The 143,444-nt window shown below is 41.0% G+C and overlaps 4 protein-coding genes across 6 annotated transcripts; 2 read left to right on the forward strand and 2 right to left on the reverse strand.

Moving 5' to 3' along the window:
* Positions 1 to 3,928: 3,928 nt before the first annotated feature.
* Positions 3,929 to 19,953, reverse strand: ARV1 (ARV1 homolog, fatty acid homeostasis modulator). Its single transcript, XM_074168962.1, has 5 exons — positions 19,797 to 19,953; positions 10,112 to 10,231; positions 8,355 to 8,508; positions 6,890 to 7,114; positions 3,929 to 6,418 (listed from the first exon to the last, which is right to left on the reverse strand). Exons 1-5 carry the CDS (start codon positions 19,893 to 19,895, stop codon positions 6,312 to 6,314), a joined length of 705 nt encoding a protein of 234 aa, XP_074025063.1. The 5' UTR covers positions 19,896 to 19,953; the 3' UTR covers positions 3,929 to 6,311.
* Positions 19,954 to 20,126: 173 nt separating this feature from the next.
* Positions 20,127 to 60,858, forward strand: TTC13 (tetratricopeptide repeat domain 13). The gene is made up of 23 exons (XM_074167274.1): positions 20,127 to 20,331; positions 23,670 to 23,764; positions 25,372 to 25,447; positions 28,235 to 28,305; positions 30,453 to 30,518; positions 31,796 to 31,888; positions 32,958 to 33,074; positions 33,903 to 34,013; positions 36,719 to 36,801; positions 39,502 to 39,643; positions 41,011 to 41,185; positions 41,600 to 41,756; positions 42,884 to 43,014; positions 43,376 to 43,508; positions 44,012 to 44,104; positions 48,322 to 48,405; positions 50,230 to 50,314; positions 53,202 to 53,311; positions 53,995 to 54,130; positions 54,836 to 54,915; positions 56,068 to 56,146; positions 58,001 to 58,080; positions 60,709 to 60,858. Exons 1-23 carry the CDS (start codon positions 20,127 to 20,129, stop codon positions 60,830 to 60,832), a joined length of 2,526 nt encoding a protein of 841 aa, XP_074023375.1. The 3' UTR covers positions 60,833 to 60,858.
* A 5,600-nt stretch (positions 60,859 to 66,458) lies between these two features.
* C2H1orf198 (chromosome 2 C1orf198 homolog) lies at positions 66,459 to 89,182 on the forward strand. Its single transcript, XM_074168828.1, has 4 exons — positions 66,459 to 66,896; positions 74,685 to 74,735; positions 84,249 to 84,800; positions 86,708 to 89,182. The coding sequence occupies exons 1-4, from the start codon at positions 66,549 to 66,551 to the stop codon at positions 86,762 to 86,764; spliced, it is 1,008 nt and encodes a 335-aa protein (XP_074024929.1). The 5' UTR covers positions 66,459 to 66,548; the 3' UTR covers positions 86,765 to 89,182.
* A 17,749-nt stretch (positions 89,183 to 106,931) lies between these two features.
* On the reverse strand, positions 106,932 to 134,272 carry CAPN9 (calpain 9). Of its 3 annotated transcripts, XM_074169052.1 has the most exons (20): positions 134,060 to 134,272; positions 128,950 to 129,019; positions 128,362 to 128,480; positions 127,608 to 127,741; positions 126,832 to 127,000; positions 125,417 to 125,500; positions 125,084 to 125,169; positions 123,316 to 123,393; positions 118,734 to 118,894; positions 117,889 to 118,046; positions 117,017 to 117,225; positions 116,361 to 116,397; positions 114,751 to 114,831; positions 114,197 to 114,254; positions 113,574 to 113,638; positions 111,130 to 111,198; positions 109,663 to 109,741; positions 108,881 to 108,997; positions 107,780 to 107,838; positions 106,932 to 106,958 (listed from the first exon to the last, which is right to left on the reverse strand). In XM_074169052.1, the coding sequence occupies exons 1-20, from the start codon at positions 134,270 to 134,272 to the stop codon at positions 106,932 to 106,934; spliced, it is 2,073 nt and encodes a 690-aa protein (XP_074025153.1). The 3 variants fall into 3 exon arrangements, with proteins under 3 accessions (XP_074025153.1, XP_074025154.1, XP_074025155.1); XM_074169053.1 differs by lacking the exon at positions 123,316 to 123,393; XM_074169054.1 differs by lacking the exons at positions 128,362 to 128,480; positions 128,950 to 129,019.
* Between the last annotated feature and the right edge of the window lie 9,172 nt (positions 134,273 to 143,444).

Genomic DNA, 143,444 nt, shown 5'->3' on the forward strand with positions numbered 1-143,444 from the left:
CTCTCTGTCTACACACACACACACATCGTTTAGCTAAATTGCACAATTCAGTTGAGCAGGAGAGTTTTTAGGGAAATATCCACTTAAAATGAAGGAAGTGTAAGATAAAAGTTTGAAAAAATGCAAGGTTTAATACAAACTAAGTCTTGTCATGTGGTTATGTACAGAAAGGCATACTTACCATTGTGTTCATCCACAGCAAAGTTAATTTGCTTTTCCAAATGAAAGGTTTTGAATAATATGTCCTCCCTTGCTGAAGAAATTCTTCACTAAGCAGCACTGTCTTATTTTCATTTTGCTCTCTCCCAGGACAGAATGAGTAAGAGATGGACTGTGTTTTCCTTGCTGTGCAACCCACCTACCGTTTCCACGCTACTAAGTAGGAGAAATGTCCCCATAGGGAAACAGAGATTCCTATTGTTGAAAAAAATTGATAAAGAGTATGCTCGCAGTGATACATTCGCTTTTGCTCCCTATCCTGCAAAGTCCAAGCCATTTTTCCCGGTGCTGGTATGTGGCACTTCATAATGCAGTGGATGCTCTCGGTGGAGAATGTTTTCTTCCTAGTTATTATTACACTTCTGTTGACTTTTGATTTCTGGTGATCAAAAGAACGCTGTAGTCCTACTGAGAGAAAGAGATGCTATCTCTGCTGTAGCCGACACGTGATACATCAGTGGCTTTGAAGGTTAAAACCAAAGCTTTATACTGGAAGTGAAGTCAGAGACCAAAGAAGGGATCAAAGTTTGGGAGCGGTGCCTGTATGACAGCACAGATGGGCTACAGCGCTTATGGCTGGGAATCACTAGAAACGTAACACCCAGAGACGCTTACAGAGTGAATTAGCAGTTCTCAGAAGAGAGTGCAAGGTGAGTAGAAGCGCTTCTGTCTTGTTGAGATTTCATTTTCTTGTCTGAATTTGTGCAATGTTACTGGATTCATTTACTGCAAAGATACCAATGGTTTGTAATATTTCTTAAAAAAATAATTTTTATGCAGGACCTACTTGTGCTCTCTACCTCAAAGCCTCAAACCGTCAAATAAAATACCTTAATTTCCCTTTCAGATAGCTGAAAGTAAGATCAGTTAGTGTGCTAGCTCCCTCCCCTCACAGTTTTTTAACTAATTTCAGATTTATTTAGGCACACAGCAACTGCAGTAACTTAAAATTCATAATAAGGGATTCCTGATTTACCTCTAAAAGTCCTCAGATACATATGTTATAGACCTGTATGACAGCAAAGGTCAGAATTAAAGCTTCCCTTAACATAACAGCAATGACTTCTTTAAACATGTCACCTTTAATATTAACATTCTCTGGCTCCTGGCACGTCTGTTTCAGTGTCTGACATTCACTGTGTTGACTGACTCCCAACAATCTGCAGCTGAGAGGACTTAATACTTTTCATCTTTTTAAGCAGACATGAACAAATTAATCCTCCTTCAATTCCTGTGATGGTGGAGGTACAATCATTATATGGAGCCATGTATATGATTTGCTCAAGGTCACAGCAGCAGTCGATCTTATAGCCAGGATTACAATTCAGGTCCCCGCTCCTCAGAGAGCTATGGCAGGCACTATTGTGCAGCTTATGGACAACAGTTCTTTTGCCTAAAGATGTACTCGGAATTAGTGTTAGAGATTATAAGAAATTATGGGGGTCATCTGGGTTTATTTCTGCAGCAGCACATGTACAAACTGTATGAGTTCACACTCCTATGCTACTATGTAAAGGAATTTAAACCACATTTTTACCCGGGAAAAAACCCAAACAGTATCTGTTATCCTAATGAATATCAATTAAAACATCATTGGCAGTATTTCCAGCTGCTTTACAGACCTGATATTTATTTATACAGGGCTCAAAAGAGCTTTACAAATTTAGGACACCAGATCATGTTTAGGAAAAAGATTTTACAAAGCTCCTCATGTTCAGATCTTCTTTCTAGACACCTCAGTAATATAGTAAGCACTATTGGAAAGACTAAGAAGGTCAGAACAGCATTATAAGAGGCAGGAGAGTAAACAGGAATCTTGTTATATACACCTTCCTGCAAATTTTAACTGCAGCAACTTGGGTTTCAAATTAATTCAGCAACAAAATTCCTATTGATTTTTAGCAAAGGGGAAATGAATACATTCACTATGTCTTTTGCCACATGGATTTTCTCTGAGCTCAGCGAGGCTACTCAGAATAATCCCATCTTATAAACAGCAGGACTGTTTATGTCCTAAACAAAGAGATGCTGTGCTAAAATAATTTGCATTTTATAGCTTTCGTGGTGCATATATTAAATTGACTTTGATCCCAAGTCACCAAAACAAGTATTTTGTGACCTGTTTTTCATCACTAACTTCACTCTAACACTACCCAAACTGAAAATAAATGTTAATTTTAAGAGCTTGTATTTGTGATTTTACAAAACAAAAGTTAATCAAAGAATATGTACTGATAGTGCTTTTATGTTCCGTCCAGTTTTGGAAACAATAGTGCTTTACTTTTCAACTCCAGATGGCACTGTGGTGCTTAACGCTACCCAACTGGGGGAGAGCTGATGGATTGCAAAAGCATGTAAGCTCCTGAAAAACAATGGCTTTCTTGTTTTATGAGAAATCAGCTGCTAATAGTTTTCCAGTGCAGATGTCCTATTTTACGTTCAGTTTGGTGAAGACTGGGCTCACAAATGGCAGTTTATATGCCTGAGACACGTCTTGGGGAAGAAAGGACTCGCTTGTCTGTACTTGCACAAGGTCACAAGGGTAGTAGCCCTTGCTTCTACCAGCACAACCTGATGCAACACACACCATTGCAGAATGAAGGGAGAAGCTCTGCTGTTGCACAGCTCTTCCTATTCAGTGATTCAACCTATCTCTGTACAATTGGCAATTCTTCTCATAAAAGTGTATTTTCAAGGATGGAGTGCAATCCATTGAATTAATGAGTAACTTTGCTAAGGAAACCCATAGACTTTACTCTTTGGAAGACATCCTTTGCCATTTCATATTATCACTTAAGACTATTACAAAAACGTCTACAATAAATAGTATTCTTCCTTCATGTTCATCCTTCGAAAATCTAAGAGTAGGAAGTTCATGTATTTGCTTAATCATAGTCATCTATAGTGCATCTCTTCTTACATATTAATTTTTCTTGAGATTCTATCCCCTTAAGTTTTGTTAGTCTTCTCAACTCTTAATTTTGTAGAAGTCTGCCTGACACTTACATTCTTTTAACCCCTTCCTAGTTTATATGCTAATTCTCCAATTTTATATAGAGTAATTTCTACATACTTGTTACCTGACCTATGGTCCCAGTTAAAGTTCCCAGCTCCCACTGCGCAATCACTAAACAGTTGCTCAACCCAAGTCTGAGTAACATCACTGGTTCTTCTGTGCATTTCATCTGACAGGATTCTAGAATTTGCTCCATAGGCCCACAAATTTCCCATAGGCCACAATAACCCACTATTCCAAGCAAAACTCAAAGAGTTTGCATGGATTCATTTGCAGGCTGTTATTTTTAACCAAGTTAATCCTTTCCCATTAGTTAAGGAAACATCTGAAGACATATAGAAAGGGCAGGCTATTTGTCATACATCAATGACTGCTTCATTACAAAGAGTTTATGAAAGAAACCACACAAGGCAGAATGTCCCACATTACTAGACAATAATGATGCCTCTGAAGACTGAACACCTGTACAACACCTACTTTTGTTCCACAGCTCTGTAGCTTTTAATTTTCTTCTCCACCCTTAAAGTTGCATAAGGACAGTGCTGGCTCCTGAGAGCATTACAGAGTGCGTAACTGGTATGTTATTGGTGTATGTGACACAATAGACAGGCATTTCTACATTTGGAATGTGTTCCTGTCCATTCTAGGTCTTCTGAATAAAACTCAGAAAATGTCTTGAAATGTTTTTTTTTTTAAATTCAAAATAAACTTTAATTTAAGAAAACTGTTCCCAAACAAAATTTATATACATGGTATTTACAATTTTGCTGCTGACTAGGTAATATTTACATGCAATGCAAAATCTTCCCCTTGCATTAGTCACACTTAAATGCACTCCACTCAGCCTTTAGATTGAAACTAGTGCCAGAGTAGACAAGAAATTTCTTAAAAAAAATCTTTTGTGTATAACCATGACACACATGATAAATTTAAAAAAAATAAATCCAACCTAGGAGGAACAAATCAAAGCACTGATGTTATACCATTAGAAAAACTAAATTGGCAATAGAAATAATGTGTATTTCCTGAAGAGGAACATACAGAGTGGTAAGAAACTTTATTGGCTGCAATGCTAAGGTCATACTAAGATGAATAGAGAGCTGGGTAAAAGCCAGATGACAACTACAATAACAAACCGGCTTTGGCTCAGCACCAGCATTCTCCTAGTGCATATTCTTCTGTCATCCTCTCTGCCGCAGCACAACTTCATTCCCTCTTAATCTCAAGGCAGAAGGTGAAGGAGGAAGATGAAAGCAGCATCCCTGAAGCTTTTCTAAAAGATCTACTGCTCTTTCCCCTTGCACCCTCTCACCCTGCAGCCTCTGTTGCAACTCTCTGTGCTGGTGTTGTGGGAGGAAGATGAGCACTATTCAAAGCACCTTTGTTTTCAAAAAAACTTTTGGGGGTGGAGTATCTCTCCAAATCTAATTATATAAAGCAAAGTATGTTCTAGGTACCATGTTGACAAAGCTGCTGCTCAGCCAGTGAGCAACTCCACACCTACACTCAATTGTCTGGCCACTGATTCATACCAGTAGCAAGGTGGATCCGTCATACACCGTCAAAACTATGTGATCGCTGCGGCAGCTGCAGCGTTAAACTGTCTCATGTACTTAAAAGAAGTTGAAAATTGGTTTTTTTTTTTTGCTTTCTCTAGCCATACCATCATGTGCTCAAAAAGATGTCAAATTTAACACAAATGGCACGAGTGGTGTCAGTCTCTGACCCATTAAAACAGGATCAGCAAACTTTTGCTTTTCCGACCAAACAATTTACCGTGGCATGGGCACAAGACAAACATCTCTGATGTCTTCTGTGTCATAATCTAGACTTACTCTAAGCCTGTTTGGAATTAACTTGAAGATGTTCTAAAATGTTACTTGATATATTTTGCAAAACACAGAGAGGAGACTGCATCTCAGGAAAATGAAGAATGGAAGTAGTATCTACAGCCTTCTAGTACTGCCTTCCAGAACTGAAGCAAGAGAATTAAACATTGGATGCAACATAATGGAAACTGGTCTACACAGAAGAAGTAGGTTCATGTCCTAATTACTGTCTTGTGGAAACCGATTCTGCCAGTTCCTTTGTGGGTGATCTACCCCTCTTCTTTGCCTGCTGGGGAAAAAGGTGCAGAACTTCTATAAATGTTTCTTCACTAATTTAGGCCTAAGCATATTTTGGTTTTTTGTTTTGTGTGGGTTTTTTTTCCTAACAAGTACTACTCTTTTGCTGAGCAGCCTCATACTTCACTTTTTGCTTCCACTAAACCTGCCGCAAGATGAGGGCTGGCTGCAGGGGATGTAACTTAATATTAAATGCAGAGGCAGCACTATCTTAAACAACCTTGTATGCTGGGGATCTGAGCCCTTTCAGTCTGTGTTCAGCTTTCAGAACAAAGCAGCAGCATTTATGAGATCACATAAAAATTCAAGCCAGTTAAAACTATAGTTCCTAGAGACCACTCTAGAACTAGATATTTTACTATTTTGGACTGTTAAATAAACATTCCAGAGAATGCAGCTTAGTTTTCCTGCTGTAGTTTAACTCTGCAATACTTGACTCTTCTCTAATAAAATGCTTGCACATGTTCACTTCTCTCTTTGAAAATCTGTTTTTGCAGAAATATCAATTTTGGCTTTTACATTTTTCCACTGACTCTTTTCCTTCCTCTTAAGGGAACAATTCATCCTCCTCTTTCTGCCAAAGTGCAGTGATTGGTAGCAGTGCTGAATTTTTTTAGTGTACCTTTTTTGTTACAGCCATAGCTGTAGCTATGCATTGCATCCAGACTTGTAAAGCTATTAGCATAGTGACGCGTTCATATTTTTTAATGGGAAAATAAACAAGCTAAGGCTGAAGTTTTACATCTCACCACATTAAATAGCCAAACTTCTAAAGTTTCTCATTTCAACTCATCCTAAAACTGCCTACACTCACCACTTAATGCAAGTTTTTGTTTCCTATCACCTTCTTTATCACTATGAAAATAGAGTTTTTGAAGCCTGCTGGGAGAGATCATTCTTAGAAAGTGATCATCATGTTGTTGGGATTTCTTCAGATCTGGATTGATGTTTCAAACATCCCATCCCATTTTCTGGAACAGGCAGACCACACCATTTTCCAAAATTAATCCAAAGAAGATGGCCAACCAAGGGAGCACTCGGTTCAAGTTCAAGGTAACTGCAAAAGAAAACAGAACAAATTTATCACTTATCATTTAAGAAGATCATAGAAACCATGTGAGGATTCATATTAATTTGTATGTATGAGAAATCACACAAATCTTTTAAAACCCTGCATTCCAAAGCTATGCATAAAATTAACATGAAATTTTCATTTTCCAGAAACAAAAAGAATTCTATTTTATGTTTCAATGACCCATGGTGATTTGTCTCAGATTCTAACTGATGGATATAATACAGCATATACAAAGAGATGATGGTGAGATCAGAGGTGTTTCTTCTTTTTCTGATGAAGTGTTTTGTTTCATTCACTTTCTGTTAAAGTCTAAATAACACAGTTTTAAGCTAGAGCTGTTTCAGTCACATATCTGATACCGATTAAAAATAACAGTAATGACTTCTGTAACAGCTGCATTCTCTTACACACATTCTATACAAATAATGTAGTAATAAGAAACCAAAAACGTACCTCTAATTGCCTGAGAGTTTGATATCAAGACAAACACTTTTATAAACGCAAGGCACAAAGGCGTGTAGTCATGTTCCCAAATAACAGCTGGAATTAGCAAAAGCTTTCCATAGCTGGATAACAGTAGTGCTTTCAGAAGTAAAATGAAGTCAGACTTTGTTTTCAGCATCTCAGGTCTCATCCACCATAAGGTAATAAAAATGCCAACCAAAAATGAAGTTTGTTCTAAGAGAAATAAGAGGAGTTGGAAAGAGAGAATGACGCGCCAAAATCAAGTCCTTTTCTGGATGGATTTCAGTGAAATGATGTGTCCCAAATGCAACTGAGCCACTGCTATTTAAAAGACACACAAAGCATGACCATGTCCTCCATCTCCAGTGTTTATTTTAATAGGCAAATATTATGATTACCTACTTAAACTAATTCAGTATCATGACATTCAGAATAATTCTATCACAGAATTCTATCTGTAGGATTGTCATACTCATAATTTCTGACACCATTGATAAAAGCCTCTTTACTTTTCCTTTTTAACAAAAGGAGTTTTTTTTTTCAACTATCTGTTAGCCTGTAAAACAAAATCAATACTTGTCTTCTTTGAAAAGGTCACCTGCAATGAACCCTTTCCATCCAGCATGAGAAAGAACACTAGGGTGAAAATATCATTGAGCTATTAGACTTTTTTTGACACCACATCCCTGTGCAACACTGGAATTAATGCAGATGTCAAAGCAACTCTCATGACAACTGTAATAGATGAATTACTGCTGAAAAATGAGTTCCCACATTTTTACTGACATGTTATGAAAGCCTACTTGAAGGAACATTAGACAATAAATGACTTAAGTTAAGCTCCGAATGTCTAAGGGAAATACTAGTTTTAGTCTGCAGGCTTGATTTAAACACCAGAAAGAGTATGAGAATAAAAATATTAACCAAAATAACAGAAAAACCCTCCCCTGCCTTCAAATGTAATCTTAGAGCACAGAAGTATTTACTCTTTACCACTGATGACACTGCTCTGTATTTTTGTGTATTCGTTTAAAAAAAAAAATCACACAGATTTTCCCAGTTATTGTTTACTTCTGTAAGGATCACCCTTAATGTTTTATCAACTTAATGAATAATGAACCTTGAAGTCAATGTAAAATATGGAATAAAGCTGAGCTCTACATTGCTCTTCAGACTATGTAAATGGATTCAAAGATTTCTAAATATTGCCACTTTTCAGTGTTTTGATATCTAATGCTGATCGTTATCAGTATGAACTCTAATTGGGATCAAAATATTCATTTGCATTAAATGAAGGCAAGTTATAGAGTATATGTATAATCATTTAACCATACTGTGTTGGACATGACATCCATCATGTATTCATTTGTGTGATACAGGCTTGTTGAAAGACTCATGAAGTTATTCAATGCTTAAAGAGCAGATAGTGACATGAACTAATCATCAATCTTACCTAAAGAAGCTATACCAAACATTCTATAAAAATCCCATTCCTTGGCATATCTGATTAAGTCATCAGGTTCTATATTTTGGCTTGAATCCTGTAGTTGCAACCACCTGAGATAAGCTTCACAGAGCAAACAAAATATGCAGAGCTTCCCATGAATCTGGTAAATGAAAGAAAAATAAAAGCGTTAGTATTAAATCAGCATAAATTGAAGCATTAGTAAGAAATTGGTATTTAAAATACATTTCAACATCTCTACACAAAATTTTGTTTAGAAATATAAGCAACTTACTTCTGTGGAGCCACTACTTTAGCACATCATTCCTTTAGCATCAATTGACATGACAGGCAAATTAGAGGGTGTAGAAAACTGCATGAACAGTTCCATACAGAAAAAGGTATACAACTGTGGTTTCAAAGCCTGCTCTATGCTTTTTTAAAATTGGGAAGGCTGTTTCAGTTAGTGAGGAATATAAAAACAAAATTGTGCCATAGCTAGTACAATTATACTATCAAAATTACTGGTTTAAATAGTGTTGTTTCACTTTTTCCCTGGGACAATCTCCATTAAAGAAACTGGTCATGTAGTTATACCAAAATCATTTCTTAGTTCAGATAAGGGTGAGATACCAAAAATAAATGGAGCAATATAACCAAACGAAGCTTAAAAATATCCTCTGAAGTGATTGCAAAAATTATGTTCTGAGGGCCCACAGTTAGCATGTTTCCACATTAAACAGTCTATAAGCCAGTATGTACGTGGGGTGTATTCTGTTTTTATACAGATGTAAATAAGCCAATGCAACTTCTACGCATGGATTCTGCTTTTCCCATTAGAGACTAGTTATGCCAATTGCACATACATGCACAGGCTAACCCAGTTTAAAATGCAACTCAATTTATTTGAATAAATGAAATTTCCACAGACAGAGCCTCACGGAAAACCAGTCTCCAAAATCATTGAATTAATGAAAAATCTGTAGTCAGATTTATGCTTGAAAGACAAGGCGAGTATATTTATCTACGTTGCTTAACACTGCACTGATCAAGAGGTATCAACATGAACATGGCATGCACTTACGCTTGGATAGTTTGCTCTATATTAGGTTCCCTCTCCTGGGAAATCAATCCTTAAAGTAAAAATATGCAATTCTGTCAGAAAAGCAGCACCTCTACACTCCAGCCTGGCCAGCACAACTAAGTTGACTTCGTAACTGCATCAACAACGCTTCACGTGAAAGCTACTATCTTTTGCTATAGCTTGGAGGGCATGGTTAATTATTCAGGAAGAAACTCACTAGAAATTAGTACAGTAGGTTTAATTGTCATAGTATTGTTAATATGGTATGTTATGCTACTATAGCTCATTTCAGAAAGAATTGTTTCCAACAGAAATTTAATTTGGAAATTAATTTGAAATTACATCTTTCTCATCCAGTATAGTTTAGCACATCATTCTTTTAACATTAATTAACATGACAAGCAAATTAGAGGGTATAGAAAACTGCAAGAAGAGTTCTGTACAGTTCCTTCTCTTCTCTTCTAGCACGTAAGATGACTACTGTATTTGCCGGCATTGTGGCATCACTACTGTGGAGACAGTAACTTTCTTAGTAACAGCTAGAGTTTGAGATTTCCTGTGTTGCATTCACAATATAACTGGTTCAGCTTGCTGGAACATGTGGAAGGGCAGGAGAACACTTACCAAATCTAAATATATCTTTAACCAAAAAAACTTACAAGGTAGGGGCATAGTAACTTACATTTATCTTCGTATTGAAAAGAATGTGCCTGTATGCTTGTGCTTTACATAAAATAGCATTAATCAAGATGATAACAGCATCATACTCAATGTATTTGTCCACAGGTTTCTGGCAGGATTTCTGAAAGTCACAAAATAACAAGAATTAGAAAAAAAAAAGAAAGAAAGAAAGAGTTTATTAAATGTTCCTCTAATCTTGACAGAACTGCCTGAATCCAAACTAGCTATTCAATTCTTATCAGTCTTTCCTTAATGTAATCTTCCATTTTCAATAGGTTTTTAATCCATCCAGAAAAATTGCTTCCCCTTCCTTGACACTACAGTTGACACACAGATTCCCTTATAAAACGTAAAGACACATTATCGATTTTTACAGGCTTCAGATTAACACAGATAATAAACTATGCAAGGATGTACTTAGTTGTCATTTTGTGCTCTCCAGATGCAAAAGAACAAACTACCTTCTCAAGACTCAAGAAATGGACCGGGATTTTGTTAAAGGTTAACTAATCATGGCTCATCTATTGAGTATTTTTGAAGGGTTTTTTGGTATTTTTGGGGGGAAAAAAAAGAAAAATTAATTTCTTCTATCATTTCCTTCTTTTCAGAGATGTTTTACCCTCATATTCTACCTTTTTCTTCCTTTCAAGAAGGCAGTAAATATGTTTTGCTGTTCCATTGTTCTTCCGTACTGGTAAATTGTCCAGATGTTTCAACTCATTTTCCCTTACAGACAGAATACTGATAATGTAGTTTTCACACAGCCAAAGAATCAGAAGTTGCTACTAAATAGTGGTTAAGACACTAGACTATTACTTCTCCAATACATCTGCTGTGCCTACTAGAGCACATTTCACACAGACCACTGGGAACTGCTTGTCATCAACCCCCTTAAGATTTATTGACTGACTTGTATGGATGATCTCTCCTTGACTTGAGTTAAATGGGAAGGGCTAACAAAAGGCAATTATACCAACTGTGGACAGGATGGTTAACTAACAGTCTTACAAGAGGCTCATCTAACAGACCTGAAAGGGAAATAACTTCTAGCAGAGAGTGGAGAGCAGGAGGAGGTGATCACAGGAACCCCTTCAGCTCAAACAAGAGCACTGCAGGGTCCTTGCCTGCAGGTCAGCTAATCCCGCTCCCCTGGGCCTCCACGTCAGCTGCCATGCTGAGTACAACAGTCCTAGAAACAATCTCCGTTTCCATTTTAATGAGTGCACGGCTGTGCACTGCCAGAAGAGAAATCTATGCACACATAGAAATGTTTCTGAAAAAAGTTTCTGAAATGCTGTAACACTAAAAATGCAGCTTTAGGCAACACACACCTACAGCCCAACTCCCAAGAAAGAATGGAAACTTCTTTTCAATTTTATAGGGATTCCGTGTTTCCAAAGTCAACTTTTCCTTGCTATTTACCAGAATTATTATTAGAGAATTTGAGAATGCAAAATTTCACTAGCAAATATACTCAACAGTCAAGAAAAACATCCAAACAAATGTTTAAGTTGAATAGAGTGCTGAAGGAATCTTGCTTACGACTAATGAGTGTTTCTTAGTCCAACTCAAGAAAAAATCCCAACAAACTAATTTGGATTAGAAAAGTAAATACTGTGTATGACAGTACGCAAGTTAGAGATAATGAATTCAAAAACTGACTCAATTAACCATTAGTTCAATAGGTCTAAAATTAAAGTGAGAGAGATGGAAGAAGGGACATAATTAACAGAAGACCACAGCTACAGGATTTAACAGAGTGGAAAAGAAATTGCAACTATAATTAAAGGCAGTGTCTTGCTTCATTTCTTTCTACAGGGAAATCATTAACAGATATTCTTACAGGTGGTAATTTACATATGTCAAATCTTTAGGTTGATGTAGCACAGGAAAACTCCAATTTTTTATAGGCTTATTCACACAAGCACTGGACAAGCACATACAAAAGAAGATTATTCTTGAACACAATGGGTGTCATGAAGGTTAGATGAAAGATATCCTACATACCTCAGCATTTATCATGCTCTCAAGTTTTCCTACAACAGAACATTTTTTGACCAGGGTCAAAAATCTTTCTGAGAAGAGTAAAGGGTGATCTTTTCAAGTGGAGGATCCCAACCGAACACCAATCAAAATACTTGCAGGTAAGAGGTACTGAAAAATTTTCACTGACAACTGACGTGACTTTTAGACAATTAAAATATATCAGACCAACTCTCCAGGCAAAACCAACAATACAGAAATTCTACTGCAGATATATAAGGAGATAGCTACAAATGAATACAGAAATAGTGGTGCTACCCATAGGAATGGGTCTTCTGCTCCACAGCTTCTGGCAGCTACAACCAAATCTTTGCAGCTGTGAGAATGATGTTTGATTCAGTATTCCAGCATACCACCACCAAACATTTAAGAATCCTATTTGTCTTGCATTACATCAACAGCAAAACCACCCTGCCATATCACGAAACAGCAGCCATCTTCAAGGACTTTTCACACACGGACACACATTCGTGTCTGCCTGTCTTACAGAGCTAGATGAGAGCCCTATTCTTAATATACTTTATTTCTATTTGAATCTCAACTGTATGAAGGAAAAGTCCTCTGCGCTTACCCAGCCAGTGCCCTAGCCAGTGTGAGTTCATTCAGTGACCTGAGACCTACAAACCACCTTACTGCAAAAGACTCGCATGTGCCCTGCCAGAGGCTATGGGACAAAATGAAGATGACACTTGCTATACCATGAGAACATTACAGAATTAATAGACTCTCTAGGATGAAATTTTCTCCATACCTGGTTTTGTTATTTCTTCCAGCTGTACTACTAAAACATCTGACACTAACCTTAAATACCTAGGAAGGAAACTTGTGACTAGAGCCTGACTTTAGCAAAATCAATGCAACCAAGGGTTAATGCAGTTTAAGTACATACAGGTTTAACTAGATAGCTTTATGTAGTTAAAGTGATATAACTCTATGGATATCAATAATCACCAGCACTTTCAGAGAAGATTAGCATGAGCAGCTCAGCTCTGGAGAACTGCTTGCATGCTGACTTTTAAGATTTTAGTCAGGCAGTTTAGAGTGAATACAATACTGGTGCTCACCTCTCATTCCTAACTGCAGTTCTGCACAACTGTAGTCAACTGTTGACTGAAGAAGACACATCTTTAACAAAACTGAGCTTTTTCAATCTTCTTTGGGCTTTCTCAAAGAAATGCCTCAGTTATCATAATCAATTCTAAAATGATAAAAAGGATTTATCCATGTTTTTAACCAGTTTTTAATTTCTTCCTTAAATATGTAACTGATATCAGAAATAACAGGTACCTTTCCTTGAAAAAAATAGACATTACTTTGATTAAAAGGTACTTTCAGGTAATGTTGCAGAAGATAAAGGTCAAGCTTGACACTGCAAATTCTATTTATGCCTCATCTTCTAAGTTGGTAAATTTAAGGAAAATTATGAATGTTTGATGCTGACACACAGAAGTCCAACAGATAGTATGCTCCCCTAAAAAAGGCTGTGAATGTATTTCAATATTCTAATGAATTTAAATGGATATTATTTAGCAATTGTTTGACTATTCAACTGTTTAGGAATATTACTGTGTTTGTTTTTTAAAAAGAAAAAGTTTCATAACTTAGAAATTTGCTTCATTATCTTAAAAATATTATTTTTTTAAAAATGAGCAAAGGTAGCTTTAAGAAAAAAAAGAAATCTTCAAAAGCTAGTGCAACCATGTTCTTCATAGTGTAGCGTTATCAGATTTTATCTGATCAAAGCACTCCAAAACAGTTAAGGAAAGTAACATATGTTTTAACATCTCAGTTGTATTAAATAAGACAAAAGAAGTACTGAAATGTTAATTCTGACTGCATGTTTATCAGCCTTTTATAAAACACTACTCAAAAGACATACCTCTTCTTTGTTCATCAAAGATACTCAACTGTGAACACAGTTCACAAATGTACGCCAAATACAATACAGTGTACAAATATTTGAGGAAATACCTACTGTCACGTAACGGCAAAGTTCTCAAAGTATATGAACATTACTTTTTTAGAGTGCTCTCTCTCTCCAACATTAAAACACAACTGAATTTTTAAGTAAAAGTATCTTGGGATGGGGGTGGTGGAAGAGAAAAATGTTCTTGAAAAGGAAGCCACAGGACACAACAGAAAATAAAAATATACATTGAATAACCATGCTTTATCCTGAACTAAAAATACCATGAAAACCACACCAGGAATATGTTTGCAAATCTCTGGTAATTAGAAACACCAGTGAAACAGTCTTGTTTTAGTATTCCTTTCTCCAGGGTTTGGAGTTTGGCAAAATTAAGCTACAATTTTTTTTATACAGCAAATTTTAACAACATGTATATAGCTTCAACATGAACATAGGTCCATTTATTAGGGCAAACTAACACAGACCCATCATCTTGCGAGAATGCCCTTAATCCCAGTTGCACCCTTAAACAATAAAATGTAATTAGCTGTGCTGCTTTCAGGAATGGGTTCTTTATTAGGAATGAGGCTAAGTGTCATAATAAGCTGAAAAACAATACAGCCCAGCTTCAGATGCATTTCATTTCAGAAAACTGAAAATAAAAATATTGTTTTATAATTTTCCTATGTTTTCCAGTAGATAGTTGGCCTGTAGATTGAGTTACATAAATAAAAAAATAATCTTTGTACTCTTGACAGATTCTTTACCTTACCACATAAATGCTTTGCATTCAAAGCACTTACAGTCTCTCTGCCTTGCTGCAATAAAAGAGCTTTTCAATTATTTTTTAATTGCAGAAAAGCTAAATGAAGTGTGCACTGCTCAGACAATTTGGCTTTCTTATTACAAAACACAAGGGGGATCCTGACTGAGCTCTACATATTGCAATGAATAATTTCTTTCCCTTTGTTGGGGTCTGGAACAATTAACATTTTTTAAACACAACAACATACATGTAACTTAAAACCAGATTTTAAAAAATTTGCATATTCTTCCTTCTATTTTTGAGTAAGTCAAGTTTGCTAATTATCTTTTATATTCATTGCACGTTGACTGCAGAATTTATTCCAGGTTAGCTCAATGTGGGGTTTTTTTCCCCCTATAGCATTAATACTACAGTGGGAATATTACCTGAACAGTGTTTTTTGTTACTTTTGTTAATGGTTAGTTCTTAATATAGTCAGTGAAGATTTGTTGCATTATTTACACATTATTTAAGTTTTAAAGATCTCAAAATAATTAACAAAAAGCTCCTTTATAGAGAACCACCTAGGCTTACTTTCACCATCACTTCTGGTTTGGAATAGGGAATATATCAGCATGGTCACAGCCTAAGACTAGAACCAGACCCATGAGTTGCAAGGCGACTACAAGTCACGCTGTTGTAGGGAATCCTAACATGCCTGCACACACCCGCCCCCCTCCCGCCGCCCTCCACCACCCCCTGGTTATCACACTGAAGAAGAAGCATATTGAACAGGTCTCCCTGAGGAGGTGAGTTTCCACAGAATGTTATTATCCGTTTTTAAGTACCTTTAAATTCTTTTTACGGAGCAATAATCCACCTGTCTCTTGCAATGGCACTTGCACAGCAAGATGTATGCAGGATGAGGAAAAGGTTCATTCACTAAATGTGAATCTCGAGCAAGAAGGAATGTGCAATTGCAGAAGTCTGGGATAGGCTTCTGCTGAACTGGCCTTGATTCAACAAACCAGATTAAAAAAAGTTACAGAACTTGAAGAATTTGTGGCAGTTAGCCACCTCGGAGAGCTCTTAAGAAAAGACATGACCTTCCCATCCTGAGTTTTATGGTACTGTGTGGACTTCTATGCCTGACAGAAGAAGGTTTCTTTAGTTTCTTCTGTACCTGTTGCAAATTTATTTCCAAAGAGGATGGTAACACTTGTGAGGTCTTTAATGGTTGCCTGCACTGAAATGACAATATGGAGCTCAAAGAAACTTTTAATTATTTTAAGAGCAATAACAAATGCTGCAAGAACTAAACTGAAGCAGCCCCATGAATAAGTAGGCTGAATTTCCAAAACTGTACTCTAATATTGTGGGCTGGAAACAGATGTTCCCTAATGGAAGCTTTTAGTATTTGCCTCTGGAAAAAAATCCATTCTTCTCTTCAACAGATTAATAACAGAATACAAAACGATGGTATTTTGCTTAGGCATTCAAATTTAAGTCTTCCACCTGAAAATCAGGCGCAGATCAGGTTAAACGCATCTTAAAAATAGATGTAGAGGATGCTGTTGGAAGAACTTAGCTTCTTCAACCTCAAGGTGATGTTCCGAAAGGTGTTAATGACAAGAACATCCGGAAATTGCCAAAAACCTTTTAGATGCAGATTTATTAATTTATCAAGGATAACTTTAAACTAGGATTGGGGCAAGTCTGTAGGTCAGTATAAAACAGTAATGATCTTGGCAATGTTCTGCTTGTTCCTAATTTTCTGGGGCCCTTTATGTTACACATCATACGGAACAAATGTTGGGTTGTTAGGGTTTTTTTCCTTAATGTGTCAGTATTTTCACGTACTACTTGAAAATGGGAATGAAACACAAGTATCCCAAAGCTTTTAAATAAAAAAATTATCTAGACTATGTCCACTGGCCTCACTTTGAGTATCACTATGCAATCTTTCTAGGTACTTTTCATTTTTCTCTCTTGAGCTACAATGGAGTAACAGTACTCAATGCTCTAATTCCACAAAGAGAGATGAAAACTGTTCTCAGGCTGAGTGACCACACCGTCTAATCTCACCTCAGACTTCCAATTTTTCTTAAATACTTTCAGCTTTTCCTAAATTTTTGGAGGCTCACACTCTAAGTTTTATAAATACCTGACAGAAATGATGTTTCACACTGGTAAGTGGGATCTTTGCATTTTTTGAAGTGGAGAAGACTCCTAAACTATCATTATTTTCAGGTTAAGATGATTCGTAACACTGACAAACTCAATATAACACTGCTCATGAAAGTTTATGAAGGGTATCAAATGACATTCTGTACTTGACTAATTTTTGTTGTTGGTAGCGTGATGCTGACCAACTTTTCAGGTCTCTGGCCGGAGCACAGCATTGCCTGCATGGAGTAGAACACCTCCAGAGGGTTAGTGCACTGACAAAACTATTCTTCCAGATTAAAAGGAAAAAATAAAACACGAACTGCCCTATTAGAAACCAGGTCTTGGTACCTGGAGACAACAGCAGTGCTTTCCTGCAATATGCAGATAAAGCTGAATTCAGATCAGTTTTGATCTTGGCAATCTTCTAACATTCTCATCTCCACTTTACAAACTGTGAGCTAACGTGTTTCTTACTAACGTCTTCATATTGCCCGTTCCTCATGTGGACCACTCCTACTCTCAGCACTTCCTGGGTGGCCAGAAATGGAGAGAAAGGCTTAGAGATGATAGGACATGCACCACATAAGAGCAACTAGAACTAAGGCTGCAATTGATCCATGACAACCCACAACAAAGAGAGAGGAAAGACAGGTATGAGTAAGCGAAAAATGGTACCGATCTGCACCTGCATGAAGAAAGGTGGACAGAATTCCAATTTGCTAGGAACATGTGATTCTTTGCTCTTTCTTTTACTCCTTTTGTTAAGTCCTTTACTCTTTTTGTTAAGTTAGTGATGGACACAGCAACTGGGACTTAAGTCTTTGATTCTGCACGGGATGCCACAGCTCTGGAAGATCAAAATCTTCAGTCCTCAAAAGGTTAAATACTAAGAGGAACGGGTGCCACCTACTGGCTCCCTGCCTGCCTTGGAGATTATCACAGCCAAATTAATAACCATAATTGATGACCTGGGTTTACAAGATGTGCTAAATCTTACGTGATATAGCTGCAGGCATAAGCTTTATACTAGTCCTTGATTTCAAAGATGAGTTTGAAGCTCCATATGAAAGAGCTCCAGAGAAAACCATTTGCATTTTTATCATGCCCAATGATGAATTTTGAATACATGATTTGACTACCAATGATTTGATGTAGTTCATATCCACCTCTAAACACAATACATTACAGCAGCACAAAAAAGCAGCTAAAAATCAATTTTTCCTTGCAGTGTTCATGTCTAAAACAAGCACAAATCTCTATTACTTTGTCTTGTACCTAAGGCAAGACAACTGACAAACTGCTGCTCTCTCCAGTTTTTGAAAGGTTTGCAGAAATTTTTGTGTAAAATTTCAGCTGGTTTACACTCTACAGCAACAAGCTATTTTAACTGGCTGCTGGGCTGGGAACAGAAAAGGATTTAAATCAGCTCTTTCTACTATCATCAGTAATTTGCACATAACTTGTTTTCACAGCCTCTTGTTGACAACAGAAGCTGAGATCTAATGTGTACATCTTTCAGCTTGAGCTAACCACTCCAAATATAAACTGGCCACAGACCGCTATGATCTGGTTGCCTATGATCTCTATTTTTGGTCTAAGAAACGCTTGAATGACTCAAAAGTCATAAGGCTGTAAAGGAATTCATCACAGGTTTCATACAAAGCTTTCTGGTCATCTGTTATGTTTATTGCTTCATGGTTAGTAAATTAATCCATCTTCTATCAGCATTCTCAAAATGCCAAGGGCTACAAGACTGGGGGAAACAACCACAAAGGAAGTTGGAAGGGTACACAACTAATTCCTTATAAAATACAAAATATTCAACAATTGGTTCCAGTACAAGGTTTCCCAATTTTATACGGAGCAGAAAGGATGTTGTGAAACACAATCACAGATAAAATCAAAGATTTTAAAATCAAGATGTAGAATCATAGAATGGTTTAGTATGGAAGAGAGCAATTACCTGATATCTAACCTAAATCTACCCTCTTCCAGTTTGAAGCCATTACCCCTTGTCCTATCACTACATGCCTTTGTAAAAAGTCCCTCTCCGGCTCTCCTGTAGGTACTCTCCCTTTAGGTACTGGAAGGCCGCAGTAAGGTCTCCTTGGAGCCTTCTCTTCTCAGGCTGAACAACCCCAACTCTCTCAGCCTGTCTTCATAGGAGAGGTACTCCAGCCTTCTGATCATCTTCATGGCCCTCCTCTGGAATTGAATAATCAGTCAAAACCTGACACACAGATATCAGGAAGAAATTCTTTACTGTGAGGGTGGTGAGACACTGGAACAGGTTGCCCAGGGAAGTTGTGGATGCCCCATCCCTGGAAGTGTTCAAGGCCAGGCTGGATGGGGCTTTGAGCAACCTGCTCTAGTGGGAGGTGTTCCTGCCCATGGCAGGGGGCTTGGAACTCAATGATCTTTAAGGTCCCTTCCAACCCAAACCATTCTGTGACGATTTTATGATTTAGGCCCGACTCTTTCCCAACTGCCCTGAAGTTGCCTGACGACGGCGCCACCCCCAGATCTGCCTTTCAGCGAGGGAAGGACACAGAGCGCAGGGACAGGCCCGTTGCCACACTGTCCGGTGCAGAGGCGAATCCAGGCCAGCCAGGAGAACGCTGCCAGGCTGCTGCCCGCGAGGAACCGGGAGAGATGGCGGCGGGAAGGCCGGCCAACGGCCAACCGACACCCGGGCGCAGGGCGGGGCGCAGAAGGGAGGGAACGCCGACACGTGCCGCCGCCTGCTGACGTCGAAGCCTGCCGCTTGCCCTCCCCTCCGGCCTCCCTCGCCCACTACTCGGCCCCGCCGCCGCGACTCACGCAGATGGAGATGCGGAGCACCCCGCGCTGATAGTCCCTGTACAGCTCCGCCGCCTCCCGGTTGCACTCGATGCAGCGGTAGGCGCCGAGCGCCGCCATGGCACGCGAGAGCACGCCCTGACCTGTCAGGGCTTCAAACCGCCTCGCTTCCTCCTTCGGGGACGGGGCTACGCCGCGGTGTGTCCTGGGAGTTGTGGTTTTCCTTCTCGCCGCAGCCGGGTTGGCCATTCAGCGCAGAACTCTATGTCCCAGAAGGCAGCGCGGCGGCGCCCCATCCCCGCCCGTCCCGTGGGGCGTCCTCTGTCCCCGGCCCAGGCCACTGCGATGCACATGCGCCCTGGAAAGATGGCACCTGCCGGAGGCTGCGGAGCCGTGAGGGGGTTGTGGGTGCTGCTGGTCGTGCTGGCCCTGGCCCGGGCCGCGCTGGCCCTTACCGAGCAGTACCCGACCTTGTCCCTGCTGAAGCAGCGTCAAGGCCCGGCGGGGGGCTGCGCCTCGGCGGGGGAGTGGGCCGAGCAGTACTCGGCCGATAGCGGTGAGTCGGGGGATGCTGCCATGGTGATCGCCCCTAGCCTCGCGGTGGGGCCGTTCGCCCGGTGGCACCGTGGAGCCCTGAGGCCGGGGGTGGGCGCCGCTTCCTCTCGCCCCTGCGGAGGGCGGCGAGGGAGGGAAAGGCGGGAGGGCCTCGCCGCCCGCTGAGGCGCCGGGGGTGGCAGAGGGGACGCCGGCCCGGCCTGGCCCGGTGAGGGGTGCCGGCGGCTGGGCTGCAGGCCTTGCTGCTGTTCAGCTGACTCACACCGAGGCGTGTGGTGTGTGTGAGCCGCGCCCGTCGTGGCATAGCCTTGTGCCGTCGTGCTGTGCGGGGCAGGAACCGCCGCGGTGGCACTGAGCCGGGGACAAGCTCTCGCCCCTTGAGTGGGTGAACTGTCAGGCCTGTACTATCAAGCAGGAGGATTCTTCTTGTCCCACTTGCCAACCTGCCCGTCTAGCTGCTGGATGCTGTGTGCTTTTTAATCCTTGCACTCAGTAGTAGACAGACAAGCCAACACTTTGTGCTCTAGGGCCCCGAACATAAGAAGGATATGGACCTGATGGAGCAGGCCCAGAGGAGGGCCACAAAGATGATCAGAGGGCTGGAGCACCTCTCCTATGAAGACAGGCTGAGAGTTGGGGTTGTTCAGCCTGGAGAATAGAAGGCTCCGGGGAGACCTTATTGCAGCCTTCCAGTACCTAAAGGGAGCCTACAGGAAAGCTGAAGAGGAACTTTTTACAAAGGCATGTAGCAATAGCACAAAGGGTAATGACTTCAAACTGGAAGAGGGTAGATTTAGATTAGATATCTGGAAGAAATTTTCCACTATGAGGGTGGCGAGACACTGGAACAGGTTGCCCAGAGAAGTTGTGGATGCCCCATCCCTGGAAGTATTCAAGACCAGGCCATTCAAGACTATAAACCATTTCATAATTCTATGTTATTGAGTTGTATACGTCTTGATTCTTTTTCAGCTACAGTTACAATATTTTGCTGGTGAATTGGATGCTCTTCTTTACGAGCACCAAGTTCAGGTAGCCAATCTTGTGGTCTTTTTCAAGTTAATTGATGGCTTGTAATACAGGCACAGTTAAAACTATTTTTATGTGCTTAAATATCTGTTGCATCAGGATCATGAGACTTAAGTAATCTTTGATCATGAGCATAGTGTGAGTGTGCTATACAAAAATGCCAGCCTGAATCACAGTGTACATGTAATACAGATGAAGAAAAAGGTTTTATCAATTCAATGCAATATTGACACTCAATTATTTATATGAGAGTAACCAGTGCTGTGTCATGACTGTTTAGCTGTTGGTAAGGTTTTATTTTTCCCCCCTTATTTCATAAAGTCTGTGCTCATATCAACAATTGCTGTGCTCACCAACGACAATATACAGTTAGTATAATCCAGTCAAATGTACAAACTTTCTAGAAATAACTTATGAGTTTCCTGCATTTGCCTTTTTTTTCCCCTCTGTGTGTGTGTGCTTTTGTCACCACAGCTTAAAGTTATTTGGTTAGTTTTTATCTATATCAGCTGTGTTAAGTAGGAATTTTACATCAGCTGCTTTTTTTGGGGGGGCTGGTGGCTGCAGTGGCTGAGAGCCATAGTACCTGAACACTAAATCAGATCATGAAAGTTATCTCAGGTGACCATTGCTCCAAATCATTCAAGCTTAAGCATAAAACCAAAAAGACTTTCACCCAGTGTGAAGATAAAATCTGTATACCATATAAGTTAATAAATGGCAAAGCATTTGATTACATCTCTTCTGTTGCTAGGACATGAATGATTGACTCGGGATACTCCTTCAGAGGTGTATTTGGAAGATTAGATTTTGATTTAATGGTGGGTGTTGTTTTAAAGAGACCAGTGCAACTAGGATTGATATAAGGAATTCTGCTTAAATCATCAGGTACCTCGGGTACTTTGCATACACTGATAATAAGGTAGCCCTTATTTACAGAACAGCATACTTACCACAAAATAGCTACCAATTCACTCCTTGCCATTTAAATCCTGTTGCTAAATAAATTTCCAGTTGAAAGTTCCCTTAAGCTCTCAGTCTTTGTTTTAGTACAACTTTCCCAGAAGCTGGGAATCTTTTTGTCTCAAACAGTCTACTACAAGGTCCAGGGTAATTTCTCTGTTTGGTGTTTCTATTTGTTCATGAAGTGGTCAATGAAGCAGTGTGGTACAGGTTTGACTGTATCTACCTTGCAGACAAAGGCAGATCCATTCTTCCCCATGAGTTAAGCAGTTTGTTGCCCCAAGAATTGCAACATTTGAAGGGTCCTTTCCCCCCTTGTAACAGATAGGCTGTTCTTATTCCCTGCCACCTTGTTAAAAAATCCCTTCACTAAATTCTTGCTGTTATGCAGAAAATTATTTTGGATGCAGACCGCTCCTGCACCTCTTTGTTTTGTTTGTGAAGCAAAAGTTGCTCAGTGAGTCCACAGCGATGGCTCTTAATGGTCATTGAATTATAAGCACTACAAAGAACAAGTACTGTGTTAATAATGCTGCCATAGCACGGGAGGGTTTGTCCAACATGAAGAACAAAGGGCAGTGTTGAAACATCTTACTGGCAATGTTTTTTCTGGAAACCATGGGTGGTGAGCCACTGTTCTTACTGGACCTTCTGCTTTTCACCACTCTTACTTCTGTTCTAAAACTTCTCCCACCAGTTATCATTTATGGTTCAACTTAGTTCCAAGTTTCTACTTGTGCTGTGTTTGACTTTTCATAGGTTTGAATCAATCTTATACTTTTTGTAATGGACTCCTTAGTAATATACCTGTAAGGACCTTTGTATATGTTCAGTCAGTTATGGTTTACTATTCTGCCTGCTTTTTACAGTCTTCATACTTCTGTTTCCTGAACCTCCAGCAGCTGTTGTATGGTCCATTCCATTTCTTGTCCTCTCTTGGGATTGGAATGATAATTTGGTCTTTAATTTCTTGGGCCGGAGAACAGAATCATAATGCTAAATGGGGACGTCAACCCCAAATTTTTCTTATTTGTTTCCAGGTGCCTGACTTTTTATCCCTCCCTCCTTCTGCCCCCTTCCCCTCCCCTCCCCCCCCTGTATTTTTAACCAAAAGCATTAGTGGATGTAGTAATAAAACTAATTATATAAAAGCAGTCATGACAAATATTGCTTCTGTGGCTGTGTGTATGTAGTAGTGTATGCAGAAAGCACTTCATGAAAGTTCTGCCCTGTGGAGTGCCCAATGAGGAAGCTGTTCAGATGAACATGAGGAAATGTGAGGTGTGATAATAGAACACACATGTAACTCTTTGAGTTCCTAAAGCTATTTTCTCTCTTTTCCCCCAGATTCATCATTTTTGCACTTCCATGAATCGGATTGTGACATAGGAGGGTCTTCATCTTGTGAATCTGTGCTTTCTCTCAACACAGAAAAGATTTTGGTATGCTGTCAAGAATATAACATACAAAACAATTTTAATAGGTTGTTGAAGTCACTGATGACTTTAGCTGCATAACTGGTTAGAATGAAGCTCAGGCAAATAGCTACAAATAGAATCTAGTAATCAGTAGGCATAGGTCCCCAAAAGGCTTAAGTATGAGTGAACTCAAGTTGCTCATAGAAGTATGACATCCTAGTACTCCATCATGAGTCTCTAGGGTTGTCAGCAGTTTCAACTAATTTAAGCTGATGTTTCCACTGAAGGCTAACCTTTACTCGGATTAGTCTACCAATTAATTTTTTTATTTTTAGAGGTGCAGGGGCTATGGCTGAAAAAGGGAAAGGTGCGTTAGTTTTTACCCAGATTAACTACCTAAGGAGGGTTACCACAAAATGCATGTAAAAGTGGGAGTGATGACTTGCAATCGCTACAGAAATAACATTGTGCACAGATTATAGAGTTAGAAGCTTCAGACCGTATTTCACTAAATGTAATACAGACATGCTATGTGGAGAATATTCTAATGAAAGAAGAGTATCTCTTGGTATATCCATTATTAGATGAACAGGGCAGAAACTGCAATGGGATTTGGCCAGTTACTTTTATGCTTTGTAGATCATTAAAATATCTGTGTCACGGACACAAGTAATGAGGCTACTTTTGGTTGAATGAGCCAAAAAAAGTGGAAGGGAGGAGGACAAAGTGCAGTCCTCTTAGTAGAGGAAATGAGGAGTTAAATATATTCTCTGAAGTTTAAGGTATTTAACTGTCTTCTTTGAAGTTAAAGATGTACCTATGTGCTGTTTAGCTGAAGAAAAAGAAGAGAACTGAGCAGTCAGAGAAGTTATTTTGTCCCCTTGCTTCCTAAAACAGTTTGGAAGACCTGTTAGTTAAATAAGCGTTTTGTATTTTTCTGACATAAACTGCTCTTGTGGGCTTACGGTTGTCTATGGAAAATAATTGTGAAAATGAACAGAATATTTCTGAGGGGTTGTCTTTGGCAGTATTTTTTTTCTGTAGGCGCATTATTTGGGGAACAAAAATCTTGGATGAGGCTACAGTTGGGTGAACAAATTCTATAACTGATAGAAAGTTACTGTTAAAATACTTTTTACTTTCGAATGGCACTGTTGAGTTAAACTTGTGTTTATTGCTGGAGTGATACTCTTTTGAGCGTTTTATTTTCAGTGTTTTACTCTTCTGTAGTACCCTTTCCTTTGCAGGAGGCAAAGGAATAATTAGTGGGATAAAGAGTATAAACTTTCCTTTGAAGTAGCGTGTAGTCTTTCTACGAAGAAAGCCTTCCAAAACTTCATGTTAAGCAGATGTAATGTAGAAACATCAGCCACTGGTAAAATGCTGACAATGTCGTTTCACCTGGGAGGTTTGGTTAGCCTTATGTTAGAGAGGGTAACAGCAGCACTTAACTGGACAGCAGATTTTCTCTCTGTGGAAGACTAGGAATGAGTTTGTTTTCAATTACTTTAAAGTAAATGCTTTAGTCTTAACTTTTTGGTTTAAGGCATTCTCTTAAGGATTTAAGACATGGGTTTTCTATTGAATTCTTTACTGTTGCTTGCTGAACAATTAAACATGATGTTTTACAGAGTCAAGCAAAGCTACTGGCAGAGCAAAAACGATTTCCATTTGCTACTGATAATGACAACACAAATGAAGAATTGGGTAAGATGTCTTATATAAGGTTTGTGCAGATGAGTTGCATACTAATTATTAGCACTGAATGCTTTGAAACTAAACTGATTATTCCTTAGTGATACATTAATTTTAAAGTGATCCTAACAAGCCTGAAAATACAGTGAGTTTTCCCTGATCTTACATAATAAATATCCCTATTCCTAAAAATCTTTTCTGCTTCACTCACTAGAATTCTTCACCGTGTCTGCTTAAGCAGGTGTTCAAAAAGCATTTTGATTAAATCCTGTTAAACAGTCTCGGGTACTTCCTGCTTCCCTTTTTCTGTCATTGATGACTGAATGGAATGTGCTTTCTATCAAGCATAGATGTTGTATCTGTCTTCCCCTCCCCACACACTCTTCCCATCAACACTTACAGGCAGCAGGAGGACTTTCAGAATTATATCCTTATACACTCTGCTACTTGATGTTTATTCAAAGCATGCTCAGCACAGAAAATTGAGGCATTTCAAATAAAACAACTGGAAATACTTTTTTCAAAGGACTTGAAGGAAGGAGTTACTCGCACTGCTTGTCCATACTGGTATCCTCAATAGGAAGCAGAGGTATTATGAGACGGCAAAGAGATTGTTGAGGATGTATGTCAAGAAAGGCAGCAGACAGTCTCCTATATAAGGGCAAAGTGAGACTTTCCTCATAAGTTGTCTAATGAAGTTAAAACAGTTGAGTAATTTTTTTGTTGACATGATTTCTACCTTCTTAGACTTATACAGGAAAATTTTGGGATAATTTTTTTTTCATATTGCTAGCATACTTAGTTTTGTTCACAGAATCCTTCAGGGAATACTGAACTTCTATCCAGCAGAAAATATTTAAAGCTTTTAGTTTCTGCTCTGTAGACTTGGAAGACTATGCCAGAAGGTTCCTATCCTTATGTTTGGCCTGTAGGCTGACACCTACCTACCCACTTTATTTCAAGTATGTCATGGTGTGAGGAGCCTGGGTCCTTGTTTGGGCATGCTACTTTTAGCTGTCCTGAGAAAAAGCAGTGTGAAATGTTTAGGGCATTCTGAAGCAGTGTTGGTACCAAATACTTGGCATAATGGACCATTGTTAATCCTTAGATTTTTCGTAATAAAGTACTTACTTGTATTTTTGTAGTATTTAATTAAAGATGAAAGGAATATTTGGAGAGAGAAAATTTAAAAAGAAGCTGATGCTGTATCAGTTACTAGCTGCCCATCACTTGTCATGGTTTTACAGACGTAATCTACAACTTCCTGTATTTTGCCAAGAGTCTTAGATAAACAAAATAAACTTATTATCAGCAGGACAATGAGTCTTCCTTATCTTGCTTCCTTCCCTTTTTATTTAATGCAGGCGCGGTTGAGTTGAGTTTATTTTATGTGCCAACTGTTCTGTGTTCTGGGATTGGAACCATAAAGATGAACTGTGTAGTCTTGGAGGAGAATGAAATGAGGAAAATTCAAGAGCTCTTTAACCTGTTCTTCACTCGGCCAATTTGCTTTCCTTTTTTGGCAATGCTATGTATCTGTACCAACTGAAGCTTTTTATGTATTGAGGAAACAACTTATATTGTACACAAGTACTTCCTTCTGCATAATACAAATGTTCCAAGAATGAGGCGAGCTCTGGATTAAATATATTTCTCATTTCTTTTTCATTTAACTTTTTTCTGCCTTTAATGAACAGTGCTTAGCAACACTGCCAAAACAATGTGGCTCTGCCTGCGTGAAAGTCTGTGTCCTATTAAAAATACCTTTGTTCTAACTGGCTTATTTGTCTCTTCTCATGTTTGAGTAAATAATTAAGTCAATAGGCGCCTCTTCCATTCTGTTTGGATGACTGCTAAAACTCATTGGAATTATGGGGAAAGGTGAACCCCCACTCTTAGTTCGTTTCACTGTCAGCTGTTCGTGAAAACTGTCTGGGGAAAAGTTGTACTTTAACTTTCATAGCTCTCGTCTGCAAGATACTTGGTTTTTGTGGGCAGTGTAGACAGAGCTTAGTCCAGAGTTAAGAACTGTGAGAGATTAAAACACGTGAAATGAAGCAGTCTTGAGATATTTAGCTGTCAGAACTGAACTTCAGTCATGCAAGCATAACCACAGCTTTCCAGTCTTATGACTTGACCGTATTTTTATGTCTTGTGGAGATTACAGGAACATGTTTCTAAAACAGCCCTCTGTTTCTTTTTCAAACACTTGGCTTCTACTCCAAAGTGGGGGGATATGCAAGAACTTCAAAACTTTTCGTCATTTTAACATGGGTAAAGATTCTGTAGTTTTTCATTCTCATTTTTATAAGCAAAGCAATCATTTTAGTTGTAGTTTGTCTAGATAAGACAAATGAAGGAAAAACTTACTGTGAGTTAGTAAAGTTTAGTGAAATGTATATAAACAAGTACAATCAGATGTTCTGTAGTGGAAGTATCAGAAAAAGTTAGCCAGTGTTAGCCAGGCTCACTTATAATTGAGAAAGCACCTAGGGCTGCTAAATGGGATTATGGTACCTTTCCTGGTCCTAAGTACTTTAGAAGCAAACATGGACCCTTGCCTGAACAACTTGCAAAAAGGAGACAAACCACAAGACCCAAACCCAATTCTGATGAGCACAGTATGAATTGAATAATTAACGAATGATAGGTAGTGGTTGAAGGAAGTAATTTCAGTGGCAGTTCAGAAATCATTTGACTACTTAAATCTTCAGTGCAATGTAGGAACTTACATTAAATACAACCAACTTGTAAAATATATTAAAAAAATGAAATGTTTCTTGCTGCTTTTTTTGTTAGCAATTGCTTACGTGTTGATTGGCAACGGCTTGTATGATGAAGCCATACGACATTTTTCAACAATGCTGCAGGTAAGTTTTCTGTTTGCACCCCTAAAAATCACTCTATGAAATTATCCATTACAACATATGGGTTTACTTAAAACAAAGATTCAATTAAGGATTTTAAAATGTGAGTAATTATACTATTATTTGTTCATTTTTTCCATCCAAACATAAGCATACTCTTAAAATCAGGTGATTCGGTATCTTGGTTATTTGTTGAGTATTTTTCTCGTCTGTAGGAATAAACTTCTTACAGCACTTTGGCAAAGAAAAAAAGCATCTTCAGAAACCTGACCTGTGCAAAATTGAAATTCCTTTAATTGCCCTCTTAATGTGTAGGCTGAGATATTTTAATGTGGAATTTTATTTGAGCAACAGTTAATATGTTGCCAGTAACATCAGAAAAAAACCCCGAGACATCACTTATTTCTAGTGATAAGTACCACATTGCTTTCATGTTGATAAATAATTTTGTATGCAGGGTTTATCCTCCTCCTTCAGTGGTAAGCATTTGATGAGCTTAATATATAAATAAAATGTAACTAATACTTCAAGATTTATTTTTTTTTTCTGACCAAGGTAAAGAATTCAGAATCTTCTATGAAGTAGAAGGTAGCCACTTTTAAAACAAAACTAACCCCAACAGTTTAAAAGCTTCAACTAAAGCTCATTTCAAAATACTGTATTTTTATGGCTAAGAATGTGGGACTACCAGAAGCATGGACCTGCTTTTTGATCTAGATTGATTGTAGTACACAAATGCAAGCCAAAAGTAATGCTGCAAATATTAGTGTGTATCTTTTTTAACTCAAATGTCATATGGCTCATGCTTAAACTGAGTGAAAATGTGGCAATTTAATGGAATTATTTCCAGGGACTTTATCAGAGGACCAGAGTGGTTTTTGTTGGTTTTTTTGTTTGTTTGTTTGTTTGTTTGGGTTCTTTTAGATGTTTGCTGATATCTGTCTGATTTGTTTTCAATGTGAGGAATGATTTTTTTTTTTTTTTTTTCCCAATAAGAAAAAGTGAAGACGGGCAAGATACAGCGAATCTGTATGAGAAGTGTGTACATAATAGAGTACCTTTACAATGCACGCATCTCAGTTGAAATGAATATTGTGCTTGTTGTATGCCTGAAAGGCTGTAAAGTGGTTATGATTGTTCACTCTATCTTCCATAAGGGAATTTTAATACTCACCAGATATGTGTTTTGAACATTTAACAGAACAAATTAGCCTTGTTTAGCCACTGTATTAAAAGCAGGGAAGTTACCTGAAGTTGATGTTGGTAAGTGTGCACTTGGAATCAGCTCAAGTCTGGCCAGCTGCCAGCATTGGTGTGCCACATACCTGCTGTTCTGTTAATGAAAGAATTTATTTCTTGGCAGTTGTCCCAGTTAAATGAGACCAGGTCTATGCTACAAACTTTAGTAGCACAGCTGGTTTTTGTTGCAGCTGTGAAGATAGGTGATTCCTGACTGGTTTGCAGGGAAACTGACTGCATAGGCATTGTTGTGCCAAGAAAACTGGTTTTGCTGCTGTAGTTCTTCAAATTTGGGTGGGAAACCATGGCTGGAGTAAATAACATTGAACAAGGAGTAGATTGGCTATGTGAGCTGCTTCTTACACAGGGAGTTAAGTCTAGCCCAAGGAAGGTTCGTTTGCATTTTGCAGAACTGTTTAGGTAGAATAGCTCTCGTTTTAGTTGCTGCCTGAATACAAATTTCATCAGGATGTCAATGCTTCGTAATTTTATGTCTTAAATTTAAATTAGGAACAAATCAAGTTTTGACTGGCTGAATTGTGTGGGTTTTTTTATTATCACTTCAGTGACAATAGACAAAAGAAGTCATATAATTACCCATACGGTTACAAATAATGAAGTTTGGACAACAGGCTATACCAATGTGTACAAAGCTTCTGATAGGTGGTCACTGACACTGTAACTGCACTCTCTTTAGCTCATTTTCCAGACAAATACTCTAGAACAATTCCAGTAAATTGAATTGCAAGTTGTGCGCATATGAAAGTATGGACTGTAATACAATCAATTCGTTTGCCCGATAACTGTGATTGTTCATTGCTTACTACTTAAGCAAGAATATATACTGAAGCAAGATACCTTTTAAAAAGAGCCAAACAACTGATGATTGTATTCATTTTTAATCTTAACAGGAAGAACCAGAGCTGGTTAGTGCAATTTATGGACGTGGGATAGCATACGGAAAAAAAGGACTACATGTGAGTAGATAATTATTTAAATTATTACCTGACTGAATTATTTTAATCTAAACTATAATAAAGCCCATAACAGGAGGAGCTAGACTGATTAGAACTTGATGGGTACATCCCAAAGCCTTTGTGCTGTTCTACTGTGATGGTGTGTCCATCCCCTGGTAGGTGCTCCATAACATAAGGGGATCTAGTGGATCATACTGCTCAAGCCATGGGTACATTTGCTTTGTGCGACTGTGGACATAAAGCGACATGACATCATATGTATACCTCCTTAAATTTGTACAAAACAATTTAAAGTTCAATTACTTTAGCTCATTTATTTACTTACATTTGTTACATTTGACTGCTCAAGCAATTCCCTGAGCAAAAATAAATTCAAAAGTAGACTATGGTCCTTATAGTTTGCGTTTGTGGCCTGTTGAGTTGTGATTGACTGGTTGCTGGAATTCTAGAAGAAAGACTAGTTAAATAACTTCTCAAAAATTTTCTCTGTGCAAAATATTTAATCGTTTAATGGTGCTGACAGGAGCTTGAAGTCCCTTGGATTTGCGTGTTTTTAACACCAACATGAGTTTGTTTTCTTAATTCAGCTAGATGTTGAGAGAGCTTCACTTTATAAAAGTTTCTGTGAGTGATGCCTTCAAGATGCAAAGATGATGTTAAGCACGTGCAAAATTTTTATGCCTTGAAAAAGAAGAAAAAGGTCAATGAAATCTAATGGACAACTCACTATATAACCAATTTGGATTTTTATTCAATTAAGTAACTGCTTCCATCCTACAACTTATTGCGGACAATACAAAAATTTAGATAGGCAAGATGGTGATGGTATCAACCCTTTCACCAGTACTACTTGGACTTAGTTGCAGACAATAGTGATGAAAACACTGATGGGTGAGTGTATGTGTCTGTGTTGGAGTTCTTGTGAGAGCTTGAGCCAGCTTTGCTGCCAAGAATGGTACCTACGGAGCCATAAACTTAATGTTTATTCACAGAACTATATTAATAAATTATTAGAAGTACAGCACAAAGGTGATATGTACAAGCAAAGTTTATTTTTCTTGTTTATAGCAGGTGGGTGAGTTGTTTTTTGGTTTGTTTTTTTTTTTCAGCTATTGTAGAATACTGCAACTTAATATTATTAGCAAAGGTGTGAAGGGCTTTTAATGTAAACTGGTACACTTTCAGAAACTTAGCAAATCTAGTTGTCTTTTGGTCTTTGGGGTATATTACTGTAAGTATGCACGGTTGTTTACCTTGTTTATTTTCCTCCTTTTTAGGATATGAAAAATGCTGAACTTGCTCTGTTTGAGCTCAGTAGGGTGATTAGTCTAGAACCGGATCATCCTGAAGTATTTGAACAGCGAGCAGAAGTGAGCAATTTTTGTCTCTCTTTAGATTTTTGGAGAAGTTGCAATTATACAGTGTTTTCAAGTATTTTTTCATGATTTAATAACTAAAGGTCTTATCTGTGTTTTTCTGTGAACGTTCTTCCTTTCTTTTAAAATATATATATTTGCTCTCAAACAGTGTACTTTGTGGAGTGATTATTTTTAAAATGAAACACATACCATACAGAGTTACTATAGCCAACAGAATAGCATATATTGTATCTAAGTGTTTAGTTTCTGACATGCTACATAGCAAGATCATGTGTGTTTTGGTTGGGTTTTTTAATATAGTGAATCAAAATATCACTTGGACCTTATTGGTTGCACTTAGTGTCACCTTAGCAATGGTAAAATGCCAAACTTGTAAAGAATGAGTTTTTAATCAAATGTTTTAGTTTAACATTCATGCATGTAAATGAAATATCATTCAGATACACAATACTTTTCGTTTTGAAAAGAATATTTTGTTTTGCCAATTAAATTACAGAAAATATATTTCAAGAAGCAGCTTTGTAGGCAAATGAAAAAACAAATATTTATTAGTCAGCATACTGAATAACTGCCATAATATGAAATTGTAATTAACAATTTTCATGTTTTAATGATTTATTAATACATTTATTAATAATCTTGATTTAAAAATGTGAAAGGCATTCAAATAATTGGGAAATAGTTGGGGAGAATATTTTGTCAAAATAAAAAGGTTTATGAGAATACTTTAATTACATTTTCAATTTAATATGTTGAAATAACTTGAAATAGAGTATTTTGCTTTGGCTGACTTGTTTTTATTTGGAATACTAGGTTCTGCAAATGTTATTGGTGTTCATGTATACTGATATTTTTTGGAGGAAAATGCTTTCAGCTTTTTGCCTCTGATAGTGGCTTAAAAGCAATAATTACCGAAACTTACAGTAGAACGTTCCAGCCTGTTCTAGCCAATACAGTCGCTCTGTTACAGTTGAACATGAAAAAGTCTAATCTTCATATTTCTAAAATGAATCTATTCTGCCTGCTTATTCTAAACTATGTTTTTGTTTTATACTCTTAGATATTGTCCCCACTAGGACGAATCAGTGAAGCATTGTCTGATCTCACCAAAGCTATTCAGCTACAACCATCAGCACGGCTCTACAGGCACAGAGGTACCCTTTACTTCATATCTGAGGTTAGTGGATTTTAGGGATTTGGTTTGGTTTTGTTTGTGTGAATGCTGTCGATTTTTTGTCGTTGCTTGTGCCAGTTATTACTTCTGTTCAAGAGCTTCTTTACTATTTAAGTTATAAACCAAAACAACGAAAGTCTTGATTTTGCTGTCGTTGGCTTTCTGACAGTTCAGGGGTATTCTTCAAGTATTTCATCTGCATATCTACTTAATGCAGAGAATCAGGGGAAGTAACTTGCAAGCATATCTCAGATTGTTTTGTGTGTTTGAGGAGTCGGATAGGGATAAAGAATTTGACTTGATTTATAACCTACAGCTGCATTTAAGTAGTGTGATTAAATGCCAGTCTAAAAAGGAGAACAGTTATGGCTAAGGCAGTAACTGCCCTATATACTTAAAAAACCCACACATGCCACACAACAACAAACAAAAAACCCTACAAAAATTCTAACATCCTGTTTCACTGTGTAATCTGTGTGTTGTTCTTACTCTTTATTGTAAAACAAGTAACTTCATCTTCAAAGATTGTGTGAATACTAAATAGCCAATTTCCCTCTTTATTCTTCTGATTTTACTCTGCTTGTTTCCAGCTATTTTCCCCACTTAATTTACTATGTTTTATATAGCACTTGCTGTAAAAGTTGGAAGCATATTGTGCATTCCTTATTCTTTGGTGTTCTGACTGGCAGTTGACAATTGTTGCCACTTAGCCCTGAGACTGACTTCATATATTAAACAATATCCTGTAATTTACTTTTATGAAGATAAAGCATGCATTCCTCTTTATTTGTACGGTGTTTCCCCTGTCATCTAAAATCTACTTTATCGCAGGATTATGCAACAGCCCATGAAGATTTTCAGCGCTCATTGGAACTGAACAAAAATCAGCCTATAGCTATGCTTTATAAAGGCTTAACCTTTTTTCACAGAGGACTTTTGAAGGTAAAGTTATGTTATAATAATAGTTCATGTACAGCAATAGCCTCTATTTGAAGTTATAAAATAACTATAAAATATAGTTCTATAAAATAGCAGAAATATCGTAGGTGTTGATATACATACTTTCTTTCACATAAGGAAGATTTTTTTAAGGCAAAAGAGTGCAAGTGAAATTAAAAGGTGCCATTACTGGCTGTCATACTTAATGGTATGACATGTAAATACTACTGATCTTGCTGCATCTTGGTAAATCAATGATAACTGATGTGTTTATGGAGTGCTTTGAAAGATGTTTGTATTTGGCACTTTTGCTAATATCTGTATTGTTATATTCAAAATGTCTTCCCATGGAATGGTGACTCCCTAGGCTTTGTGAAGGGGGAAGGGGTGAAGAAGAAGAAAATTTTAAATTCTTCCTTGAATGAGCTATATATACTTTGCTATTTATAACTTCAAATAGAGGGTATTGTTCTACAGTGTTTCCATAATTTGTTACTTCTATGAAATAGTAGAACTATCATAGCTGTTGATATACATATATGATCAAGGAAACTGCTGATAGAGAGCCCTGCATCTGTGTGTGTGTATTATAGCTATATGTTGATTCTGAAACGCCCATATCTAAATTGAGGGAACATAGTTGCTCCCTCAGATTCTAAAGTTCTTCCCATTCTTTAGTGTTTCACCGTTTTCTGACTCAAAACTTCTCTGTTTTAGGTGTAGTAATATTGCACCTGTTTCTTGCTTGTAAAGTATTTAGGGGTAGTGCTGCAGTTTTTCTGAGGGGAGAGTAGTTAGACAAGCTGTCTGAAATGCTCAGTTTGAAAAGTGAAGATGCAACTATGTGATTCCTAAATTGTAACAGATTAGAATTTTTTTTTTTAACCTCTGCTAACAGCTTGGGATTCATAAGGGGTTTTGGGAAGAAATCCTGACAGAACCTGGAGACAGCCCAGAACTCCTGAATTTCAGCCCGGTATCTTTCATAGGCAATTACTGCATGTTTGTGGGTGTTTGGGTTTTTTTGTTGGTGGTTGGTTTGTTGTTGTTTAATTTTTTTTTTTCAGCAAACAGGCTTCTTCTCCGTTTTCTTAGTACCCAAGCTGGTATTTTTTTCCAGACTCTCAGTGTGTGCTGTGAGAACTTCAGGCTGTTGTTGAACTTACTGTCTGTATCGTATTGCAGTCAAATGAGTTACTTGCAAGTCTGTTTGCATTTCTGATTTTTGGTGTAGGCAGCAGAGAGCCCAGAAAGTGATGGTGGGAATAACTGACAAGGTGTCCTGGTTTTGACTGGAATGGAGTTAATTTTCATCCTAGTAGCTGGTATAGTGCTCCCTTTGGGATTTAGAATGAGAATAATATTAATAACACTGATATTTTAGTTATAAACAGCATTTACACTAAGTCAAGGACTTTTCAGCTTCTCATAAATGGATAAATAATGTCTCAATTTGCAAAATAGAAGCGATTGTTTTGTTCTTTCTGATATGCAGATGTGCATTTCTACACCACTACCTCCTTCCGCACAATTTCTTTTGTCAAAGGAAGTCTCTTCCCTCTCTAATGTTCAACTGCTGAGTGATTGTCTGAGTGCCTTTTCATCCCCAGGAATACTGTAGCTTCCAGTCAGGTTCAGGCTGCCCCTCAAAGGAAGGCTTTACATGTCATCTGTTAGGTTTTACTGGGCTTGCTGAAAACTGAGATTTAGGGTGAGGGTGGGAGAGTGTTCATTTCTGAGTGAAAAGAGATTGTTGCTTTTAGATCATTGCTTCTGGGAATAATCTTCTTGGAGTTAAAACCTGTCTAGAGGACATGAGCCTATAAGTAATGGTAGATGATTATCTTGTATTTTTGTTCCATAGATATTTTTGTGCATGTTTTAGTGCTCAGAATGTATTTGATGGTTTTTCTGAATAAGAATCTTTAAATTGACTGAAGATACTAATGATTCTTTCCTTACAGCATTTAATTTCTTGCACTATAGACTTCAAGATACTTTTCAGACATTCCTTCATAATGTGAAGTAGTTGATTATTCCATCCTTAATTCTAAGTCTCAGTACTGCATTTGCCAATTTGTGTAGCCAGTCCAATTTAAAAACCTGAGCTTTTAATCAGATCCTTTGAAGATTTGTTTTAACATATGTTTATAGTTATTTTTAGCTGTTTTATTTTTTATTACATTGTATTCCTCACAGCAGCAGTACATGCTATTGTGTGAAGATGATCACTTACTCTGTAATCTCTCAAAAGAGTGCTTGCTGACTGCGCAACTAACACAGAACACAATAAAACAATGAAAGGCAGAGTACAGATTTGAAGGAGTCTTTTGGACAGCAAAATTAAGAGGTGTACTATGAATGAAGGAGAGACTGCTTTGCTGTAGGGACCAGACTGAGCTTTGAAAGCAAACTCTGAAGGGATTTCATCTCTGAATTCGGTTAAAATGCTAAAAGAATCACTCCCATAGCATCTTTGACAAAGGATTTCCACCTAAATCTGCCATTATCATAAAGATTGTTACAATATTTCATTTGTTATATGATTACTGTATAGATTTTGTAATAAATCAATGCCTTGTTTGTTTCTTCCAAAGATTTTGATGAATAATTGTAAATCCATGGCTAGTAACTACTGAGGATGCTAAAATCAAATGAATGCATTAAATGACAATTTGACAATTTTTGCTGTTGGTGTCTTTCTGTAGGAAGCCATTGAATCATTCAAAGAAGCTCTGAAACAGAAAGCAGACTTCATAGATGCATATAAAAGTCTGGGACAAGCATACAGGTAATTGCACTCAGAAACAGTTTTAAAGCCTTTTTTCTGTCTGATTGCGTTCTTTAAAATGCACTTTTTAAGTTTTACAGGATTGTTACAAAACTGTGCAGAATTGTATGTGTATTTGGTAGCTCCTATAGTCAGTATGGCTATGTCAGGATATGTTCAATAAAAATAATTTCCAGATTTGCTTTTTATTTTTAATTCAATCTCCAGTGGCTCTTCGAGTCTTCCAGACTCAAAGGTTAATGGTGTTTTTCAGTAAGATGTGTTTTAGGTATGCTAAATGATTTTTAAATGATGGAAATGTTTGATACAAGCAGTTGATTAATATGCTCATTAGTTGCCATCTGAGATTATTGTTAAATTTATGCTTAAATTTATGAAAATGTCATTGCATAGTGCATATCACTTTATAGAACTGCTAGATCCTATATCAATTAATCTATCGCCAAAGAGATTTACAGTTCTGAGAATTTAGCTAATTAGGGTATTTTTACTATAGACATGTAGTTTCTTACCTATGAAGTAACTGAAAAAAAACCAACCCAATCTCTATTTAGTAAGGTAACTAGTCATGTTTTTCTTTTTTTAATTTACATTAAAGATAAAATAATTTAATTTATAGTTGAATAAAATGTATTACTTTAAAGGTGGTCTTCAAATAATTACTAAGGAGAAAAGTACGTATAGTTTGTATATAACAAGACAAGAACATAAAATAGTCAGCAACTGAATACCTCTGCCCATTGCAGTTCTTTTCCCAACCTGCTGGTTCTTGTCAACTTTTTATTTCATCTTACATTTTTATTTTTGGAAAGCACTGCTCTACAGCATAAATGCTGCTGCAATGTAAATAAGCCAGGGTTGGTAGGGTTGGTGTGCAAGCATTGCATGATCATGTGCTTTTTTTCTTCAGGCTTTGTGCTTCCTTCAGCACACAGAACATTCAATAATCACTGAAAGCAGTGTCAATTAAATATTATTTTTTGTTGGTATTTTTTGCTTTGTGGACTTGTGCCTTGTTTACCACAGTATCTAAATTCTGAACTCACTAATTTCCTGGTGAGTTTTTCTGTGGTACTTTGTTATTGTGGTGTGTAAGTATTTTCAAGGTGCTAGAAAATAGTCAGTAATTTCTCCTGAAAGGTGGGTGGTTGCATTCTTACATTTCCAATAAACTCTAACTTTTTTTGTTTTGTATTTGGATGTGGGACTACCACTCTAGTTGATCAGCTCTTCTACCCTGTGCCCAAGAAACCTTAATCTGAAGTTTTATTTTGAAGGAGAGAAAAAAGCAAGCCTTAAAATATCTCATTTTGCACTGTATTATTGTTTTATAAAGCAAAAGTCACTTAACCAGAGTATTCCTAGTCAGCTATGTTCATTGCTTTTATTCCCTCTCACTGTCCTCTGCCTCCAAAAGTTCTCTGATCCTCAGGAAATAATAGGGGAAGGACTGTACAGAAATCTACCTCTTGCTTTGTTTTTTTTTTTTTTTTTTTAAGAACTTAATCTACAAAGCACAATTACTGTTGACTCTTCTAAATGCTCAGCAGTTCAAGAAGGACGGAAGCTGAATAGAATATTGTTTAATAACTGAGGACACTGTAACTAGTGACCAGCTATGAAACATCTGAATTACTTTGCCATGAATGCTCAGGTCTTTAACGAGACAGAAATAATAATCTCAATTCTCCTGAGCACTGTTAACTTCAGCTGTCAAATTCTTCTTTCTTTCTAAAATCTTTTATTTTAAGTTCATACTTTCTTTCTTTTGCATCAAATGTATTTCAAATACAACGCTTAAAAATACCTTTTAAAGAATTCTTTTTATAGTGGAAGTAGACAATTCTGAGTCTGATTTGTCCTCCTATACAGCATGAGTTATAGCATTTTACCTATAAATTCCTGCTTCAAACCTAATGACTTTGGTATTTGTGCATTTATTTGAAACCAAAGAGCTGTGGTTAATCACTGTTCTGTCTAAAAATTCTCTTTGGCAAATGTATTTAAAACTAGTAAGTCTTGTTTGGCTTTTTCTAGCGTTACTCTTGTTTGGATTAATTTCATCTAATATAATTTGATGTGGAAAGAATTTCATGATCTTAAACTTAAAAAATCAGTGTACTGGATAAAAAAAACTGAAGAAAAATTATGTCTATTTCAATTCTTTTCATGGTAGTTTCTCCATGGCTATTTTTATTAAAAGCTGTCCTGTTCATGGAGAAATTCCAGTCAATAAGTTTTTAGTTAGTTTCGGCTTTCAAACACCATATGCTTTCTTCTTATTCAGCATTTAAGTAGTTAGTATGTTTTTTAAAATGTATTTATATTTAGAAGTTAAAAAGACCTGTCAGAGAGAGTTTTCCAAGAATGCTTTCTGTAGAAGTTTTGTTTCTTTTAGTTTCTGAAGAAATACCATCGGTGTGTGTTTTCTATGGTTTATGTCTGCTGGGGCTTGTGAAGATTTGTGGTCTTGTGGGTTTGTATTTTGGAGTACACATTTCTGGGAGTGAAAAACTGTGTAGCTGTTCTGTTCTTACCACTGAAGAACAGTTGCAGAATTACTGCTTTTGTGAAAGAAATTTTCCATTAATACTGTGTTCCTCTTTAATGATATTCCCTTTGGAAGCTTAAAAGCAACTTTTAACAAGTAATTTTGTTGCCTTCTATATTCTCCATTTTCCATTTCATGGAATCGCCTAGAGAACTTGGCAACTTTGATGCTGCTACAGAGAACTTCCAGAAGGCTTTGCTCCTAAATCAAAATCATGTTCAGACGTTACAGCTCAAAGGAATGATGCTTTATCATCATGGTAGCTTAGATGAAGCACTGAAGAATTTTAAGGTAAGCAGGCCCTAAGTAAATGCAAAGTTCAAATGTTTTAACAAGAACGAGTGTTCAACAAGTATAATACAATGGAAAAATGTCAAAGGCTTTCTTTCTGAACGCGTGTGTGCATTTGAATTAAAATGCACATTAAGTCTGTCTTAAAAGATGTACAAAAACTTGGAGTTCCTTAAAAAGGAAATTTTCCATTAAAATGGAAATAAAACTAAGATGCTTCCTCTAACTAAGCTTCTAAAACCAAGCTCTGGTTGAAATTATTTTGGGTGGGCTTTTTTTTTTGTTTGGGGTTTTTTTTGTGGTTTTGTTTTTTTGCTTGTGGGTTTGTGTGTGTGTGGTGGTGTGTTTTTGTGTGTTGTTTTTTTTAACTGGTGATTATGTTCTTGCTAATATTTTAGTTTGGTTTGAAACCTAATGCTTTTGTCATATCTGTTTAAGCATACAAAGTTCAAATATTTATCTAATTTTTTGGAGATGTTTTCTTTGTTTTGAAAAACTCGGAATAGGTTGTGATTCATTGTAAATATGTGCATGTTTCCATAGGTAAACAAAATCTTGCTTCTCTCCATTGGCACTAAGTAATGGCCTCATTTTGTAGACAGAACAGTAAAGGCGTATGTTAATCATACATTCATATCCTTAAAACAAGGAATGAAATAAGATGTAGAAATGATTGCATCCCTTTCTGAATGAGTGTGTGCTTATTCCACTGAGAACACTTCATGTGCATTATTATGTATTCACCTTTTATAACGCAATTTGTATATTCCGGTGTAATTGAAAAAAATATTTCAACTTCTAAGGTGGAGATGCTCTTCTAAAGACATGTAATTGCTAGAAGAATCAGAGCATTAATTTTTGAATGATAAATATGAATTTGCTATGTGTTTAATATATAGTAAATAGTTGACTAACATAATAAAGTGTACTAATACATGAAGTAGGGAAGATACGGATGGAAGAAATGGCACAATATATGTTTTGAACTAGCCAGAAATGACTTGTCACTAATATTGTCAGGAGTATGTTTTGTCTAATTTCATTCAACTAATATTGAAACTTCTGTAGTGCTACTACAATTAACACTAGTATCAAACATGATTTATTTGCATAACAATTAAAGAGTGATCAAAAACATATTTGCACTGGCAGTTCCTTTTTTTTTTCCCCTTAATTAAGCTGAAAATATTTTTTCTTACGTTTGCTAGCAATCTACCTGCTCAGCATCATTTGAAAGAAAATTGTGATGTAAGCGGATCTTAATATAAATCTTTTCATGCAGGTCTTCTGACCAAACATGTTAGTTTATTTGAATATACTCATTCTCTCTCTTGATTTACGGGTATTTTGTTCCTTTAATCTCCTAGAGATGTCTACAGCTAGAACCATACAATGAAGTATGCCAGTACATGAAAGGGCTCAGTCATGTTGCAATGGGACAGTTTTATGAAGGCATAAAAGCTCAGACTAAAGTTATGTTAAATGATCCACTACCAGGTCAGAAGGCCACCCCAGAATACCTGAAAGTGAAATACCTCCGAGGTAAGTTGGAATTGTTTTCTGTTTTTAATTTGCTTGAATCCTTTGAGAACCCTAAAAGTGCATGCATGCTTGTAGTTATGGCTATTTTAAAGAAACCGTTGTATGTTCTCATGAGCACTGTTGAGTATGTCAATTCAAAAAAACCCACACACTGATTCTTATTTGTTCATGCAGTTAAAAACTAGGACCACAAATGAAATATACCTTTCTGTATAATGGTAAAGATACTCAGTTGAAATAGGTTTATTTCTGTCTTGGAAATTAGCTAATGGCAAAATGAAATTATCTATGACTAATAACTTTCCAAAGTCATGTTGGTTAACTGACAAACACATAATCTGGTTTTTCTTTTTATGTAATTATATAAGTAGACTGATTATGCAAATGATATTTAATTTTCTTTCTTTCCTCCAGAGTATTCTAGATATTTGCATGCACATTTGGATACCCCACTTACAGAGTATAATGTTGATATAGATCTCCCTGGAAATTTCAAGGACCACTGGGCCAAAAATCTTCCTTTTCTTATAGAAAATTATGAAGAACAGCCAGGGTTACAGCCACATATAAAGTGAGTATGTCTCTCTTGTTTTTTTTTTTTTCTTTTTTTTTTTAAAGCCTACTTCAGATGTTTTTTTTTCAGGTCTTTTTTGTAAAGTGCTATTTCAAGGCATTATAACAGCATAAGTGTTAATGCTATAATAAAGTGCAATTCCACTGAGCATGCAAATCCTTTTCAAAGTCATAGGGATTAGAGTTGGTTTAGTTCATAGATGAGGAAGAATGAAACTTAGGATGCTTTTCCTCACATACTCAATAATATTCATATAATGCTGTTTCATATTCTATGGCCTTACTGATTAACTATTTATTTATTTCTTGCCATTAATGTTAAGGAGTTTATAAGTTTGAGATGCTCAGGGTAGTGTTATGTATCATCCTTATTACAGTTTCTTGTTGTGTGTTAAGTTTTTATTTTGTTACAGGTATAATTTCCTAGTTACTTAATAGATTTTTAATGGCAGCTGCATTTCACTGGGAAAAAATATTCACTGGAGAAACTTAGATAACCAGTATTTTAGGATGAGGGTGATTTCAGTCAACGAAGTGGGGGATTAAGCTTCAAAAATATATATCTAAAGGAAAGATAACAATTTCTCCTGCTGTAAACTAGTTTCTAGATATATGTTCATGTAATCACTTTATGTAAAAAAAGCTGAGTTAAAAATTTGTAGCTATTGTGTATATTGAATAGAATCCACGTTTTTAGCGTAAGAAGCTTTTGCAGAGTTAAGGGAGAAGTTATGGGGTAAGGCTTCCGGTTTTTATACATTTTCTTTTCTTACTTGTTAAAGTTCTTCAGAGTGAATGTAACATTGAAGGATAATGTATTATCTGTGAATTTTATTTAGTATCACTTATTACGAGTGGGTCTGAAGGTGAAATACTGGTTGTGAGAGCAGTAAGACCTACCATTGAATTCAGTCAGATCAGGATTTCATTTGAGATACTGAGTGTAACTGCCATCTACTGTGTACATTCAGTGGGGTGGAAGGAGGAATGAGTGTCGTTTATACTGCTTTTAAGTATTTCTCACACAAATATATGTTTTACCCATATTTCTCAACCAAATATGTTACAACTTTCAGAACTTTTGCTACCAAGCTGTGTCTGATGCATGTTTTTCTCCTCTGTAAGAGATGTGTTATTTCAGAATTTTGAAAGCTATAAGCCTGACGTGCAAGAGCTCATATGTGTAGCTGATCATCTGGGTTCCATGATGCAGTATGAGACTCCAGGATTTCTTCCAAATAAAAGAATACATAGAGGTATACTGAAAATGCTCTGTAAATTTTGAGTGGGGAAAAAAAACAACCCAACAACGTGGTGATAATTTAATGCTATTCCTTTGCTATCTGCAAATAAGTTTTATGCTCTGTTCCTTTCAAATCAGGTCAAAAGTTTAAAATTAAGGTAATCATTATGTCAACACTTTCTTGACCTAACTGGGGACTGGGAATCGTGATGTCCCAGATTTTATTGATGTTGGCAATTCTTTTCCTGTAAATACATCACTTTTCTGCTTCGATTTTCCTATCTGTACAAAACCGAGTGTTTGGGTCTAATTGTTTTAGGGTTTTTTTTGTTCCTGTTGTTGTTTGTCCCTCTCTCCTCCTCCTTCACCCCCAGCAATGGGATTGGCCACTCTGGAAGTAATGCAAGCTGTGCAGCGGACTTGGGCGAACTCAAAAGTTCGGATGAATGGGAAAACCAGGCTGATGCAGTGGAGAGATATGTTTGATATTGCTGTGAAGTGGCGAAGGTAATGGTAAAGAAGAGAGAGAACAAGCCTTATGTTGGTTGTAATAATGATGCATTTGTCAGTTAACTAAAGGGCTGAAGTCACAGAGGAGAAAATGAATATACGCTACCACTCCGTAACTAGAAAATGTTCTGATAAAAGAGAAGGATTGTTTAGGTACAAGGAGTGCATTTCTGAAAATACTCCATTTCTCTTCTTTTTTTAAAAGAGGGAAAGAGTTGGGAATAGCATTTTCTGGTTAAGGCAAAGCTGTGAAAGACTGTAGGATACATTACAGCTTAGGCTAACAAAAACTAAAGATTTCAAACTCCAGCAACATAAAATGCTTATGAGTTGGGTTTTTTTCTAATGAAAATCGTACATGCGTTTTAATAAAAAGTTCTTTTTTGTGATCTCTGAATTCTAGCTTTTGCCTAAAATTATTCTATGTATGAACAAAGCTCAAGTAAAAATATTACATGGAATGAAATATGTGGCGATATTAATGTCCCTTGTCTTTGTAGGATAGCTGACCCTGACCAGCCTGTACTTTGGTTGGACCAAATGCCTGCCCGAAGCCTCAGCAGAGGTTTCAATAATCACATTAACTTAATCAGGTATGAGAGTTTTACCAAACAGGCTTCCCACGCACACTAAGGGATTGTACCAAAACTTACTGACTGCTCATGAATGAGCATATTACGGTATTGAATGTATATAGGCTTATTGTTTTGCTTTAATATTAATTTTATATTTTCTAATGGAACAATTGGGTTTTGTGCACCTCAAGTTTTCCCTCATTTCCTCTTTTTCCTGAATCTCAATTGTACAACTGAGTTATCACAAGATCTAACTAGGATCCAAAAGATGCATATTTTTATGTGCTGCTTTTAGTTCCCAAATCTAATTTTTACATTTAAGGTAAAGTTCATTACAGTTGTAATTTTTGCAAATGCTGCTTCTCAAAGATAGTGGCAGCAATAGTGAAATAATGCTGTTGTATTAGCTTAGCTTTAATACCAATTTACAATAGAGAGGCAAAACAGTTGTTCTAGTTGTTTTTAAAGCAGGCCAAAGTAAAGCAACAATGACAAAATAAGTAACCTGTGAAAGGTAACAGTTGCATTTTCGAACAAAGGTAAAATCTAAGTTTCAACCACTGTTGTACGTTCCATCTTCTCCCATGCTGCAAGACTCAGTATCGTAGTCACAACAGTGACCTCCCATGAAGTGGTAGAAGTGTGAGAGTCTCAATGTGGCAACATCACTGTCAATCACAGGAGTAGAGTGTGTTTGTGTAAGTAAATATATAGCCAGGTGTCATCTTATTTCACCCCATTAACATTTTTTCCCCCACCCTGCCTATGGGAAGTACTGAATCTTTGAACTGTCATTCTGCTTTTATATCTATCTCTTTTTTGAGAAGCTGTGTGGAAAAAAGGATAAAGGAAGCGAAGCCTTCTCAAGAATTAGTTTAGGCAGAGAAAAGCAGTGATTTTCTAATGTTCATATGCAGACGCTAATGAGAACTTGCCCTCGCTCTTCCTTCCACCCTACGGAATGGAGCCTTGCATTAGGGATGCCATTCACTTTAGGGAGTGCTTCTTGAACACTCTTATGCTCAGGCTTCTGTCTTCCCTCAAGCCAAGTGTTACACTTGGGCTCCAAGCTCTGTCCATCTTTGCTGTTGCTGCATTTCTCTCTTCTCACACGTATGATGCAGCAGGAACCACAGTCATCTGTACTTTGAGACGAGGATGCCTTCCATGCTTCATCTGTTTCTTCCTGGTTTTATTTTAAATGTGAGAGAAAAAGCTTTATTTCTAGGTGATCTGTGCTGGCAGAAGGGCATTCGTGTAACAACACTTGATTACCATGCTGAAACTAACATTGAACGTTTAATCTGGGGAACTGTGTCCCAGGATCTGTACGGGATCTCTGTCTTAGAAACTCTGTTTCTCACTGGCCAATGTACTTTACTCGTTTTACTCTCATCGGTGAATGCTAGCAAAACTCATAATTTATTGTTCCAGCTGTTCTGGTGATTTCATAGAAATCTGAAATAAGCTTCGTGAACATTCTGAGTGACAGGCCCACAGTGAATTGAATTCTAACCTTTTGGTTTTGGCTCAGCCTTGACTTTTGGGGATCTCATCAGCATTTTGGTCATGCTTTTTTGATAGCCAGGTAGTGGTTCTCTGAAAATTATTGGTTTGGCCCTTTTTTCGAAGGAACAATAGATTTGAAGCAGCCTAAATACCACTGCCTTAGGAGTTGATCGTACTTCAGTAATGGATGATGATTGCATCCTTTTTGGTTCTGGAAACCTGTATTTGTCTGATCGTTCTGCATCCCAAGCAATCACTGCTTTTATTGGTCAGCTTTCTGTAGTGATTTTTTTCTGCTTTTGGATTCCCTCTTGATGATTTCACATGAGGTCAGGGATAAAAGAAATTAATATATTAAGTGGTAATAGGTTTTCTTTATTTTATTTTAATTTTGAAGCATGTTCAAGTCCATTATGATTTCTAAATGACAGTTTACTCTTAATGGATTATATAGATCTGTATAATCTCCTTGCATTACTCAGCTCTAAAATGGCTGCTGATTGAAGATATTAATAGGCTACAGAGCTAACACCTTTTTGTTGATAATTGAGATCACTTTATGGTCTTTTGACTTTTTTTCAGGAAAACATACATTGCTTTATATTTGGCTTATGATTTGAAAGTTATTCTCACAACTGTGTGACTAAGGCTGAATTCTTTCTGTAGCATGTCCACCTGAACACCAGGTGTAACAGCAGATTATGCTGACAAATGGCAACTTCATGATTATTAACTATACAAAGATATAAGCTGTTCAGTCAAATAAGAAGTATAACAATAGCAGTTGGGTGTTCTTTTAGTATTTGTAACAGATTTAGTTATGCTGAGCTCAAGCTGTCTCTAGGTTTTGTTTGGTCTAAATTGTACACCAGTGATTTCATGTGCTAAAATACTTGGATTAGATACATGTGAACATAACCTTTTTGTTATGTTACTCAGAATTGTTTGCATTTGAAGTCCATTATTGTTAGTGATTCCTGTCAAATGAGTCTTGGCATGGAGGCACTAGCATTCAGTGATTGCTGAATTACAGATTTTTTTTTTATTTTTTTTTTTCCCCTCAGAGTGGCAAAATGTTTGGAGAGTGTCAGAAAATACAAACTTGTTTGTTTTGAAACAATTTAGGGACCTCTTGTTAAAGGTGTGTAAGAAACATCTTGCACTTCACAATGTTTGATAGGCTTCCAGGTCTTAACATTCTCAAGATGCAATTATATCAGCTGTCACTACTTCTTCATGGACCTATAGACAAGTGTGGCTTTGGTTTATCTCCCTTCTGGCTTAAATGATCAAAGCTACCAAGTGTTGTTTAAAGTAGAGAAAATGTTTTTCAAAGCTTAAATTTTTTTCAGAGGCAAAACAAGGATTTGGGATCAGCTAAACATTAACGATGTAGTCAATATTCTTATAAAAAAAACAAAGACAATCTCTGGAACACTGCTACTTTTGAATTCTTGGTCGTAGTGTTTATTAAAGAAGGAGAAAGAGTAGGAATAAACACAAATCACTCCTGACCACCCACCAAAAGCTTTTTCTTGGTACCAATGCTTCTAGATGGCCTTACAGAATGATAAGTCTGATTTGGATATATTTTCCAAGATGCCACTAAAGGAAAATCCAGTTCCTTATACTGAGACACTTCTGCCTGTTGTACAGATATCTTTTTTTTTTTTTTTTAATACAGATGGAAAATGATGGGACGTACAACAAGGGCAAATTATGTATATAGATTTGTCTTCATCCTTCTGCCTTCCCTACCTCCCTTTCCTATGTGCAGATATGTATGTGTTGTAATTCTGCTCATTTTTTAAAGACTGATTCTGCCATTATTCTGAGACCAGGTCTACTAAATTGCAAGACTGTTGAGTGAGACATGAGACAGGGACTTTAGCTGCCAAAAATCACTTGGAGTGGAAAAAAAGTTAGGTATACACCTTCCTGTGATTGACAGTGGTTTTGCTTCCTCAGAGAGCGATAACGTTTGCTTTATAAAATCTTGTTTTGTAGACTGGGAGAAGAGGAAGGACTTCTACAAATGCAATAATGGTATGTAATTTTTCCTGTCAAAGTGGTTATAATCCTAACAGGTTCCTACCAAATTTTTAATGTATATTTTTTTCCTTAGTAGTCCAAGCGGGAAAAAAACACCTTTTTGATGGATTTTTTTTTTTTTGTTTTTATGCTACTGCTTGTAACTGTTAGGTGTCAAAGCAAAACTACTTCAATATAGAGGGACGTAGCTGAATAAAGATGTCTGCAGACTGTCAGAGCAGATCAACGTATATATTGGCAAATATGTAAAGTGGAGAGTGTTGATTCTCAAAGTAAATAAATGTGCAGATTGAGAATTCTCTCCTAGTTCTGCAATATCTATGAGTGTAAATAACTAAGAAAGATTATGTATTTGTACAAATTGATAATTATCATATAGATAAGATTTACTGAACGCGGGCACACTGAAAATAGGGTAACATGCATGAAATGTAGTTTATCAGAGAACACCACCACTAATGGTACATGAGCTTTTGCAAGTTCACTGTGGAATCTATATTCAAAATGGGAGATGGGCACTTCACTACCTCTGAAAAACCTCTAGTTCTTTCCTTTAATTTACAAAGCATCTGCAGATAAAATTCTGTAAAATATTAATGAGTAATATTTGTATTGTAGCCCTGGAATGTTGTCTTGAAAAACAAGATTAAAAAAGCCTTTTATTTCCTTTGTAGGGGACAGGTCATTAACATGCGGTACCTGGAATATTTTGAGAAAATTCTTCATTTTATCAAAGATAGGATCCTTGTTTATCATGGGTAAATTACTGATATTTTTTTCCCTGCTTCACTCCCCTGGTGATACTGATTTGAAATTTATATAATATTAATTTCAGAAAACCTGAGGGATATTTTCTTAATTTTAGTAAGCACTAGTTTCTTAGTATCTATAGCTGTCTTATTTCCTATTGGAAGTGCAAATTCCTATTCATTGCCACGTTAGGAAACTTGAACTAATAGAAAAAAAAGTTGGAAGTTACAGTATAGCTTGAAATTAGTAACAGTGTTAAATTTATACCCACAGTTTTGGCATAAGTAGATCTCAATTCTTTCTGAAAATATGATTTATTAAAGATGTTGGGTTTCCTGGTAGATTAGAGTACAGTTTCTCTGAATATTGAGATTAATTTATTAAATGTAGGAGTGAAGGAAAAAAACAGAAAAGAAGATATGGAAGGTAATTTTAATTGAAACTGGTGTTTGATGAGTATTTTTAAAGAAGCAGAGAATCTTTACTACCTATTACATAGATGTGTTGGTAGCCTTTGTCCTGCAACAGAAGACAGTTGTAGAATCTTGAGTGAAAGAATGTGACTAAAGATAACCTGAAAATTGATAGTAGCATCTCTTTCAAACTTTGATAATTTTTTTTAATAATAATTTGATAGTTTGGCCTGGTAACTTATTAAACATTGAGTTCTGTTTTTCAGTCTCACTATGCTACTTAAATATCACAAAATAAAAGTGCAGGAAATCCTTATAACAGTTGAAAACATTTAAGTTTTAACAAGTTTATCACAGAATCACAGAATGGTAGAGGTTGGAAGGGACCTTCGGAGTTCATCTAGTCCAACCCCCTTGCCAAAGCAGGTTCACCTACAGCAGCCTGGACAGGAACACATCCAGGCAAGTTTTGAGTATCTTCAGAGAAGGAGACTCCATAACCTCTCTGGGCTGCCTGTTCCAGTGCTCTGTCACTCTCAAAGTAAAGAAGTTTTTCTGCATGTTCAGATGGAATTTCCTGTGTTCCAGCTTGTGCCTGTTGCCCCTTGTCCTGTCATCAGTCACTGCTAAGAAGAGTCTGACCCCATCTCCTCTTGACACACACCTTTTAGATATTTATAGGCATTGATGAGGTCCTCTCTCAGTCTTCTCTTCTGCAGGCTAAACAGACCCAGGTTTCTCAGCCTTTCCTCATAAGGGAGGTGCTCCATTCCCTTGATCATCATTTGTGATAGTTGCTGAAGATATATAAGTTCTGTAGTAACTGGAAGACTATCCTCTGTTGGGAAAAAGTTTGTTCAGAGTGAGCCAGCTGTATTTGACCTTAAACCAGAGCAATTTGCGCTGTGATTTCTAAAATAATTCTGTTCTTAAAATCTGGGTGTAATTAATAAATATTTGAGCACTAGTTCAATAGGTTTCTTTATGGTCCAGCTGTGCCTGCATCTTTAGTATTTACATACCTTTGAGGCTACACATATACATATATTTTGAGAAGAACATTTCTAACATTAGCTCTGTTCTTCTTCCGTCTTTCCTCATCAACAACCCCTTGCTCACACTCATTCATGTAAACGCTGTTTAATGCTTTAGAGTGGCCAACAGCAAATGAATAAGATAAACCTGAAGTTTGAAGTTGAGATTTGAAGCTGAAAAAAATAAGTTGAGCTGATATAGGAGGAAATTACTTTTTGAAGAATAGGAGAGCAGGTAGCCAAGTATGAAGGAACTAATTTTCAGAAAAAAGCTACTGAAAATTATTTCATTGTTTCATTCCAATGTGGCTAATTGAATTAAAGCTAGAATGGATTTCTGGAAATGCTGTGTGTTTAACAATTGCAATTCCGTATTTTTTTCCAGTGCTAATAATCCAAAAGGACTATTAGAGGTTCGAGAAGCTTTGGAAAAGGTACATAAAGTAGAAGATCTTCTTCCCATAATGAAGGTAAATTAAAGAAAAACTTCAAAACATGATAAAAATAATAAAATGTATTCTGAGAGAGATCTAGTTCCTCAGAATATGACCGTTGTGTAGAAGCTTAAAATGAATAACTGGAAACGCTAGCTCAGGTTATTTCAAATCTGCATATGTAGGGTATAACCTTCCCTTTGATATATACAGATGTGTAATGTATATTTGAAAGGCTGGGCCTAACAGAATTGGTGTGGGTCAGTATGTGGTGAGGTTGGCAGGGGGAAATGGGGGAATAGTTGCCCTTAGTGACTGGTAGCTAATTTGAAATGAAATCTTGCTTTATGTTCTTGTGCTTTGGAAGACTGTCAGAGAAGGAGTGAGGAAACCTGCAGGGTTTCTTCTTGCTGGTGGTGGTCTTCATAGAAAGGCTTTGGATATATGATGTGCAAAATTATTTATGCTCTTAAGTAATAAGGTTTGAGTTGTGTTTAAGTTAAAGGTCTTCCCCCTCTTCCACCACTCCCCCAACTTAATCTAGGAATAGGAGAGTGTAAGTATTTGGGTTTGGGGAAACACTGTTGCAAAGTATTTCTTTTTAAAGGATTGGACAGAATTTTATTTAGAATAGAACAAAATTTGGGAAGAAACAGTCATTCTAAACAAAGACAAACTGATTTTGCTGAAAAAATCTGATTTTGCTGATTTTGCTAAACAAAGACAAACTGACAAACTGAAAGCAGCCCTGAGGAAAGGGACTTGGGGGTGCTGATTGACGAGAAGCTGGACATGAGCAGGCAATGTGCTCTCGCAGCCCAAAAGGCCAATCACATCCTGGGATGCATCAAAAGAAGTGTTGCCAGCAGATCCAGAGAGGTGATTCTGCCACTTTACTCTGCTCTGGTGAGACCTTACCTGGAGTACTGTGTGCAGGTCTGGAGCCCTCAATATAGAAAGGACATGGACCTGATGGAGCGGGTCCAGAGGAGGGCCACCAAAATGATCAGGGGGCTGGAGCACCTCTCCTATGAGGACAGACTGAGGGAGCTGGGGTTGTTTAGCTTGGAGAAAAGGAGGCTCCGGGGAGACATCATAGCGGCCTTCCAGTACCTGAGGGGGGCCTACAGGAAGGCTGGGGAAGGGTCTGTTTACAAAGGCCTGCAGCGACAGGACGAGGGGCAATGGTTTTAAGCTGGAGAAGGGGAGATTTAGATTGGATATTAGGAAAAAATTCTTTACCATGAGGGTGGTGGAACACTGGAACAGGTTGCCCAGGGAGGTGGTTGAGGCCCCTTCCCTTGAGATATTCAAGGTGAAGCTCGACGAGGCCCTGGGCAACCTGGTCTAGTTGGGGGTGTCCCTGCTGACTGCGGGGAGGTCGGACTAGATGACCTTTGGAGGTCCCTTCCGGCCTGGACCAATCTATGAATCTATGATTGCTTACTTATTTGGTGTGTCCACGTTACAATTTCGTATCTAAGCAAAACTGATGGGTTGCCATAGAATAGAGCTTTCTGAAGATATGTTACTGCTAGTATTCATAGACTGACTGCATTTGGATTTGTTCACAGTAGTAGTGCTCACTTGTGCACTACAGATGTCTTTAGTGCTTGAGCCATGTAGTTTCTGTAAATTTTTCTGTGGGATTTTTTAATACGTACTGCTAATATAAGTGTCTTCAAAGAATGTACCATAATTTTGGGGGTCCTTTTTGTACTACTGTTCTTGGCCTTGAAAGATGAAGCCAAATGGATAGTAACTGAACATAAACAAACTTTGTGGTGAAGAGGTAATAAATATTGGGGTGGCTAGGCAATAAAGCATTCCCTTCTGACACACAAATGTGCAAATAGGGCCCTGCAGAGCACCTAAAGTGGCTACTGTTGAATTGTAGGCCAGAAAAAATGCTATTAGTGAAGTTAAAAATATAGCTTACTCCAAGAGGATGATGAAAATATATAAATATAGTGTACTATATATGATTTATTTCAAAATAAATGTCCCAAATTGCAGCAAATATTCTTCCTGGGTTTCATAACCCGTACATTTTGCTGTGGTTTCAATCTCCTGTATCCCATTCCAAATTGTATCAAAGTGGAATGCTGTTTCTCATTAGAGGCTTTTAGATTTGTTTTTTTAAAATAAATGCAGATTCTCTTTAAACAAAACATCTTGGATCACAAGTTCTGTCTTAAAATAAATAATTGCATGAGTAATTCATTCAACGTTATTGAGTAATGGTCCTTTATAGTGCCTGTGTAAAATGAACGTCTGCTAATATCGGTGTAGTGTGGTTATTCAGGTAGCTGGGGAATGTTGTATGTCAAAAGCTAGGCTTTTGGCTTTACTTAAATACACTTTTTCTTGGTTTATGCAACTCTTTGGCTATAGTATTACACTTTAAGAATTTTGCAAAGCTTCGTTATCTAACTTTGATATTTTTCCTTCTGGTGAGGATAAATATTAATGGAAACTGGATCACAGTTAAGAAATTGTTGCTATGAGCTGTATTCTGGAATCCACACTTAAACTAATGCTGCTGCTTCTTAGTCTAAACATAAGATAGGCTCTCAAATTCTTTCCTCTCCATTTACATTGTTACACCAAAAGGTTTCTATCAACATGCAACTTGGGGAGAAATCTGTACAACTCAAACTGCTTTGTACAGTTGCTTTTCATAAGCAGTGCTGCTTTATATTCACTGTGTAGTTATAAAGTTGAATGTCAATATGCCTCATTCAGTATTTTTTATTTCCATTCAGTAGGAAAAAAACAATAAATGAAATAATGTAGTTGACAGTAACTCTTTGTCCAGTTTGTCCATTTTCATTTCTGCTCCATGTAGTTTAGGTATTTCAAAACAACGGCTAGGCGATCTGTCTCTGTTCACCCTAATACTACTTTTGTTTTCTTTTGAAAGCAGTTTAACAGTAAAACAAGAGATGGGTTTACTGTGAACACAAAAGTTCCCAGCCTCAAGGATCAAGGGAAAGAATACGATGGATTCACAATTACAATAACAGGAGATAAGTATGTTTGCTATTTTCAGGGGTTCATGTACATTAAATAATGATGAAGTATTACCGATTAGTCTTCTCAAATGCCATGTCTACTTGCATAAAGTGGGTTTTGTTTTTCAGTAGTGGCATTTTTGTAAATAACTAAAAAATTTGTTTGGAGAAAATATTTTGGTCTCAGTAAAACAGTCTTTGTTCTGCACAAACTTTGTTCTCTATCAGTCAGTGTGTTTTGATCCATAGTTTGTAACTATGCTTTTATACCAAAACAGTTCCCTTTTGGTAGTTTAAAAGTTAATAAAACTATGCTTTATATTCTATATAACAATCTGAAGCCCATGAAGATATTTTAAAATTTCGTATTTCTTTTTTTTTTTTTTACTTACACTTTAAGTGAAGCACTAATGCTTGTCAGGTATTCTTCAATGGAAATACTTGGTCTGTGATTAGACAGCAATCTTTATGTATTCTCTCAAAGTTACAATGTGACAAAATGTTTTTAATTCAGTGATTTTTTTTTAATTTTTTTTTTTTTTTACTAAAAGAGGGGAAATGCTTAGGGAAAAATGATAGGAAAAAGCTTATGATGTGGTACTTAACTGTGGTGCGTTTGTAACTTACCCTGGATATTAGATTATGCATCAAGTTCTGTTCAAAAAATGTCTTTCTTCCTTTTTTGATTCATCTACTTGATAGAGTGGGGAACATATTATTTTCGGTAGAAACTCAGACGACAGAAGAGAGAACACAGCTGTATCATGCAGAAATAGATGCGCTATATAAGGATCTAACAGCTAAAGGAAAAATTCTAATTCTGTCTGAAGAGCTGGGGGTAAGGCTGTTTTAATGGAAATGATGAATTCCTTGATAAATTCTATTATGTTTTTATACCTTGTTTAACAATTTTATAATAATTTTTGACTGAGATCAAAAGTAATAAAATAAACTGCTTGTTTAAACCCAATTATGACAAATACCAAAAGAAGTTGCTATCATTCTATCTGTGACTTTAAAATTTGCTATGCTTCACTTCAGTAATAGAGTCCAGACAAGGTCTGGATATCACAATGTGTTCCTTCCTCCCTCCCCTGACCTTATTTTCTTATTTTTCTTATGGGTCTGTGTTCATTGTCTCATCTTCTTCAAGAGCACTGCCTAGGATTTGGCTCACGGTGGCTGCACATAAGATGAAAAGTAACACAAATTCATGAGAAGCACTAGAATTGCGTTTATGTTGATTTGTATTGCAGTGACAATCTGACTACATTTGAGCTTGTGATTTCCATTTTTCATCCTTTAACACTGTGTAGATGAACTATGTTTCACCTAAATTTTAAAATACAACAAAATAATTTGCTTAAACATCCGTTAATCAAACTTCAACTTCTCAGCTCGACATTTTTCATATTCGAAATGGTTCTTTAAAAAAAAAAAAAAAAAATCTTAGTACTGTAAGACTTTCCAATATGTATTCCTTTATGTGGTATTACCTGGCTATTAAATTATCTTTAATGCACTTTTTTTTCTCTTTGCTTAGGAGGTAGATGCTGTTTGCAACTTAATCCTGTCATTAGTTTATTACTTCTATAATTTAATGCCACTTTCAAGAGGATCTAGGTTAGTGATTGTCTTTATCATGTCTGTTATCTTGGATACACACTGTAAAATGTGTTGCAATATCTTAATTTATTTTGAAATACTAAAAAAAATCTAAAAAAGCTCTGGGTTGAGCTGTGTCCTGCACAGTCTCTCATTTTGTGCTGTCATGGCGATGGGTACTGACTTAGTATGGTTTTAAAAGCTATAGTTTGTAATTGCTGTTGGTAACTATTCATAGCTTCATGTATATTTAAAATGATGAGTAGTCTGTATTTATAGACTTGAGCTCACAGATTGAAAAGTGTCATTTTTAAATTGTAATGCTTGGATTCCTAATCCATGTTATGTTGCACCATTAATTTCACTCGAGAAGCTTTACCAAAATGTGTATTTAAGATTAAATATACTTTGAGATCAATTATTTTAATTAAATACACTAAAATATTATTTTATTAATTTATTCAACTGTTTGGGTCACCGAATGAAAATGTAGAATAAACTCCCAAATGTCGCAGATCTCATCAACTTAAATTGTAGTTTAATTCAAGCCTGGCTACATCTAAGACTATTATGAATCTGTGTTTCACGAAGCACTTAAGATCTTTAAGCTTATTATTAAACACAATTCAGTATAAAATAAAATTTAAAAAAAACTGAGACTTTCATTTTTATAATCAGACTTTGCCTTTATCTTACAGAAAGCAAAAATTTAACAGAAATTCTGTCTGAGTTTCACCAAAAAAAAAAGTTAAAGAAAAAGTTAAGTAGCTTAGAGGCAGTGCCTCTAGCTCTGTTGCAGTAGAGTTCATAAATTCTCCTGGGCTACAGCTAAGCTTCTTGAACAGGAGTTTGCTTTTTTTTCAACTCTAAAGAGTCTTAAGAACTCGTAAGTCTGAAATTATGATTCTGACTACTGTAGTGCTCTTCAGTAGTTAAACTCCGTAGGATCATAACTTCATTCCTGTGCTGTTGGAAAGTAACAGTGATTTCCCTTTTTAAGTGTTTCGTGCTTGTTTTTACTTCTAAAATGAAGTAACTAGGACAGTAATTTTTACTAGCCTTCTATGAAATGGTACTATATTCTATTTGTTTTGTAGTCTAAAATAGCATTTTGGAAAAACTTTTACTGTACTTCATTTTTTTAATTTTATTTTTTATTTTATTTTTTAGTGTGATAGCTTATTCAGTGATCATGGGAGCACTAATGGCAAGTGGAAAAGAAGTATCAGGAAAAATCCCTAAAGGAAAGGCAAGTATCAAAATACATTGGTTCAGCCTTAACGGAGGAAGAATACTTGTAAATGTGGAGGAAGGAGCTGTGAGTATGAACAGAAGTTGCACACTTAATTATTTACTGGAGATGGGTTAGCTGCATACTGTGCTGTCTTGGAGCCTTAAAGAGTTTTGAAAATTTCATTGCTGTTCTGACAGCAGGTGAGATTTAGTGATAGTATGTGCAGTAATTCTGGTTAGTCAAATTGTAGCAGCTTGTGTTCTGTAGTAATTACATATTTGTAACTGAAGCATTTTTAGTGAGCTGGGCTGATCTTCCCAGCTTTCTTTGAGAAGGGTTCTGAGAATAGTTGGGCAGAATTAGTGACTCTTCTGGCACACAGCAGAAAATTTCTGTCTTTGCTCTTGACGTATTCCAGACCATTTAGGGCTTGGTAAACAGAAAACTCCTAGTTTTTAAGTGACTACATTTAATTGTTATACCACCTTGCTCGATAAAGGGTTTCCATTTCTTTTTTCAACTCTCGGTCTGTTAGTTGTGTTACCTTTTCAGCATGAAAGGAGTGAGAGCATCTCTGTCTCTTCAATGTATTGTCAAAAAAATCAGTGAAATTCCAGTGAGAATTAGAGTTGTTGAAGAAAATATCCTGTGTGGATAACTGAAGAAAGAGCAACTTTCCCTTTCCCAGCAAACTGTGCTTGCTTAGTAGCAAGAAAGCTTCCTTTTCAGTATGCCATTAAGCTGGTGTCTTCGCTGTTCTGTGGGAGTTCAAAAGAAAACTCACATAAGTCTTTTACTTTCACATGCATCTTCTTGGGACTGATTTTTATGCTGGCAGCCAGAGTTTCAGGATTTCTAAAAAGCAGGATTTCTGACTTACAGGAAGCTTTGGGGATGTTTGTACATTTGAGGTTTTTTCCTGAAACAGAGTGCCTGAAATTGAACAAAACCATTTTTTTAGAAAAGTTTTCGCCAGCTGGAAGAAATTGTTTTCTCCAGTTGAATGAAACTGGGGTGGGTTTTTTTGGTTCTTTTTTGGTTTTTTTCATCAGATTCCTTGGAAGGGTATTTCTGGTCCCAAGCTTATGACAGCATGTGTTATCAGACTGCTCTATAGACAAAGATGCCAAGTAGTCAAGAGTCCTGTAGTTGCCTGGCAGGTCAGTCAGTAGCCATGGCCAGCGTAGCTTCCAGTATTGGTTGTGGCAGGGTGTGCAAACCCATGGAGAGCTTTAGTGCCTGGCACACATGCTGACTTCCAGACTGGCAGTGAGGGACAAAGTAGACTGTGTACAGACTAGTTAGTAAGTTTACTCCTATCTTACTAAGAATATAGATAGCGTGCTTTCAGAACCCTTTCTTGAATTCAGCCAGAGTTCAGTGAACCACAAACGTGTCAGCTTAAATATTTCAATACTAGCGAACCAGGGTTTTTGACTGAACATTGTTTTGCTGAAAACTTATTTTCAGCTGTCAATAGGAAGTTGCACAGAGCTTTTGGCTGTATGTAGTCAAACTTGTCTGAAAACTGTGGAAAGAAGTAATACAGAATGCCTGGAAAGTCCAATATAGATCTTCCAATCGTGATACAATGTTTTGCAGAACACAGTATGTAGTAATGAGAAATATCCTCATTTTATTTGGATATTGTAATAAAGGGCTGAAGACAGTCAATATTTTCTGACACTGACTTGTTAGTATAAACATCTTATTAAGAGATAACTAAATAACTGGCTTTTGTCACAAAAGGGAGGATATGTTTTTAAAGTTGAATTTATATGTTAACATTTGAGGATTAACTTCCTGAAATTACAGAATTTAAAAATTCTCTAATTTCTTAAGGTCTTTTTTATTTTATTGCGTTTTCAGCTGGTTGATTTTGAAGCAATGACAGCACCAGGGTCTGAAGCTTTTAGCAAAATAGCAAGGAGTTGGATGAACCTGAAAAGGTAAATCTTTTTGTTCAGATGGGGGGTGGGGAAATAAAATACGTGACAAGATAAGACAAGATTTGAATTTACAAGCACAGTAATTTATTTCTAGTCTAACAATAGTTAGTAGTCTAGACATTAGTAGTCTAGACATTCAGTTATGTGAGTGTTATCCTCTGAGAAAATTATTTGGGTTAATATTTTCTTCATTTTGTCCAATGGTCAAAATTGCCTTTTTTATTATTATTTTTTCATCATTAGTAAACCTGGTGATTGAATGAACAAAGCGGAGGAAAATTTTAACTTGGTTTTTTTTTTTTCCATTCTTATGGTTCTCTTCAAACTGTGTATCAAAAGTGCTTTTTTAATTTGGAGAATAAGTATTTTCAAAATAGATGAAAGTTTTGAATATACAGAATTACATTACTTAGTATAACTGCGTGACTTCTGTATAATGCTTTAAAATTTTTATTTTCTTATGAATTGATTTTTGAATACTGAACACATTAATTCCTTGTCAATATTATGAATCTGGTGCATTTGATTTGTCCCTTAGTGGTTATTCCCCGTACAATATCTGAAAATCAGGCCAGAGACAAAACCTGTTTTAGTATCCTTCGAGTCAGGGTCAAGACACTTAAAGAGTGCTGAGAGAACTGGCCAATGTTCTTAATCTCTGAAAGTTTGTGTGTGTCAGGGGACATTCTTGGTGACTGCTGGAAAGGAAATCTTGCATCTGTCTTCAAGAAGGCCAGAAGGACAACCCAGGGAAGCTATAGGCTGGTCAGCCTCACTTTGGTCCCTGGGAAAGCATTTCAGGGTATATGAAGGAGAAGGTGACTGGGGACAGTCAACATGGGTTTACCAAACATTGTGTGACATATGATTTGCTTTCTGCAATAAAATGACTAGACTTGGGGATGAGAAGAGAGGAGTTGTTGGTTATTTTTTGCTTCAGCAAGGACTCTCACAAAACTCTCATACCAAGATAGCACATTATGGTCTGGACGAATGGACAGCTAGATGGGTAAAAAGCTGTTTGGATAATCAGATTTAGGGGGTACTCAGCACTTCAGGACACACCTAGAATACTGCCTCTGGTTTGGGGGGCTGCTGCAGTAAAGACTATGATAAACTGGAGCAAACTCAGTGGAGAGCCACCAAGGTGGTCAGGGGGCCAGAGCACATGCTTAGCGGTAGAGAATTTGCCTTGTTCAGCCTGGAGAAGAGAAGGCTTTGACCTAACAGCAGCTTTGCAGTACCTGTGAGTGTTGAGAAAGTGGACATGGGCAGTTCTTGGTGGGAGGACAAAAGGCAAGGTGCATGAGTTGAAACAGGTTCAGAGTAAGCATAATCTTTCCACCCTGAGGGTAGTCAAGCAGCAGGGTGGGCTGCCCAGAGAGGCTGTGCAGTCTCCATCCATGGAGATTTTCAAGACTTGACAGGATAAAGCCCTGACACCTTGGTCTGACTTCGCAGCTGACTGTGCCTTGAGCAGGGTGTTAGATCACAGACCTTCTGAGGTCTGGTCCAACCTGAGTCATTCTGAGAGCCTGAGGAACTCGGCAGCTGCTGTTAGTGCTTAATATCTCATACTGATTAGAGTTGTTTAACTTCATTATCGGTGGTTCTCAGCCTGGTGAATTTTACTAGACTGTAAAATCTCTTCCTAAATGAAGAAGGCTATCAAGAAGACTCAAGGACATCTTTGTCAGACTCAGGCTAACCATCTACATGTAAAGGCAGTCAAATTCAGCATTTATTAAAGAGTGTCATTTTTAAACTACAGTGTAGCAAGTTGTGGTTTTTATTTAAAGTAGTCTGCACAAATATTGTGACTTGGTTGTCTTGGAAATATAAAATATTTATGGTTCCCGCAATTCTTTCTGTAAGTCTCCCAATTTCTATACTCATTTTCTCTCTTAATCTTCTGTTCTTGTCTCCTTTTTAAGATAGAATTTTCCCTTTGGTAAAGATATTTCTTGGGAGAAAAGTCAGCATAAGCCATTTCAACCCTACCTATGTGTTTCTGACACTCTGACTTGTACTGTTGAAATTTGTGGGAATCCATAGCAGACCAGATCAGGGAACTGATTTGTGTTAAAAATAACCTTGCCAAACCCAAAACTTATTTTTAACTGAGACCATTTTGTAGCATAGTCCCACCAATAGTATTGCTGGCTCAAATGAGATGCATAATGGGTGAGGAATGAGCCAGAGTGAAGAAAACGTTAAAGTTGGCTTTGCTTGATGCTGAGAAAATTTTCTGTAGAACCACAGCCTAAAGGACTTGAAGTAATAATACGAAGGTAATTAACCCGAGTGGCTAATTTGTCTGTGGTAGAAAAATAATAGTGGGTAAGCAAGGCTTGAAAACTTAAAGTAATAAAATTTTGCTTTAACTTCTGCCACTTCTGAAAGCTTTAATATGTAGTCATTATTTTCATTCTGTATAGCTGTATAGTGAGTGAGCTGTGTAGCTTCATGAGAAGCAAGAGCTGATTGTGGGCAACAAATTCTTGGCTTCAAGTTCCCAATTTGTTGGAAAAGGGGATGAAGAGAAGTATAAGCTAATGTGTTAACTTCTAGGTAAAACACAAAACTTAGCAAAAGATAAATAATTTTCTTCTTTTTCTCCTCTTGCAGTATTTCACCTTCTTACAAGAGCCTACCATCAGTATCGGAGACTTTTCCAACCCTGAGAACAATGATTGAAGTACTAAATACAGACTCATCTCATTGCCTAAAAAAAACTATAGTTGTTGTATAATTTATACAAATAAAAGGCCAAGAGGTACTGCTTCATAAATTATTTTGAAGGGGAAATTATGGTCAAAATGGTTTGGTTTTGTTTTTTAATAGAGTAAACTTATTTGACTAGTTATCGTTAGTTTAAAAGGTATCTTTCCATGACCGATAATATTAAAAAGGAAAAAAGACGGAGGACAGATTTCTTGTGTTGAGACATACTCTAACAGGAAATACAGTTTTTCAGGCGCCAAATCGAAGAGCAGTAAGAAACTTCCATCACAGTTACGATCTGAGTATACTGCAGGTGAAAATTTATTTTTTAAAAAAAAAAGGTAATCTGCTTTAAAATACCACTTTACTACTTGCCATTTGTGGTGGTGGTTGTTTTTTCCAAAGCCTCTGTCTGTCTTCTGCGTGGAAAACTTCATGAGCTGTACATGTGTAAGTAATTGGTAAATACACAGGCATTTGATGTAACGCAATCCAGTGAAGGAGCAGATGTCAGCTTAAAAGAATGGCTTTCAGGAAAACATCATTTGGAAACAAAAACAAACAAATGACATATTTGGAGTCGGGCTCCTGGTGAGTAAATGCCAGAAATGCAGCAACTGTACATCAGTCTCCCTTTGCAAGTACCCATTGGTGGTGGTGGTTGGCAAAAGGTATCAGTGGATTGACAGTACATTGGGAGGGGGAGCTGGGGCTCTTGAGTTGTTTTTGTTGGAAGGGTCTGGCAGCATTCTGGGAAGGCAGGCTTCCTGCAGGGCAGGGCTAATTCAGTTCAAATGGCACGGGCAGTACCATGAACCAATTTCTGATTATAATAGTGATGATATTATTTCTGGTGAGTCCAAACTGAATTGTACTCATTTTAGCTCGAGCTCTGTGACTTTAGAGCTCTTTACCAGGTTAAACGATTTCAGAAACAACAAGCAATGGTGGAGCAAATGTCTGGTTTCCTCCGTGGCTTTCATCAACTTTTTTTTTTTTTCCTGCCTGAATATTCAGTATTTCAGAAAGTGTACTTTCTGCTTTTAGATACAGCTTTCAACTTGTTTAATATTGATGGTCTAAACTGTGATTCTGTTGCTGTCATCTTTTACACGAACACTCTATTCTTGCTTGCTTCCAGTTTTCCAGAGGTTAGGGCTTAGATATTTGCAATTGCCCAACAATCCTAACTGTGTAATATGATATATGCTGAAAAATAAGATATTTAGCAACAGAAAGGGGAAAACATCCTGCATACCCCAAGGGTACCAATGGCAGTGGTGTGGTTGCTTTTCTCTGGCTACAGCACAGAGCAATCTCAGTCCCCTCTTTAATGAAGAAAGAAATGCAGCAAAGCATCAAGAATGTTGATATAGGCCACCTCCTTTAGCAGTGGAACTGAAAACAGTGGATTTATTGAATGGAGGGTCTTTTCTTGATTATTCCATACAAGTGTTTATCGGATTCAAAGTGGACTTTGTATGTGTCTTTAAGTTTGGGGGGGAAGTGCCACAAGGTAAGTTAGAAGCTGCTGTGAATGCTGGCATACATTATAAGAAAAGCCCTGTTGATTTGTTGATTTGTTGATTTAAGGTTAGATTGCACTGTTACCTTTACCACTGGGCAGAATAGGACAGCTACATGGGTAGCTAGAGCCCTGAGTGTTTACACGTATGAAAGACTTTCATGGAGATAGAAAATGAACCCTGGAAAATTGATGTGTACTATGTCTACATCAGCAAGCAGTGTGTCCCACACAATATAAGTTAGCTCACTGCCCACACTGTATGCATTTCAAAGGTTTACTTTTGTCTGCTTGTCTAGTTTATGAACTGGCTGCTCGTTGCATTTGGAGTGCGTGTTAGCAATGCATCTTCCAGTTTGGACATCTTTTGGATCATAGATGAAACAACATGTATCTTGAAACCTCTCTGCACTGTGAACCAAAATGTGGTAAGTGGACGAAATGAAGAGACTCGCTTCAAAAGTGTGTTCCCGATTCAAATTTAACGAGTGGTGTATATATACCTGTAGAAACTTTTTTTTCATGAACTCTTATATTCTAAGATTGGATGTTGAAAATACAGTCTTAGGAAAGAATGTGCTTTCCTTCCACTTACTGCGTTTTACCATCTATTGCTGAAACAAATACTGCTGTCTGTAGTAACTCTTCCTCCCTAAGAATGAGTGCTGTTAGTGCTGTTACAGTATTAACTTGTTGCCATGCTAAGTTACGGTACTGTTACCAGACCTGTGAGCACAGCAGAAGTAATCTTATTTGAAGGCAGGGGAAGGAATAGGAAACAGTTGCGGGGGGGGGGGGGGGGGGGGGGTTTGTTAGATGTTTTTAATCCTGATTCTGGTATGTCTGAGAGTAGGTGTAGAATCTATTGCAAAATTTGTATGGACCACACTAGAACTAGAGCGGTTAGATTTGATTAAAAAAAATAGTGACCTGACTAGTAGCCAAGCGAAGAATGATCTAATGTGCTATGGCTTGACCTGTAGAAATCAACATTTGTTTTGCAAATATCGAAAAGCAAATGGTGTCTGAGCCCATTTTTCCTAAACCCTGTTTTTCTCTTCTCCTTGTTTGCAGCAGAAATTATTAAGTAAGTTCAGGCACATATATCTGATCAGGGGATGCATAACAGCTGAATGCCCAAAACGCAAGGCAATCTAGAAAACTAGGGAAACACCTGCTTGGAATCCAACTTGTTAGCCATTAGCGAGCACTAAATCACATTGTAGTGTTGCTAAGCATTTGGAAGGATAGGTATAATTTTGAGTAAGTAAAACTCATCAGGGAAAAAAAAAAGGAGCAGAATTTCATATGCAGACCTAAGGTTCATTAACCAAACCATAATAAAGGCAAATTTGACCACCTGTCTAGCTGGTACTAATAAACATGCATTTTAAACTTTCTTGATCAGAATTTATGTAAAGGACAAAAATAGGTATTTCTTTCCAAGTAAGGATAAAGGAGGCTTGTGAGTGTTCTTTGAAAGAACTGGGTTGCTGTCCAGTTGTGACAAAAGTATTTTCCCACCATGCTTTTGCTTGAGCACCTTCCCCTTCCACACTAGAAATAAGCACTATTTGCTTCTCTGGTGTCTTCTATTTAGAGGTCTAGAAGTTTCAGAAACCTCTATTAGATTTCACTATGGAGAAAAGGAATTATTATTTTCTGCATACCTAATGGAGAAACAGGTACAGTAGCCAGGAAGAGCTAACTTTATGCCTTGTTTGTGTTCTAATAGTATATTTCCTTTAAGCCTATAGGTTTTCTTATACTCTGTATTATTCATTAAGAAAGGGGAAATCTACATTGGCACTGACTAGACAGTTCTTGGAACTATAAAATAAGAGATTTCTTGCTTTAGGAATTAGACCAGAGGGAGTGGAGTGAAGGGGTGGTGGGGAAGAAGAAAATTCCCCAGGCACACAAGCCATGTACAGCTGTCTGGGTTTCCTTCTCCTCCTTTCTCTTACTCCTGTGACTGACTTCATACCCATCCCCTTGCTGACAGACAAAGGTGATATTAATGGGAGATCAAGAGGGAGGGTGGGTGTAACCTCTGTGAGCGTGTGTGTGTGTGTGTGTATACGTGTTTCAAAGGTGTGTTTCTCTGGGCGTGATACAGATGACTAAGAAAGAAAGCGAGCTCAAGTTAAATGCTCTCAAACAAGTTTAACAAACAAAACAGGATTATCTAACCAGGCCGGTATGTGATGACTTGGAGAACTGTAATTACCTCCTAAGAACCAGATATGTGGAGAAATCTAATTATCATTTTTCCATCCTCTTCTGTGTGATCTTAGACAACTGGTCTAGCGATATCATTTGAACTCTTAAATGGGAACGTTAATGTATTGCAGGCACAACCATGTATCTATTAAGAATAATATTAAAAAAAGCAGAATGAGGAAAAAAAATAGGCTAAGGAATGAAATCCCATTAATCTGAACCTCGATATTTGTGTGACTTCTATTATCTTCAAAATATATTTCAAAATTCCAATGCAACTACCTAGGACAAAAGGCAAAATAGATTTAGTCTCAGAAAAAGCTTCTCACATATTTACTTGTCTTTTGTAAGCTTGCTTTGTTTTTGTGGAAAGGAACTATGCTTCCCCCCTGCCCTTAGGAGACTTTAGGGGTGTTCGGGGAGTTTGGAAAAGCATTTGCTGAGGTACCACACACAAAGTTAGGCTTTGATAGAGGAAAAGAGAGCACTTGTACCGTGAATGAGGAGCTATCGGAGAGCGAGAAACAAGGTGGCATGCTGCCGGGCAAGCTAAGGTTTGCAGCATAGTTTGCCAATGAAATTCATGGGTTATAGAAGTTATTTGAGTGTGTTAATAAAATGAGGCACAGAATAGCAAGTAGGGAGAACTCAACATTTGAAAGTACCTGGAATGATTTTATTGAATACAGTTTCATCCCAAGGATTTTTTAACTTTTAAATACCAAGTTCCAACTTTGGGTAATACAAGTTGCAACTAACAAAATTTGCTACAATTGTGTGGCTGTGGAAAAGGCATATAGAAACACTCCCATATGTCAAGAAAGATGACTCTTAGTCAAGATTTTTTTAAAGATGTTACACGGCACTGATGGGCTCTCCTCTGTGATAGCTGGTGTATTGGGGAGTTCTGGTGGATGACTCTGGCTACCCATGGTCAGTAAAGATGACTTCAGACAGCACCAAGGGTGGAGAATGGCCAACAGAACAAGTAGGTCGCTGGATGGGAGGTTGTTTTAACACCTGTAAGTAACTGCCTATAAATACACTAGTGAGAAATATACACTTGGAGAAAAGAGTTAAGGCTAAATAGAACCCTCCTCGACACAAGCTGGTAACTCCATTTCAGAAAGTTGGAGCAGTTTGGCAATAAAACTTTTTTTTTTTTTTTTTTAAGATGGTGGTGGTGTGCTGCAATCGTTCTTCATCAATTACTTTGTACTCCCTCTATTCTAATTCATTGAATATTTGGAAGAGAGCCTTCTTCCTCTTGTAGCACACCTAAGACCAAAAAACCTAGTTATTTCAGCCCGTAGGAAATCTGTTTCACTGATGCAGCTCTTGCCTACTGCATGGACTTGTTACAATTGGGCTGCAACTTTTTTTATTTTACCAAAATAACACAGAGGCTTTTGCTGCTGAACCTGTTGAGTTGGAGGAAATTGCCCATCGCAGGCGTGATGGCTCTTCTGACAGGACCTGATGGACTCCCTTATTCGGGAGTTGGGAAAGGCACGTTCTTGGCTCCGGCGCTGCTCTTCCAGCTGAGGCGAGTCCTTTCCTGGTGCTCCTGGCCCCGGCAGGGTGGGAATAGCCCTGCTCGTCTCCCCTGGAAAAGGAGGGGAAGGGCTGTGGGAGACGAGGGGCACGGTGGGCCCTGGGCGGGCACGGCCGCGGCTGCGACCCGGGGATGGTCTCGAGCCCCACGCCACAGACGGTACCGAAGCAAGCCCGTGAGGCGGCCTCCCTCCTCGGCCAGCTGGAAAGCAGAGGGGAGGAGAAAAGGCCGCCTCCCCCCTCCCGGGAGGCCGGCAGGGGCTGCGGCCGGCACTGGGCGTGCGGGAGGCGGGGAGTGCGGGGCGGCGGCCGGCCTTTATAGGGAGCGCGGGGAGGCGGCGTTTGCAGGAGCGGAGCAGGGAAGGGAGGAGGAGAAGGAGGCGTTTCCCGTTCCCATTCCCGCCGGCTCGGTGCGTGCGGGGCTGGCGGCGGCGGGGTGGCCATGGCCTCCATGGCGGCGGCGATCGCCGCCTCCCGCACGGCGGTGATGAACGGCAACCGGCCGCTGGACGAGCGGGAGCGCAAGCGGTTCAGCTACTTCTCCTCGCTGAGCCCCATGGCGCGCAAGATCATGGCGGAGAAGGAGCGGATCCGCGAGCGCTACGGGCCCGAGTGGGAGCGGCTGCCGCCCCGCCAGCAGGACGAGATCATCGACAAGTGCCTGGTGGAGCCCCACGTCCAGGCCCGCTACGCCGCGCACCGCGGCGCCGCCCGCCCCGCCGCGCCGCCCTCCTCCTACCCCAGCCTCCGCCTCAACACCGGGCAGAAGGTGGTGCACTTCGGCGACGAGGTACCGCCGGGAAGGGGAAGGGAAGGGGGCGCCGGCGGGGACCGCCCGGCTCTCCTCAGCGGCCGGGCGGCGGCCGTTGGCAGTCGGTTTGCCTGAGGGGGGGTCCGCCATGGCGGGGCCTAGGGGCGAGGGGCGCTCCCCGCCGCCGCCGCCGCCGCCGCCTCCTCACGGGCGGGGTGGCCGTAGCCTTGTCCCGGCTTCGCGGCTGTGGAGAGGAGAGGAGCGGGCGTTCCTCCTTGGCAACCAGGAGGGAGGGGGGAGTCGCCCTGGTGATGAACGGGAGAGAGACTGGTTTGTGTTCTTCCCCCCTCCGTGTCCGCGCAGGAAGGCGCGATGTTGCGCTGGGAGGCGAGGGGACTCCGACAGACCTTTAAAAACAAACAAACAAACAAAAAAGGCAGGAAAGGCACCAAATCTGAGTTTGCCCGAGATAAGCAGAAGTCGCTCTGAAGTGGATTTTGCAAAACTGAAGGGGCCGGTACCAGCCCCGAAAGCGGGGCACGGCCGTGGCTGAAACAGTTTCTTGCTGAAAACGGGCTGTAGGGAATGTTTACATTGAATTAAATCTTTTCCTTTTTGTTTCTAATTTTAGACACAGTTAAAAATACAGCGCTGAAAACATTCCAGCTCTTGGTATTTTTGACACCTTAAAAAAAATGCAGCCTGTTCCATGTCACATGCCAGGAAAAAACAAGGGTGTGGAAAGATAGATGGCAAAAAGTATGGGTTTTGAAGCTTCTGAGAGCCTTCTATCTAATGATGAAGCGTGGCAGCCCTTCTAGAAATCCATAGGTATAAGCGTACCTGGTCCCGAGCAGCGAGTCATGTTACCGAGTGTGATCCCTTGAAGAGGAAGGTCTAACAATGCTTGCAGAGACCTGGCGGTGCTTTTCAGATACTGTATCTCTCTTATTCTGCATATGAGATTTCCTTTGTTTTGTTTCCTTTTATATCTTGGTACAATTACAGGGCTGATATCTTTCAGTATGTTCATATAGTAACTTAAAGTGACCTTAGAGTGTTAATTATGTGGCTTCACCAAAAAAAAATAATCTGCTTCTGCACTTGTAATCATCAACCAATTTAAAGAGAACAGTGCTGCTTTTAGCGTTCTCACCGATGTGCCTTGCAATGGGATTTGTAAGAAGCGTTTGAAGCACTCAGATGCTTCAAACACTGTGGTTCTCAACCAACTTTGTGCTAGAAAACTGCTCCCTGTGTGTCAGAAAGGTGTGACAATCTGCTGTGCACACATCATATATAGAGTTAGAGAACACATGGTCAAGCTCAGTTTTGTTTAATCCACGATACCAGAAATTCTGAGTAAATGCTTGCTAGTAAGAGACCATAACTCCTGGTGAAAGACGTATAGAAGGGTGCATGACAGCAGATTTGGCTGTGCAAGCAGTCTTTGACAGGAAACCCAGACCTGAAGTTGGTTGCAAAAGGATTTAGGTTACTGATAGTGGAAAGCGAATATGTTTGGCTTTCCCAGTCTCAGGCAGCTCTGCTGTGCTTTCTGCTTTAAATTATGTGGATCTGGAAGGAAAGCAAGCATGTTGTAGGTTGTTGTGCTGCACTGTATGTCCTGTTTGACAAAGCTACAGCTAGAAAGTCCATCTGAAGTTTGGCAAGTTGTTTTCTTTCCCCTCTTCCCCCGAAATCCAGCTATGATACAAATAACATTGTTGTTAGTGTTTGTGTAGCCATTAACCAAAGAAAGCATGGTTCATCAAAATACTTGATGTGAAGTGTGTAATTTTGGAAGCATCTGCCTCAACTGACTTCCAAACTGAAGTTAGTATAAATCGTAGTTCTGAAGAAAAGAGATTCCACTCATTTTGGCATCCTCCAATTCCATTTTAGTTCTTCCAACTGCACTATTGAGCCTTGGAGCTTTTCCTGGCTCCTCATCTGATAGCTTCCTCTCTCCCCGCTTCCTTGCTGGCATTCGACCTCATTCTTGGACATTTGCCCTGGCTCAGTAATTGTTCCTCCTTGTCCTACTGCTACAGAGACACTGGCCAATCTCTTGCCACTTCAGTTCAAATTTCCAGGCTTGCTAATACTTTGCCTACAGAGCTTTATTATCTGGCTGTCTCTGCCCTGACAGCTTACTGAGCTGAACTGCTGTCTTTGTAAGATGTAACTGCTGCACATACCACGGTCACCCAGACCTCGCTCAGGGGGCAATTAGATTGGTCCTGGCAGCTGTCCCTGTCTCTTGGTGTCCTGAAGCAAGGAAACAGAGAGTAGTCTGCATTCCTCAAAATCACTTGATGTTGCAGCCATTTCAGTGTGAGTGTTGTGGTTTGACAATGTTCTTGCTGACACCTGCTCCAAAAGCTTCATGTTTCCAGGCGCAGCTCATCTTCCCTGTTAACTGTTGTTGAAATCTGTAGAGATCTACCTGTGCTTGCTTAAGCATGGAAAGTTGATCTCTTTCACCTGGTGCTCTTTGGAGGACTTGAGAGAAAGCAAAACAAGGATGAATGCTGAAGGTACTGATTTACCCATCTGGGACTCTCACCGTTTCAGTCCGACTTTCATGCATGTGAACACTTTGATAATGTGGTCCAGAGGATGTATGTAGGGGTCTTGTATCTGTGGACAATTGGTTCCCTCTTTCTTGCCCCCACCGTTCCCCATATATCTTTTCTAACACCAAACTATGTCCTGAACTTGTAGCCTGGGACTGCAAGTTCTCAAAGTATAGACATCTCTTACATTTTCCAAACACCTTTCAGTGCGTTGGCTGTGTGGGAAGGCTGTGACAGAAAGTAGATGTGCAGTACCAGGACTGTGGCATCCTGTAGCCATGATTCAGTCATTTTGTAGTGCTATAGCACTGCAACACCATGTGTGACTCTTAGCAAATGCCTAGAGTCAGCCAAGTGTCACTGCTCCTTCTCTTTCATTATCTCATCCTCGTTGTGGCACTGCCAGTCACAGAGTTGATAACTGAGGCTGTACATGCACCGTGACTGCAGTTCCTAAAGAGGATCGGTGCCAGGACACCAGAGCTGCTTTTTTAATCTGCCATCTTGCTGTGAAGGAACTGAAGGTATTTTAAAAAACTCTCAAAAAGCTTGATGAAAGAAGTACAGGAATTGGGTTCCCCGATTCCCCAAACAGCGTTTGTCTCTGACATAACGGCATTGGGTTGGGTGGTGCCCAGTTCACTTGGTACCTACCTGTGTGCACCATGCTGTCATGGTGAGGATGCACCAGCCATTACCTGTCCACTGTCAGCCTCATGGTGTCAAGCTAAGTCTTCCTAGTTGAAACAGACCCCGGAATACACCAGCTCAATAACCTCCATGGGGTTGCAGGCCTTGATATTTTCTGACACCACCTCCTAATGAAACCAAACATCTCTGGCCTCTCTATCTTGTTCTGTTTTCTAGAGTCATGTGGTCTAGGTCATGCATATATTTTCATCTCTTCTGGGCTAATAGGGTCATTTAACACCCCCATGAAGGAAGTTTTGTCCTGTTTGCTGAAGAATGACTTGCTATCAGACGTGGGCCCAGCACCAGAATACTATTTGTTGCTTCACCTGTGTCTACATGGCCTAGGCCTTCTGGCTGAGGGCTTTTGGAGGCTGCACCCTTCAATAAAATATGAGCCATCATGAGGGGGAATAGGTGGAAAAACAGCAGTCTGTGAGAGGCTGCCGCCCTTTGACCACTGTAGTGGTCAGCTTGTGTTGAGCATCTGGTTTGATGTTAGTTGATGCCACTGCGTCCTCCCTGTTTAGTTCAGTAAAGATAGTTTAGATACTCAATTTACAACAAATTCTCTCTCTTAATACCATCCCTCTTTATCCACAAGTATGTGACATACACATGGATTTAAGGTCTGATTTTTCTTTTTTTTTTAAGGGATATTGAGTATTTGAGCTGTACCAAGCAGCTCAGAGAATTAGACTTGAAATAACGAAACTTTTCATTGAAGAAAATGCCATGCGCTTTAGGAAGTGGTAAACATTTTATGTGGTGGAAAGACAAGCGAGAGAGTTTGGTTACCTTCATTCATCATCTTTTAATAGGGAAGCTTGACTGATCTACCTGAAGGCAGATATGGTATTTGTTTTGCTTAGCCTTAAGAACTTTGGCACCAAGCCAAAGGATCAACCCTTTTATCTCCTACTTAAAAATGCTCTAAAGCAACAAATATTCAGTACAGCAATAACTTACATTGGGCCTGTTAGAGATTTGTGCTTTTAAAAAAATCAAAAATGCAGGGCAGCTTTTGAGTGCAGTTAAATCCCAAGAATCAGCAAGTCCTGTCCTGATAACACTTCCAATATGCGTTTGTTGGTGGGTTTGTCATTGCCTGGTTACTGTCAGCTGCTCAGAGCAATGCTCGTGTCAGGTCGGCACATTTCTATCAGTATCTTACATTTTGAAATACAGATGTTGTTTTGCAACAAGCTGCCTACGTATAGCAAACGTAGTTTGTGTTTCTTTTTTATATATTTGGCATCTGGTTGTTGAAGTCAAGCGTATGACCAGATTTTTGCCTCTCTTTCTCTTCTTTTTCCTTTTTTTAGCTATGAAATATGTTATGTGAGGCCCCATTTCTTACAAATCGGTTGTTTAATGCTGATGAACAAAAGTTTATTTATTTGCCTTCTTTCTGGAAGAAGGCTTTGTTGTGTGCTGAAAACAAAAGCTGATCAGATATGGATCTCTTGTGATCTGTGTTGATGATAAATAGCCTTGAAGCCTTTTTCTCTAGAATTTCCACCTGCAATTTATTTTTGTAAGTATTAAAATAGTTGATGCTTTTGCTCCCATCTTCTTCAAGTGTGTGAGAACTCGTTTGTTCTACAGAAAGCAATTTCTCAGGCTTTGTTGGTAAACATGGATCAGGCGCATCAGACAGGAAACTGTTGAACTGTGTTGTTCTCCTGCTTCTGACTTGGTCCTCTGCATGTCCTCTGTGTGAGGGCACAAGAGATGGAAGCCACAAACTTCCTTCCCTTCCCTGACAATGGACAGAACCTGACAACTGTCTCCTTCATCCTAGCTTCAAGTACACCTCAAATTAATAGACATCAACTCCTTGAAGCTTTGTATCCTCAAACTATGTTTTATGCTATTTTATCCTTTGCTAGATCCCATGGAAGATCTCTTGAATGTGGGCAAAGCTCATCAGACTTACTCGCACTCGCTCTGAGGTGTGCTGGCTGTGCAACCTGAGATACAATAAGCCATCCTTTTAAGAAGAAAAATCTATGTTCCTTTTCTTTCAGGGAACTGCTCCTGCCAAACAAGTGTCTACTACTTCCATCTTTTGAAATAATCTATGAAAGTCTGAGATTTTTTTCTCTGACAAAAACTTTTTAACAACTGGTACCAAAATTCCGTTAATTCATTTCAGGAGCTTTTTGTCTACCTAACCTGAAAGTTGAGGTGCCAACAAGTGCAATGACAGTTGAGAAGACATCAGATTCTATCAAGTGGGAAGCTGACTTGCTCCGTCCTGTAGGGAATTACGAATCCTGGTGCACAACAACCTCATACCTTCACCCTGCTTTCCCCGTGCTGCTTTCCTGTCCCTCTGCAGACAGCCCTTTGTCAACGGGGCTTGTTCACAGCAACAGTGTTGTCGCTCGGTTGGGGATGTGTAGGGAGCATTGGGTGGAGAGGTGGCCTTCCCAGTGCTGTATACACTTGCCTGAAATATAGGAAAATAAAGAACTGGCTGTCTCGGATCCAGGACAAGGATGGTCTTGGCTTGCTCCCAAATTTACAGCTGGTCTGTGGCTGGTTTGCATGTCCTGTAAATGGAAAGAAGTCAGAGCTTCCTTTAAACTCCTTATGTAAAACCCACTGACAGCTGTGCCTACACATGTGGAACTTCAAGGCGCTATGACAGCATGTAGGAGTGTTACACTGTTTGCTGGACTTCATTTCTGTCCTTTATTGCTGTGGTTGAAGTTGAGTACTGATCTATCCCCATGTGGACAGAAGGATTATGGTCCTACCTCCAATGTGTGAGACTCAATCCAGTGGCTGGGCTCTCCCGTCTCTCTTCCCTCCTGGAGCGTGATTCCTGTCATACATGCTTCAGAAATTAAGTGCCAGTTCCACCAGTTTCAGAGGCAAAGGATACAGTCCTAAAATGATTCTGAAATAATTTGAAGTTCACCTGCTGCGAAGGATCTCACCCAAATGGTGTCGTGTTCCTATATGGTCAGCAGAACTCCACAGTACAAATACTGATAGAACAGGTACTAAAAAGCAGACTTCTACTCACTTTGTTTCCTTTAAATGGTAAGAAATATGACTATGCATTTCCTAGAATGAGAGAACCTGGTATTACACTTGTGTTCCTTGCAAAAATTTCCTGTACCAAATTTCCTTTTTGACGAGAATGTGTGGTCCAGCAGAGCCCAGGTATTTCCCTTTAGATGGTCTCTGATCAGCCCAGTTCTTTTTAAGAGCATGGGATCACCCTCATATATACCACAAATACTTTGCTGCTAGAAACCTTGTGTTTCACAAATGAGCAATAGTTGGACAATGACAAGTTTTCATGTTTAGGGGATGGTTTCAGGCACTTCTGATTGTGATTTCATAGCCTTTGGCCGCCCAAATCTGCCTAGGGTGAAATAAGAGATGGCAGATCAGGAGAATCCTCTCAGATGTCTGAGAAATGTATTTCTATAAAGGCAGAGTTCAGAAATAAGAAGGAGGTGATCATGGTAAGATGTGGGGTTCCTGTTTTAGCTTAAAACGTGGTCTAGTTCTGTTATTCTTTAAACAGCAGGAGTGTGAAACGAGCGCTCCAGGTCTTGTCCTGTCCTCTCCTTCCCTGTGTGTGGTTACTCCTGGGCTTTTTCCTTCCATACGCTGCTCCAGCTCCTGTTCCTCCCCTGATGTACTGGGGTGGCCAAGCTGTGGTATACTCAGTATGGAGGGTGCAGCTCGTTACCTTTACCAGCATGAACATCTAGTGTACAAATGAGTCTCATCCACGACTAGGAATAGAAGCATGATCATTTTGTTGCAAGTCTTGAACAAAGATGAACAACAATTATTTATTTATTTATTAGCCCTTCTTTTTTCGATGTGAGTCACATGTCTTTCTAGACGCCGTGCTCTGTATGAAGAGATTATTTAAATTTCTCAAATTAGGATTATTTTCAGAAAAAATGGCTTCTTAAAAGAAGCAATTTCAGATTGGGATTTTACGCTGGACATTGTGTGGTTCTTTCAACAGCACCATGTACTTACTTCAGACAGATCGTCATTAAAATGGCATAATGATGTCTCTTGTCAGGGCTGGATCCAGCTGTGGTTTGGCCTGATGGATGCGCAGCTGTTTCGCTGCCACGTGAGTGCCTGGTTGCACATGTGCTCTTCAGTTTGTGGAGAGGAGCAAATTGGATTTTATTTCCCTAAGGCCCTGCTCCTCTTGTCCCTGTGTGTTGCTAGTGGCTACCAAAGAAAATGCCTAGTAGAAAATTGGAAATATATGTTTTAAAGCTATTTGTAGAGAAACTGTTTCAAGAGGTTTAGACCATGTTAAACCTTCATATATTTTATAGATTACATTGATATGCTAATTGATAATCCTCCCCTCAGAGATCTTGCTCTCAGTCAGCCTTCAACTGTAATTAGTGCCATCTTTATGTAGTGCTCTCACTTTTTAGCTGTTTCTGTGGTAGTGGTTGTTATGCTTCCAGCAATGCAACGTAATGTCTTCTGCATATGATGCTCCTGAGCAGGTAAACAAACTTTTCTGATTTTTAGTCATTCTTGCATTTTATTTCAGGACATAACTTGGCAAGATGAACACTCGGCTCCATTTTCCTGGGAAACGAAGGTAAATATGCAGCAGCTTTATTTTTAAAGTTGGTTTCTCCTTGTATACTGTTCCTTGTGCATTTATATTATCTTCATTTTGAGACTCGATAGACCAACGTCACCTTTATTCTATGAGCTGTGTAAAGTGACCATCCTACAAATGAAACGGGACTGCTGTGCTTCAGTTTACATCAACAGAAAATGTACTTCATGAACTAATGTTCTGGCTTCCCATGCAGGTGTAAAACTGATTAATTCCAATTTATCTGATTTTTCATAGTAAACTTTCTGAAAAACTTTCCATGTTTAGCAAGACAGTGTCTTAGGTATTGTGTAAGCATAACTGCATTCCACTTTTGAAGTCAGGAGTAAAGTAGTTAGGGAATGGGCTGAGAAAGATACAGATATCTAGTAACTTCATTGGGTTTTTTTCTTAAAGCCTATTTACGCTTCTTTTTGTTCTTCTTTCAAATCTTTTTGTTACGTACTAGAATGTAATGGAACTTGTTAACCTGGGCTATGCTAGAAGCCTTGCGTTATTTCCTCTCCAAAAGGCAGCTCCTTCAAAACCAATAAGTCTTTCTGTGGTGGGTTGGTTTGGGGGTTGGGGTTTTTTGTTTGGTTTTATTTTTGTTTGTTTTGTTTTACTTTACCTCTGGTGTTTTCTTAAAGTATTATTTATAATGGCAATCGCGTAAGGCTAACAGAGTTCCCCCTCTTTCTAAACCTGCAGTGTGAGGACAAATGGTTGTACCATGGGTCTGGTGGGAAATGAAATTTAATTCTTCTTCTTGAAGAAAATATGGGAGAAAAACCCCAGCTCATTGTCTTTCTCAACTAGATATGCATGTTAAATTAATCATGTGTTTCAGACTTTGTGTTTTCTGGCTTTATCTGCCAGAGAAAGCTGCTACCCCTCTGTTTCTTCCATTTTTTTGCCCTTGAACTATGTAGATAATCATGTATGAGCTTATGAATATAATCTTAGCCTAATGCAGAGTAATTATTTGGAAATGCCAGTGAATACTAAATTAATCCAGTTGACCCAACCCTAGACTTGTTGTCAGCCTTCCCTGCTCAAGGTCACTGCCTCTAGCTCGCACCCCATCTGTGCTTTACAGATGCTGATTAACCTATGACTTGATGTGGCTTCTGGGTCCCTGCAACCTACAGCGCTGCAGTTTAAGAGAAAGCATTGCCAGTCTTCACTTGCCTTAAAACTCCCTTCTGAGCTATGGCGATTCAGGAGCCAGTGGAGAGTTTCCTGCAGTGGAAGCCAGGTAGCTCAGGCAAGCCCTCCTGCCGTTCAGGACCCTTAGAAGCAGCAGCCACTGGCTTTTAGTGTAATATTGAAGAGGCTTTTACAGTGGTTGTACCTGAGTGAAGCCGTCAAGAAAAGAATAGTAGTGAGAAGAGTATGGACCTCATTTACAGTAAGGCAAAATAAATCATATGTTGGAAGCAGTGGTGTTGTCTCTCCTCTACTTTTTGGTGCAAAATGCAAAAGTCAGTCTTGGGAACACAGCAGCTGTAATCGTATTTCTAAGCTCTGTCTTGATTGGATTTTGTTAAGTTCCGAACACTCAAACTTCCTGGGGACGGTGCTTCCTGTAATGCACTGCCTAGTGATCCATGATGAGATGCACCTGCACTCAAATGGATTTTCTCTTTAACTGATAGTTGTCTTTTCTTTTAAATGCTCGTATGTGTAGTGAAGTGTTTTTCAACACAACCTTTGACTTATCTCTTGCTCATTAAGATTATTTTTACTATCCTCTTGGTGTCTCAAAATGAAGGACCACAATGGATAGATGCTCTAGTTTCATGCTTTTCTGTAATAAATGAAGAATCACAGAATGAGATAGAGACACTCGTGACTGCTCAAGAAGTGTGAGGTGGGGAGGAGGTTGCTTTAGAAATAATTACTTGTCTCAGCTAATCAAACTGTGCTTCCCTCTTTCCCCCTTCCTCCTTGCTGACCAGAGATAAAAACTGTGACTCAGCTGTAGTTTGAAAAGTTGCATGAACTTTTCCTTTAGCGAAACTCTAGAGAATCCATTTTGTCTGGCTTTATGGGGTGTGGGTTGGTTGGTTTGTGTGAGTTCCTCCTTTTGGTTTTTCCCCAGTGCCCCATATGGTGTCAGTCTTTCAGCCAAATCCTTCAGCTGTTGAGTCTTCCATTTCTAAAGGTGAAGATCTTGCTTCGTGCTTACTCTTTGATCTTTCCCCTAACCAGAACTTTAATAGGATAATATTGGAAGGAAATTTCTCCATGAAGTATCGTTGTCCAGTCGGTCCAGCACGGGGAAACAGTGAAGAAACCTGAATGAGCTGTTTAATAAGGTTGACACATTGTAATGCACATTCGGTGTCTTGTGAGCCAAATCTGTTCCCGCTATTATTTTGGGCTCTTTCCATTCCATGAGCTCTACCTCATGATGGGTTATTCTTTCCATAATATTCTTTTCCCTAATCTCCCTTTCATGCAGAGTTTTTGTTTTGGTTTGGTTTTTTTTACACATTATTGCTGTGATGACAAAATGCCTTTGTTCTTTTGCAGCTTTGCATGAAAGCACTCTGGCTTCCCAGGAAGGGAATGTGGCATTCAGTTTCTGCTTTTGCAGAGGAGGAGAAAGCAGAGATGCAAATCAGTAAAAACAATAGGCTTGATTTTTTTTTTTATTTTATTTTTTATAACATTAAAACAGTAAGAAAGTAAAGCAGCAAAATAAATATTTGCCTGTAACTTCAGGAAAACTAAAAGAGTAGAGAGAAGAGGGGAGGACGTGTTTTTGCAAGTTGGAGCCTCTCTCAGCTGTTACAGTGGTACCAATGGTGATTCCAGTTGATTAGATATGGGCAAATTTTTCTCATGGTAGCTAGTGAAATGGATTCCCTAATTCCATGGCTGTCAAACTTACCCAGACAACAACATAGTAAATTGCTGTCATTTTGGGTAGAATATTGTTGAAGGGCTTGATAACTTTACTTCTGTCAAAAGTAAACTTTCTGTGTTGTTGTTTTAAATACAAACGTGAGATATGGCTTAACTCCTCACAGCAAACACTTGCATGAATATCTCCACCATTTTTAGCTGTTTGTGTATTTAAAGTTCTTGTCTTACCTCTTTATTTGTAAACCTTTAAATAAGGCAAACAGCAAAAATACAATGTAAATTGCCGAGTTAGCTGTTAGCATTTAATATACTACTATTTTTAGTAGAAAACTGTAGCACTTCTCAGAAGTAAAACAACTTGGGAAGCAGTGAGTTCTCATGGCACTGCAAATAAGCTAACATTTTAAAACTAGAGATTGAATTGGAAGGAGTGATTTGGTTCATGGGTGGAGCCCTCATAAACATAACACGTCTTGAAACGTGGGTTACATTTTTAACTGGAGCTAAAGCCAGGTTTATGAATTTAGGGCATTCTATTTATGGCTTCAGGTTTAAGTGAGATGAAAGCTGACATTTTGGCTGAGTTTAGTCTTTGAGGTTTCTTGGTTTGTTTGAAGTAAAAATTCAGTGAAACTCAGCATGGACCCCAAGATATAAATGGAAAACAAGAATCATGCCTGGCTTTGGAAATAAAATTTCTCTGCAACTCTGCCTGAACTCAGAACTTGCTGGTTTTGGTGTGTTTTTTTAAAAAAATGAACTTAGTGGTGGGCAGAAAATATAATTTCAATCTGCCACCTCACCTAACACATTGAATGCACACAGCAGCATGGGTGTAAGTTGGAATCTGTGTCTATTACATGCTATTAACTAAAATAGGTTTTATTCCAAATGTTTAAAATTGACACATGCACATCCTAAAATTTGGTGGTCTGGCTACAGGTAGAATAATTGCAAAGGTAGCTTTAGAGAATCTTTTTTAGTACTTTTTAACCCCTGGCTTTTTCCTCCTTCAGCTCTCTTCTACTTTCAACAGGCCCTCAGATGGTTGTTGAAAAGAGAAGCTTCAAGGGGTGTTTAAAAACAAACAAAACCAAAGAAAAAAGCAAAAAGAGAAAGCGTCAAGCTTCAATCCCCTCTACAGTGTAGTTGCTGCCTCCCTGTCTGAATTCCCCTATTTATGTTGCTACAGAAGTGATCTAATCCCAGCAATGATTTAGAAAGAAACCAGTTATGTTGTACTTAGAAAAAAAATGGTTTGCAAACTCTGTTTCCTATATGTAAGAGCTAAACCAAAAAGACAGTCTTCAATATCTCTCCTTGTACAAGTCCTAGTTGTTTTTGTGGTTTTGGTGTTGTTTTTTTTTAGATAGGAATAGAGTGACAGAAAATAATTTTTTCCTCTCTCCTTCTTTAGAAGCCTGATATTAAAATTGTTTGTTACAAACTATAATTCGATGTGGTTATTTTAATCAAGCTGGCATAAATATCAATGCTTGCTTGGAAGCACGAAAGAGTGATGCCTGGGGTTTTGGGTTTTCCCTTCCCCTTTTTGATCTAAACTACGTATGTTTAAAATGCAGTGCTGTAAGGCTACTGTTGACTAGTAGTTCTTGAGCAAAAAAAACCCCAACTTGTGGTAATAGTAGGTGTGTTCAAGGTTTATTTTAATCTGCATGACCAGGTGTTCCTGGCTAAGGATTCAGTTACCTGCATCAATCTTTGGACAGCTGTTTTTGAGAGTAAAACCATGCACATACCAGATACTGGCTGTATGAGTTTCCTCAGACTAACTAGTTTCAGTGTCAAACTTGCATCCGGGACTAGAACACTGTTCACATCACTACAGGGTAGATAATGAAATTTCCTCTGAAGCTACCCACTGTGTATCTTTGGCGTTGTCTTTCTGTATGGAATAAAATTACTTAGATTTGTTTTTGAGCTGTTTGCTCTATTTTTGCCCCTGTGATTCGTCTCTGCTGACCTAAGGAGTTCTTTCTGACTCTGAAAAGGTCTGGAAGCACCCACTGTGGGCACAGGAAACAAAGCAAAAACTGCAACTACTGTAGGCCCCATATTTATTTTTGTTTTGTACATTCAGCAAAGCAAAGTCATCTTCTAAATCATTTTAAACTTGGCTTTCTTACCTCTGCATGTATCAGGCTGTGCTTAAAACAAGTTGCTTTTGACAGTGTTTCTACAGTCTTTGTCTCAACAATTTGGATTTTTCAGGCTTCCAAGCAAAACAATTTGTTTTGGCTGTGTTTGCTTGACTGTTTAGTAAAATACTACACATTCCTGATGAATGAATAAGATGTTTAAAAAAACCAAACTTCTGGGTTCTTTGTGGTCATCTTGTTTTTAATATAGACTTATGAACTGAGACCTGATTTTATACGGTACTATTAAATTATTATGTTTTTAGTATATGGTACCTCTCGTTCAGAATACATTATTTCTCATGAGCAGATACAGCCGATATTAAGATCTGGTGGAATATCCCTGCCTTGAGACTGAAGTTAGGTATGAATTTTTTAATCTATATGGTCTATTTAAGGAAAGATGGACATACAACTTACTAAAAGCTACAATTTTTAATACTACTTCTATTTATTAGACAGAAAGGTGATCCAAGATATAGACATCCTTTATTTTAATCCTTGCAGTGGTTTGGGACCAGACTGAAAAAACCCCAGACTTCTAGGTTTGCTCTGCCTCAAAATATTACTGTGTGCGTGCACATGTGCACTCTCTCCCCCTCTCTCAAATATGTTGAGAATTCCTAGATCTTGCAGTATCTTGAAAATACTACTGCTGTCAGTAGCTTTTACGTGAATTTTGCTAACATCTAGAAATTGCAGTCGGGACTGTATTGGTGCGTCTGTAAACCCTTGAGATACTTTCTGTGTTGAACAGTTCTCAGAAATACAATTTGGACAAATAGTAGGAAAAAGTATTTTTATTTTATTCCTTAGATGGGGAATTCAAGTACAGAAACTGCAGCTGCTTTGAAATCATACAAAATCTATGAAAACAGCCAGGGACTGAAACCCTATCTCTAGAATCCCAAACTGCCTAAATGACAATTCAGTTTTGACCATTAAATTATATGGCAATGTTCAGTGTTTACTTCCCCAAGGCAGCAGCTGGTAGAGAGCCCCCTGTGCAGTTCTGCAGCTTAAATGCTCAGCCCCAGGGAAGGGAGCACGTGCTATGGCCCTTTGGGGACTCGCTGCTGCCATCAGTGGGATTGGGGCCAGGACAAACATGCATCAGGGTATTCTCATGACTGGCAAACCCAAAGGAAAAGGAAATGGGTTTTTTGGGGGTAACTGTCTTTTAACGTCATTTCCTTCCCTCTTCTGCTGACCCAATCAATTGCCAATTTGCAATCTGGTGTAAGAAATTGAGAGCAGAACACTAGTTAAATTCACATTTCCAGTGTTGAGCAACTCATTAAAACATACAGTAGTAGTCATGGCTTAGATGTCAGATGTCAGCATGGGGTGTTTCACGCATGGGACATCTTCATCTCTATGTGAAATCACCTCCCTACTTACATTGCTGCTCTGTTGGTTGATTTTTGGGAGGAGATAGGGTGTTTATAGTATTTTATTGCTGATTTTGTGACTTGAAAGATATTGTGTATTAATTGTTTTCTTTCATCAGCTGCATTTCTTAGGGGTTCAGAGGTCTTAAGTAACCTTGAAAGTCAAATAGAAACATGATACATTGCAAGGAAAATAGAGTAACTTGTGACTGGTCCACAGAAGTTCTCAGCTTCTCAAGCTAAATGCTAGAAGCAGAATTATACATCTGACCTCTTGGGGCTGTATTTGCATCGTGCTGAAACACAGTGCTTTTGGAACCCATCAGAATAGTCTTGTCTTCGCCCTTTTTTGGGGAGAAAGTAAACTCCTGAAAAAATATCTTCATTCAGATTATTCTGTGTCGTGTTATCAATGGTTTGATCGCCCAGGAAAGACCATGACATACCATGAAAGCATACCATGACACAAATATGTAATCTTAAATGTTGGGTGCTCCTGTCTTCTGAAGTGGAAAGATGCACCCCACAGTCTCCGTTCTAAATGGAGAAAGAGGGCATCCTCTCCAGAACATGCATCCGCAAGTGGGTTGGAAAAGGTACAACTGCCTAAAGCTGTGCTGCAGTGTCACACTCTTCTCTACACCAGAAGTGGTCTGCTGCTTCCAAACCAGACCTCTGAGTCGATATTTGGACCCTTACAAAGAACAGAAGACATGACCACAGGCAGTGTCTTTTTCTCCACAGTGTAAGAACTTCCCAGGAGGCCTGGCATTGCTTGTCTATCTCGCTGCTGTCGAAGGGCAAAGCCATCTTGTTGGTTTTCCTTTTTCTAATTTTTGTTCTAACAGACCCTTGCTTCCCTTCCATCAGTGGTTTTCCTGGATTTTGTTTCCAGCGCTATTCTGGGGGATCTGGGGCTGTGCCCTCTGACCACTGACTGTCCCTCTCTCATGGGCTGGGAGTGAAGGAATCATTTTACTGAAACTGACTGCTGATGTGGTGACCTTTAGCTACTGTCATCTCTAGTGGGAGCCCTGGGCCAGGCTACTCAGAAGAAGGAAGACTGTTGAAGGATAGAAAGTAGCCCTGTTTTAATTCCTACATAACAACGTACTTAAGTCTTCCAAGATGGAAATTTATTAATTTATTTCCTCTTGGTTTTCGGGGAAATGCAGGTCTATTCTATATTGTGTTGTGGGGTTTTTAAGCTGGGATTTTATCAGTTCTGAAGTCATAAATCATCTTAACTTCAGAGTGGTAAATCTCTATTCAGTAGTATTGCCAAATGAGCTTAGGGAAATAAATCCCTGTATTTTAATATAGGGAACAGCAGTCACTATAAATAATCTTCAACACCATTGCATCCATAGTTTGGTTATGCAGAATCTATCTAAGGAATATCTCCTGCTCTAAACCTTACGTCATGACTTTTGTTTTAAAAAATAATAAAATTGGAGCAGTAAAGTTTTTCATTTTAGTTTTTTGCAGGCAGGGTGGAGTTGTTGAGCTGTTTGGTAAGAGTTGCATGTATCCTTGCACTCACTTTATTCTAGCTGAGTTATAATTACTTACAGCTTGTTTATGTTCTGCATCTTTTGATAACATGGTATGTTCTTAATGAAAACACAGAACTTGGTGCTTCCTTGCCTATAACCTTGGAAAAATATCTAATGTATCTAATTCTTTAGAAAGTTCAGACGTTAGTCCGTGAATCAAATTATGTGTAGTCAGCTGCTGACTGTTTAAAAAAAAAAAAAAGTTTTATAAATAATCAGTTGCTGAGTTAACATTTGCACTTTGATGAGAAGTTTCTGAATATTAAATACTAGGCGTGTGAGACCTGCTAGATCTAAAGCCCCTTTGAACTTAACATCCACAATAATGTAGGACTCAAGATCAAACACTTCTAGTGAAAATGATATGCAACTAGGACTTGTTTTAGACTTAGTGCCATAGATGCTATTGCAGTTTATTCAGGTAATGAAGTAGAATTGAGAAAACATCACAAATCTGTAATGAACTTCAAAAATATCTGTTAACCACTTGTAGCAAAAGCTAGTATTTGAAATGTCCCCAGAATTTTTTCAGAACTAATCAGGCCCATAATGACAACAGCCTAGCTCTACAGTAAATGCAGTTTTTAATTATTGTTTTTTTTCTCATTGTTTGTTCCATTTTACAAGCAAAAGTCTGGACATTAGGTTGTTCTTTTCTGGCACTTGCTATGGTGCTGTGCTCCTAAATACAGTAACGCTTGCATGTTCCTTAGAATGAAATAAGACTTAGCTTTTATTAGCCTAAAGAGTGTTCAGCTAGTTGACAATCAAGATTACTGAAGTGGTAAGTAAAATGAACATTCTGAAGCATCGTTCGCTTTCGGGTGGCTTTTGCAAGATCTGTATCATGCTTTAACTGTGGTCACTTGCTTCCTTGACCCAGTGTTTCTTCTCAGAAATGTGTACAGCTAGCCTCGCTGCAAGTAAAAACAAAACAAGGCTGTGGAATAAATGAAGAACTGGTCTTGCTGGAGTTTTCTCTTCCTTCAGGCGCCCATTAGAATTGTAAAAACCACTTATCTATGCATACCCATTACATCTAATCCTTACCTTAGAAGTAGATGGAGTTGTAACGTGTTGCCAGCTGTATCAAGGACTATCATGGAAGATTGCCTTTTAAGATACACTGTAAAGCTTTTTTGCTTTATTTTTTCATGTAAAACATCTATGAATTTCATAACTGTTCTAATGATTTAGTGCTGCTATTCTGATGTTTTAGTGCTGTGCATGCTGTGCACTGCTGTCTTGGATGGCAGCGAGAAACCTACATGTAATTGATTTGTCTCCTCTGCAGCAGGTCTAGGAGTCTTAATGTTTGCTTGCAGTTCAGACCTTTAAAAATCAATATTTTAATGTAGCTACAAAGATAGACATTTATGCAGAAAATAAGTTAGCTTTGCTGTGGTATCTACTGTCTGGGAGTTGCCTGGCCATGAGCAAAGGTGTTATCTATATGCGTCAAGAACAGAAGCTCAAAACTGTGTCTTTATGAAGGGCTTTGAAATACCGTTTTTCTTTAACCCTGAGCAGAGTCAGATGGAGTTCAGCGTTGCATCTCTGTCCATACAAGAACAAGGTGGTACCCAGTTGCAAAATGAACAGAGGCAGCCTGTTAAACCAGCACCTGGTGTCCAGGTCCCGAAGTCTTCTCAGGCCAATAAGACCCCTGGCTCTGATGGGTTGATAGCATCCAGAAAGGAAGAGGAGTCATCTTTCTGGAAGATAAATGCAGAGCGCTCCAAGTTTGAAGGAGACAAGTCTGAGTTCCAGTCCCTGACCCCGAGCCAGATCAAGTCCATGGAGAAAGGAGAGAAACCCCTTCCCTCTTTTTACAGACAAGAGTCTACTCCAAAGGAGATGGCAAAAGCTGAGAAGCCCAGCATAACTAAACCAGAGAAGTCTGTCGCCCCCAGCCTACCTTCTGTATCTCTCGAATGGGAGAAACCTCGACCCACTCAACTCCCTGCTAGTTCTCTAGATGACTTCTTTCTTCCTGACCCACCACAGGACCTGGCATCTTCTAGGACAAACAAGGAAGATACTGATGGTACTATACTTACAGATCCACAAATACCTGGACAGGTAAGCACTGCTCTATCCACTGTCCTTAGATTTAAAAACTGTGTAGCACATTAAAATTTGACAAGGTCACTCTGGAAGATTAGGGACTTCATAAAGCATTAAGCCATAGCTAAGCTTGCTGGCTTTTTATCCTGCAAATTTAAAGAAGTCCATTTTAACCAACATGCTAACTGCTATTGTTTGTTTCAATCAAGTGTTTTTTAATGTAGTAAAGTCCATAGGATAAGGGTATCATTTAAATATAATACCAGAAACACTGACATGGCATCCGGTGGCTGACTGACAGTTTGGGGTAAAGAGCTTGCTATATCAAATAAAAGAGGGGTGGGTTGTTTTGTTTTTTTTTTTTTTTCTTTCTTGAAACAGCAAAACACTTAATGGAAAAAGGAAGTTTTTTAACTTGAACAGTAGATGAACTAGAGTCTATGGCACTTTATTGGTACACATGGCATAGTGCGAATAATGAACTAGTTTCTCAGCTGTTGGAAGCAGTAGCTCAACAGCCACTTCCCAGTGCTTTGTCCCAGGCAGCTGGGCTGCTTTCAAACATGTTTTCTCTTAAAGTCCAAAATGGAAATGGAATGAGCTTCCAGAATTAGCCTTCTCAATGTTTTTTTAATAAAAACCCAAACAACCCAACAACAAAAAATAACCTTAAGCAGCTCAATAGCCAATTGAAGCTATTTAAAAAGCAGATGCTGATCTGTGAGAAAAGAAAGGGAACAACAGGATATGACATCGTGAGAGAAAGGAGAGAAGCCTGAAAAACATCAAGTAGAGGAGTGGTTCCTTAAGCAGAGCTGTGCAGTTCTGTTTGGAATCGGTAGCATCACTGGCATAAACCTGACGTATTACTGTATACCTTAAGCATGTCGCATAGCTTTTTCTCCACCATATTTTCCCACCAGTGATTGTTTAAATTCCAAACAGGATGATGTAAGGTCAGAAAGATGCAGGATGAGGTAAATACTTGCAAGAGAAGTACGTGATAGCACTTAGGAGAGAACAATACTTAAACCACTTCAGCATCTGGAGCCCTATGTTTAGTTATTTTTTTCTGAAGCTTCTTGAGCTGTTTTGCTACAAATTGTGACTGCAGTGGTCCTTTAATTTTAGTTAAAGGCTTTATCATGTTTTCCTACGAATTAATGGTTTGTTACAGTTTTAATTCCTTTGTGAATGTTTTCTAGCTAATTGAAATAGTTTGAAAAGCCTGATTTTTCTTTCTGTGGAGAGACAATCCTCCCACAGCAAAATGTAAGCAGTAGCAGAGAAGACAGTATCATAGAATTTTCTTCGTTTCCTCTTTTCTGGATTATTGTCCCTGTTCTGGGCAGGAGAGCCATACTGTACAAAGAGCATCCGGAGACTCAGCTGTGTCCCTTGAATAGTCTTCCTGAACACTAAAATCACCTTAAATGCCATGGCTAAAAGTGCAGCACTACAGGAGTGAGCATGGTCTTGATACCCCAGTGAATAACTTGTCAACAAAGTTTAAACTGTGTAGTTTTCTGGTAGCAACTGGCTGTCATTGCAACAGGCAATCCACTGAATTAGCGATGCTTACATTCTGTGTTTGTTTCATTCTCTGCAATTCCCACTCTAGTCTAAAAATTGATCTTTATGAGTTTTTCCATGGTGGGAAAAAAAACCCCAAACATTTTGCCTGCAGACCACTACAAGAATTTTATTTTTATCTGGAATTGCTTTTTGGTCCTTTTGAGTATTGTTCCATGTCTAGCATTTTCCGGTGTAGGCTCTTGGGTATCCTAGAGCAAGGTGAAGAACTTGAAACGTTGGCAGACAACATTTTAAACTTTCTTTTGTAGATAGGCAGTCATGTACTGAGTTTGTAATACCATAATTCACAATCACATCTTATTTCTTTTTGTTTTTTCCCCTTGCAGACTAGTACAAGCAATGTTATCTTGAAGACTGGCTTTGATTTTCTAGACAACTGGTAAAAGATACTTCAAAATAGATCAAACCAATTTTGGGGAAGGAGCGGAATTTTTTTCTCCTTGTATGTTAATTTACTAGCATTTGTGTCTTTTTCTAGAAGTAACTTTCAAACTCTTAAATGTTGCCTTTGTATAAACTTTTGTAATACCATACGCATCTATGGTTTTTAAACAGTGATAGAAGTGTCGTTTCATTTGGGTATTTTTTTTAATATCTGTTAAAATTTATAGTAGCTACTGTATTGAAAGGATGGGAGAAGTGTCCATATACATGATAATGAAAAACAAATGAGAGTCTCCGTGTCCTAGAAATGGAACCTGCAGGACCAGATTGCTGTTTTCAATCAAAACCTTGCTAGCATGGCTTGTAAGAAATAGTATTGCACATGCAATGGTTCCAAATTAGCAAATAATCCCATACTTCAGATAACTAGCAAAAACAGTATGAGAAATAAGCATTCAGAAAAATTGCATTGATTTCTATGTTTTATTTAGTTTGAAAATAACTTTTGTACCACTTATTTGAAAACACTTTTCTTTTGAAGAGGGCAAAGGCATTGCCAAAATGATGGATCCAAAGAAGCACTGTGTTTGTACCTTACAAATCTGCTAAAATAACATAAAAGTGTTAGAAAAATGACCTGGGGAGATGACAGGTGTTTCTGGTCTTTGGATTAAAGGCTTGGGGGTGGGTGGGGTGGAATGGGACAACACCTAATGAATGGGACAAACTGTCTTCAGGGAACACAAGCCTGACGATTTCACCGCCTCCTTGCTAGAGCATAACTCTTTGTAATAGTAGTGCTGGAAGTACAGCACTGGGAGTTGCTGGAGTGTAGATTACCTTTGTGTCAGGAAACCACTATGTTTATGGAAGGTCATAGCAGTATAAGGCTTCTTTGTTTTTTAAGCAGCTTATCGTCTCAAGGACTTATCAACTTTGGTGCTTTTTCCTCCTGTGGGTACGTTCTCTTCGGCGTTCAACATCTGGGTTACATTTGTTCCCAAGGTGCAGAGAGGCATCTCAAGGTGGCCCTCAGCAGACTTGCTTCCAGTTCTGCTTTCGAATGATCTTTGTTTGGTGTTTAAAATGTAGAGAACAAGACTAGCTGTCATTTGAATCTGTCGTCTCTGAAATGCAGCATGATTTACACACTGACTCTCACTGTGTTTACCTCACCTTGAAGCCTTAATTCCCCCTACGCACAGCCAGTGACTGGTCTGCTCCAATGCCAAAGGTCTGACCTTTCCCTTTACCTCAGCAATAGTCCTATAGCATTTGTTTGGGGTAGAAGGCAAAACACAGGGCTCTAATGGGTCTAATGGGTCCCAGCCAAAGCTACAAGAAGGTCACCATCTCCTAGACCATAATTGTGCTTAGGCTTCTTTCTCATGGATTAGCACATGACATTTGGTTCAGTGCCAGGGGCAGTTAAGTCTGCAGAAATGGATGCTGCAGGATTTTCTTCTGTCTGTTACAGGAAGAGTTTGAGATGTCCTGGAAGAATCCTTGTCTCTAATTGGTGTGCTGCTTACTCTGAACAAGCAGAGGATGCTGACAGAGCATTAAAACTTACTTGTTGATCAAGGAAAATGCTGTAAGCTACCCCCTCCCTCCCAAAAAAAATAGAACCGCCAAGCCCAAAACATCCAGTTTTTCTAGTGTTTTCTTAAAAGTTTTCTTAGCTAAAGAGGAAGATTGCAACAGAGTATTAGTCATTGCGTAGCCTTATTTATAGACTTCTGAAAGCTCCTTTACGTCCTTCCTAAGATGTACAAACTCCTGTAATTGTGGATATTGTCTCTGCATTCAGCAGTTCAGAAAATACTTGTTGTTTCTACCAGCCTGGACTTTACTGCTGTTTTTTTTTCCTGGCTGACATTTTTCAGCACTTGCGACAAGCATCCAGCATTAATATAGATAGCTTAGAACAACTTTAGCACAAATTCTTTAGGTGTATAATTGGTATTAACTTGCACCTTCTTTTCAAAGCTGACAAATGTTAACCTTGGATTTTACAGTTACCAGTGAATCTAATTTTCTGTACATTCAGCTGCTGAAAAGTTTTAGATCCAACGTGAAGATGCAGGTTCTAATCTTGCTTTGGTATGGGGAGATCTGAAAACAAAGTCTCCTACTCTTGAGGAGCATTATTTTAAACCTCTGCTAAATACGTTAAAGCTTCTTAGGGAAGAACCTGAGCTGCCTGTCTCTTCCATCGGCTAACTCAACTCTAACACACATTGGGACCAGCTGGTAGAACATGCTGCAGAACTTTTTACTTATCCTGGTAGGTTTTTCCTGTGCTTTGACAAGAGTTGATGCTCCTTCTTTCTTTAATATGTTTTTATTAAACATTCTTACAAAAAAATTGTACTTGGTCACATTTTATATTAACAATGTTTTAATAAAGTCACTTTAAATAGAACATTCAAGGCTTTTGTGCTGCTTTGTGTATTGTCCTTTATACTCTGCTTTCCTCAGTGCCCGTGGAGTTGCGTGGGGCATCTTGAATCTGCTTGAGAGGCAGCCAAGAGTGAGCTGAGTGATAACACTCAATACCAAGAGTGATAACACTCCCCCTTCCTCTTCCCCAATATCTTCAGGTAATCAAAATCAGTACCTGGATCAATATTGCAGGAGCGATTTGGAAACTGTATGGCACGGTTTAACCCTGGCTGGCGACTGAACACCACGCAACCTCTCGCTCGCTTCCCCCAAGCAGGATGGGGTGAGAATCGGAAGGGTAAAAGTGCGAAACCTCATGGGTTGAGGTAAAGACAGTTTAATAGATAAAGCAAAAGCTGTGCACGCAAGCAAAGCAAAATAAAGAATTAATTCACCACTTCCCATCAGCAGGCATGGTGGGTAGTCTCGCTTGCTGCCTTTTGTCTTATGCAGCAAGTTTTCAAAGTATAAGAGAAACAAACATGCAGCTACAAGGATAGGGCTTTTTTTTTTTTTCTGCATGCCCACATCCACTTTTTCCAGAACTGTATTTTGAAAAACAATTCAATTTGGTTTATAGTTTGAGCTGAATTTCTACTAACAACTAAAAAGGCATTTGAAGAAGAATTTGGTTTGGAGAGACTTGACAGGCAATTAAGGGGTGGTATTCTGACTATATTTAGGATCTGGCCTACACATAGTTTGTTTCAGTCTTGTTTAAGCTCTGTCTTAACTTGAAAAAGTCCTCTCTAATAAAGACAAATCCACAGCATCTGGGTGCTGTCTTGGCACGTGAAGTTCAGCAGGTGCTCATAACCAAGCGAAGACTTGTAAAGGCGGTGTAGAAAACACACTGTGGCTGTCTGCTTGATGAATTGGTAACGATCAATTTATTTACTGGTGACTTCAGTTGTAGTTGTTGAGGTTCAAAGGGCACAGAGCTGTGGGTGCTGGAGCAGCACCCCGCGGGCAGAGCCCTGTTGATGGCTCGGCAACCGCATCCCCCAAAGAGCTTGCAAGCCATGTGCCTGAGATGCAAACCCTGGCTTTGCAGGCATTACTCACAGACGGGTCCCCCAGCTTTGGTGTCCAAGTTTGCCCATGACTCACTTCAATCAGTATGTTCTTGTTATGGTGAGGACAAAGCCGTAATTTGGCTGTCCTACATTTGTGAGTTAATGAGTTAATGCCAGTGAAAGCCTTTTTAGAGCAGGTGAGCCAGGCACACCCGATTCTTCTCAATGGGTCACTTTCTACATTTCTATTGAAAATCTTTATTATTGTCCCCTTTTCACAAGTGGGCTTTACACTTCAACATATAATATAACCTAGGAGTTCACAAAAAGGATCTACATCTTCATCTGACCTCCCACCATCTGGGGAGCTTTGACAGTACCTTCTAGAGTCAATGAATGTGAGGTGGGAGATGATCACAAGATTTGTTTGCATCCCTAATACAGTTCCCTAGTGGTATTGAGCTGCACCCAAAGGATGCTGATCTGAGACCAAGTTTATTCCATCCTAATGGAGCAGAGAAGGAAAACCCAGGATTAGCTCATCCCTCTCCTCCAACAGACCCTCTGTCCCCTAAGATCCTGTTCCCAGGGTCGTTGCTCCTTCCTGTTCTCCCTGCTGTTCAAGGTGAGGTTACCAAGGAATAGGACATGGCTCATCCTGCTCCTCACCAGCAGCCTGATTTTCTTGCCAGGACAAATTCGTGTGTTCAGCGTGGTAAAGGTACCTTCTCTTAGGGCAGCTGCTGGGGTGGACAACTGCCTGTGACCCCTCAGCCAGGCTTGGCTGATGCCCGGCAGCTGTGTCTCTACTCACCTTCAGCCCAACACATTACTTTTAAGCTTACCATTTTTCTTTAAGCATCACTGTGGATTTTACTCTGAGTGTCTTCTGGGGCAAAAGAGTCCATTAGGCAACCTCTAAATCATAGCATTTATCAGCTCTGCTGCCTAACGGCTGCGAAACTTGGATCTCATACAGGACCAAAATACAAGGCTAAATGCCCTTGTCAGGTCAGGATTTTACTGGGATGCCAACAAGTAAAAAAACTTGTAGCTGCCCTGAAAATAGCTTACTGCACTTTTCCTATAATCCTTGTCTCCAAAACGAACGAAGGAATGAAAAAAAATAAAAGGGGGGCGGGGGGAAGTCTTCTGTGTTTTTTGGATGGTTCAATGATTTCAGTGACCAACAGAGGTTTACACAAGGGCCTGACCTCAGCCTTAGTTTCCCTTCTTACCAAAAGTGGCAAGAGTGCCAGCGACCCTGAAGTTCAGCTGGCCATGTATCTCCTGGGCTTGTTCTTTGAAGTCCATTGACCAGAGTGAAGGCAGCCTTTGAAAATGTCCCACTTGCAGCTAGACACAAAGTACGGTACAAGGATTGTTTTTGTTGCTGTAACGCGCCAGCTGCTATGAAAAGACGCCATGGCATGCAGCATCGCAATGGAGACAGGGAATGAAAGAAAGGTGATGGAAGAAGGAACAAAGTTCAAATTGGAGAAGAAAATTCATGGTGTGGGTTCTCTCCACGCTGACATTTCCCAGCTACGTGAGCTGAAGCACTGGCTCCTGTTAGCCTGGTGGCAAAATTTATTTCAACTTGCAGGAAGCCTGGACTTTATTATAGCTGTTTTTTATTAAAGGGTTGACTGAACATCCAGCTCTCCTTGCCACAGTTTTCAGAGCTTGCATCTGCCAAGAAGGAAACTTCTGATGTGTGCCTATAAGCTTATGTTTAAGAAACCCTTGCGTTGTACCGAACCCTTTGGCTTCCACCCCTGTTTGGCTGCAGCTCAGTTCCTCCAGAGGAGAGAATACTGCAAATGCTTGTGGCCAGTAATTACAGCTTATTTTCACATCTCCATCCTGGAGAAACTGAGCTGCTGCTGGTGATTCAGGGCACCAAGGGGCTCCCACCAGGCTGGCAGCAGTGCAGGCAGTGACCGGTGGCTTCTGGGGGCGCTGAGTTGCCAGGAGCTGACTCTGCCCAGGGCCGTGCCGCTGCCTCTAACCCTAAGGTGCCTCTAAGCCCTTCAGCAAATTCCCTGACCTGCAGTCTAAGACACACTGAGCTGGCTCCAGAAACTGTGTCTGGCCAAAGTCACAGCAAAAAGTACCAATAGATGAGAGTTTCTTGGCCCACTGCCCTGCCAACACAGGAGTACTGCTTCTTGCTTGTCCTCTGGTTTGTCCTCTCTGGCTCTCACTGAGAGAATGGTCTTCCTGTCACTGAAAGTCATGCAGTGTCTTATTAGCAAGAAGATGTAAAGTTCCAAGACACTTTAATAATGTATCTAGGTGTCAGGTACTTGCTTTCACTGGGGCACACCTGACATATTAAATTTCATGCAAATCTTGGCTGCATTGCCTCCAGCAACCGCTACAAGGAGCTGAGAAAGGGGAAAAAAATCCCAGATCAAATAATTTTGAGTGCCCCATCTTTGGTCAAGTTGTACCATATCTTTACCACCAATTTTACCCAAGCTTTGGGTCAACCCCCTAATTTTGGTATCAACTCAACTGACTTTTGGTATCAACTGCAACAGCCCCAGGGAAGCTTCTCATCGCTAAGATTTCACCAGTAACATTACAAGACCAAGATGACTAAGAACAAGCTTAGATCAAGAGTGACATACGCTCCCGTATGGTCTTTCCACCAGCTGGTTCGAAACCAGTGCTGGCTGGGAGCAAGCAAAGCTTGCTTATGACTTAGATGAATCAACTTCTGCCCTGTAGGCCTGTGCAGTCCCTCATCACTGATGTGTCCAGCGCATTCCTCTGCCAGGAATGACGGTTGTTCCCCCTACTCCCAGCATGGTGGGAACTTGTCCAAGCACCCAGCCAGGTCCCTCAGGCCTACAGCCATGTTACAGTGATTGAGACTTCTCCCTGCTCAGACAGTCACTGGTCTGGGTCACTTCCGGCAGACAGCTGTCCATTTTGGGTTATCTGAGTTCTTCAGGGCTCTAGGGGGGGTTTGGTGTTGGCAGATGGTGCAGGAACCAGGAGCCAGCAAGATGGACTCTAGCTCACCACCTCCAGCCCAGCCTGCTCCATCACTGGGCTTGTCTTTCTAAAGGAAGGCTTCCCCTCCCGGGCTTGCTCCCCAGCAGCATGGTTTGTTATTGCAGAAGCAGCTCAGTGAGAGACTGTCCCCGTGCCAGGACGGGGCTCTTTCCCTTCGAGGCATTTAGCTGTCAGTAGCACATAAGCCAGGCACCGCAGCCCATCTGCAGCCCACCGGTGCAATCCTCCTCACCCTCCGCGCAGAAAAGGGTTTCATCTTGAGCTGTTATCCTCTCCCCGATTTTCTGCCTTCCTGTCAAAGTCCCCACCCCTGCAGCCATCCCCTTGGTGGCCAGCCTGCAGGAAGGCTTCACCAGTTACAGCGAAGTCTTATTCAGTTTAAAACCCCCTGTGCAAACTTCCCATGCATGCCTGGAAAATCAGGCACAGAAGAATTTGCAAAGCACGGCCATTATGAGACCGCTGGATTTTTGTGGGCATTCTTTAAATACATTATTTTTGTCTCTCTCAACCTCTTTTTTTCTGCCCTAAAGGGTGCAGAGCTCTGAGATGTGCAGAGCCAGCCCTTGGCCCCTCTGCTGGCATCAGCCCAGTGGTGGGCATCGGGGACCACAGGGTTACCAGTCTCCAACTGCCCTTTCCTCACACCAGCGACCAGCACTTTTCTCACTCCAACACGGCTCCATGAAGTCAAACGACTTTCACCAGTGTAGAGCCAGAAGAGTAGATGGAGAAACTGGGTTGTGATGGTGATGTCCTCGTGAGGGAAGTTACGCGATGATAAACAGCAGAATCAGAGGTGGCTTCTCAATCTGTTGTCACAGGTTTCACCTAGCAGCTGGTGACTGCAGTTACAGAGGACTTCAACTAACATGAAAAAAATCCAAATCCTGACTCCTTTCAACTGTACAGATTCAGTTAAAACCCATAAAAGCAACAGTCCTGAGTTCTTCTTAGCTCATTTGCAATGAGTCCCCCAAGGCATTACTTTTTGCTAGAAATGCCATTAGCATTTACTGTTAAGTTCACTGGGAGGCACTTCTGGTTTTAATTATGTAGCCCTTATAATGCTTCCTCTGGCACTCTCTGAGTATGGAAAAAATGAGCATAGGATGTAGACAGATAAAAAAGCTATTAATTCCAGGGCTAACAGTATAGTTACAAACAGATTTGTCTGCATAACCTAGCCCAAACAGCTGGCTTTCAGTGTTAGGGTAGGAATGTACCAAATATGACAAAAATGTCTTTATCTGGGGAAGCTAATTTTAGATACTATTTTTTTGGCCAGGCAGCAGAAATATGTAGGGAAGAAATTATTAAACTTCCAATTAAAAACAATGTTTTTGTGGGACACATTACACCCAGCGTTTCAGAAGCGGTCTCCCCACTGTGTCCATCACAGGGAGACTCTGGAGCAGCTGCTCGGCGTGTCCTACCACACACAGCCAGCAGCGCCCATCCATCCTGCCCCAATGCCACTTATCCCTGTCTCTGTAATGCCACCAGACCACAGACCATGATGGACCAGAGCTCTGGCTCCCTGGTTACTCCTCGGACCCACAGCCCAGCTTGACCATCACCAAATGAAACACATGGGCTCTGGGGGAGCTGCATTTGCCAGTGGCTCCCCCCAGGCTGGGAGAGGTGATTGCCAGCACCAGCGGTGTCTCAGCCTCCAGGCCAGCACCATACCCATCCCACATCCTCACCCACCCTGGAGAGAGGAGGGTCGGGCACTGCAACCGGTGGGGGAGCAAACCAGGTTCCTGTCCCACAAAAGGGGAAAATCCAGCACTTCAGAGCTTCCCACTGCCTCAAGATGGGGGCGAGGTATTTGGCAGTTGAAATTTAAAAAAAAAAAAAGGCAGCAAAAGCAAGGTAGAACCCAACAGCTCCAGCATCCTCCTGGCACACAGGTGATGCAGCTCGAATCCCTGCCCTTCCCACACAGCAGAGCCACTTGTGTAGAGCTGAGTGTCTGCAAACCAGCCCCACTGAGGGCAGACACGTTCCTGAGATGGGGCAGAACCAGATCCACATGTAGCGTTCTAAACAAATTATAATCCGATTAAAGAGAGAGAAAGAGCACGTGGCGCATAAAATTTGTTGCTGGAGTGGTGCACTGAAAGATTTTTAAGTGATCCAGAGCCCTGCTGTTTAAAAATTCATAGGGTTCACGTTATTTCTGCTACATTTAAAATCACTTTTGACTTCAAGAGCCTCAGCACTTGCAACAAGCTACCTGCAAAATGTGGTCAGTTCAAAAGCCCTTACCTACAGCTGATCCATTTTTGTGTAACACATGTTTTCTTTCTGTGCTTGGTCATTGCAGGAGACAGCAGGACTCAGAATCCGTGGTGGGCATTCACGGTCCTGAAGGATACCAAGTGTCACCAGGATGCAAACAAAGCTTGAATTTTTAAATTCAAGAAATCAGGGCTTAAAAATGCTCACTGTTGATAACTGCAATTGAAATGCTGAAAATCTGCCAATGTTTCTCCTTTGAGCAAAACTCTGAGGGTCGGGGCCAGCTCCATCTGTCATGGTGTTTCCAGAGCAGACAATTGTGGCGCAACCCAGCTCTTTGCTGTCTCTTTTGATGTCAGGGCTGGGGCTTCCCCCACCCAAAGTGCCTCATCCTGCTCCTGCACCAAAGGGGTGACCTGGGATGGGAGCGGTGGACAGCTGAGCTGCAGCCACCAGGGCATTGCTGTGGGATGTCTCCACTCAGGTCTTTGCCCGAGGAGCAAACTCGGAGTGGCCACAGATCACTTGCTTCACCTCCAGATGCCCTTACAGGCTTTCCTGCGGGGATGCTGCTCCTGCGTGTGTAGAGCACATATGAGTGTAACAACAGTAATATTGACATTTGCTGTTGCCTTTTGAGGACCAGCTAGATAAAGGCCATGGGGGCCTGTGAATTAATTTTTCACATATGGAATAGAAAAGGAAAATAGGAATAGAATATGAAAACTTCCTGGCAAAAGTGGTTGTAAGTAACTAAGGCAAAGACCACATGCTTATGGCCCTCATAGCCCCTCTCAGCCTCAGTGGGACCAGTGACAGCAGGATTTCCTTTCCCAAATTACTCACAGCCCACAGGTCTTCATCATGAAGAGCCAAAGAGGCCACCCCTTTCTCAGTCAACTGTACGAGCTGTAGCCCAATGAATGAACTTTCAATTTTTTTTTTATTACAGGACAACATTTTGTTCCAGTGTTGAAGTTATTCCAAAGAGTTTTTCTGTGCTGGAATCCTTCAGATATTCTCTTGATAACAGAAGGTACATCGAGACTCCTGTTCCGAGACTTTCAGTGAAAGCAGGAGGCTCTGATCCTGGTATCAAACAGCAACGCTCACCTCAGGCTGAGTGTCGGCGTGCAACTCAAAGCATCTTTTTAACCTCCTGAAAAGACTGCAAAAAGCATCAGCTGAAGTCACTTGGAAGCAGCCTCATGGTGGGAAGTGTAAGAAACAGACCTTTGTAAGGCACTTGAGGTGGTGGCACAGACGACTTTGTGAGCACCAGCCGAAAGCACGGGCTAGCGGTGGAGTAAATGTCCCCATACTTTGACAGGCTTCGTGCTGGGGCCTGCATGGGGACACTGTCCCAGTATGATATCACAGCCGGTCAGTTCACCACCAGCAATGTGAAAACATTTTCGCCCGCTGAGGTGTCCTGCAGAGGTGGCACCCACCAGTATGCAATAAAAGCAAGTGTTTGCTGGAGCAAGTCATTCTCCTTACATTTTATAGAGAAACTTAAATTCAAAATACACTGACAAACAGAGAAGACTTTCTCAGTTGCCAAACCTGCCTGAAAAGGAGCTTTCTATGGCCCATGGGTGTTTCAGGACACTCACACATCATGGCAACAGGATCGATGGAGGACAGGACAAGTCCCAGCTGTGCATACATGGTGGCCCTTTCTCAGGGAGGGCTACCTGGCTCTCAGCAAGGGCAGTGACAGGGAGCCTCTCTCCCGGCTATTTCTGCACACCCTGTTCCCGGCTGGCGGCTGCCACCCCAAAATCCTGCACTGGGAAAACGGCATCTCACGGTGCCTCCAAGGGAAGGCAGAACCAGCCTTTCAGCCCTGCTCCTGCTGATGGCTGGTGGAGGGAGAGCTAAATATCCTGCCCCGTGCCCGGAGATGGCATGAGGCCTCTCCATTGATGATGTCCCACTGAATGTCAGCTTTGTGGTTTTCCAGACGATCTGCAGGGCTGACTCCCTCAGGTCAGGGGGACACTGCTAGGCTCCAGCATTCAACCCTCCGCAGAGCATCTTGCCCCAGTGCGACAGCCAAAACGCAGCCGGCACATCTAATTTTAGCCTCAGGAGCACCAAAAGCCCTCTTGAGATGCAGCATACCTCGATAAATTGTCTAAATCAATGCTGTTTGGCCTAAAACTGGCTTTCAGATGGGAAAGGCTAAGTGCTGAATTTTAAACCTAATTTTGACTGAAGCTGAATGCTTCAGGGTGTTTGAGCTTGCAGGGGCTGGGAATTAAGAGAGACATCAAGAAGAGGCATGTCTAATGTAAATTTGATTGAGAATAAATCTACATGTGTGATGTACATGCAGGATGAGAGCTAGAAGTAGGTAAATAAGCAGCAAATACCTGCAGGGTGCGGAACATCCTTCAGGTCTGAGGATGGACACCAGGGACAGCTGATTCCTTGTTTCAGGAAGACCAACCACAGCATAGAGGCTTCACCAACCTCCACAGCAAAGGGACTGACTGGAAAAAAAAAGGCATTTTGCTGTGTTCACTATTGCCTGCTTGGCCCAGCCGCTTGACCCAGCCACTTGGCCAATATTTAGAGTTTTGAAGGCTGCCTCCCATTTAGAGGCGAAACAAGTGATGCAAGTTTGATAGGGCTTTTGGCATGATGAGGTTTGTTGATGGAGAGCACCCACAGTGGCTGGTTTTCTGCTCGCCACAGTGGACTCTTCCTTACAGCCACTATGTCTGGGTTCCCCGCTTGGACACACACGCATGTGCCTATATCTTTCCCTTCATGGGCCCATGAAACCCAGGGGATATTTTTGTTGGCTTTTCAAGCCCTATGTTCTACTGAGTAACAGGAGAGACTGCATTTTCTCCTTGGGACAGAGATGGGTCTGTGACTACAGGCAATTGCCTGTGCAGAGCAGGCTTAGGGCTTTGGTACCCTTCCCCAGTTAATTGTAAAACTGGGTAATCCATGCATGGGGAACAAAAATCTGGCTGTCAGTACCTATAGCCAAGAGGTACTTGGCTGTACCAAGTGTTCACTCCTGGGGGTTGTTACTGAAGCACATGTGCACAAGCTGTCCTACATGTACTTAATATGCATGTATATAGAAAAAAAATCATCATTTATATTACATATTTTATATAAAGTATATAAATCTAACTTAAGATATATGTTAATATGCCTCTGAAGCAGTGGTTTTCCACATCTCCCTCCCTTGTTTGTGCATCTGAGCGATGCCCAAGAGCAGAGAGACTATGGGGGGGAAAAGGAATATAGCTTAGTTAAAAAATGCAGCATTAGAAAAACTAATGTTAGGTCTTCAAAGGTCTTTAAACCACTAATTCCTACTCTTGTGGTAGTTTAGTGTTAATGTTTTTCAAGAGCTTGTTGTTAGTGATCAGGGAAACTACTAAATTAACAACTCTGGAAACTTAATTGTCTAAATGCTTTCAATCATTTATTAGGGAAGGAAATCCCTGCCTGTAAACAAAGGCAGTGTAGGGTTATTCCATGTCAGGAGCAGTAACAACACTTCAAAGCATTCACAAGCCATGAGTTAGGGCCACTAAAATTATCAATATCGTTTAGATTTCAAAAAATAATAAATTGGGGTTGATCTTTATTTATATTCTGGTTTCTGAACCTTTGAGGCCTGCTCAGATGCCACTTTCTAGATATTCTCTGTAATCATAAAAACTGAGACTTCCAGTAAAAAAGCTGGCAACTCTCACTTTCTCAGAGGCTTCTGGAGAAGATGAAATTCTGTGGCACTGACAGCACAACTGTAAAGACTGCCAGCAAGGAAGGCGCCTTTCTTACCAAAATTTTGAGCAGCAGTGGAGTGATTTCCACCCCATGTGAGGCACAGACCTTCTTTTCAGTGAGCCCAAATCATGGGCTGTGCCTTTCCACCCTAACCAGGGCAGAAGCACCTTGTCTGGTGCCTCCTGGGCTGTCTTAGGTCCCAGGTGTTTGTGATAATGGCACCTTGCTGGAGAAATTTGCTGTGGTCTATGGAGGGAAATAAGACGGGGGCCACATCTGCCTTGCACAGGCGTATTGTCCCTCTGCTGTGGGTGCTGTGGGTCCATCTCTGCATCTGCCCACAGCAGAGGGGTCCAGCTCTGCCTACCCTGCCCCTCAACACCACCCTCGCCAGGGTGTTTGGGTGCAAGGTGGCTGTGTCCCAGCAGCAAAGCTGCTCTGTACATGCAGCTCTTCAAATGGGCTTTGACACCATGAGAGGTTTTTTTTCACTCCCAAAGAGACATCTGGTTTTAGGCAATGCAGAAGTTAGATGATATGCCTGGAAAAGCATGAGGTCAGCTCTTTTAGTGGGTTTCCTGAATGCAAAATTTATACATAATTAGGAAAGTTTCTTTCCAGCTCCATCCATAGGTGTTTCACTAATCAGACCAACTGGTTTTACCGGAGTTCTTCACTTTACAAGTTGACATAAAAAAGACAAATTTCTGATCCCCAGGAACTGCCTCCTGTTCCCAGAAGGATTTGCCTCGTCCATCATTCCCCATCATCAGTGGGTTCTGTGGGACCCTCAGTCCCCCTGACCAACAAATCTCTTCTCCTCAGGCTCTTTTGGGTGGGGGATGGAGTCTTTGCTTCTGATTCCCAAGGCTTAAACCTGTGACCGTTGCAGCTGTTCGTGGCTTGCACGTTTTCATCGCACCGGCAGAAAGGGGCAGCGTATTTGCTCCCCAGTGGGCTAGGCAGCCTGGATCACCACCCAGTTAAATCAGACTTGCAATTCAATGTTTGTGGGCCACAGTGCGAGTTACTGAGGGAGCCATGCAGGCTCACCATGTCACCCTCAGCTCAGCACTTGCTTTCTTTTCCTCACGCTGAGTCCATGTCTTTCCCCCAGGGGTTTTGCAAACTGCACCGTGACTCTTTTTCAGCCAGCCAGCTCTGCACCTGCTTTCGATCAAAATTTTTCTACTGTAGCTCTCGTTGGCTCAGAAAAGTGCTTTGACAAGCTTGAAATTTCCTGCCTCGGGAAGAAATAACATCTCTCTAAAAAAGCACCGTGGGTTCTGCTGGAGAGGTATTACCCATGAGCTGCAGAGAAAGTTGGGCTTATGAAAAGGATAGGAAACTGAAACAGCCCTTGTGGTGGCAGTACTAAAGATGTCCCAGAGCTCCTGGCTCCAGCATAGGACAGCTTGGGTCACTGCCATTTTGGCACTTTCATAAAGACGCTTCTCAACCTCTGTTTCTTGTGTTCAAAAGTTTTCCACTCCACTTCAAGAAAATATAGCATATATGACATCTTTTTAGGAATAAAGTCAAACACTCTTCAGCTGAGCCTGGTGAGGCAGAAAGCTGAGCTGAGGCTGCAGTTGATTGCGACTCATCCACTTCTCTTTCCCTGGTGACATGAAGAAACACTCCCTGAAAGAGGAGAAATATTTATGCACGCTTTCATGCTGGAGAAGAAATCTGTGAGGATGGCAGGTTTTGTACAACAACCCCTCGAGTTTTGTCTCCGCTCTCCTTGACCTGTGTCCTGCTAAAACTTTCAGTAAGCTATTTATCAGGTAAATATGTAAACCAGCCATCATCATATCAACATACAGTGACAGTGACTGAGAGCTACCCTATTAATTGCCGACCCCATTTTTATCTCAGTCACTTGGCATGTCCTCTAGGAAATGAATGGGATCAGTCATGATAAATCCATTCTCTGTGGCACCAGATAATTCGTTTTCAAGCTGGAGCAGATGCTGAGATGCCCATCTGGCAGCCTGCCGCTGGATGACCAAGGGGGTTGTAGTGCAATGTGGCTGCATCCCTGAAGACTTGTATTGGTGCCCTCTTGTACAATAGGTGGTTTTGCCACAAAGTATTGTGTTCTAAAATGCCCTGCTGAGGTATGGCACATCCCACTCTTGCATGCTGTGTGGAAAGGATACATCTTTCTACAGGTCCCACAGATTAATTCCTGGGTGGCTGACAGCCTTTGATTTGGGTATTAAACTGATGCAGAAAGGCCGAGTGTCTAACAACTGGAGGAGACCGGAGAAAGGTAACTGTTATTTGAATTGCTTAAGGGTTTTGAGCCCAGATCTCCTGTTTCTGCTCTAACCACTGGGATACGAAACACAATGGTGTGGTGGTAGGGGTCTTCTTAACTCTTTGTGCTGGAGCTACTCTGCTTTGCACTGAAACAAAGTAGTTCTTTGAGAGGTCAGGGACGGTGGAAGGAGTATAAAAGTATTCAAATGTATGATTTGCTGGTCCTGCTGGTCAGACAAGGAGAACGCCTGCCATGAAACACTCAACCATGGAAAGAAGCAGAAACCACATCCCAGCAGTGGGTGCCCTGAGCGCTGGGCTGGAGAGATGGGCATGGCTTTGCTCTCTGGCCCCAGCGGTCCTTATTGCTGCCCTGCACAGACACAGCCAAAGCTGGAGGGGCTGGAGGAGCCAAGTCAGTGCCCTCAGCCTTCAGCAGGCAGCATGGGCTGCCGCCACCTCCGGCAGAAGGGAGAGCTCCACTTGGGGGTCTCTGGCTGCTGAAACCCCTGGAGCAAACACCCTCGCTCAGTTCCAGGGACTGGCCCTGGCACAGCCCCACGAAACCGTGAGTGCCCCATCGAAGAGGGGACAGGAAGACATGGGGTCCAAAGCGGCGAGTGCCCTCCCAGAGCAGCACAGCCATTTTCCCTTGGGGCAGTTTGTTTTCACTGTATTTGTGTCCCTGAGACCCAGCTGCTTAGCAACTGGATAAAATTGTCACAAAATGCTGGCACTGCCCTCCTTACCAGGACAGGGGCTGGGCTGTGTCCCTGGGGGGGCTTTCTGCCAGGCGAGGTGGCCACGTGGCACTCATGGCGGGGACCCCCATCCCTGTCTCCGGGCATGCCGGTGGGCCGTCCCAAAGATGCAAGGGAATTTGGCCCTTAACCCGTGGCACATGCTGCACTGCAGGCAAGGCGTACAGGTAGCTCTCCCCCAGGGCAGAGGAAACGTGTACACTCTTGATCACAATGCCTTGTTGGATCTGAGTGGATAAACGCTTGTTACTCTCTGGAAGACCAGGAAAAAAAGTACATTTGGAGTATTCTCGTGAAGTACCTGAAAATGAGAATATTCACCATTCCTGACTGTGGATTTGGGGGAGACAAGTTTAAATACACTGTTTTACTTTGGTTCAGGGCATTTAAAATAAAAACAGAGAAAAAATGGCAATGAAGAGTTATGGCTATATAGTCTTTGGGCCAGAAGGTGAACAGGCATGTGACTAGCGCCTGGTGCCATCCTTGCCCTGTTAGACTCTTCTTCATCTGTGGATAATGCTCAAAGAGGTATCCGGGTTACCCAGGAGGCCAAACCCTGCTCAGTGGAGCTGACTTCCCTTGAAGGGTCATGCAAAGGGCAAGGGATGAAAATTAATTAGAGTTTTTAGGAGAGCAGCTTATAATGCACTTGCCCTTATAAGTGGCTGACGTGCAAAAGATCGCTGTTGGCAATTGCTGACAGCTTGTGTGTTTACCTCAATCAGCAAGTATTTGTAATTCATTTTAAAAATGTTGAAGTTCCAGCCTTACTGGGAACATTATAAACTGCCCTCAGCACTCTGATGTGCTTCCAAAACATATGCTGCCACAATTCAAAAAGCACAAAGACTCAGATATTTCAGGGGGGAGGTGGGGAAGAAGCGAGGAGATGATGCAGTTGAAATGAAAATTATTTAGATAACTCAGTATCTATTCACAAATATTTAATTTTCATGACTGGAAGCAACCACAGCTGTTATAAGTGGGGTGAACTGCCACATCAGTTCTAACATCTCTTCTGCTTGACACCACAGCACCACAATACAGAGGCTTTGCCAGCAGCGGGATGGCTCGACTTCACTTTTTTTCTTTCCCAGGTCCCCAGTGCCTCATATACTCCCCTGTGCTGAGACAACTTTATGTGTTTGGGGGCCAGCTAAAACCCCAGTGGGGATTAAAATAGGCCTGTGAAAAAAATATGATTTTCTGAGGCAGGTATTGTTGCTGAAGATTCAGCATTGCTGAGCCACTCCCTGGGAGCTTTTCGAAGAAGCATGGGATGCTTCTGCCCACATTTCTGCCCAAAATATTTATTGATAGTTTCTATCTCTGTTTGGACACAGAAATAGCAAAATGCAATTTCACTATTTTTGAGTTGCTTTGCATTTTTATGGTAGTTCTTCATGGTAGTTTTCTCTAACTATATCACTTGTGGCCTCAGCAACAGATTAGGCAGGAAACCTTCAAGTCAGGAAAACATCATTGCCAAATCTTCCATCAGAAATCGGTCAGAGGGTGGACGTGGGTGAGCTTGGTTCAAACTCCAAATAAATACCCTTTCAAAAGGCTTACATCTTGAGTTAACGTCATTCCTTTAAACTCGGAAGTGTGCTGTGCACTGCCCAAAAATCTTGGGGAGCTGAGGCTGCTGAGAGGGAACAGGAGAGCAGAGGAGAGACAGCCAGGGCCAGGGGCAGCACCCAGCACCTGCTAACATCTCCCCTGAGGCTTTAGCAGCAGGTTTTAGAGAGAGGGATTTTTGGCTTCATGAGGGAGTGGGAGAGCACGCTCAGATTGCCACCCTGTAGCTAAGTAATTTTTAGGTTTTTTCCAGTAGCACAATTATGAAAAATGCCTCTCGTGTTCCCCATTACTGTTGCTATTAGCAGACAGGCAGAGCTCCCAGCATGAGCCAGTTCTTGCTAACAAGGTCTGTTCCTTGTAACAGGTCTGTTCCTGTTCCTAATGTGTACCACATGAGGGAACATACCACTCACACGGCTTTCAGAGCATCGTAAGTGATTTGCCATAGCTCCTGTAACGGTACAGAGCCAAACACATCTACATCTCCTGTCAGAGAAGGCAGCAAGGTCTAGTTTTAAATTCAAGATGCTTGATTAAAAGAAAAGACCAGCAAGCCCAAACCCCTGCTTCTGGCCACTGAGTTGCCCTCCTGCTCAAGCACCAGGCGGGTGCAGCACTGATGAGGACTATCACATTTGGATGGTGCTGTGAAGTCAAATGTCTCTCACTCGCCCACTCAGTCACTAACACGAGCAGTATAATAACAGACCGAAGAAAACCTTACCCGGGATTATATAATCCTCCATCTTCACATGCACTTACTTCTAAGGTTACTTTTCCCGTTAGAAGGTGGGCCTTGCTCCAATGCAGAAAGAAAATGGTCTAGCGTGTAGGACAAGGGGGTGCTGTTCTTCACCTTGATTTTATCAAGGCTTTCAGCGCAGGCACCCATAATATCCTTATAGCCAAAGTGGTGAGATCAGGACTGTGCTGCAACAGACTCTGGGTGGTCATGGGCCAGCCCGGTCCTAGTTACAGGTTTTCTTGTGCTTAAGTCCCCCGACATGCACCTCTGCCGTGGCTGTGGGTGTTGTCTAAACGCCGAGGCAGAACAGGGACTTGGCTCTCTGCAGAGGGCTGGCTGCCCAGGAAAGCGGCTTGTAAAGGACTCAGATGTTAGCTCTCTGGTGACACAGTCAGCAGGAAATGGCTCAGAGTGGGCAGAAAACACCTCAGGGTGTTTTTTTCTTAAATGCATGAATTTTCTTTTAAATGCAGATGAGATTTTTACCTGTGTCCCATTGCTCCCACCCCAATATGTATCACTATCTTATATCAATCCTGATTCCTCCAAGACTTTCCCAGCTCCGTGCAGAGGAACAGAAAGTTACACTGGAGATTCCAGGCATTAAGACACCTCTTTTCTCCTGCATAGTCTGTGAAGATTCCTACAGAAAGGAAATATATTACAACAAATTTGTATCCACATCCAAGCTTGCACAATGAACCAGTTAAGGATCTGTGATATTTTTTTTTCAAGTATGAGGCCGAATGTTTAGGGGACAGTCTAGATTTTAATCCAAACTTTCACAAATTTAGACGGCTGCCTCCAGTGCTCTCAAAAGGGCATGCAATCAGTACATCTGAAAATCAATACACCTCATGGGACTGAGTACCTCGGTTAATCAAATACTGCAACCATTAGCTTTTGTTCAGCTGCCAGTTACCTCCAGAGCATTTTCTGCATAGTTACAAGATTATAATTGTTAGGAAAAAAAAAGAAAGTAGGTATTTTAAAACATCATGAGCCCTGTGTTTTTTCATCGTTTGAACTTCACCTTTACTGCAGCTTGATTTTTCTTCCAGAGTTGCTCATTAGGTAAATCTAGAGAAAACAAAACCTTGGCTGTCTCAGTGATCCTGGACAGTAGGGAATGCAAGGCTATTCTATGGCCATCTGTTTCGCTGCAAGAAAGGCTTTAGAAAACCAATCCAGGCAGTTGATTCATTATAAAATAGACAGACGTTATGAAGATAATCATGGAAACAAATCCTATGAAGACCTCTTAAGTCCCTGGCTGCTATTAGAGTTATTTTTTAAGTCAGCACTGGCTACCCACATCACATGAATAATAAATACTATGCAAGTCACAGATGTAAAATAGGAATAGCTGCAGAGATCGGGGCCTTACCAATGGTTACATTTAATTCATCTAAAATGATTATAGTTGTTCTTCTGGAACATGGTTGGTGTGAGACAATCTCAGACTGCCTGGGGGAAAATGGCCCTACACAAGAGCTCACTGTCTCAGAGGCCATGTGTTTCTCTGAAGATGAAGGCAAGCTGTGTGCAACTCTGCCGAGTCTGGTTTGTGAGACATGCTTTGGCAACGAAGCAAAGTGTGTAACAGAGAAACTTTGTTGGCAGCAGAGAAAGGACTAAAGGAAGGTGCAATGCAACAATTTTTCTCTAAATTAAATCTTTGATGCATGTCAGACCTGGCTTAAGCACCCTACTAGGGAAGTCTGGAGCAGGAACCTCTGTCATCAATATTGAAGGACGAACTTTCACCCACACATTCCCTAGCCCTCTTTTGATTGCAGTGCATTAGACTACAATTCATGTGGCTATGGCAGGAGACTTGTTATGTAGCCACACAGCATGCCTGGAAATAAACACCAATATGAACAAAGTTTTGCTCAACCTTATATTTTCAAAAGCACCTTACAGTAATCTGTAGCTAAGCAGCAATAAAGATTTTTAATCACTGTAGTCTTTGCTGCACTGAAACTAAACACAATCCTATTTCATAAAAGCCTGTGGTCACTCAGGGACATCAGTTTCAGTCTGCTTGAGGCATTGTGCCCCATCCAAATGCCTCTTACAGTAACAAATCCAGTATCAGGCTTTACCAAAAATAAAACCAAAATGTGATCTGAATGTTGAACTCAACAACACAACAGGGCTGGAGACCAGAAAGGGTGAGCAGCACATGCGCTCCTCTGCAAGAAAGTTCCTGGAAAAGTTTGCACGTGAAGGGGATGTCAGCTGTTGGGGCAGAAGTCTCAGCAGCAGTGTCGCAAGGAACTCCTGGCATCCAAGTCAGACTTCTTCAGATGTTCATTGCCAGGTTGATGAACTAATATCGGAAGAAAGATCAACTTTACAATAAATTATTTCAGGCCCTTTTCCCTCCCCCTCCCTTTCCCCAAATGAAAGGGAGAGGTTCAAAAGCAGTGCCTTGCTCCGAATTGACCCCACGCAGGAAAGAGGACCTTTGGTCGTTAGGCTTTTATGCCCTGTCACTAAGGAGTGACCTCAGCCAGCATTTACTTCTGTGTTTGGAGGGAAGGAGGCAGAGGTCTCCAAGCACTAGATGCTGACAGTGGCAGTGATTTTTCTTGCATCCCAGCAGTCCACATGGGCTCCCACATTTGTCGTGCCGGGAAATTCTTTGTGCCTTTCCCTAGGAAGCTTTGGGTTAGCGTAAAATGAGAACCAGCCCATGTGTGCAACAGGGAGGCAAAGAGAGTACAAGAAAATAACAAGCCTGTTCTGAACAGTACAAGAAGCAGAGGATGGACACACACAGGAGAGTCTGATGTGAACTTCTGGAGGATTCAAGGAGAGTGAAAGACCCCCATGTCATAGTCTGCTGCTTCCCCCTTTCCCCATTGCAAACTGTCACCCAAGGAAGGCAAAAGCAGAGAATCTAGAAAGGGCAGTGGGGAGCTGATAATATGCTACAGGGCAAGGAATGAAGGAAACAGTACAGAGGAGACGTAATCAGTGCATGCACTTTAAAATCCCAGCCCTGCTGAAATCTACGACATGTCCTCTGCATTCTCATGGACGTGGATGTCACCTGGTGCCATGCAGAAATACACTTGTTTTTACAAAAGGACAAAGCTTTAGAGAAGCCCCATTATTTTGTCAGTGTTTATGAAGCTGTGCTCATACCTCGCCTATATTCAGGTTAATGAACTCCTTGTTTTTCACACTCAGTGCTTGGAATACTCCTGAAATGAAAAACAGGACACCAGTGCTATAAATACACCTCATTCATATTCATACATGAGCTCCGCAACCCACAACGAGGGGTGGTTGTGCCAAGGAGAGGGAGGGCCCAGCAAAATCCCAGCGGATCACTTAGGATCTCTGGGTGGAGGTGGTAGCTGCTCTGATAAAATGAAGTCCTTGCAAGAGTAAATGTCTCATTGACTTAGGACCTTTGTACAAGTCTCACTTCAGGACTTGACTGGCAGTGGGTGTCCTGAATGTGCTAAACAGTGGGATTTGGATGATTCTCCAAAATTAAGCCAAGCAGTTTACATTTCTTTATATAACTTATTTAACTTTTCTCTCAGTAGTTTAATACTTCTATTGCCACAGGTTGAACCAGGAAGCAAAGAGAACAAAACAAAAATTATCACTCAAGAAAGCTGATTTTGCTTCTCATAGAGTGAGTTGCATTTGATTTGAATTTGGAGCCAGACTAACTAATGACCACTTCAGCATTTATTCAGCAATTTTGCCGATCTCTACTACTTCTGCTCTGAAACAAGAGAGACCCTGCACACAAATGAACTGACACCTAGGGTGCCTCCAGGCACAGGGAGCCATATCTTCAGCTGAAAGTGGACAGATTATGTAAAAGGTAGAGGAGATACCTGCCCAAGTGCATGCCAATTATCTCTTTGCATGAGGCACAAGCAATATTTGAACCTTGGAATTCTGTGATCCCAAATTAAGCTCATGGGTGAGCCACAGGAAAAGCTATAACACAGACTTTGCCAGCATTCTTCACATGCCTTCTATGTTGCTGCAGAGTTTATGAAGCAGGCCGTATCCACATGGGGAAATTTTCCGTTAGCAGCAGAACATTTTTCACCTTACAGGAGAAAAGCCATCCTAAAAGCAAATGCTAAACCCAGCTCCTTTCTGTTAGCCATTCAATGTACACACTTGATCTCAGATATTGTGCAATGTGCTCGATGACAGCCAAAAGTGGAACATTTTTTTTTCAAAGGGGAAGAAATTCCAGAGGAAGAAGATACTCACGACTTGCATTCTCTAAGCGAATTAAGCAGTTCAGGAAATCATCAAATTCAATCTGGAACTGTTCGTCAGAGTATCGGAGGACAATCAGTTGCAGCAAGTGATTGTTGAGTTGATATCCTTCCCAAAGACACACGCACAAAGGAAAAGTGAGCAACCTTGTACGCCAGGGAGGAATCTGCAAATCTCTACTAACTAATCTAGAAAACAGTTAATGGGAGAATTCCCTATGGCACATACCCATCCAGAAAGCGAAATGACCACAAAGTTCTTTAAGCTTGCAATGAATAACATACTCTGAACAAGAAATGTTGCAGTCACTGCAGTTTCTAGTCCATGCACTTTTTGATGCTTGCGGGACCATTCTGCCTCCTTGAAATTTGGAGGAATTTCTGAAAAACTAGGTACTTCAATAAAAATAATTTGTGATGAAATACAAATGCATTGACTGCTCATCATTACAAACAGCTTACTCACTGTTCCTCCAGCTCTCAAATGGAGATGGACTTGTTTCAGGGTCTAACCTTGACATGTGCAGCCCTGTTGAGTTTAACAGAGTTCAACAAAAATGTAAAGATTGCTCTGACTGACTACCCTGCAGGGTTGGGGCTACCTAGGGCAAAATGAGTCCACTCAATGTCCCCTCTAGGTACTCACGTCCTCTCTGATGTCTAGTCTTCTTCCCTGTTCAGGGATAGTCAGCCTGTACAATTGGTTGCAGACCTCTTCACCCACAACCACTCTGCCTGACAGGTTTTCCAGATAAAATGCAGTGCTTGTCTTACCTGCAGCTTTAAGAGCACCGCGAAGCTCATAGGAGGACATGGAGCCAGATTTGTCAAAGTCAAATTGAAGAAAGATATTCTGTTATGAAAGGAGCAAATGGAAAGTTCAGTATTTGTATCTGAAAGGGAGCACAGATATGGCATAGAAAGGCAAGATGTTTATCTCTAACCATGTAGCATAAGCGTTTAAGAAAGCTGACAAGACTTTGGTGTAGATCCAGTCTGATTTTGTAACAGAGGAGCAAATCTGTGTCTCAGTTCTCTTTGTCATATGAAAAGCTTGTTGTGAAACTTAAATAAGTATTTCCAAAGCCAAGCATTCAAAAAAAGAGAGATGCACTTCATAAAAAATTCCATGATTTTTTATAAAGTGATTTTATATGGGAAGGATGTATTTTTATTTGTCTTTTAACTCTTAACTGAGGCATTCTCTTAATCTCTTTTTTTGTGTTTTTCTCCATAGTCCTGAAGGCTAGAGGTAAATTGTTTAACATAAAGTTGAAATTGTCGCTTACTAGATCTAAGCAGTCACATTTATGGTAAAACCAAGAGAACTGGTAAAATGGTTTGAATTTTGACCTAAATATTAAATAATTATTAAGTTGTAGTTAAATTCAATCATTTTAATGAGATGATAAACACAATTCTCCCTTGGAATATGAGTTACTTAGAGTTGTTGTCACGTTCAGCTTAAAATTTTCCATCAGATATTTGTGGAAATCTTCCTACAGGATACAAGGATTTCTCAAACCCCCTTGTTAAAAAAACAATGCATCTTTTGTTGAAAGAGCTATGGCATTAATACCCAGAAAAAGCATTTGCCATTTCTGATGGGATAGACAAGAAACAGAGAACTGCATATTTGGGATGCTTGGGTGAAGCATGAATTCAGAAGAAACTATTAATGACCATGAGGAAACAATTATGATGTCTTTATTTGAATATTCAGTCTGTGGCCTGATTATGCAAGCCTGCTTATTCTTACTGCCATATAAAATGGCAGAGAAATGTGTTTAAAATTAGAATCAACACTTTCCCAGACTTCAGTACAGTTGATTCCTGAGAGATCAATAATGGAAATGCAGCGACTTAGGAAATGATTGTTTCCTACTAGTCATGAATCATCACTTTCTTCTTCTGTACAACAGCAGCAATGGAAACTCCTTAAGTTTCATTTTGATTGGCTTCTTTGTTAGTGCCTGTTGCATTCTTTATCCCAAACATAGTTGATTTGGTTACAAAAATCTCTGTTATTTCCAGAAAACCATTATGGTTTAGCATCATGGAAAGTTAAGAATGTCTTTGACCATCCAAAACAAGCCCCCATACTTTTAAAACATTTGTTTTGAGTTAAATTCGTGATTTGTAAACACTCCTGTCTCCATTTTGGTCTGTGCATACATAATAAACTATACAGGAAATAGCTAATGAAATGGAGAAACAAATACAATGAATAGAGTCACCTACTATCCATTTCTTCATTTTTTCCCAGAAAACTTTGAACTCATTAAATTCCAGTTTCCCATTTCCACTGGTCTGGTAATCTGAATTAAGGAAAATGATTTGTTACACGAAGGTCCAAATTCTGTCTGAATTTATCTGTACTGTTCCTTTAAGCAGAAAACATGTTGCCTGGAAAGCCTGTGGTGTGGCTGAAACCGATACTGGGGTTTCTCATGAGGTGCAGCTCGAGCAGTTACAGTCATGGCTGTGGCTGTGACACTTGGGGAACATTATGTGATATAAAAACACAGCTGAGCAATGCAAGCTCCATAGGAGAAAGACAGACAGATTGTTCTAAGTCAAGAACAGCTTTGGATGTAAATGGGATATAAATGATTCAGAGAATTGAATGACCTGATTAAAACAAACTGCTACTGTACTTGAAGGAGGTAATCAACCCATGTGCTATTCAGAATTTTTATCTAGACCAGGGTCTGTTGCAATGGCTCAACCAAAAATTAATGGGAGTTGTGGGGTGAGGCTGGCAAAATCTGGTCCTTATGGTCTGAAAAAAATGTCTGTATAGCAGTTCTGAGAGGCAGTGATTAGATCTGTTTGGACTTTCCTCTGCTTGAAGTAGCAGGGTCTTAATACTTATTTTAGTGAGTTACTGATGTCATCCAAGCACAGCTCACATGAAGGATGGGGCACTTGCTCCAAAATGCTAAATAAGGTATGGTCCCGTCCCCTTTCCAACCACCCATTCCCCTTCCCATCTTACTTGTAAGGACCAAGGCCTTGCTCAGATGAACACTGGCTCAGTGAGCATTCACAAAGGTCAAAACTCGCCAAGCAGGGTCTAGCTAATGCCTGCTGTTATTTAAGCACCTACACTGGTGGCATTGTTGAGGGCACCCACAGATCCCAGGGACATTATCACTCCTGCAAAAAGTCTGTCTTTTTACCCAGCCAGATTCTTCTTCCTGGGGTCATGTAGAACTTGCCACCCCTTTGTGCCACTGCATGGTGACTGTACCTAGGGAATTTGGTGGCATATGATACAGAGGAGACTCTGCCAGCATTGACTCGGGTTTGTATTCGTGTCATTTTGCTCCTCCATTGTGCTCCAAATACCATGTCCAGAGTTTGATGATTGTGTCTGCTGTCATTGTGCTTCCAAAGCAGATGAAGTGATGTCTCCCCATTTATTCAAAACTATGCAGAGATTTGCTTGGAAGCATTGCAAATAATGGAAACTATTTAGTTATATCCTAAATAGTAAACCTAGGACTGCTGCCATGCTCCTTGGTTAAATGCAGACCCTGGCTCTGTCCCAATGCCATGTAAGGATGAGAAGTGAACATGGAGCAGCTGCCTACTGAAACTTGGTTTTCAAGGGAGGAAGTTTAGGACTGGTCCCCTCTTTCTCTTTGCGTATGAATGGTGATGATCTGCACTGAATTTTAATATTATGGATGTAGCTTTAACAGGAAAAAATTTTGTCTGTTTAGTTTTCCATTAGAAGTGTTTGAGAGGATGTTACCTCTGTCATGGACTGGAGCAACAAAAGCAAGATAAGAACTTCTCAGCTGAAAAAGCGATATATAAACGAAATGTTAGATACCTGTTTTGTCTCACATGTAAGAAAATTGCCTATGAGGAAAGCACATTGCAAAAAAGAGCTCTACCTGAGGAGAAGCCATGCTAAGCAAACTCGAAAGGCACCAGAACATTGCAAAGGACAAATCTGGTGGGGAAGTACCAGGGCTGCGAGTCATCTCACCTAATGTCTGAGCAGTCATTTAGCATCTCCCACAGTTTTAGGTGCATCCTGAACAAGCATAATTACCCCATCCTCTTCACTATCTACAAAGGAAGTCTAGAAACCTAGCTTAGATGTAGCCACCTACACCACAAATGCCTAAATTTGGACAGAAAACTCTCACCCACATGTCTGCTTCCTGGAGTTCCAGAATCTAGCTGAAAGACCAGATTTTCCAGCGTTTGATCTGGTGTCAAAAAACCCACAGCTTTGATATCAGTAATTTTCAACACTCTGCTGATCCTTAATTTCTGATCCATAACTTGCATGCACAGGTCTGGCTGGTGAATTTATCCCTCCAAACAACAGACTTTTCTTGAGTTATCTCTTCTAGGCCTTTTTCAAATAAACCACAGCTTGAAAAATGCACTGTTCTTTACAGAAGTAATTTGAGTTTACTTTTACAGGTACTCGGCATTAAAGCATCTCCCTCTAAGCCTTGAGTAGAAAATGGTCTGTCTTGAAGCTCCTAACCCTAAATTTCTGAAATAAAAATCGGGGTCCAACTTTCACATAACTTTTTGATTTGGATTGTGTTCTGCCATGATGTTACTACTCTGGATCTCTGATATCCACGACAGGTAATGTTATGGACAATTATATTCAGTATTCATTTAGCCTCACAAGCACGTATTTGAAAGGATACATCCATAAGGGAAATGATATTTCGGCATGAAATGAGACTTAAGTTCTTGAATTTGATGTTCTTTTCTGAAAAAGGACAATAATAAGAAAGAAGTCATTGGGCAAACCCACCTTTTATAAACTGAAGGTAGAAAATAGGATTTCCTAAGCAGAGATAGAGTCTTAGTTCTCATTGTCAGAGGACCTGTGCACTGGGAGATGAAGACTACAGAGAAATCACCGTCCAGACAGAGGAGGTATTTACTAAAGACATGACAGGAAACACTGCCCTTGATTCATAAATCAGGAGATGAGGTTCAGAGACCAACAGGTTTCCCATTGTACAAAGGGCCTGTAGCAGCCATGAACTATGTCCAGGTCTTACAAGTCCCAGTCCAGTGTCTGTCTCTCCACAGCAGAGCAGGAGCACAACGGAGACCTGGCCTCACTGAGCTGACCTGGGTTGTGTTAGAGGTAGGACAAGCCTGAGGTTAGACCATAGACCAGATGTTTTCCTGGCTCTGTCCTGGCTGGCTGGAGGACACCATGCAGGACTCATAATACAGCCTTTATTTTCCCATCTGTAAGTGAATTTGATGGCAGCTTTTAAAATTCTTTACAGCCCTTGAGTTTATCAGCACTTACTTTTTTTTAATACAGCATTCAGAATATATTCGAGTTCTTCTGCAGCTATCTCCATGTCCTAAAGTAAAAAAAAATAAAATTATAGCATCTGTTACTTGAATGTTTCTTTAATTAGACATGCCAAAACCTCAGAAAACACAAACATCACCCATCTGTACTTTACTGCAACTCAGGAAAAGAGAACCATAAAAAAACCCGGAAAAGGCTAAAAACTAAAGGGTTGGCAAAATAGAGGAGTGCATAAGGCTGTCTGAAGGAGATCTCAAGCAGGAACCATTGATTCAAAGAAAAATAAACTGCAGCTGGACACTGAACCACATAGGCTCCCTCAGAGCCTGAGTTCTAGCTTTGGTCCTCCTGCTTGCTCACCAGGGACTGCATCCTTCTCCAGCTAGCCATAAGGCATGGTGACATCTGGTGCCCAAACAACACACTACAGCTAAACATACTCCTCCCAAAATACACAATTTTTGTTTCATCTGGCCCTGGGTGGGAGCAGAAGCGTCCCCGCTCTTTCTATATCTTGCTATGGCCCATAAGGGGTTTGTACTCACCTCTCCTGAAATCTGCTCAAACAGTGCCCGGAACTGTGTTTCTTCTTCAGTTTCTTGGTGGCTTGGGGTTGGGTTTGGAGGCTGCAATATCAACCACACAAGTCATTATAAGAATTGTACAACTTGCCATTTCTCCTGCACACAGTCCCTCTGTGCATCATGGTACCACAACACATCTTAAAATAAGGGTACCCTTGCTCCTGAACATTGCTAGACCTGAGGCCTTCCAGCCATCTAGCTGTCCGAGGGGAGTCCCAGCCCCTAATTTCCTTCACCTGGGTAATTGCTTAGTGCGCCATTGCCTTAGTTATCTCAAAACCAAGAGCATCCATGCTGGAAAACACCTCTCCTCTCATCCCACCCTTGCACCACTCTGCTTCCCCAGTCCTTGAACAACCACAGCTCTACTGAGCTCTTTCCAGTGGCATCATCCAGGGACTTCTTGCTCCTCTTGAGAGCACCAGCCAGAGGTGGCTACACTTTGGCACATTACCCAAAGCCATCCTGAGACTGGAAGCACCTTCAGCCAGCTGCCAGCTGAGTGCCTCAGTGCAGTCACAGGGGTGTAGAGTCCAGGCTTCAGTCTTCACGGCTGAGCAGAGAGATGCAATAGTGTAGAGTCACCGCCATAGTTGGGATGACCATGTGAACAGAGAGCAGTTCTTGGGCCAAAAAATGGAGACAGAGAAGGCAACAGCACAACACAGGAAGCAAAGAATTGGACTTTGTTTTCTCTACCCAGAGAAGATACAACATGGGTGCTATTTAGTGTACTGTCACCAGAGTGGCCCTGGTGACGCTGCTTGCCCGCTTACACTTTTCTGACTGTATGTATGTTCCTCATTTCCTTCTGCTCTGTTTGGATACAGTCCCTTAATGGTACCGGGACAGGTGGACAGATTTACTTTGCTACTGAACGTGGCCCTGGGATCCCAGAAATGGAGACACACTTGTTAACTGGTCCCTGAAGGAGAGTTTTACTAAAGAGGAGCACATGAGATCTCGGCTTAACTTTTTTCCATGGGAAAGCACACCACAATCAATGGCTTATTTGCAGGAATACACTTAAACAGGAGCTGACTCAGACTCAGCTGCAATTAATGCTCAGCAGGCAAACCAGGCCATTCAGAAACAAAAAGAATGTAATCATTTCAGTAGGCACACGTGTATTGAGCATGCCCTACCAAGCCCTGCAGATATTGATAAGTAAAATATAGATATTTGTATGCAAAATGAATGCAGGTATGATGAGATTCTCTTGCCTTATATTTTTTCATAATAAATAGAATTTTAAAAGATGTGAATGGCCACGTTGCCTCCCTGATGTTAACGGGTGCACTTTCACAGCACCTGTGGTGGCTGATACCCGCCTCCAGTGCTGTCTGACGCTGACTGCCTTGAAGATGATGCAGAAGCATAACAATTATGATTTTGATTCTTACAGCTCTTTTACCATATTCAGCAGAACTGCCTGTTTCAGTCACAAACACAAAGCTGGCAATTGTGTAACATTCCTGTGAAATGAACGTGTTTTAGCCAAAGACAGTAAAAGCACTGTGTGCTGGCTTCTGCTAAGCTATTCTTTTGCTATTCTAACTCTGTAGACTTACCTCAGGGAGATCAATGGCAACGTTTTCATCCAGATCCCTGGAGAAAAGAAAACCTTATTCAGTATCTCAAAATACTCAACATCTGCTTGGGGTGGGAACTTGCTCGTTACATTTTCCAGAGGTGAATGATAAAGCTGCATTTTTTACGGAACATGTTAAGTTTAGGTAAAATTCATCAGACTACCAGATTTTTGCACTGTTTAAGTTTTGGTATAAGCCCTTAAAACAGACTCTAAGTAGGACTCAGGGAAGGCACAGCTGTGCATGCTGTCTGCTAAAGAACTAATCTCATTCTTTATTCATTGTGTACACTCTTTTTCCTCAATACCCCTTTTAAAATATAAAATTGACATTTGGACAAACTTTGAGAGTAAACAAACACTGCCGTATTCACAGAGTACTGAACAGTATCAGGCAGCTAGAAACTCTTCTTTGTCAAGCTTCCAGAAGATTCATCATGGCAAGCCCTATTTCCCCACCTCCTAGACTCCTCTCAAAAAAAAGTCAGGTTTAGCAAAAATGGTGAAATGCAAAAAAAAACCATCAGGATCTTCCCATGCTAGGGCTGGGCACCCAGCAGCCAGATGCTCCCAAGAGAGCCACTGGCCCCACACATGGGCAAGCACTGGAGGGTTTGGGACTCACTGCTGACTTACTCAGTGATGGCCTTCTTCTCGGAGAAAATCCTCAGGCAGAAATCCGCCTCTTTGTGTGGCTCAAACGTGGTCGGAATAAGAATGTAATCGCCTGGTGGCAGCTTGAATCGATTGGATACTTCCCTTAAATTTATGTAGGTTTTGCTCCTGGCCTTGGAGGGATGGTACCTGAAGAAGTCTTTGCCCAAGTGTCCATCTCTTCCGGGGCTCTAGGGGTGGAAATGAAGGTAGTGCTGCACTGGCTGTGGTGTGCTGGTGACCATTCTTGTCCCCTTCCCAATCACAGAGTAAAACTTTGCCTGGCACAAGCTTGTCCCCTGGCTGTAACCCTGAGTCTCATCCCTTCACTCGAGTGCTTGCAGCAACCTATCTCCCTACCTTATGTCAAGGACCCATTATCGGTGGTCCTTTCCCACCCAGAAGGCAGTCTAAGAGGACATGGGGACATTGCCTTCCTGCTTAAACATTCCCTGCCATTGAACGTCACCATCCCAGGTGGGATGTCACAGAGCAGTGACAACAGATTTGCCAGTCCCAACCTCATTCAGGGACAGACACCCCTGTGTGACATGAGCCCCAAGAGGCTCAAAAGAAGCAAAATCCCCTCTCTGGGAGCCAAGCAGGGGATGACAGAATCATGGGGCCGAGGAGTCTATCCTGGGAATCCATGGCCCCATGGGGACTCCTAAATCCTCCTCTGAGAGGACTCCAACCCAGCCAAGTCAAAATTCTCTGTGGGTCTTGATGTAACTGAGAAAATTATTTTAAGAGCAACTGCCCTAAAAATACATGATGACTGGCAGGGGTACAAACCCAGAGAAAGATGCTAATACTGATAGTGTGGCTACTGCACTGTAAAAGCAACAGAGTACCTCATAAATAGAGTAGCCGATGGTCAGCATTTCAGCGCCAAGCTTCTTGAGTTTACGGCGATCCTTTTGCATCAGCGCTGCTATGAATGTGCACTCATCTTGCCCATCGTCTTTCTCTGTCAAATGCAGCTTGATTTGTGGATTTGTCCAGAAAGTGTCTGCCAATGTAAAGAATACCAGAAAATTTCTTGCCTCAGAATAATAATACCATCCCTACTACTGGAAAAAAAAAAAGAAAGAAGACAAAAAGGGCAATTAAGCTGAGGTTTTTCTCAAATTTAGTTTTTCCATTAGCTGTCATGCTTCTTTCCATTAAGCTCTGCAGAAAATAAGCCAAATTCCAAAGTCCTTCATGGAACTAGGTGTAGAAAAGATTTTAGGCCTGATATTTTATTAAGTTACGATGGTTTAAATAAAGTTGTCAGATGGGATTTTGTTAAAAGCACATAGCTACAGTGATCCCACTGCCAGTGCCAGTCTGGAGTAACACAGTTCAGATGCATGATGCTGCTTCAGAGCCGCATAAACATGCTGGCTGAGCTGGGGTTTTGTCTCATTTTACACTTACTGCTGCAGTTTAACTGACTTATTTGGAGCTAGTCCTGCTCATGTAAATGTAAATGAGAGGCAAATCAGATCCAACGAACTTGAGAGCAAAGAAAGCAGCTCTTTTACCACAAAGTCTCAAGTGGGACTATATGAACATTTGTCCCTTTGGCTGGTTCCTGCTAGTTGAGAGCCAGCTTGCACCCACAATTCTGGCTATGTGCACCACAGAAGATGTGGCTGAGGGTGGGTAAGAACTTCAGTGCCTGCTTCTCATTTTCAAAGCACTATTTATTTACCTAGAAAATTTCTGCATCCTCCTGCAGTGGATCCCCGGACCCAGCTTCCCTGGTGGATAGTCACCTCCCACTTGTGGGCAGTGCTGTCTTCCAGGGCATCTGGAGTCAGGTTACAGATCTCAACCTTATCAAAATGCACTTTGAAGTCTTCAAATTTCATCCTGGGCAAAAGACATGGGAAGGAACAGGCAGTCAGTCGTTGACTTCAGTGAAGGATGCTCAGCAGAAGTACTTACTCCCCACAGTGTCCCAGGGCCAGATCACCAGCTTGTGTGGATCTTAATTGTTTCAGTGACCATGGAGATATGCCAATGTACACCAGGCAAGAAGCCACTCACTGTGGTATAAAACACAGGCAACCCTATTGTCTGGGTCTGATTCTGACAGCTTTTACACCTTTCTTTTTACACTATAACTCCGTTGATTTTATTCAGTTACAGCTGAGTATAAGATGAAAAGAAGTAACACTGGCACAAAACCTACTGTGGAAAGAGGTATTTTACCAACATCATCCTAGCCTTAATGTCTGCATCTATATTGCTGGAGAGCCAACTAAAGGATGGCAGGTGTCTGTGCAGGGGCCATGTCTGCCTACAAATCCGCTGTGTGTTCAATGCCAGCTGCACGACAGCACTACAAGGGAAACACGGTGATGGATTAGCCAAGCCATGGCATGACTAGCCTGTCTGCACCACAGTTAAAGTCACATTTGGACCTCTGCTAAGGTGCCTAAGATCAAGTTGTTCGCCCTCCCTTCCTCTGTGGGTGCCTGGGACCTTGTCCCAGCAAAAAAATACACCAAACATGAAGGACAAAAAAAGGTGTGTTTGGACTTGAGTAGCTGTTCCAACCTGCCTTTGAAGGTGGCATGAACACTGCTGCCTGCTACTGTGTCATGTAGATTGCACTACATCTATTTTATGCCTAAGATGAACACATATACACGATCATGGGGAGAAGGAAGCAAATGCCCCAATATGGATGTGTTTGAGTTGCTTGGCCGCGCTGGTTGAACCCAGCCTGCTCCAGATGCCAAGAAGCAGATAACCCATGTGATTTTATCTAGCAAATAAAAGGGCAAAAAGATACCAACAGACCTGCTGGCCAAGGAGCCTGCTGTTCAGGACTGAGCAAACAGCCAAGAGAAGGGACAGCCAGAGTCAGGCACCTATTTGGGCACGGTGTGCAACCCTGGGCAAAGGGGAAAGAGCAGTGAAGCTCTCCTAACAGACAAGAGCTTGCATGGTGGGCACTGCAAGGACAGGAGGTCCATATGCCCTAAGACTGAGGATAACCTCAGTAGGCCTCTGTAAAAGGGGAGAGGTATTAGGCCTTCCTGAGGGCAATTTAGCACCCAGATGTGTCCTCTCCTCTGAACTGCTATCTCCTCCCTAATGCGAACTTCTATATCCTTTTCCTCCAGTGGCTGATGAGTAATAATAAAATGGAGCAACAGGAGAGTAAAAGCTCTCTGAGACCACATGTTTTTCTGTGGCAGTGGCAGATAGGGCCCAGTCAGCTCTTATTGTAGCTCACTGGACACAGATAGCTCAATTTTTCTGCTTCATAAGAAATAGATGTCTGTGGTGGTGCTAATTTACACTTGCTATGGGCCATTTTACAACTCGGGTTTAGTGTGGGAAGAAACAGCAGGGTTTGCTTTCCTGATCTCTGTCCTCTTTCTTGTCAGCTATTCCCATGTATTGCTAGCCCTAGGCACTGCTAATACTTACTTTGATGCTCACTAACGCAGGGGCAGTACAGCAAAATCTGTCTCTAAGTGGCTCAGTTTCCTGGCCACACTATGAAATTCTGGGCTTTTTGGAAGCATGTGGCAAGGCAGATGAAGAAGTTGCACTGTATAGATCAGTTTGGCTCCTAAGAGGTAAAACACCTCCTCTGACTGCCCTAAGGCTGTCCTGGGTTTGTACTGGTGAAGGCAAGAGAAGACCCTGACCCTCTGATGTTAGGAGGGAAGGGACTAGGGGGAGCGAGAAGCTGATTTCTTACTGAACAGCAGGATGCCCTCTTTGCATCTAGTAGAAGCATCATTTCATTTGCCCTGGACAAGACTGATCTTAACTGTTAATACATAGCCAAAATATCTTTGGGATATTTAATGAGGCCAGCAGACCCTCAGCATGCTACTATAAATATTTTCTTCAGTCTTCACAAATCCAAAGAACAAAGGGGACAAAAATTCTTATCAGACCACGTTTCCCACCTTGGCTGCCTTATCCCATGGAGTCCTCTACAGCTATGCTGCCTTTTTGCATTGACTGAAGACACTCTGATGATGTGACGCTTACCTTGCTTTAAATGTTCTATAGTTTTTGACCTAATATCCTTCCTTGCATTTTCCTAGCTTTCCTGTTCTACCTAGGATGAAATGTAACACAATACATGAGAACAGACAGGTATATTTCTTCTTCCTCTTCTTCTCTTTCATTTAACAGAAATGAACCTGTGTAGGAGAAATGGCCACTGCCCTGTGTGCAGTCAGCACATGCAATAAGCTGGCTCCAAAACCCGCAGCACAGATACAGAAGTTGTTCATGAGTGCATAGTAGGTTTCCTGAGCTCCCTTTCAGCTTCCAGATACATTAAGAAATGATGTACAAAGAGCTCGCTGACTGTAAAACTCACTATTAAGTCTACTTCAGTAGAAACTGGTTGTGGTCAACAAGATGAGCTCCAATGCCCCACGATATTTGCTAAGCCCAAAGATAATGTGTGTCATGGAGAACACGTTTTGAACTCTTGAGGACCTAATTACTTTGCTACACACTATTTCTAGCAGCAGGTTTCAAATCAGGTCATAAAGATTACCCCAGCTTTCCAGGGAGGCAAGTCAAATCACCACCAGGAGTGGTGAATAGACTGGCTGAAAGTCCTCAGCGGCTCAATATAGCTCAGTCTCCACCTCCTCAGCTAAACCACATCAGCAAGGACCACAGCAGGAGCAAAACGAAAGCTGGAGAGAAGCATCTATGCTCATCTCTTTCCTCATCTGGCCATTTTAATGTCTTTAGGGATACATCATATTCATTGCTTATGCAAAGTCTGTATGTGAAGCCTGATGGAGAAACAATCAAGGTGTGTCTTAGAGGGGGAAAGGGGCAAACGCTCCTTAGAGAAACACACACAAGTCAAAAGGCATTAGGAAAAGTAAGTTTGATGGACTGGGTGGAGGGTTTAGCTGGTATCAAACTTGCCTGACTGGTTTTGGAAGCATTTCTTATCTTCTGCATATGACTTTTGTCCACTAACCCCTCCAGCAAAAATTTCAGTTCCAATGGGTTTTGTTTCTGCTCTGAATGGCTGAGATGCTAGATGAGGAAAGACAACATTTCTTTGGGTATGCTAAACTTCATTAATTGTTATTGGCCTTTTTATTAGTCTTCTGAGGACTTACTTAACTATCAGCTTAGCTCTGTTGGACACATGACTTTTTCAAGAATTTCATTGCTCATTTGATGCCTTCTTGCACGTTTGTACCTCTGTTACATAGTCAGGCTTTAAGTCATGCCCTGTACTGAAAGATATGCTGGAGTTACTTGGGTTCCAGGTAAACTCTGTGTCTCCTTTCCATTCACTCCATAAGTTCCAGATGTAGCCAGGTCAAAAACAGACAAAAAACCCCCAAAACACAAAAGGTTTTTGGAAAAAATGGAAATGCCCTACTGCATTTGCAACGTCAGTGGCAAAGTAACTCAAAATATCCTATGTAAAAATACTTAGGTAATGGATCAGTCACTGGACCTATTTCCCTCCAGAGCTATTAAAGTTTGGGATAAATAATTTTATTCAACTTAACATCCTGCGTTATCTATTTCAAATAACTTTTCAGGCCTAAAGGTGTACTTGGTTTAACTTGCAAGAAAAATTTGGAATAGCCCCACTGTATACCTTTCTAGATTTACCTCTGCATAAAAGAGATGAGCATCTGGCCCCAGAAAATGTGATCAGACACATTGTCAGTAGTGCACAGGATGGTTGATATCAAGGGGGTGATTGTGTGCAAGTCAGCCATCTGCTCTGTCTGAGATTGTGAATTTGGCATGAAGAACTCTTCACGCTTCTAAAGCAATTTCCACCACTTTTTTGTCTATTTCATTTAATTTCATCTTATCTTAATCCTTTCCATAATTTCACACATATCTTGGTGTTCTTTTACTTTCTGTAACAAGTACTATTGCTTTTCAGGACTCCCCTCCCTTTCAGTGTATGCCGAGTGTCAGCCTTGAAGGCATTTCATGGGTGATACAGTGCAATAAAATGTTCCCTTCTGTAGAGCCTGTCTTTGCTCATGGTAAGGATTTAAAGGGTGTTACATTCATGGCATATACACAGAATTTGAAATATGCTAATGCTATTAACTAAGCTGACTTTCAAAAAGGTTTTGTTATTAAAATAGACGTGCACATATGAAACACACAGAAAATCAAGTAATTCTACCAGCACTCTCCTAGGAGCAAACTGAGCACTTCCTCACTCAGAGACTTCTCCTTTATCACTCATTTTGGCTACTTGCACCTTGATTTCTCAGTAGAGCCACACACTTTAAAATCCTGCGCCTTACCAGAACTCTCCATCATCCAGAGCTGCCTGAGATAGGCGTTTCCACTCTGACGGGCTGACAGAACGCCACTCTGGAGAGCTGCAAGAAAACAAACCCAAGCTTTACTCTAAGTATGTGGCAATTAATTTTCCCTGGCTCAGAAAGACAGGTTGGACACAGCAGCAGGATGCTCTTCTTCTTCCAGATGTGTTTTATCTGAGCAGCACACACAAACACAGATGGCTTTAAGAGGTTTCCTGAACCCTGCTGTCACTTGACATGGTGGCAGAGACCCAACTAATGTAGCTGGAAGCAGGAGAGTGCCAAAGGTCCCAAAGCTTCTCCAGTACAGTCCTGCAGGAGATATTCCCTGCACTCAGAGTTGGGATTGCTTTCAGGTGTTGGGGCTGGGTATAATAGGGGTATTGGTAAGCTTAAAGATTTTGGTAAGTCACATCCCTCCTAAAATCTGTTATCTATCTGTAGCACCATCTCTTCTTTTCGGTTTGTCAGTAATTTAAGGCCAGACGTTTCTTCAAAATTGAGTCAATGGGAGCCAGATAGGCTCCTTGCCCTGTACAGAGAGATTTGCTGAAGTAGCTGGGCTTTCAGGTGAAGTCTTCACCTTCCTTTCACTCACCCCAACGGCTCCTGCTGTAGTAGGTCAAAACCAAATAAAAACCTGCTTTTTGGAAAAACTGGAAATGCCCTGCTGCGTTTCCAATCTGACATGATAAACAGGGATTAGCAGGAATCTTGTGTTGAGGTTTTTAATTCCAGCAACCACTGCAAAATGTTAATAAAGCTTCCTGTATTGACCTGTGAGCACCTCTGCATCTCGAGTTCTAGAAAACCTCCCAAGTGCAGAATCAGAGTTCTGCTCTGCAGAGACAGACTTTTCAGTAAACAGCCTGAATTGCCAGATGCCTGTCCTGATCTTAACCTCTCAATTTTTTTGAGATTTAATCACTCATTATACACACCAATTATCTGCATTTTTCTTTTTCAAGATAACAAACAATCGGAGCTGATGTGGAAATATTTAATCTATTTCTAAGTCATGTTAAGGACAGGGATATGCAAAGTAGTCCTACGGAGGACTACGTCTCAGTAATTTTAAAGGACCAGCCAGGTTATGACTCCTCTTCTCTACATCTGTGTCATAAGAAACACTTGGTAGAATAAAGTGAAACAAAAATGAAGCCATGCATATGTGCAAAAATATATATAAAAGTGTACTTAGGGGGGAAGGTAGTGTTGTTTTTTACTATATAATTTTTTTTTTTTTTTGCACTTCTGTTTCCTTTGGTAGTAAAACCAGGCTGGTTTTCAGACCAATCCTGTTGTGGCTTTGTGTCCTTCCTCAACTTTGCAGGTACTTAGAGGGGGCTCTACAACATCTGTTTTCAGCTTACCTGCAGTGGGACAAAGTATGGATGTTGTGTTACAAGTACAACAACAACAGGTTTGCAGAAAACATAAATTAAAAAAATCACTCCAAATCTATAATTTTTCCAGTCAGGAGTGTCTTAAAATTAACTTTGTCCATTTATATTAATGTATGGTTTTTCCCAAAGCTAGATTTTGGGGGCTAAACAAGCCTCGACAGTGTTCCCTTGATTGAGTAGCTTTGAAAATACTGAGAGTGATATGTAACGTGGCAGTAATACTGTTAAGCATGTGTAAACTCTTGATTTAACTTTCTGTGGAATAGCTGGGGCTGCAAGAAGCTGGCTGTGGAGCAGCAGCTGGGATTTGGGCTTTGCAAAATCTGGGGTAGCTCACGCACTTGTCACTCCAAGGGCCATTCCACTCGACCTGTCCCCAGGGGTTCCTTATCCTTATGAGCTGCACTTGCCGACCCCGATAGCTCACCTGGGGAAGAAGCAAATAGAGAAAATACCAAGTGTCAGTAGCTAGGAGCAATTCTCCAGCATGTAACGGCTGGGCAAGCTGCTGTAACAGCTGGGCAAAATGTACAGACTGCTACAGGAGGTGTGGGAGGGAAAGATGGATGTGAATTTGGATAACTTTCCCAGGGTAAATCCTCGAATCACTTGAGGTCTGGGGACACTCCCTTATCTTTTCCCCAGGTCTCCTTGCTCCACACTGCTGAACATACCTCTTCGATGCCAGTCACGGAGTAAGCATGGCCCTTTATAAGGCCAAAGCGGGTCTTGGCTTCTGATTCAGCAGCACTGTTGGTCTGAAATATGGGAAAAAAGTGTGAATATCTCTCTTCAGAGTGAGATTGCAAGTGGTGCCACCTGGTCACTTCCAAGCATCAGGTGGGAGGTCAGTGGCTAACAAGTACTATGAACAGGGAACTTGTCTTTCTGCTTGATGCAACAGTGATGGTGCAATGGTGCCCTTTGAGGAAAGGAAAGGATATTTTTTTTTTTTTTTAGAATTGTTCACTCAGAGGGAAAACAAGGTGATTCCAGGCTGAAATACCTTCTCTGCCCCTATGATTTTGTATCAATTTAATTCACATTTCTGGGATCTCAATCTAAACTTGCATTCAAATGTAGTTTGTGTCAGTTTAAGGCATGGGAAAAGGTGCTCTCAGACTGAGATCAGATGTTAATATGGTCTCATTTCTTGTAAAAAGGCATTGATGGAGCAGTGATGGCAGTGAAGGGTCCCATCAACCAGCTGAGTATCCCACTCTATTTCAATGTATACTTACTTAGTCTTTGCATGCAGCAAAGCCTCATCAGGAGAGAAAGGGAAACTCAAATCAGAAAAATCTGAACCCCAAAGCTGAGGGCACAGTCTTGAGTAAAAGAGAGAGCTTGTGGGAAAGCCCTGCTTTCAGTCAGGCAGGCAATGGGTTTGAGACAACAGGTCTCCCTCAGCCTGGCCAAATGTTCAATGTTGAGGCTCTTGGGCGGAGGCTGAACGAAAGCCTCCTTCATTCTGCCCCAGTCTGGGCACTTCTTTTGCCTTTGTTATAACTGCCTGAAAGGGAAATTAAACATTTTGTGCTTGGTGGGATTTTTCATTTGCTCTGAAATATTTTTCTCCAGCTGCTCATTCTAGTGGAGAAACCTGGCATACATATATTTCAAACCATCCTTCCCACTGAGCACAGTGAGCAAGGAACAGAATTATGAAAATTGTCTTGAGTCCCGGAAGTTCCCACAGGTGTTGTTACAGAATTCAGGGCTGAAAAAAAAAACAATTTTGTAGTCTCTAGAACCAGTAAGCCCTCAAAAAACTATGTCCAATTTTAATGTTAAGTGACCAAATAAGTCAGGAAATAAAGTTCACTCTCACTGAGTGCTCATACTCATGTCATTATTGCTATAAATACAGTGGCCATCACGTGCTGAAAAGTGATTAATATTTTTCTTTTCTTTTAAACAACTGTACTAAGGACTACATTAATACTATGTATCTATCAGTTCACAACTATTATTTGCAGGGTTAATGCATATCCATCTACTTGTCATTAATTTAATCAGTCTTTAAAAAGTAGGGGTTTTAACGCAGAAACCGTAAAACTGAGAAATTCAGAACCCATTTCTTACTTACATCAATAGAGCAGCCCACCATTGAGGACCTTTTCAGAGCTTTCTCCAGGATTTCATAGAAATTGTCAGGAGCCCTTTTAACCTCATACATTTCTCCTACACCCCCAGTGAAATCCTCCATGGCTTCTATTGTACTGCCTCCTTTCAGAGCCTCGTAGCTGCCGTTGAGCCTGGAAAACACATGCTGATCGTGAGACATGCTTTCAAAACTTTGAAGATAGATACCCATGTTTGAGAGCTTTCTCACATGGGTGTCAAATTGCAGCAATGGCACTGAAGCCAAAAGAAGTACCCCAGAATGTACCCAAGATATATGGGAGAAGTATTGGGATCATTCTGCTTTCCTTCTTAATTGCATATTTAAGTCATTCATTTCTCCACATCCTTAAAGCCTGCAGTTTTTCTTTCTTTAGTGCCAGTTGTCAGGTTGGCAAGGACTGAGTAACCTTGCGTGTCAGTGGCTTGTTACCTGTCAAATCATTTAAAAATTCAGAGTTAGCCAGAAACAACAATTGAGGTCTCAGCAGAGACACAAATGGCAGGATTCAGGCTTTGGTATCAGCTAGGGTTTTATTTAGTGATGTTTTGGAAGTTGGACCAGCTCACAAGAGATAGACATAACATCTTTAGATTAGGGCAGCAGCAAATGTAAAAAAAACCCACCACCACCACCAAAAAATACTGGATAGAAGCTGTTCGCTTGAGTTGTGAATAATATATTACAAATTGTGAATAATGTATGTACAAATAGTGAGTCATGTATGCTTAGTGACTTACTTGGCATAGGCTTTCTCTAGTAAGGCACTCCAAAATTCATTGTGTTCAGCTGAGTGCAGGAAAACCAAACGGCCTTTGAAGGTGGGTAATCGGTCATCAATCACAACATCCAGCCACTCATTGTGCTGCCAAAACTATTTAGAAAGGATAGAGCATGAATTTGCTGACTGCATGTCATTTCCTGAGTGTAGGACTCTGTTGTCCTAATTGTACTTCTAATTGTAAGTTAGTGGCAATCTTAGGCTTGATTAGAAGTCATAGGCATATCATTCGTTCCCACTATACCACAATAGACTGCTCGGAAGGAAGGGTAATCTATCTTAAGAAAAGACTAGGACTGCAAGTGTACAGCTGTACTGTAGCTCCTTGTCTGGATAACATCACTCATGTAGCTACACAAGTGGTCACCATGTGCTCCAAGACACCTTTAAGACACACACATATTACAGATCCCAGACCAACTCCTTTAAGGCCTTATATCCTAAGTGGGGTCTGTGTGCCCAGGAAAATATGAAATGATTTCTAAAGCCATATATCTCTTCACAGAGCAGAAGGGGCTATGTGTGTGCCTGTGGGAGGCTGACATAGCCCTCTAGGATGCTCCTCAAAACACAAACAACAGTGTAAGCTCAGCAATCCCTGTTTTTTCAATGTCTCCCCTATAATAACCAGCAACCGCACTGCAAAATACACCATGACATGTAATGTCAGCTACTCAGAAATGTGTTCATGCTATGCCAGATGTTCATCTTACCTGGAAGTGGAATATTCCAGCATAGTCTGGCCCAAAATTTTGATCCAGCGGCACCACTCTTGCTAGTGTTTTTTCATTCAGGGTAAGAGAAGCTATGGCTGCTAACAGCCAGCAGTCACCTGTGAATTGAGAAGGGGGAAAAAAAGCACTAATTTTCTTCCCTTCAGGAAGAGAAGAAGGTGGTGTAAGGGTCAGAGGAGAAGTTATGGCAGTTAGCTGCCACCCCTCCTGAAATCCAAAAGACAGCCCATGTGTCCCCAGGAAGCATGCACCTGCCCAGCCAGGGCAGAGACTGTGCTGCAGTTGGACAGTCTGCAGTTGGTGCTGGTGGACAAAAAGGCTCCCTTGGGCTCACAGTACCCTCATGTGGGGATCCTGCCCTGACTTGGAATCCTACTGTACTGGTATGGTCCCTGGCACGGATGGGAGGGTGCTACCAAAGAGATGTCTGTGTGCAGGGTGGCCAGTACCTCCAGCTTCACTGCTCCTGCCAGTTCAGGAGGTACAACACCCCCTCGTGTGAGGGTGTTCTTGCTGCTCCTCATGGGCTGTAGGCATGAATGCGGTCACCCAGGGGGAATGACTCACCGAGATCCCCTTGGCAAATGTCAGTTCTTGTGGCTCCTCCAAGGATAAACTTGGGGTCTTTGACAATGTCCTGAGAGGGTGGGAGAGAGACACAGAAATGACTCAGAACATGCCAGGAAAATATGACCACCACTCTGAGCCCAGATGTGCAGCACAGTGTGTACCACATCAGCTGTATTCTTCTGGAGCAGTGTAGCCACCACAAAAAAAACTAGATGGGGAATCTTTGCTAATTAATTATAATGTAGAGCAATTAAAGAATCAACTATCCTCATTTTTTTTTCATAATTACTTGGCTGACAATTAAAGGCTTGCATCCTTTATTCTTCTGTAGGCAAGTGTTAAAATATCATAGCTCATCCTGGTCCAGAATCTCAATGTTAGTATACAACCCTGGCTAAAGGGGTTTATTTTGTTTGTTTGTTTGTTTGTTTTCCACAACGACTGGAAAACCTAAAATTGGCAATTTACCTTTAAATGCACTATTAAGCCATTTATTTATCTGCAGGTAATACCTGGTACATACAGTGTCTGACAATCATGAGACCATTTCCTCCTCAAATGAGCAAACAACAAAGGTGGATTCCAGCCTTGTTTGTTTTACCAAGTTAGTTTTCAGGAGGAGGTAACACCACCCACCCTGTGCGCTCAGAGGTCAGAGGGACTCCTGCTCATGGTGGCATTCTCAAGCATTTATTTGATTGTTTTAGTTCAATTACTAGTACCACAGCTGGATAGAAAAATTACAATGGTAAACAAACAAATGTTGCAGGAATTCCCCTCTTTTCTCCCCTTTCCCGTGAACTGTAAATTGAATTTAGATGATTGAACAGAAAAGGGAAGAGGAGGCTATCTCATATATTAATAGAGAATATGCCTGTAGCTAATCAGTCTGCCCTAATGGCATGAAGCAGACCCTTCTGCCTAAGCCACAGAAGCTTCCAAAAAGTAAAGAAAGTTAAGGGCGGGTGGGGGGAAGGAGGGGAACAGAAGAACACATTCACTCATTTAACCCCTGCATTGGCCTAGAAGGAAACTGAGTTGCTTTGGTTCACAGCACTGCATTTTGTGAGGCCATCAGGGCAAGGTATTGGCAGTTTCATTCAGCTTTCTGCACTTATTGCTGAAGCATCTGCTGCTGGCCACCACTGGAGCCAGGACATGGTCCCCAGTGAACCAGCACTGCTCCTGCGAAGCTCACCCTGCAGAAGTGATATTCAGGAGGAAGCTGGTTTACATTTTTGTTTGTCTTTGCCGGGGAGGGGGTGGTGGCCAGGATGTGCCTCAGCCACGGGTGCCCTGGGGAGGAGGTACCGCAGCACAGTCGTGTCCCCAGTGTGTAGAGCAAAGGGAAATCAAAGAGCAGCCCCTCCTTACCTAGCCCGCCTGCTTGTTAAATACACTCGGTCTTGTGGGGACTGGACATGAGCAATAGAAAATGCAGCTCATTGCTTTTAGACATAAATATAACAACAGCTGATAAGATAGCTCAACTTTAATAACATGCCTTGTTTTAGCATCATTGCTCCTGGGGAATATAATTCTCTTGGCAAGAGCTGTATTTAGCTGTTACCAAGAAACTCTGTTTGTTAGGAAGGGACGAGATAAAAACCTTTCCATTGACATGGGTCTGAACAATAGATTCACGGCTCATTGCTTGTTACACAGCTCTACAACTGACACATGGAAAAATATTTTCAATCTCCGATGTCTAAAGCAAACAAAAAAAATAATAATAAAAAAATCAATAAGAAGGAATTGAAAGGATTTTGACTGGATTCTCTGCTACACAAAAGAAAAATACACCACAGTTTTTGAGTGGATGTTGCAAAAACAATATTAATTTTAAAGGGATTTTCAGATTGGATGGTAAAATAATGCGTATCAAGGCTTTCATGGCATGTTAAAGGACAAAACCCAGAGGTGGATCTTGCATTCACACGCAGCATAGAGTAATTCAAGGATTCGCCTGCACAAGGATATTGCTTAGAAGTAGGGACATGTAGCCCTCAGAGAGATGAAACAAGGTGACCCAGGGCTCTCCTGATACTACATCAAACCTGTGTTTCTTTAGACTCAAAGGAAAACAAATTGCATCCCCTGCACCTCTGTCTCACATTCGTAGCAGGGGTACATGGAGACCTAAGAAAGGCTGAGGGTGGGGCTGTTTAGGTGTTTCTGTGATTACATTTTTCTGCCTGGTTCCAGCAGACAGTACCCATCATACTGGTTGCCAGTGGCTGAAATAAGAATTTCCTTCTTATTTCCTCCTGTAGACCATAGGTTCATTTGGCATTGATAAAGCACATTTGTCTTTCCTTTTTTGGGTTGGTTTTTTTTTTTTTCATTCTTCAACCTATATGTCTAATTTTCCTAGATGCTGAGCTGTTGAATTTATTGCAGCAATTTGTTTAGATATAAATTAAGAAGGAAAAAGGAAGGGAAGGGAAGGGAAGGGAAGGGAAGGGAAGGGAAGGGAAGGGAAGGGAAGGGAAGGGAAGGGAAGGGAAGGGAAGGGAAGGGAAGGGAAGGGAAGGGAAGGGAAGGGAAGGGAAGGGAAGGGAAGGGAAGGGAAGGGAAGGGAAGGGAAGGGAAGGGAAGGGAAGGGAAGGGAAGGGAAGGGAAGGGAAGGGAAGGGAAGGGAAGGGAAGGGAAGGGAAGGAAAGGAAAGGAAAGGAAAGGAAAGGAAAGGAAAGGAAAGGAAAGGAAAGGAAAGGAAAGGAAAGGAAAGGAAAGGAAAGGAAAGGAAAGGAAAGGAAAGGAAAGGAAAGGAAAGGAAAGGAAAGGAAAGGAAAGGAAAGGAAAGGAAAGGAAAGGAAAGGAAAGGAAAGGAAAATACAAAGAGAAAACGATCTTCTATTTTTCAGATTATCCAGAAATTTTGATAAGGTATAGTTTCAAAGGTTTAATTTGTAATGAAAAGGAGTTTCTACACAAAATTATGAAATACTTTTCTGAATTTTAGAGCACTTAAGATTTATGCAGAAAGTGAGATATTCAGCTGGTGCAGATCCACGTAGCACACATTGTAGTGGGAGATTTACAGATTAGGGCTAGCTGAGCGTCTCGTTCACACTGCATATAAACATGCAGCTATATGCATGTCAAAATAATGAGAAAGTCTTCTCTACTCTCATTACTAAAGATTAAGCTCTATCAGGGTGTAAATCTGAAGACTAACATTATTTGGCCCTGCAATCTCCTGAACATATTGTGCTACACTTCATTCAAGCTACTGTAAAATCCTGGTAGGAGAGGCAGTAAAACCAGTCACCGTGAAAAGCCGTTTGAACACAGATACCCTACAGAGAAGCTGTGCTCTTGTGCTTACCCTCTCCAGCACCACAGCTTTGTTAGCTGAGCCATGGCATCTAACCTGGCTCCAGGCCTATATCCCACTTGCAAAGTAAAATGTGTTAACTTGAAATGGTGTTACTGTGCCTCTGTTTTGCTAGTGTTCCTGAGGGATAATAGAGATGAAACTGATTTAGCTCAAATGCTGAGGAGCCAGAGAAGAGTATAACTAAAACCTTGTCCTTACACATCCTCTCAGCCTCCCCTGAGATTTATTTCTCTCTGTGCAGCTCACAAATGTTCACCTTTTTGCATGGTGGGAATTGGAGTGTAAAGCCAGATCCTGTTTCAGGTAACTTACTCATCCTGGAAATGTTTCCAGTTCAGTGTACAAAGATCCTGAAGAAGAGAGTGACAATTACAACAGACAGACCACTCTCTGCTGTCCCTGGGTACCACACACAAGAACACACAAGCTCTCAGCTGCTCTTGGTCACGTTTTAGAGCAAAGTTTAACTCCTGTGAAGCCCCAAATGGAAAAAAAACCCCACAAACTAGCATGTAATCGCTGGCCAAAGGAAAATCATACTTTCTGATTTGGTGTCACAAGCACTTGCATATTTTATGCCCCACAGCACTCCAGAGTCACCACACCAAAAGCATCTCAGCCCCACAGCCTTGTTCTCTGTGCTGGGGGGCAGCCCCATAGCCCACCTAGCTTTTGGGGCACAGGTAGGCAAGGCAAGTAGCAGTATCTGCAGGGACTACACTTATCATGTGTAGGGAACTCCTATTTTTTCATAGCTGAAACTTATCCAGGAGTAACAGCTTTAATTCTGCTCTGTAGCAGCACTATGTTAACTATCAAATGCTGAGGTATTTGAATGCCTATCACTGTGGATTAAATTAAACCAAAATTTAAACCCTTCTTTAAGCTTATTTTGTTCTCTTTCTCCCTTGGTATCAGTGTCGCCAAAGGAAAGTTTTCTACTAAGGGAGAAGCTTTTAGACTATGAAGAAAAAGAGAATAAACACCAGTCATGAGCAAAGAAATGAAATGTAGCCACAAATTTTCTGTGGCTATTAGTTACAGTTAGGCAGGGAGAAGAAACCTGGAGTGATGTTGGGTTTGTTATCTGAGAGCATGTGACTAGTGAAGCTTCAGGCTCTTGCTGTGTTATTAATGATTGTTATGCAAGATGCATTAAGAGATACTCATCAAGCCCTTGGCTACTGCTGAATGGCTCAGTAATCGTGGCATGCATTTGTAATCTCTCAGTATTTCATGATGCAAGTGAGCAAGTAAAGCATAAAAGTCTCATACTCCAAAAATTAAAATGTCTGAATGTTTTCAATTTAACCTTAATTATGGTTTTCCTACATTAACGACATGATTTTTACATAGTTAGAACATCACCATAATGTATTTTACCCTTAATTCCTTGCATGTCCTCTTATTTTCACCTTAACATTGCTATTGTTCGGCAATAATGTGAGACAAGGCTGATTACAAGCTGTTTATGCACGTGCATAAATATACACGCATAAAGTGTGGCTATGCAACGAGCTACACCTAGAACATGGGGTGAAGCCTTCCAAGCCCTCTCGTCCCACAGCTTGAGCTCTTTCTGGGCAACATCCCCATCCCGTGCCGTTGCCCCTGAGGTGGGAAGGGTTTTCCCCCGCCGCACTTCGCCTCCGCATCTCCCTGAACATGCCATGTCTTTGGTGCCATCCCAAAGCACAGCAGTGTCTGACTTTTGGTAGGGTGAAAGGAAAGAAAGGTTCGTCCTCCTCTGCACAATGGCATACTCACCCCGGGCCTCTTCCAGATGAAGGGAACAGGTGGCTTTTCACTGAAGAAGAGAGAGGAGTTGCAGGCAGGAAAGTCGGGGTCCTCAAAGAGGACCCCCCTGTGCAGGCAGTCCTGCTTCAGCTCCTCGTAGGTCTTCCCCGAGCTGGTGGTGGGACGCGTGGCCCCAGGCATTGCGGGCAGCCTCGGCTTCGAGTCCTGGTGCAGGTAGGGCATGGCTCCCTCCCTGAGAGAAATCCCTGGGGAGCTGAGGCTTAGCAGGCAGTGGGGGGTAGAAGGCAGGGGGGGAACAGGAGGAAAAAGAATAGGGAGCAAAAATACCCCTAGAGCCTTGTGAAGAAAAGGGGGAGGAGAGGAGTGTGCTGTGGGGAAGCCGGTGGTGTCCTCCAGCCCTCCTCTGCTGCTCCTCCTTGAACTGCAGGGTGAGACTGACCTCCCTGTTGCTCCCAAACAGCAGCAGAGTCGAACACCCTGAAAGCAAACAGGGAAGGAAAGCAGAAAGCGGTTGGACCCGGCCACGCTGGCAGCGGGAGCGGCCAGCTGATGCCCTGTTCTCCTCCCCTGGGGCAGAGCCGCCCTGTCTGCCTGGCGGGAAGGGTGTGTGCAGGGCCTGGCATCCCTCCCCACGGGCATGGGATGGGTGAGAGGTTGCTGCTGGGCTGGGGATGACTTCAAGGTGCACAGCAGCCAGCCAGAGCCCTCCATCATGCGGTGGTAGCAAGCCCCTGGAGATAGACCAGAGCCACATGGCAGGGTGTGACCACTGTTTCTCACAGATGGGAGAGCAGCCCAGCACGGCTGGTGGCATGGCCCTCTTGGTGGGCAGGTCTTGCCCCTGTCAGGAGAGCAGCAGAGCCCAGAAGTGGCCATGGCCATGGCCACTCCACCAGTGGGGGTCCAGCTGCAGGGCAAGGACTCGGCGTGTGCAGGAGGGCTGGCCCCAGGTTTGGGGTGGTGGTAGATGGTGTGGAGGGCTCAGAGCAGGATGTTCAGTTTTGGGCCCCTCATGACAAGGCAGACATTGAGATTCTGGAGCATGTCCAGAGGAGTGCAACAAAGCTGGTGAAGGGTCTAGAGCACAAGCCTTATGGGCAGCAGCTGAGGAACTGGGGTTGTTTAACCTGGAGAAAAGGAGGCTGAGGGGAGACCTTATTGCTCTCTACAACTACCTGAAAGGAGGTTGTAGTGAGGTGGGGGTCAGTCTCTTCTCCCAAGTAACAAAAGGTAGAACAAGAGGAAACGGCCTCAAGTTGCACCAGGGGAGGTTTAGGATGGGTACTAGAAAAAATTTCTTCACCAAAATGGTTATCAAGCATTGGAACAGGCTTTCCAGGGAAGTGAGGGAATCACCATCCCTGGAGGTATTTAAAAGATTGGTAGACGTGGTGCTTAGGTACATGGTTTAGTGGTGGTTTAGGTTGATGGTGGGACTCGATGATCTTAAAGGTCTTTTCCAACCTAGATGATTCTATGATTCTGTGTGAACTGAGCAGCAAGGAAAACCCAGGGAAAGTGTCAGAAAATGTTACCCCGAGAAGGGATTTTGATAGACTGTGCATTGAAGGAGTTCTGTTTGCACTGTAACATGGGATTTTAAAACCAAATATGTACATACTTGCTGCTGATTTCCAGATTTCGTGGCCTTGTTCATCTGTCACTGTGCTTCTTCTGCTATCCAACTTTTATGTACAACATCCTATCTCACATTGGACAGTAAAACACTGTGCTGGAGAGGACACCAGTCAATGTGCTGTGGATGCTCTGAAAGAATAACGGCAAGGCTCAGAGCAAGACAAGCACGGATATTCCTCTCTGCTTGGAAAGGCAAGAGATGCCACCCTCTTGGAACAAATTGCAGTTCCTGTAATACAAAACACAGCCCTGAGTACAAACAACCTTCAGCCTCCCTTTGCTTTAATTGGCCCTTTGGTGGACTGGTTGAGCTTGCTGCCAAGAGATGATTTATGGAAAGCAATTAGGTGAAACAGAATTAGTTCCTTTCTGTTCTGCTATTTTTCACAGCAGTGCTGTAAGGAAAGCTTTCTTCTTCAGTGCATATATTCCCATGTTTATTCCCCATAATTGCATCCATTGTTGATGTCTGCCGGCTCCCCAACTGAGACCAAGTTCCCATTGTCCAAATGTATGGATGCTATCCAAACATGTGAGGAGAGGCAGGCCTGGTGCTCCAAACATGGCCGGCATTTGACTGAAATTTAGGTGTGCAGAAGAGAGTCCAAGCTACTCACCTCAGCTTTTTCCACAGTCAGTGCAGAACACTGGCACCTCCAGAAAATTGATTCATCCTGTCCTCATCCATAAGGCTCCACTGGAGATGGCTGTGCCTTGCAGTTGCCTGTAGACAGACCCTTATGGACTAACTTAGGGTAGATGCCCAGCTATTCAATGTGTACAGTCAAGTGAGATGGATCCCAGCCAAGTCGCTAAGGTACACAAAGGGCATTTAAGTGCCAACACAAGCCCAGGGACATGAAGTAACCAACGTCCCACATTCAGCCAGGGGCAAAACCAGCAATGCACTTTATCCACACCATCTCTGTGTGGGCCAAGGTATGTTCTCACACACCAGACTAACATGTTGACTGGGGAAGGAGACATTCAGTGCCCTGGACATATGGCCTCCACACCTGGTATGGCCCAAGGAGAGTCACCATATAACACTTCAGGGAATTTCTGCTTTTCAGAGTTCAGTTCCACACTGTGGGCTGAGCTCTATGAGTGCTCGTCCTGCTGTATGGGAATTCATGCAGTTTCTCTCCTTTGTGAACACTCTAGTGTGTAATAAGGGATATTTTCACACTGCAGCCCTTCTCCCAGAGGGCAGAGACAGCCTTTCCCTCTCGTCACCCTGCTGCTTCATATCATGACACTGCAGGGAAACTTCACAGAGATCTCAGCCTTGGTGTCAACCGTGGCTGAAAGTGCCTCAGAGAGGTGATGCATGGGGAGGGCAGGTGGAAAAAAGAGGAATGAGAAGAAAACAGCAATAAAATGTCTCAGTTCTCATTAAAATAAAACACTTTGCCAGTGACATGTTAAGAATCATGGGCTCATCCCTGAGGCTCTCTGGTCTGGAAGGTCAGAAACATACAGTTATATGTATCACTTACATACCTCCCTCACTCAAGTGTTTTACAAGGAAAGGTACTTCAAGCAGTTTTGCACTTTTACCATGAAATCTCCTTTTGAAAGCAGTGAGAAGTACATTTCTCCCCCAAGATGACTCTTGTTATTGCTGCCACTTGGTGCTGTCAGTGAGTATACAGAGACTGTTATAGGTGAGAGGAAAACAAAACACAGCTCTTGCGATAGTCCGTTATGGACAGACACCAACAACGTGTTGCTACTGGATCAGGAGAACCGCAGGCAGAATTTGAACCACTGACCTAGAACAGCTTTGCTCCTCAGGCATGCTCCCAAGATTTTAACGCTCCCTGGAAGATAGGTGAACACGGACAATAAGAGGCTCTGACATCAGGCTGCGTACACTTTCGTTTGGCACGCTGAAGCAACAGACATATTGTGATGTTAAAGCAATACAAGACAGCCCTGAGTAATAAAGTCCTTCTTCCACGATTACAGTGTCTCAGGGACAGTAGGTTTTCCAGCTCACCAGCCCTCTCCCAGCAGGGGCTATAGGGCAGGTCTGTCCTTGGTCTGTGAAGTGAGTGCCTGCAAGGGTGTGAAGGTCCTGCCAGCCAAGAGAGAGATGTCAGATTGAATGCAATTAAATCCCAACAGGCCACCTCTGGAAACCATTAGGCTCCTGCAGTCTGCAGAGATCTCTTTACGAGCCACATCACCAGACAAGATTTCAAGGTGACAGCGTAGCAGCATGAGTGATGCACAGGCTGGCAACGTATGTTAAAGCTGAACACAGTTTTCTTTCAGGCATCATCATTAAATGCCTGTTCCTGAAACACCAGGAGTTTTATCTGTTACCTTCAGCCATGGCTTCAAAGCGTGCGGAGAGTGTGAACACCAGTGCAATTGCAGCTGCCTGCAGGCATCTCCCTCCTTAGGCAGGCCACACTGCTTACCCCATGACATCCACAGAGGGGTCCAGGTGGGCGATGCACTAAAGAAGTGCTCTGGCAGAGGGCAAGCATCCTCTGCCGAGAGCAGAGCCTCAGGCACACTTATTGCTGATAGGAACAGGAGCAGAGTAATTTCTGTCATTTGTTTGTCTATCATCAATGCTGTCAGCTCAGACTTCCTTGGATCTTCTCATTTTCATCAAGAAGGCAGAAAGTCTGATTTGGTTTCCTGTGGTTTTAACTGTGTTTCATCTAAGGGAGACTCATTCTCTCTCTCTCGCTGTAACTCATGGAGTAGAAGGTGACATAAAGGGAACCCAAAAGGAAACTATGATTTCCACTTCTCTTTGGCCTCCTGCTTAGCATGATGCTACAGCTCTGCCTTTCAGCCCCCACTGTTCTGCATGTGGCACATACTTTTCTGAGTCTCACTTATGTAATTTCTTCCCCATCAACATCAGATGGACCCTGGTCATTCAGGATTTAGAGTTATTTCTTCAAATGACAGCAACCTGATTAAGTCTTTCATAACCTTGTTGTCATTAAACCTCATGCTCTGTCATCAGTATAACACCGGAAGGTTTATCCACAGCCTTTGACCTGACTGATCCCACATTCCCCAGTACTTCTTGCCTACCGGCTTAGCCCCTTCAGTGTCATCTGACCTTATCTAAGGGACTGCTTTAGGCTAGATGATATAATTTTGTGCTCTTTCTCCAGGGGGTTGAGACATGACTGGTTTGTTTTGGTCCCCTTATAGCTCCTTTATAATTGTAAAGATTTAGGGGTGGATGTTATTATGTGAACTGAGGTACTATCTGTGAAGCTCCACAGATTTCTGTCCTTCCTTTCTCCTCTGTATTTGTATGAAGTTATATAAAACATCTTTGTTCTGTATCTGAGATTAGTCTCATTTCATACTGCTTGGTGCCCTCTGAAGCTTGCATTGATTTGAATCCAAATGCCACAGTCACGGTCACATGAAACCATGCTCTTTCTTATACTTTCCATTACTTTGGCTCAATGTAAGGCATGGACTTTTGCCTGGTGGCTTGCAGCCTGGCAGGGTTTGCATATGCTCCTGCACATGTCTTTGCTAACTGGGGACATGTTATATTGCTCTAACAACAGCCGAGACCAGATGAAATTGAGTCCAACTTGTGGCTGGTTTTATAAGGACTTCTCCTTCAGTTTCCAGCAGTAAGGTAACACACGCTTTCTCTGGCATTTCCAGGGTTTGCTACAGAGGGGCTGGGGCATCCTCCTCTCCCTCATTTCCAGAGGCAGAAGTGAGGTGGAGGGAGGGGAGGTGAGAGAGGTCATGCCAGGCTTTAGGGGTTGTGCAGGGACTGGAGCCAGGCCTGAGGACTGTACTGCCCTACAAAATGTCAGGGACAGCCTAGTGAAAAACGCTGGAGAGCAAGGGCTGAGAAAATGCATGCTGAAAATCAAGGGGAGGGGTTTTAAGAAGAGCCTTTTGAAAATCCTGCCCTGAGCTGATTAAAGAAAAAAAATAACCTTGGAGGAATTGCAGGATATCAAAATCTCATTCAAAGAAGGATCCTAAAATTACAATGAATATTCATTGTCATGTTGCGTAGTGGTGAGAAGCCAGAGGCCACAGCCTGGCTGCTTTCACTGTGCTGTGTAATAGCAAAAGGTCCTTCTCCTAAAGAAGTGTCAATCTCAAATGCGGTTTTAGGATTAATCTGTGCTCCCACCACCTGCAATTTTGCCATCACTTCCACGCCTGGCTGTGAAATGCTGACATGAGCCAGACAGGCTGCAGGGGGCCAAGGGCAGGTGGGTGCTGAGCTGTAACCTAGAGTTGGGGTGGGCTCCCAGGGCAGCTCCTCCACCATAGTCCACCTTGTCCAGATTACCCTGATGCTTATGGCACCCCAAGGCTGGGAGGCAGCTCTGCTCTGCCCTACCTTTTTTGCCCAGCATCACCCGATGGGCTACCCCCCCTTTTGTATACCCAGAAAGAAATATGAAACATGTCTTCCTGTGTGCTTTTGTAAGTAATGACAACATTATCTGTGCTGGCAGCTGAAATATTATCATTAGACAGCCATCTAAGTGCTTTGCTCAGACAAACAGGCACGGCTTTCCGAGCTGTTATTCCAGGCTTTTGTCAGAGCTAAGCATACACCATTGCATTAATTCATTACTTTGGAGTTACAAAGAAAAGAGGGCTTTTAAGATTATTTTTGGGTTTTTTCCTTAGACTGTGAAACACCAAGTGGCAGTATGGGAGAGGAGCCAAGTTGTAGCATTTCTTCAACTCTGAGTCAGACGCAACCCCTACAGGAGCTCAGATTCTCCTGGGAGAATAGCTATAAGAGCATCCACTGATCTTTTTTTGGGGAGTTTGTGGTTTTCAGAGGCTTTCATCAGGGTGTGTTTCAGCATCCTGACCAGGAGGCAATCTTAATTCTTTTCTCACTAGGAATATCCTGGACTGAATTTACTGCTCCTCAGATTTATCCCTTAAGCATTAAGCTAAAATGTTATTTCATGTTTTTACACTTAACATTGAAAAGGTGGAAAAATAAAGAAAAGTAAAAATAGAATGAACCCAAAAGTACAGCAAACATTTAAGCCTTTGCTTAAAAATCATCCAGTAAAAACAAAAGAGCAGGAAATTCTGATCTGCAAGAAGACTGATTTTTGCCACTTATTGAAACCCCAGAAACTTCAATTACAAGCTCTTTCTATATTTCCTGTAAAAAACCACCACTGGGTATAAATTTAACTTTTCCCTCCTCTTGCTTTCTGAATTATCGGTTTGAGAAAGTGCAGCAAGGTAATAGCATTTCCAGATGTTACTGGCACTCCAGCCGTGACAGCGAGTGTTCAGCACAGCTCCTGTCGATCTGGGAGCAGTGATGCGGAGGCGCTCCGCACGGAGGCAGCTTCGGCTAAGGAGAGGAATCTGCTACGATCCCTGCTGTTCTACAGCCGCCTGGATTACTGCCTGTCTTCACTCTGTTCGCCTTCTTTTCCAGACTTTAGACCTGTGAATAGTTCCACATCGGTGTTGATGTGGGAAATTGGTTCCCACTTCTGCGAGGCGTGGCTGGAGCTGGTCCTGGAGGAGGTGCTGGGTCTGCACTGCAGCCCCAGGGAGAGGGACCCTGCGAGGCTCTGGAAACCTGGGCCGCCTTAACATAATGCTGCTTGGCTCAGTCCCTCTCTCTCTGCTTTCTACCTTTCCATCTTTCTACTAGGATCTGAAAGTGGGAGGGAGTCCAGTGTGGCCAACAATTTCGCTGTCTTCAGGTGTCCACTCCTCAAATTAAAGCGGATCTGAAAGCCACATCCTTATCTCAGGTCACAAATGGGTCTGTCCTTTTTTGTACTATAGCTTATATTTGGAACAGTGAAAATTGCTGTTGCTGGCCCAAGAGAGTTGCCATTTTTCTCCTGCAGCTGGCTGGCTGTGTGGGAGCTACCTTTCAGTGGCTATGACTCTGGAAAATTAAGAGTCCCTTAACTCTGCAGTTGGGGAAGGAGCCAGTCTGTTTCTCACTAATGAGCTGCATAAACTGTATATGATTAAAACCACTCCTCGACTGAGGCAGGAGACCACCGCAGACAGTCTTCTCAGAGGGACATGGAATATCAGCCAAAATAGCAGAGCCCTGCTGCTTGCAACTATTGGCCCACCCAGGGCAAGAAGCTGAGGGCAGAGGAGCAGGAGGAGGGGTGGAGGTGGCTTGAGGGAGGCTGGAGAGAAGCTGAAGGGGGACCTGAGTTTGCACAGGGAATAGAGGACAACAACTATAGCGCATGCTGCCCTGGGGACAATTTGTCTCGGGACCAAAAAGTGCAATGAGAGTTTCAAAATCCCAGTAGTGCCAGCAAGAATTAGCCTCCCAAGGTCTCACTTCAAAAATCCCCAGGGCATAAATCTTCACTGACCTTTACACAGCAACCTTGCAATACTGAGGTGAGCAGGGTGGTGAAGCCTTTTGGAGATGAATATTGTGGCATCTCCCAGACAGCAGTCACCTGGTTGCTTCATTCACTCATCTTGGGGAAGAGGCTGAAGACTTCAGTGGTTGACCCAGCTGGGAAATGATGGGACAGTGCAAAATCTCTCCCTGATACAAAGGCGTTAGGCAAGAGAGTACCGTAAGAAGCATATCAGCTGTGGTAACAAAGCTGACTCCAACTATTTGAGGCAGGCATCTCGCCGTGCAGGCACAGCTGTCGCGCTCCTCTGCCTTGCAGCTCACACCTGAGGGATGCAGATACAGCGTGATCAAATAGGTAACACATGGGGCTGGGCATCAAGAAACATCTCAAGGATGCTTGTCCTTGAGACGTTACCAGCCTGCTGAGTGACTGAAGGGGAATCACATCACCTCTTTGTGTCCGCTTTACCTGTTTGGACAGGCTTGCTCTGTCCTGGCTGCTTCAGTCTGGGATTGCCTCTCAGTCCTCACAAGCACAGATCCTGCCACAGGAAAGGACAGAAAATCAATTATAGATCGCCAATATAACTGTTACACTGCAAAGTATTTTGAGACCCTCAGGGAAGGACGTTCCCTTTGCCGCCACGCACAGCGTGCACACAGTTGTGCCTGTGTGTGCATGTACAGGCTGTGCATGAACTGTTCTTCCAGCTCTGTTAAAAACTTCATCTTCCACTGAGAGAGGAACAAAACAGTTTACAAAAATTCAAAGCAATCTCTACACTCAGGTCCTGCAATCAGAAGCCATAACAACCCAAATGTAATTACAAGCTGCAACAACATGTGTTAATGTTAATATAAGCTAATTAGGGTATTAAATCATTAGAAGAGCTCCACAGATAGATGTTCACCAGAGCACAGATGTCCCTCAAGGGGATTGTTCCTTGAGAAACAGAAAGAGATGTGGAGATGGTGATGCTTCCTCTTCCATCATGAAGGGCTTGTGGCACTGCCAGGATGGTGATTGCTGGGGCAGCTGTCACAGCCAGGGCACCTCTCCTCCTGCAAGGAGGGAACATTGTGCCACACGTGTGCTTTCGGGGAGGCCCCAGCTGCCTGAGTCAGCTCTCTGACCACCCACTCACCATGGGCATTTTGGCATCGTCCAGGCCGGCACACCGCGTCCCTCTGCCCCAGCACAGGAATGGCACACGTTGTCCTTGGGGTTTGTAGCAGCCACATTATCAATTTTTCCATTGCTCCTTGCTGTGAGATCCCACAGCAGAAGTGGGATAATCTGCCTTTCATCATCTGTACTTTGAATGCTATTATTGAAAAGCATTTTTGCAATCCTCTTTACACAAAAAATTGGGCAAGTTGAGTACAACCCCTGTGTTCACCGGGTGC

Source organism: Numenius arquata, chromosome 2 (assembly GCF_964106895.1).
Source record: "Numenius arquata chromosome 2, bNumArq3.hap1.1, whole genome shotgun sequence".
NCBI classification, from domain to species: domain Eukaryota; kingdom Metazoa; phylum Chordata; class Aves; order Charadriiformes; family Scolopacidae; genus Numenius; species Numenius arquata.

What these genes read in the sequence shown, in the direction of transcription:
- ARV1 (XM_074168962.1), bottom strand. Translation starts at nt 19,895, where the DNA reads ATGGCGGCGCTCGGCGCCTACCGCTGCATCGAGTGCAACCGGGAGGCG. An exon ending in TTTTCAATACGAAGATAAAT is followed by an intron (nt 8,509 to 10,111) that starts GTAAGTTACTAT and finishes TTCATTTACCAG; the next exon opens with ATTCATGGGAAGCTCTGCAT. An exon ending in GTTTGGTATAGCTTCTTTAG is followed by an intron (nt 7,115 to 8,354) that starts GTAAGATTGATG and finishes TATTTCTCTTAG; the next exon opens with AACAAACTTCATTTTTGGTT.
- TTC13 (XM_074167274.1), top strand. Translation starts at nt 20,127, where the DNA reads ATGCGCCCTGGAAAGATGGCACCTGCCGGAGGCTGCGGAGCCGTGAGG. An exon ending in TTCACAGAGGACTTTTGAAG is followed by an intron (nt 34,014 to 36,718) that starts GTAAAGTTATGT and finishes GTCTTTCTGTAG; the next exon opens with GAAGCCATTGAATCATTCAA. An exon ending in GGGTTACAGCCACATATAAA is followed by an intron (nt 41,757 to 42,883) that starts GTGAGTATGTCT and finishes CTCCTCTGTAAG; the next exon opens with AGATGTGTTATTTCAGAATT.
- C2H1orf198 (XM_074168828.1), top strand. Translation starts at nt 66,549, where the DNA reads ATGGCCTCCATGGCGGCGGCGATCGCCGCCTCCCGCACGGCGGTGATG. An exon ending in TGGTGCACTTCGGCGACGAG is followed by an intron (nt 66,897 to 74,684) that starts GTACCGCCGGGA and finishes ATTTTATTTCAG; the next exon opens with GACATAACTTGGCAAGATGA. An exon ending in CATTTTCCTGGGAAACGAAG is followed by an intron (nt 74,736 to 84,248) that starts GTAAATATGCAG and finishes AACCCTGAGCAG; the next exon opens with AGTCAGATGGAGTTCAGCGT.
- CAPN9 (XM_074169052.1), bottom strand. Translation starts at nt 134,272, where the DNA reads ATGCCCTACCTGCACCAGGACTCGAAGCCGAGGCTGCCCGCAATGCCT. An exon ending in TGGTGGGCTGCTCTATTGAT is followed by an intron (nt 125,501 to 126,831) that starts GTAAGTAAGAAA and finishes CCCATATTTCAG; the next exon opens with ACCAACAGTGCTGCTGAATC. An exon ending in GAATGCTGTATTAAAAAAAA is followed by an intron (nt 113,639 to 114,196) that starts GTAAGTGCTGAT and finishes GTCCTTTTTCAG; the next exon opens with AAAAGAACATCAAATTCAAG.